The 144,179-nt window shown below is 49.9% G+C and overlaps 1 pseudogene; it reads right to left on the bottom strand.

The window, feature by feature from the left end:
* Window positions 1-42,424: 42,424 nt before the first annotated feature.
* Window positions 42,425-104,854, bottom strand: LOC131563683 (zinc finger protein 271-like; annotated as a pseudogene).
* Window positions 104,855-144,179: the final 39,325 nt, after the last annotated feature.

The following is a 144,179-nucleotide window of genomic DNA, read 5'->3' as shown; positions in this document are numbered from 1 at the left end:
TCTTGATGGCATTTCTTCTTCTCCTAATGCAGGAATTCTGCCTGCCCAGGACAGCAAGGACGCAGGTGAACAGCCACAGAGCTGCTCACAGATGGACAGACAGACCAAAGCTGCTCATCTTCCCCCTTCTGAGGAGGATTTCTTATTCAGCCTTTCCTTTCTCTCTTTCTTTTACCTAAAAAGATACCTGGGATAGAGTAACAGCTTGCAGGAGACAGGGAGCATCTCCTACCAAAGGGAAGTGAAGGCAAGGGTAATTATTTTGTAGAATAAATGCATGTACTCACAGACAAAAAGCTCTGGTCTTGGGAACAACTGGATTGATCCCTCCCTGTTCAAGACCAAAGAGACATTTCCCTGATCAAAGGACCTGGTCCCTCCTGTGTAAGACTGGGATGTTTGTCACAATTCAGACAGAAACATTTCAAAGCCTGTAGTCATCCAATAGGTATAAATGCTTTTAGAAAATGCAGGAAAATCCATCTTGGAGGATTTCCTATTAAAACAAGGTTTGTATTTCTGGTAGACTCTCTTTCTCTCCATCAGTCCTGTCCACTGGAAGCTGCATTGGTTGCATATGTGAGAGGACAGGTGTGACTATCTCCCCGTTTTAGGGGAGGATAGGCTACATGTTCCTCCTCCACACTTGGAATGCTTTCTATGGACAGATCCCAACCTTCTCCTGCTCCTTAAATTTGTGATACACAGGACCTTTAATCTCTGTCTATCTATGGGAGCATCTTCCCATGCTGAGAAATCGGGCTCTGCAGGAATTTGGTGCCCTCACCAATGTGTGCCCCTTGCTGGCGGTGGAGTGCTGGTCAGAAAGGAGTTTGTAGGATCTCCATGAAAAGGCCAACACCACATCTCCTGTCCCTGGCTCGGGCAACACCAGGACAGGGCTCTGCCAGCAAGGAAAACACAGCCAATGCTAACCTGCTCTAGTGGGAGATGTCCCTGCCCACGGCAGGGAGGGGGAACAAGGTGAGCTGTGAGGTCCCTTCCAGGCCAGGCTCTGAAGGATGAAATGCCATCGCGGGCTGAACGGGAGGCGGGAGGACGATCCCCTCCTCTGCAGACACAGCCAGGGCCCGGCTGGCTGCCTCCCCCCAAAGCCCAAAGCGTTCCTGACCCTGCCACCAGCGCTGGGCAGGCCAGGTCACAGCCCCAGCAGTGGCTGTGGCAGCTCTGGGCTGTCACACAGCCGGGAATGGCCCCTGACAGGGAGCACAGCACAGCTCCAGCTGCATCCAGCCACAGCAGCCTGCCAGGGAGGGGAAGGAGGTGGATGGAATCCCATTGAGGGAATCACCCAAAGGGAAAGCACAGGAGCAGGCTCCAGAAGGGTGGGGGGCTGGGGGGACCAGCCCTCCTGTTTCTGTTCTCAGTGTGAGAAATGCTACTCACTTCCAAAAAATTTAAAAGGTTTATTAAAACCTTATCAGAAATACAACAGCAGACAGAATAGAGAAAAGATTACAGTGCTGGGAGCAGAGGATTTCCCCACCATGTGCTCACCCACACCAGGGAGGTTTCATCTTTTAACCCTTTAGCCCCCCCAAAGTTCTGTCCATTGACTCCTCCTTCCCTGCCCCTTCCTGACACCGTGAGTGGGGCTCAGGTGCTGCCACAGGAACGAGTGACCCTCCCAAATGTCCCAAACCCAGGGCATCCCTGATAACAACACAAGGGGGTAAAACATAACTATAAAACTTCTCTGAACATTTTCTTTTTAATTGTGAGAGTCAACCATGGCATTACTCATCTGTCTAATCAGCAAGCAGAAAACAAAACCAATCCCAGGCCTGGTGCACATGAGCTGCACCCCCAGCACAGCCAAATCCCCGAGGCTGCATCAGCCAAGGCACAAACCCTTCCTGCTCCTCCTTTGCACACTAAATGGGATTTAACCAGGAGCATCCAAACCCCAGAGCAAAACTCACAGCTCTGATGTGTTTAAGCAGCTCTTGGTGCTCCAGAGATTTCCCCTCCCCACCCAGCACAGCAGCCCAGGTTCATGGCACAGCAGGACAAATGCGCTGCTTTAATAAATAAACCATGAAAAACGTCTCTGTTTTCAACAAAAAGATTAACACTGACACATAAAAATGTTACAGGAAGGTCAAGGAAGGTCTTCTGTCTTATTTAGTTTGGGGTATTTTGAAGTCAAAAGTGTGTTTGAGGGTGGGTTGGCTTGAATAATGTGATTAAAATTGCTGATTTAGACAAGTAAGATGGAAATCTTGAATTTTAATCATGTTTCAGTATGTAGCTTCTAGACATTTCCCTTAAAAATAGTTGATTCTTTTTGATTCCTATAATTTGATACTATTCAACAACTGGGAGCACACACTGGAGCAATACATGTGTAAGCAATTACACAGCTTCACATGCTGCTAAAACAGAACCATTCTGTTAATAGCTTTTTCCCGAGAGAAATTAATTTTTTACTTATTGTTTGCATTAAGTTGCATTTGGGAAATGAAACTCAATTTAAAAAATACAAAACCACGCTTTCATTTAAGCCATTTCGTAACATTTTTTCTCCTTGACACCTCAGACAAATAAAATATGTGTATCCACAGGTAGGCACTGCATAGATGTGTTACTGAATTGTCCCTCTTCCCTGAGAGCTGCAAATCCTACAGCTGCCAGACCTCATCCCTTGCTCCTCATAAAGGGAAAGAAGAGTTTCCATTCTAGTTAATTTCCCAGCTCTAAATCAACTACCCAGTGAGTAGAAATAGCTGTCAAATCCCCTCCACAAACCTGCCAGAAGGGTTCCAGCTGTGGAGAGGGAAGCAGCAAATTCCTGATCCCACAATTGGTTTAGAACCCTTACCAATTAAAAAATATCCCACTCTTGGGATTTTTTTAACCACAACTAAAATAAATTAAAATCAATTAAAAATAAGATCACAGACTCACAGAATGGCTTGGGTGGAAAGGAACCTTAAAGGCCACCCAGTGCCACCCCTGCCATGGCAGGGACACCTCCCACTGTCCCAATGTCCAGCCTGGCCTTTGGCACTGCCAGGGATCCACGGGCAGCCCCAGCTGCTCTGGGCACCCTGTGCCAGGGCCTGCCCACCCTCACAGGGAAGAATTCCTCCCTAATATCCAATCTGAACCTGCTCTCAGTTGGAATAGGTGTTATTGCATTGCCTTGGGATGATGGATCAGGAGAAAGCCCCAGGGTGTGAGCAGAGCTCCCAATGCCGCTGCTGGGGACGTGCCACCCACCTGCTCCTCAGTCACTCAGCTGCCTCACAGCCAAAAAGACAGTGTCCAACAGGAAAAGTACTCCCAGAGGATGAAACCCTTGTCACTGCACAAATGACAAGGCCTTCATTGGGAATAAATGTCAAAGCAGAGTGACAGCGTTTATTTTCCAAGCAGGAGACACTGATCCTTTGGCGACGCTGCAGGGATGGTGTTATTCCTGCTCCTGATTTAATCCCTTTATCAGCTGCAGAAGCACCAGGACAGGCTTTGGTCTCCCATGCCAGCTCTGACGGACACTGCTGTCCCCACAAGCTGTCCCCACCCATGGGTGCTGCCTCTGCAGCCCAAAGCACCTGGAGGTCACTCTGAGCACTGGCACTCCTTCATTTGGATGCACGCTGTCCATAAAGATGCTTAAAGAGACGCCGAGGAAGACTTTAATTTATAGCCCCATTCTTTTAATCTTGGTCAGCCAGATTTTTTCAGACATCTGTTTATATCTCCTTATAATATATTGGCTGGAGCAGCAGCACCAGGCAGCAGCTCCCTCACAGGGGCTCTGCTGACATTTATAAACCAAAGGGATTTCTCTCGTGTGCTTTATGTTATCAGTTAAACCTGTCCACTTGAATTATTGCCTTGTAACCAAATCACAACTATCTGTTATTTTGCTCTGTGCACGTTTCCCAGGCTCCATACCAATATCAAGCTTTGCAGAGGCTAAAAACAAGATTATAAATTAATAAACAAATGGAAAACAGGACATGCTTCCACCAGGCTCACAACTGAGGGAGGATCAGGCACGTTATGCACCACATTAGTAAAAGCAGAGGGCTGCTGGTGGAATATGCAGCACGCAGTGATAACCAAAGAACCCCATCTCTCTTCTTCTAGAGCAACCAAATGACCAGCTGTGTTCCCTCGCTAAAGGAGAAAGGTCTCATCCTGGGCTCCTTTCCAGCACATCATTCCACTTACCACAGGTGGGTTTGTGTTCCAGCATGGGGACAGGGCTGAGCCCCAACTCACTGCACAGCTACAGGCTGGCAAGTTGTACATCACACACTGACCTGCAAACCTCCCACCAAGGTTGTGCAGTAACTCACTGCACTCCTGGCAGTGGCTTCCCCATCCCATCCCATCCCATCCCATCCCATCCCATCCCATCCCATCCCATCCCATCCCATCCCCACCCCTTGAACAAAGCTGCCAGCCACTGGCTGCCCATCAAGAGGAACCCAAGAGGGACAGGAGACTCTCCCCCTGCAGCACCACCCTGTCCCCCTTGGCACAGGAATGTCCCCTGGGAAGGCTGGAGCAAGCAGAACAAAGGTGATCCAGCTCACTGAGGCAGATTCCTGGCTTGTCCCCAAGTGAGCATCCGTGTTTGCCATTGTAAGAGAATTCAAAAATCTATCAAGGGTTTGAAAACAAGCCCCAGTTATGAGTCAGTAAGTGGCTCTGCAGCTCTCAAAAATTACCTTGGTGTGTGAGCAAGCCTCAGATAACATCTACTTTCCTTTACTCTGTGTTTCTCACCACACAGGGAGTGAGGGAAAAGCGACTTACTTTCTAGTACAGGCAACAAAGGAACTTGGAATCAATATGTGAATGTTTCAGCAAAACACACCGGCAGTGCTGCAGTACTGAAATAATCACATTGCCAGAGCATCCATAATAAGTTATCTGAGGGCGCCACACCTTGTCCCTTAATAAAATAATGATTAAAAACTACCAGGAGACAAATCCCAGTGAGCAGCAGAGCTCCCCACAGCTGCGTCCCCAGCTCCAGGAGCCACCAGTGCCAGGGCTGGGGACCCGGCTGAGGCTGGGGCATCCCGTGCTGGTGGCACATGGGGACACTGTGCCTGACTCCAGCTGTGCCTGGGTGGATGGGATGTCCCACACCAGCGTGCTCAGAGGAAAACAGAGGAGCCAGACCCAGTCTGGGGGCTCAGCTCACACCCTGACCCCAGACTCTGGTTAGAGCTGCTGAGCAACGAAGCAGCAAAGCCTGCCTCCATTTTTCTTTCCTTTCTTTCCTACAAAGGCAAGTCTACCACTCTCCAGATTGTTTGTTACTTCAAAACAAAACATTTTTACATGCAAAAGGAAGACATGTAACAGGCACAGGTAAGGATGAGATGGATTACTTATGGGAAGAAGAGGCTCAGAGCCTGAATCTCATTTTATTTCTTTCTGTCCCTTCTTCACTCAGCATTAGTTCACTGTCTGGCATTTACTGCTCCTCCCAATTAAGCACCACTAGAAAATGTCATTAATATGCTCTGTGTCACCTCCTCCTGAGAGCTGGTGGGGAGGTTTCACAGCACCAGGCCTGGAAGCTCCCCCAGCAGCTGCCCCAGCACCCCCAGCATTCCCCACCTCAGGCAGGGAGGAAGCTCAGACACCTGTGTGCACAGGAATAAGGAATTCCAAAAGCGTGGCAAACACCCCAGTCCATCAAAATTGTGGCCAATTTTTGAGCTGTGTATGTGGGGCCATTTGTCAGTTTTCATCTTGTGGGGGATCAGTTTGGCGAGCTCTGGACCCAGTGACACTGACAAGGACAAAAGCAAAAGACAAGAGGCACTCTCTCTTCCCAGGACCAAAGTCCCACAGCTTTAATGGAGAGCAACTCCAGGAGAGATAGGGAGTATCCAGGGGAGGAAAGAGAGCGTCCACCTCATGGCAGGAGATTTGAAACCCTGGGGGAGGAGAGGTGGTAGAAAGGAACTAGCAGACTTTAACATAATAAATCACCACACTGTAGTTTTCTGCATAAATTGCTGCACTTGTTGAAAACAAAATCCTAAAATCTCCCCAAACACAACCATGTAGTCCCAAATGACCACAGTGTGGGAGAAAAATCACTCAACCCCTCTGTATACCCAGGCACCCGGTGTCACAGGGAGTACCAACCCCTGCAACTAGAAAGTCCACACACACAGGCTCACCGGGAAAGAAGTATCTCTGTATGAGGGGACAGAGTGCTCAGTTTTCTCAACACAATACACACCATCCACCACCACATCAGCATCCACCCACATCATCTTCCTCAAACATTCACACACTGAAAACACAACCACAATTACAACACACAGGAAAAATAGCAGCAATAGAACTGGATTTGCTCAATTCACCCCCAGAATTGCTAGCAGGTCCTGATTAACACAGCAAATCCTTTCTGCCAGCAGCCAGACCCAAACCCAAACTGTACAGGCGTACGTCGTGCACAGGACGTCTCTGTGTGACTTGTGAACAGCCCTTCCCCTGCATACGCCTTACGGGTTACTTTATACAGAGTTAAACATTCCCTTTCTCCACAGTCCCAGCAGTCTTGTCTGTCCCCCACGAGGAACAGCCGAGAGTGGAGGTGCCTCCAGGAAAGGAATGTCCTGGCAGCGCCCAGAGATGTCCAGAGCCCAGCTGTTCTTGCTTGAGTAGAGAAGCGTTCCTGCCGCAGTCACCAAATGAGGTGTGGAATAGAACTCGCCACACTTAAAGGTAGAAGGTGGTATGTTTATTACAGCGCCAGGCACACGAGGAGTTGTCTCCTGAAGGCATGTGTGAAAAATCACTGGCTCTCTACTTATCTAGAATGTCTTACATATTCATATAATTGCCAAAAAACCTAATACATATTGATTAGGCAACACTGTCTACCACCCTTTGTATTAAAATATATTGTAATTGAGTCCAAAGTTCCTTCATGTTTCTGCAGTCTTTCACTTCAAATGGGTTGGTGGGTTTTAAAGTGGGGAATGGTCTCCTTCTGATGAAGGCCAAGACGTCTTCCTCAATTTGACCTCTTTCCTTATGAGCTGTTGGCAGGCTTTCGCACCCCTTGGCTGTAGCTGTAGTTTTGGGTCCCAGGTGCAGGCTACGGTCCTCTTCTTTGTCACAAAGAAATCCGCATCCCATCCCGCTTCTTTAAACATAGTAAAGACAGGCAAGCGATATATTACCCTAGCCTTAACTACCTTATCTGCTAAAAATTAACCATCCCTTATTATGTCTACTCTTCTTGCTATACTCTTTCCCCCTAACTAAATCTTGCTAAAATTTTAACTCTTGCAGTTCTTTTAAATCCTTGATTCATTGGCCTCATCTCACACTCCAGCCATGTGTGAGCTGATGCCGTAACTGGGAAATTCCACTCCTGAGCTGGAGATACAAGGCCTGGTTCTGAGCTGGAAGGGTGAGAAGGATGAGATGCACATGGTTTTGATCCAGGGGATGTCCTGAAAGTGCACTGCCTACCTGCCCCTGCTGCTGAGCACCACGCTCCACCTCCTTCTCCTGCTCAGCATATTTTTGGGAATCCAGGGGTTGGTATGTATTATTTGCTACTGCAACATATAGAATGAATTTGTTTTGCAAGCCCAGTTTTGTCCTGGGTTATTTTGTGCATGGGTCTCCTCCTGAACCTGTGTCAAAGACCGGCAGGGACCTACAGGACACTCCTATTCTCATGTCAGTAAATTCGGAGAAGTGATTTAAGTATCAATAAGTCAGTAAGTATCAATCAGTAAATCAAATAATTTGGGGAAATATTTAGCCTGTGAGCTTCAGCAAAGTATTGAATATGTCTTAGATCCATGGATAGAAACTCGTAAGTGAGATTGCTGGGTGTGCACGTGTTAGGGAAGTGATTCCCCACACACCCAGTGCTGAGATCAAGGATTGCCTCTCTTCTAACCCTGAGCTGGCAGCAGGGATTGGGCCTGCTAACGTTCACTTTGAAGACTTCTGTTGAACAGGTAATAAAATCTTTTCCAGCTGTTTCCCTCTGGTTTACCTGTTTGACGGTTAAAACTCTATGCTGCAGGTGTGCTGGGTGTGTGCAGAGCAGTGCAGCCCCAGAAAGCCCTTGGCTTGCCCACAGGTTGTCATGCCTTGTTGCCAGGTGTGCCCAGCTGTGGCAGGAGAAGGAGCCCGCAGTGCAGTGGGCACCGTGCCCTGCCCAGCCGGGGCTCTCTGGCACAGAGCAGCAGCAGCGCCAGCGCCGTTCAACCCGCTCCTGCCTTGGCTTCCCCTGGCACACAGAAGCCTCTGGAAATCAGCACCGCCAGTGGCGTTCCCAGCTTGGAGCAGCTGCTGCTGGCGGGCAGATGCTGCCAGTTTGACTGCTGCCAAAGGGGAAGAAAGGCAGAAATGTACACGCACCAGAGCCCTGGGCATGTCCAATAAAGGTGCAAATATGTGGGGAGATTTGTTAGGAAGCATTTCAGCTGTGATGCCAACAGTGGCTTCTCTCCTGGTTCTGTGTGTTTTAGATGACTAATGCAATGGTTGGCTCTGACAATTAAGAAGTAGATGTTATGTAGATGTTCAAATGTGTAGTGATTATATTGTTATATATCCTCCCATAGTCCTCTTTCCCATTCCCCTTGTAACAGCCTGGGTAATCAGGGCATTTGGGGAGGGCTGGCTTGTGACCAGCAGGCAGGGTGTAACAACACCTGACCTCCAGTCAGGATGCAGGAAAGTAATCTCGACCAATGGACAGCAGAGAAAGAGTTGACTGACAAAACTTTTGGAGGGGCTAAGGGTATAAAAGGCAGAGCATCCTTTTTGTAGATGGGCACATGGCTGCTAGTCACAGAGACTCCTAATGCTGCAATTTTTCCTTAGTCAGTCCTTTGTAAAGGTTTACTAAACCTTAAAAATTTTAAAAGTGAGAGTCATTTCTCACATGTGCAATGCTGTGGGCCATTGTCTTGGTCTGGTTTCCTTTGCTTGTGTCCCATCTGAGTGCTCAGTTGAGGTACAGGCTGTAGGTGCTTGGGGCACTCTTGGAGTTCTTCTTGGATCCCCTGAACAACAGGGTTTGGCCCATGAGGGGATTTTGTGCTGCTTTGTGACAGAGAAGAACTTCCCAAGCTCTTTTGTGTTTTCTGTAGGGAAGGTTGGTTATTGCTTTGCATAAACTCACAGACCAACACAGAGCTGTCCCTTTGTGATGTCAGGGCATGGTTGCCACGTCGTCATAGTGGCATCAGAAGGTTGCCTTGGTGCACGGAAGGCCTGAGTGTCAGAGCAGCCCTAGGCCTTGCTCAGATCAGGAGAACCCTCCTGGTCAAAGCATCTGTCAGTAGGCAGCTGCCCACTGACAAGAGGCTTGTTTTTTTAGCTTTTAGAAAAATTGCAGAAATGCCAGTAATTAACCATCTGGCCACTGCAGCTTTTGCTGCATATGGCATTACTTATTCCATTTATTATTTTACGAATTTCGCACGTAAGAAGAGGCTTCCCTTCTGCTTAGGTTAGGGTGTATCCTAACCTGGTTTTTGTATGTCTTCCTGCTCTTTCTTGGGGGCTGAGTTTCTGATTTTGAATGAGAAAGAGCGTTAGGATGCCACTGGTTTGGTAAAGCTCCTGTCAAGAGGTTCAGCTAAAAGGGGGTGTCTGTAGCCACAGGGGCAGCATTTGCAGGGGAACCTGCAGGGCTTCCGTTCCCTCCATGGGAGAGTCTGTGGCAGCAGAGTCTGTCATTTCCTCAGGTTGCTGGGACAAGCAGGACACCTTTGATAATATAGACTGGCAGACTTTCTTGAGAGGCCTTACAAAAACTCTGCAGTTGTTCCCAGAATTCAGAGAAAGCTTATTTCTTTTTAAATTTTGTCATGAAAGGATTTGACTAACTTGACCTTTTACTGAGTGCTAAAATAGTTGTTCCCTTTGAAAGGAAATGCTGTTGTGCTTTTCCACAATAGAACTGCACCACCTCTGGGGGATTTTGGGGAAGCTTTTCTGGGCAACTGTTTGCTGCAAGTTAATCAGAATTAGTGCATGACATTGACTGAAAAAAAAAGAGTACCTGAAGGAGAGGATTTCAGAAGCTGTCTTATGTGTTTGGTAGAACAGGAGCATTGAGTGTTAAAAACACTTTGCATTTGCTTGATCATATTTGTATCCATTTCCTGACTAAACTGGCTGCAGTGTAGGCACAAGCAAGAAGATTGTCCTGATCTCTTGCTTGCTGTGTGAATGAAATGTGTCTCCTGGAGGGATGTTGTGAAACGGGAAATCATCTCTGTTTGGGTTGACTTGTTCTGTTGGATTCAGCAGCCCAGGCAGTTTTCTGACAGGATCTGGTTCATTTTCTCTTCCCACTACAGGACACCTGAAGCATGTATTCAGCAGTGCTGAAAATCCTGAGGTGAGTGAGAAAGGAACATTTCATGTTCCTGGTGTTTAAGAATTGTAGAGGAAGATGTGAGCTTGGCCAGTAGCAATAGACTGTACAGGGCCAGCTAGGAAGACCAAGAGAAAATCCATATTCATGCCTGTAACAAAAATAATAAAGGCAGAGATAGATATTTTTAAATTTCCTTCTCAGAGTTTGAAGAACTAAAAACCTAGTTTTGAAAAGAGAACAATGCTTGCAGACAGCAGATAGGGAAAATTTAATTAAGAGCAATTTCCTGTAAAGTTGAATTGGATCATTTTAATTTAAACAGAGGGACTTAGAATCCTATTCCTATCAAACTTTATGATATCTACTTGGAACATGAGGTGGTAGCACAGGAAGGCCATCTTGCAATGGTGCCTGCTGTATCTGAAGTGCAATGGGCACCTTTGTGGCTGGGGAGCTGCGTGGGTCCAAAGGACGCAGGGCTGGCGGCCGTGAGCAGCTGAAGATGAGGCAGCCTGGGGCCAGGGGGCCAAGAAGGCCAAGGGCACGGTGGCTGTGCCAGCAGCAGTGGGGCAGCAGGAGCAGGGCAGGGAGCGTGGCCCTGTGCTGGGCAGCGCTGCGGCCACAGCTGGAGTGCTGTGTGCAGCTGTGGGCCCTGGGAAGCAGAAAGTCATGGAGGGGCTGCAGCGTGGGCACACAAGGACAGGGGAGCTGGGCAAGGGGTGCAGCACAAGGCCAGGGAGGAGGTGCTGAGGGAGCTTTAGCCTGGACCATGGGGGCTCATGAGGGACCTTCAGGCAGACTGCCATAGATCCCTGCCTTAGATCCATAGAGCCAATGCTCAGCACAAGGGCTGTTTGCCTGCCAAACATCCCTTCACTGCATCCAAGTGCTTTAGACACTGGAGTAGGTAACACTTTCATATTTTGTTTATTTGTTTGTTTAATAGAAGGAGAAGGCTTGTGCAATTTCTCCTTCTCCAGGGAGCAAGGGAGCTTTTTCTCAATCTTTCCTACCCTTTTACGGCACTGGGAGAAATTCTGCTAGAATTTTAGTTTTCAAGGAGGCAGTTCTGGATAAGGCAGTATTTTTGCACAAGAACACATAGTTTGGGGCAGGGATTTTGGTGCAGAATGAGCTGTTCTGGTGCCAGACCATCCAGTAGGGCTTGCCCATCCTTTTCAAGTTAATGGCTCCTGTGTCTTTTGGCAGCCCAGGGAATCAGTGTGTCTTGTATTTGGGAACTGACCAGGAAATCAATGCCCTTGCATTCCAGCTGGCCCTCAGAGATTAGAGGAGCTGGGAGGGGCTGGGCTGCATTTCTGATTCCAGCCACTTTAGCACCATCAGTGTGGGCGAGTCCAAGAGAAGAACTTGCCCGAGCACAGATGCACAAAGAGAGCCGTTCCCAGTGCAATGCTCTGGGTCTGATTGCAATCCATAAGGACCCACACACTCCAGATTCCCCAAGAGTGTGGGTTACTGCAGCAACAGGAGAGCAAGTTCAGGATTGTAGCTGAGTGGGGCACTGGCTACCAAATTTTGATATCTGTAGCAACAGAGAGGACAGTAAAGGGAGATTTCAGTAATAGGATCTGCCTATCTATCTATCTGTCTGTCTATCTATCTATCTATCTATCTATGTAACATTTACATAATTGAATCTTCCTGGCTCTGGTCCAAGGCAGTTGGAGGCACAAAGGTCACATAAAGCATCCCTTTCTGGAGAGTATTTGAGACATGTTCCCTTGACCGATTCTGAGTAGGCACAGTTGTTTCCCCCTCCAGAGATGGTGTTTTTTTCCCCTCAGTGCTGTTTTCCTCCTCCAGCCTCTTGTGCCCTGAAGTCTCCAGTTAATTCTTTAAACTTCCGCCTCTCCTAGAAAGATGGAACAATTCCCTGTTTAGGTGGTGTTTGGTGACTTTGGTCATACATGCCATGCCATACATGACACATGGTTTCCTTCACTGGCACCCCCAGGGCTGTGTAAGTGCATTCGTTAATGGGGCCTTATGAGAAACTCTGTTACTGCTGGTCAGAATTCTCAGTTGACAAAGAGGGAGAAGAAACACCTTGGTCCTCCTCCATATACTGAGGTGACCATAGAGGTTCTCTGACTTCCATCAGAGATCTCTGCATGCATCCTCATCTCCTGAATGACCCGGATTTCCAACAAGAGTGTGGATGTCAGGAAGTCACAAAGCAGGTGCAGGCCTGAAGAGAACGTGAACTCCAGAAGTGTCTCTCACAAGGAGTGAGCTCACCCAGGAAGCTCCTGCAGAGCCACGATGGAGCTGTGGGACAGGGCGGGGAGTCAGTGACTACTGAAAGACAAACAGGACACGGCAGAAGCAAAGGGAGGCCCTCACCAGACCCTTGAGAAATGCCACCCCTTCCCTGTCAGCTGCCTGAGAGGCTGTTGGAGCTTCAGTCCCAGATGGCCCCTGATTGTAGGGCCAGGGTCACTTTGGAATCTGTGTCTCCCCTCGGGCAGAGAACGACCCAGGAGAGCAGCAGCACAGTGCTTTGGGAACGTGTGAGCCCAGCAGTCTGTGAGTCTTGGCCCACAAAGGGCGTATGGGAAGTTGAAACCCATCTTCTCCTGCTTTCTGTGCAGGTGCTTCTAGAGAAAGAGCAGGAGCACACTGCCTCATCTGAGCTGCCATGCCAGACTCAGGGAGAGCTGTTCCCTGCCCGAGGGCAGGAAGAGCAGCTCAGGCAGCAGGTGGAAGAGCCACAGGAGAATGGCCAGGTGAGCCTGACTGGCCAGGGCACAGAGGGAAGGGCAGGAAAAGGGGCATAAACCAGAGCTCCTGGGACAGAGGAGGCCAGGAGTCCCACAGGCACTGAAAGGACAGTGCCTTGGAATCTGCAGAGATCAGCCCTGGGACAGGAGATTTGCAATGGAGGCAGATGTGGGGAGGGAAGCAGAAAGAAGGGGCTGAATAAATGTGATTTTTGAGGCTGCAAGAGGAAAAAAGCTGAGCCTAATGGCAGCTCTCAGTCCCTTGCTCTGCTTTTGTGTGTACAGAACATCAAGGCAGAGCCACAAGCAGAGCTGCCCGAAGCTCAGAGTGACATCATGGCAGTGAAGAGAAAGAACAAGGAAGACATGGGAAGAATTCAAGAGGAGCATCTCCATCAGCAGAGGGGCGATCAACAAAACCAGGTGAATGAAAGAGTGGCAGCCACTCCACTCATGAAATGTTCTCTCCTTTGTTTGTTAGAGAACATGAAGGAACAGCTGGATGCAGAGCTTCAGACAGCTCACAGTATGATCAAGGCAAGGCATAAGCAGCTGGAGAAAGAAATTAAAATCATCAGAGAGAAACTTAATTGCTTCCATCAGTCTCTGCAAAACCAGGTGAGTGAAAGAGGGATGCAGCCACTGCAGTCACCAATCTGGTGGTTTCTGCCCTTCTTGCCTTTCCAGTGCAGAGCAGCAGGGAGTGGGGCCATGCCTCTGAGTGCCATGCTGCTGTAGTGTGTGTATCACAGTCACTCTGAAGGACATTTCCTGGTGTGCTGAATCTCAAATGCTGGCCTGGACAGTGAAACTTGTCCTTTGGCCTTTTGGCCAGAAGTCATCCAAATTGATTCCTGCTGGCCTGTTCCTGCTCTCCTTTTTTCTTGAGGTGTTTTTACAGTGGAACTTGGTGACCCAGATGGAGGATTGAAACAAGCTGTTGTATCCCCTGTCAATCTGTTCTTTGCCTTTCCTCACAGTCGATGACTCCTGGCTGACAGGGACAAGCTGTAGTGTCTGACTGCTTTGTTCTGTTTGACTTGAAGTGCAAGTGTTGATGTCTCACCGGGCAGCCGGCGAAGACTTCCAGGGAATGTGTGGCAATGAAGAACCCCAAGTTAGAAGTGAGGCACAGGAACAGTGCCCACCAGAAATGCTCCAGATCCAGCACATCATGGGCTCTGAACCTGCTGCCGCAGCAGCATCACCTCGAGGAAGCCCTTGTGTTGCCTTCTATATCAAGGCAGGTGACCTGGTTCTGAGGTACAGCTCGACAGCCCACTCTCCAGGGCCGTTCGGGCCAATGACACACGCAGACATCAATATGATGGACGGTCAAAAGGCGTTTATTACTTCTTCTCGTGGGGTCTTCTAGTCTAAGGGGTCTCTACGTCAAAAAGGGGTTTGTCTTTCTTATCTATGGTTAGTAGGGAATGGAAAAGTGCTGGGTAAGGAATGGAAGGTTGCTGACTTCAGTGGGGCAACATTCCTATTGTTAGTGGGGCCACATTCCTATTGTTAGTTTCTTATCTATGAGTAACTGAGGGTCTTATCTACGGGAAACAGAGGGTCCTGCCTTTGCGTAACATCGCAACAATCTTCCGCAGCGCCTCTCCCTGACTACCACATCTCCCCCCCCCTTTTCACAAATGAATGAGGTAGTCATATACATAGGTACTGAAATGAGGTATAAGGTTGTAACTTGACAAGGGAAAGGGGTTTTGGGAAACCTGAGTAAGCTTTTGCCAGACAAGTTTAGAAAATCTCGTGACTGGCAGTGTTCCTTGGTTGAATTCCCTGGTCAAATTCACAGCAATTGGCGTCGCCCTATGAGCTGGATGTTGTTCCGTTCCAGGCGGCTCTGAACAAACGAGACCAACTTGTTCAGCAGGCATGGTCCGAAGGTGACTGTTAGAAACAGCATCGCCAATGGACCTATCAAGGCAGAAATCAGGGTGGTTAGCCAAGGTGATTGATTGAACCAGGACTCGTACCAGCCCTGTTGGGCTTCCCTGTCTTTCTGTCTCTGAGCCAGTCGGTTCCGGAGTTCTGCCATGGAGTCTCTCGCTACTCCCGTGTAGTCTACATAGAAACCCTTTCAAGGCGGCACACAGGCCCCCTTGCTGCATGAACAGGAGGTCCAGGTCTCGCCTGTTCTGCAGGACCACTTCTGAGAGTGAGGAGACTGACTTCTCTAGAAAGATGGATTTCTCGATCCTCTGCCGGTCCTCATCGATCGTTGCCTGTTATTATTTCTCTTTTGTGGATCCGGCTAGGTCCCTCAAGAAGATGGTACATCTCTTCGTCTGAGTGGTACAAGACCCTAGGAACAATCAGAACTTGGACATAGAAGTCGTTAGAGTCATTGAATTTGGGAAGGAACACACAAGGACTCACTCCGGATCGCTGGCAAACCCACATCCCCGATGTGGATGGGACTGCCCACTTACTGTTTTTCCTGTTAGGCTTGACAATTTTGGTGCAGATGTTGCCTCCCCGCTTAGCTAGGGTTGCACTGCCAAAGCATCTGCCTCGGCCTGTGACTTGACTCAGGGTGATTCCCTTGCGAGGGGTATCCCATCTGCACTGGTGAGGGGCGTCGGCTGAGGAATAACTGAAGGGAGTGTTTAGAGCGACTCCTTCATAAAAGGGGGGTTTGACATCGTAACAAAGCCAGCAGGATTGGTTAGGTTAGGGTTGGATTCCTTCAGGGATACAAAGGTAGCTTCTAACATACGAAGGATTGGGTCTGCGTCTGACCCGGTTAAGCGGCTCATCTGAAAGGTTTCCGCTTGACCGTTTGGGACATTGCTGACCCCTGTGGGTAAGGTTTTGGGGTAGGTTATATTTCTTCCTTTCGGCACGCTTTTAATCGCTTTGTTGGGTCCGACCGCTTGGGGTGCCAACGGTTGGAGCCTGATAATTTGCACGTTCACCCTCTCTTTTGACCCTTGAAGGACCACTGTTCATGTTTTACCTGTGGCCCAGCTAGGGTGATCTGGCTGCAAGACCGTCATGTTATAATCTGTGCACGCCCGAAAACTAGGGACTTTATGTTGGTTTCGATGGAAGTTTCCGTGGGAGAAGAAGGGTGTTTTGCAGCCGCTGGGTGGCCAGGTGAACTGTGTGGATCCCACCCAGGCCCCGACAGTCTGGCGTCTGTAACTATGGTTTCGCAGCCCCAGTGCCCACAATATCCCCACCTTGGGTGATTGCAGTAGCTTTTCCCAGGGTTTGAAGCTGGGCACCAGTAGGATAGGTACGAGTGTGTGACGTGTGGGGAATAGGGGTTTACCCTTGGCTGTCCTGGAAACAGGTCGGTGATACGGAGCACGAAGGATGGGGTGTTTGGTGTGGTGATTTCTCTGAGTACTTTGCCACTACTAAGGTGTCGCATGACCCACCTGAATGGCCGATGGGGGTAGTGGTCTGGGCTGGCTTGCCCTCTGGCGACAAGCCCCAACAGCAAAATCACGTAGAAACACCCTTGGTGCTTGGGTCTCACCCGTGCGGGTCTCTCGGGTGCTGCCTGACGGCTTGGTGGTCTGTCGCTTTCGTCTGGAACCGGGATGTACGCGTCACGAGCACGTCCCACGAGCAGGTCCTGTAAACAAAGACTCACAATTCTCGTCAGTCTCATTCTGCTCACTATGAAGGTCCGGTTTAATCGACTTAAGTAGACACCACCTGATTTTGCCGTCCTTTTTGACAGCCGCGTACCCTCGCCCCATGAGCATCAGCCTCCAGCCCCGTTCCCACTCGCCTAGCTCGTTTCTGATTACCACCTGTGGGCCCTCTTCTAGCGTTCGAGTGGCCCAGTGTTTTTGGACGGGGCTGTTATTTCATCTCCCCTAGGGAATTGATTCAGTGCCAGCAAAGCGGTTGCCAGCATACGTGCCTGATCTCCTGGGGGAATGGCATTGGCAAAGCCCTCTGCTTTTGCCAACACTTCTATCTTGGTTTTCAGGGTCTGGTTTGCTCTCTCAACTATGGCCTGTCCGGTACTGTTATATGGGATGCCTTGCACTAACGTGATGCCCCATTTCGAGGCGAATGCCTGTACTTGTTTGGAGGTGAAATTGGAGCCGTTGTCCATTTTGATCTGCTTGGGGATACCAAGCCAAGCCATGGCTGTCAGCCAGTGCTAAATTGTGGCTTTGGAGTTAGTTTTGGGGTGCTGTGTGGCTATGATCGTTCCGCTATAAGTGTCCACTGTCACTGCAAGCCATGCTCGGGGCTTCAGCAGTTCGCACCAGGTGAAGTCCGACTGCCAGATTTCTGAGGGCTTGAGACCTCTCGGGTTGACCCCGTAGGTCCAAAGGGGTGACTTCTGGCAGTAAGGGCAGGTGGCTACCACATGTTTTGCGTCCGCCGTCGAGATTCCGCATCTCTTCACCAGTGCTTTGACTCCGATGTGGAGCGACTCATGCAGTTGACGAGCTCTTTGCAAGGTCCGAACGCCTTTTGTTGCGGCGTCCGCTTTGTCGTTGCCGATCTGGAAGTAACCTTTGACTGGGTCATGGCTGTTGATGTGAATGACTGACACGGTGCCCTGTCGCGAGGAGAGTGCTTCTTCCAGCATTAGGGCTGCTGCTGATGTTGACACACCTGGTCCTGCCATGGCTACACAGAGCCTTGCCACGAATATAGAGTCCGTTATGATGTTGAGGTGTTCGTCTTGGAAGAGCCCGCACGCCAAAACCACTGCTGCTGCCTCCAGCTGTTGCACTGACAGTGTGGGGTCACACGCTTTGACGCAGTGCCATTGCTCTCCTGCCTGCCACACTGCTGCTGCGGTTGAAGTCGTGGAGGAAGCGTCTGTGAAGACCGTTGGTCCTGGCTGCGGTCTGTCCTTGACATTCGCTGGCATGTCTATGTCGACTATGGTCAGCAGCTTCGTCCAGGTTGGCTTGGAGGAGTAGGAGATTTCTCCTCCAAAGCCGGAGAGAGCAAGGGCCAGGTACTCCGATATTGTGGCTGACTCCGTGGTCGGCTGCTTGCAAAACGGAAGGTGGATGCTTGTCGGCTCGGTCCCTAGGTGTTTCAAGGCGAGTCTCCTGCCTTTCATGATGAGGCTGGCGATGCATTCGATTCCTGGGGAAAATGCACGAGCGGGTCTTCCGAGGACCACCCATTGAATCGGTCGGGCCTTTTCAGCAAGTCCTTGGGCCAGTGCTCCCACTCCCCCCTTCGGTGTAAAGTGGACGTACAGGTCCAGTGGCATGGCTGGGTTCCACCTGGCAAGTGTGCCAGTGGACATCTGGCTTTCAGTGAAGTCGAGGGAGCTCGTTGCTTGCGGTGTCAGCTCCTTGTGTTCCCAGGGGTGCTTTCCTTTCAGGAGGTCATACCGAAGGTCCATGACCTCGGGAGGAATCAGGACAATGTTGCGAAGCCACTGCAGCGATCCCACCAGGCGTTGCACATCGTGGAGCGTCTCGACTTCTCGGTTGATCTTCATCTTGGGGGGTGTCACATAGGAGCTTGTGATTCCTACTCCCAGGAAGGTCACACAGGGTCCTCTCTTGATCTTTGCGCTCGTGATCTCGAAGCCGTTGGCCTGAAGGGTCTCTGTGATTCTGGTCACCAGGTCATCTACTTGGCTTGTCGATGGTGCTGCAACTAGGATGTCGTCCATGTAGTGGATGGTGGTTGCGGTGGGATAGGAGTGTCGGACTGGCATCAGTGCTTTGTCCACGGTGATCTGGCATATGGTTGGGCTGTCGACCAGGCCTTGTGGGAGCACTCTCCATTGGAAGCGAAGGTTGGGCCGCTCGCCGTTCCGAAACACCACGGAAAAGGCGAATCGTTCTCTGTCCTCAGGGTGCAGGGGTATTGAAAAGAAACAGTCCTTGATATCCAGTACTGCGCACGGCTGCCCTGTGGGGATGGCTGAGTTTGCGGGTAGCAATGTCTGGACTGGACCCATGGGTCAGACCATCTTGTTCACCTCTCTCAGGTCGTGGACGAGACGATAGCCTTGTCCGGACCTTTGGGGATCACGAATACAGGGGTGTTCCATAGGCTGGTGGAGGGTTCTACGTGACCCTTTTGCAGTTCGCGGTCGACCAGTTCCTGCAAGGCTGCCATTCGAGGCTCTGTTAGGGGCCACTGCTCCACCCATACAGGGTCTGATGATTTCCAAGTCAACTTGATTGGCAGCGGAGGGTGTACGGCAATGGCCCTCAGGATAAATTTGTAATCCGAAATCCGAGCATGGAAAGGACGTCCCGTTTTCCCGGGGCCGGGATGCTTGGAGTGAGGGTGCTGCCAGGGAAAGCTGTGCCGGCTGGGGACAGCTCGCTGTGTTGCTGCCCTTCCCCGGAAGCCTGGGCTAACGCGGTCGTGCTGCCATTCCCGCTTAAATACAATCCGCCCCGCCCCATGAAAATGCATGCGGTTTATTTGCGTAATATCAAAAGTGAGCAGATCGTTATTGCTAGAAAGGTCGTCCTCGAGAGTGGGTACTACAGCTGAGTTGATCCCTATTTCTGAAATCGCTTTGGCTTCTTTTGGGTTAACTGGGGTATATGCCCTTTGTTGGTTCTCCCGCGCTCCGGCAACCCCCCCCCTGGGAAAGCGTGCATGGAGGCTGCCGGTGCCCGGTCCCCACAGGCTGCTTTTATTTTTCCCCAATCAGTGAGTTTGTGTTGCGATTGTATCCCGATATTGTTTAAAGCTTTATTCGGTTTCGCTCAAAACCGCATTAATTCTGCTCTCTCGGTTTCCGAGTTCCAGCCGGGCTCAGTCGGCTCTTCCGAGCTGTCTGAGCAGCTGTTACTTGACTCTGAGGCGGAAGCTGACTGCCGGTACACTTCCGGCGCTCTGTGCCATTTTGTGCGGCTTCGACCTCGCTCCTCCCTTTGGGGGCGGTGCTGCTCCCTCCCCCTGGGGTCCCCCCGCCTCCTGCCGGGGGAGGTCCTTGCCCTATAAGGACCTAATTTGAATAGAGCGCTCTGATTGGTTTTGCACTCTACCGCGGAGGCCGCCCCCTCTCCCCGCTCGCCCGCGCATGCGTTGTTAAGCAGGCTGACTCCGTTTCCGCCCCCCGCCTCCTCCCTTCCGTCCTCGCCATGTGGTTTGGCGCCATTTTTAAACGCACATGGCAGGGGCGAGTTTTACCGATCCCGGTGGGGTCCGACAATCCGGCCTCGTTCCACGCCTCCTCCGCGAGTCCCTGCCAGAAGCATCGCGCGCGCTGCTCTGCTTCTTGCGCCGGACCGGCGGCCGGCAGGGAAGAGACGGATAGAGAAACCGTGGATTTTTCGGACGAATCTGTGGGGGGGCTAGGACCCGGCGGGCTCCGCGGGAAGGTCGGGGGGTCCCCTGGGGGTTCCGGGGGGTCTCCTGGGGGCTCTGGGGGGTCTGGGCTCGGGCTCGGGAAGGGGTGGAACGCGCCCGGCCCCCGCATATTCCCGCCTTCAATCCGATCACTCTCAGAGGCGGTCTGCATTGCGGCCCCCACCCCTGGCTTTGGTGTAGCTAATAAACGTATACGCGCGGCTTCCCGCATCTCCTGTTCTTCTAACGTCTCGCGTAGGGCCTCTTCTATTTTCCCCCACGCTTTGAGGTTTTTTACCACTGCCTGCGGACTTAGAGTCCTCTGCTGAGGCGGCAGTGCACTACTCCCGCGCTTCCGAATATAATATATTTACCGGACGTTCGATCGTCCCCAGCTCTAGGAGCCTTGCAATAGCAAGATTAGAATTCCTGAGCTCACCTTTAATTCCCCATCCCTCATGAGCCTGACTTACGACCTTCGCTGTGGATTCCATGGTCCACTCTGGTCCGGGAGCGTCCTTCCGGCTGTGGTCAGACCTGCTGCCACAGCCACTGTCTTCTGTCCAGGAGTATCCCCGTTCCCCGGGCGCAAGCCGCTGTCCCGGGTCCCGGCACCAAAATGTTGCCTTCTATATCAAGGCAGGCGACCTGGTTCTGAGGTACAGCTCGACAGCCCACTCTCCAGGGCCGTTCGGGCCAATGACACACGCAGACATCAATATGATGGACGGTCAAAAGGCGTTTATTACTTCTTTTCGTGGGGTCTTCTAGTCTAAGGGGTCTCTACGTCAAAAAGGGGTTTGTCTTTCTTATCTATGGTTAGTAGGGAATGGAAAAGTGCTGGGTAAGGAATGGAAGGTTGCTGACTTCAGTGGGGCAACATTCCTATTGTTAGTGGGGCCACATTCCTATTGTTAGTTTCTTATCTATGAGTAACTGAGGGTCTTATCTACGGGAAACAGAGGGTCCTGCCTTTGCGTAACATCGAGACAATCCTCCGCAGCGCCTCTCCCTGACTACCAAACACTTGTGTGAAACCTGGGAACTCAGGCTCGGGCAGATCCTGGGAAAAGGAGATTGAGGAGGAGTACCTGGAGCTGCTGGGTACGTCTGGGGTGTCTCTTATCTGAGGGACAGTGTATTGTGTGCAGGTGTCAGCAGAGCTGTACCAAATGCTCCTCCTGAGCTTGGTGTCACAGGGCCATTTAGGACTCCCCAGAGGCAGTGCTGTGCTCCGAGGCAGCGAGAGAGCTCTGGGTGTTCCTGTTGCCTCTGAGGGCACCTGGGAGTGGCTTGGGCTTGCCTGAGCTTCCCTCTCTGCTAAAGGCTGATGCAGGGATTGTTTTTGGATCTGCAGAAGGCTGTGACCTAGCAAATGATCTAGGCAAGTCCTGGGTGCTAGTGGCCAAACTGAACAGAATTTTTAGCTTCCTAAATTCTCCTTACACTCCTGACTTCCAACCAGTCATCAGAGCAAAAGAACTTCACAGAAATGGACTGACTTTGGAGTTTTGTCGTTTTGGTTGGGGATTGTTTTGTTGTTTTGTTTTTTTTTTTGGGGGGGGGGTGGGATTGCTTTTGTGTTGTTCATTTTTGGTGGGGGTTTTTTGTTGTGTTTTTCTCCATCCTGAAGGAGCCCTTCTACCCCATGTCTTACTGATGTCATTTTTATGACTGTTACTGTTACCACTACTGCATCTACAGTTTATTTTCATGAGAATGCTATATTTTTGTCAATAAGAGAATGCTATCTTTTTGTCAATAAGAACTACTTTGAAAGAACATCAGGTTACAGGACAAATAGAGAGCATGAGGTGTTTTCCATGTGCCCCCAAAGAAAAAACAGAGACTTTGATGACAACCTTTATTTAAGCTTCTAGTTTTCTGCTTATAAAGATGTGTCCAGGAGACACATCCAAGTGGCGCGATCAGATAAAACTGTACTGCAGGCATTTCTCAGGAGAGAGCCTCCAGCCCAGCCATGGTATATTCCTCAGATCCATGGCACTTTTCCATACCCGATTCCCACTCTTTCCCATGACTGTTAGAATCCTACCCATTGGCCCAAGCCCTGCTCAGATCAGTCTCTAGGAGAACACATCAAGCCCTTTGTGATTCTGCAGCACAACCCAATGAATCTGCTTCTTGCCCGTAACAGCTGCCAGTGCTGTGCTCTCTGATAAGAGACCTGGTGGGGCTGAGACCAGAGCCCAGTGGATTCTGTGTCTGCCATCACCTGTTGGGACAAAAAGGGCACTGATCTGTGCCTTGGTGTGGCTGATCTCAAAGCCCATCCTGGTGTGTCCTGAATGGGGGCAACAGCTTGTCCGGGGCTCTGGCTGGCTTTGGCTTCTTCCCATCAGTGCCTGTCAGTGCTCATGCTTGGGCTTTGCCAGCCTTGTTGTGGTCGCTGCCCTGTCCCTGAGGGCTGGAGGGACTGCAGAGGCTGGAGCCTTCCTTAGCTGGGAGAGGGGCATCTTTGAGCTCAGCCTGCTCATAAACAGGTCAGGGTCCTGATGCTGAAAGCCCTGTCAGGATCAGTTACAGCTGGAGCTGCTCTGGTTTACAAATGGGAAGGCATTCCTTTGGCAAACTGCTGAAAGGTGGGGAAGATGTCCTCCTCTCCTGGGATTGTATGTCCCTGTGCTTTGTTTCCTGTCAAGAGAACTCTTCAAAGGACTGTACAAAATCAGTCTCTGTGCTGGCCACCTGTGCTGCAGGGCTGTCTGCCTGCTTGTGGTTGTTGTTACCCAGCCGACCACAAAGGGCTCAGAGCTCCAGGCACTGGGGCTGCCTTTTGTATCTCCTGGAAGCTGGGATCTTTGCTTTAAAGTCAGCATCTTGCATTTTGTTTCCCTCAGGGAGAATGGTGAACCCCACTGAAAATCCCCTGATGAAATACACGCATCTGAAATATATTGGCAGCGGGTGAGTCCAACAGCAGTTACTCTTGCACAACCAGGGGCCAGGTGTTTTTCTGGTGGAATGTCTATCCAGCGTGAAGTCAGGCCAGCTGCAAAGATGTTCACACACTGGGGATAGATTGTCCTATCTCTCAATGCTGCTCAGAATTTGTGAGTGGGCTCAGAAGGCATTGTCAGAGATGCATTGCTACCAAGGTCTTGCCTGCATCAAGGAACAGGACCTGGAAGGTCTCCTTGTCTCTCAAGTGTGGGACAGCTCTGTGTTAATTTCTTTAGCATTTTTTGTATGTCTCAAAATCATACTGGCACACTAATGAAAAGAGAAGAAACTTGCTTGTCTGAAAGAGCAACCTATGCCCTATCAAAGCTGTGAGATAACAGTTCCCAGAAACAATTCTTTCCCCTGGTTTGAAGAGGGAAACACTCTGTGGTCAGGATAGGAACCACACTGTTTAGACAGTGAAACCCAAGAGGAAAGACTAACCTCCTTTTAGAAGTTGAACCCTAGTGCTTCAGGAACAGGCCCAGTGCCCATGCACTTGAGAGGAAAATGCATCACCTGCCTTCTGGCAGAGCCCTCCTGCATCCTGCAGATTTTGACACTTCCAGCAGAGATCTCCTGTGTGGGCTGGCTTTCACTGCAAGATCTAAACAGCTTCTCCTTTCTTTGCTTCTGTTTTGTTTCTAGGGGGTTTGGAGATGTTTACAGAGCACTCGACAGTGCCACAGGAGGAGAGGTAAATGTCAACATCCCCTGCAGGCTCTGCTGCACTCGAGGGCTTTCCCCTCTGGTGTGAGCTGTGGCTGGAGCTCACAGAACACATTTGGGACTTTGTCCTCCTCAGCTGCCGGAAGGAAGGCACGGAGGGCAGCGGTTCCTTTCAGAGAAGGACGCGCTCACTCGCTCTCCATTGCTAAAACAAAGGTGGTGCCTGCGAGCACCTCACTGCTCTTTGGGGCTACAGCTTCAGAGTCCTGGATTCTCATTTCTGGCTGCCAGCAAATCCATCTGAAAGTTACTGGTAGTTCCTTAGCCACCTGCAGTGCTGCACTTGGGAACTGCACATAGGGAGAGATCTGCAAGGCATCCCTGAAAGCCCTAAGCCCTGCCCATATCACAAGATGTATCCACAGAGTATTAAGGCATGGATTCCTTCTTCTGAGTCCCAAACCAAGCAGCAGAGAGTGCGGTCAGAGGTTTGTGGGTGATAACTGAGACACCGTTGTTACCAAGTGGTCAAGGCAAAATGTCAGTGGCCCCACGTGTCCTGTAACTGGCTCCCAAGGGAGCAGAGAAATGGGCTGTTGGAATGTCAGTTCCTGATTACTGCAGTGCCTAATCACAAGGCAGTTTGGCACAGCTCAGATGTGTCATTGCAAAATCACTCGCTCCACGTGCCTTTTGGTCTCGTGCCACCAACCTCTCAAGTTACTGATTTTCAATGTCATTTTAGGTGACAATAAAAAAAAATAAATCTTCAAGGACTGAGGAGGAAGGAGCTAACCTTTAATGAAATAAAGATCATGAAGAGGTATAGGAGTCCCAGTGTTGTGAATCATTTAGACAGGTGAGAGGTCATGGTCTTATCCCATGGATGTGTGTTTACATAAAGCAAACATGAGAGGTTAAAAACCCACTTTGGTCAGTGGCAGAAAGTAGAGCTGTTAATTTTTATTCATATTTCTCTACTCCTCTCCAATGGATGAGAAGAGAGTGCATCTTGTCTGCATGAGTCTTCCCTGGCACACCTAGTTTGATAATTATTCCAAAATTATTCAAAACCTGGATCAGCTGTATCTTCCTAACTCAATAGCCTCAAAGTTCACTGCCTCCACATTTATTTGGGACTGATTTTTTAAAGTTTCTTAAGTGCAGATGAACCATCATAAAGTGGATTTCCCTTTGCCATTGCTGTGCATGCCAGGAAGACTAGGTGCTTATTTCCAGAAACACCATGCCAGGTTTTTTATCTGGGCTGTTTCTAAACCGCACTTTTCATTTGCTGCCCATCTAAGACATCTCCTTTTTCACAGATGTGTCTTTCTCCTTGAGACTGCACAGATTGCAAACAATGCACAGCCAAGAGGGAATATCTAGTCCTTTGATTCTGTCCTTGTCACAAAGGCATCTGGAAATAAGAAACACGGAAGCAAAAAAACAACGTAGCCATGTACATTCATCTCCACGCCCTGGTTTTCTTCTTTCAGCTACCTTCGGGGCGAGGAACTCTTGCTGGTTATAGAGTACATGGATGGAGGTGTCCTGAGCGATATCATCAGCAAGACCTGCCTGTCAGAAGATGAGACAGCAGCCATCAGTCGGGAGGTCAGCAATCCCATCTGTGTTTCCAAGGGCTTGGGCAGCATTGTCTGAGAAACAGGGGCTCAGAACAGGAGAGGTTTCCTGTGCCAAGCTTGTTTCTGTGTTGCTGCTATTCTATGGGCAAGTAAAAGCATCTCAAGTGAAAGGCCTGCCAGTGCCCCTGCACTCCCTGTACTCAGTGCCAGTACTCTTATCTCCTGCTGTTGTATTCTCGCTCTGTCTCTTGCATTTGTGTTTGCTGTTCTCCACCTTGCCTATCTAAATGTTTGCCTGGAGTCTGTCTTCACTGCATTCCTGTCCTGTAAAAGCAAAGGTGCTGTGGCAGGATTTGAAACAAACAGCAAAGAAAAAAGAGAGAGACTCGTTTCTCTCAGTGCTCAGCTAAAAAGGATAGGAGTGCAGCCAGAATGCTCTTTGCTTCTGAGCACATGCACTGCAGCACGAGTCATCCTGGCTGGTCGGCAGGGGACAGCCTACAACAGCAGGTGCTGTTGCTCTTTCAAAAGCTGACGTGCCTTTCCTCAGAAAGGTCCTGCTCTGCAAGTGTTGGAGCAGCAAGCTCTTCCTCTCAGTGGCCACTACTGTTCTGCCATTACTCCCCATTCCCCTGGAGAGGGAATCTTTTGGAGCTGTTTCCTTTCTTGTGTGATGAAATCACATCACTCATTTTTGCCCTCCTCTTTCTGTTTTCTCTCTCAGTGCCTGCAAGGACTGGATTTTCTTCATTCAAACGATGTGATCCATCGAGACGTGAAGAGCGACAACATCCTTCTCAGAACCAACGGCTCTGTCAAACTGGGTCAGTATATTCTTGGTCAGGTGCAGCATTCCATTGATGTGGGTGTGGGGCTGCTTGGCGTGACTGCCAGCTCCCCAAAAATGGTTCTGGTGGCAGTGCAGGCACCCCTGCTGCGAGCTGACGGCACGGTTGCAACGTGCACAGAGGTAGAAGGAGCCACAAGCAGTCAAGCGTGGCCTTGCTCTGTGTGTGTCCCTTCCAGAGGGAGGGAGTTACAAGTCTAAAGTTTCCAAAGAACAAAAGCCACTGCTAGAGGCAGTGTAAAATTGGGGGGATTTTTAAAAGTCACCAATGCCAGGAGATTCAACAACACATTTTCAAACTTCTACTGGGGAATTCTTTTGCTTGCTTTCCTAATTGCACAGAATTCAAATAAAAGCAGTATTTTGCTTTCTCCTCAGCTGATTTTGGCCTCTCTACTCAGCTCACCCATGAGCAGAGCAAACGCTGCTCGCTAACCGGGACTCCTTGGTGGATGGCGCCTGAAGTGGTGACAGGTCAACCATATGGCCCCAAAGTGGACATATGGTCTTTTGGAATTGTGGGAATTGAAATGATAGAACAAGAACCTCTTACTTGAGTGAAAGTTCTGGCGCAGTAAGGAGCAAATATCACTGATCCCACCATCTTTCTCACCTGTCCCCTGTCCTGTGTGCCACTGGACAAAATCCCATTGCCATCTCTGGGAGTACTTCCACCAACGTCCCCTGCTACAAATGTCCCTGCAACACATCAGCATCTGCTGTAGCTTTGGTTGTATCAGTGGGGGAACTCAAGCCTTACCACATGCAAACAAACTCCAAACAAACTCTATTCTCAGGCAACACTTTCCTTTGGGTTAGTGGTTCCAGTTCTTTTGTCTGTGTAGATGGCCTTAATAACAGGAAAAAAGCATCTTAAAACTGTTGTTATCTTTCCAGAAATGAAGGAAGGAAACCCAAACCCAACAAAGTTGCTAAAACTGTGGTCTTTAGAGAGGAACCTAGCTCCGTGTGCAGTTTCTTCTCACTGGGAAACATGGGCCTGAAACCTGGGCATAAAGGTTTAAAGGCCACAGAGTCTCTTCTGCTTCTTGTGCAGTGCTGCTGAAACACTCAGTGACCGTGTTTCTCTCCTAGCCCAAGGCACATTCTGCCCATCACCAAGCCAGAGCCTGGTGATTTGGAGAGCCTGCCAAAACCTCCCAGTGATTCCTGGCACTTTCTGGGATGGGCCTACCATTAATGCATTGACTTGAGTAGCCAAATGACTAGAGGGTGACCATAGGGATGGAACGTCTCCTTCTTCTGACCTAGACAATTTTTCTTTTGCTGCAAAAATGGGAAGCTGAAATTTTCACACTGCTGAGAGACAGAGTTGCAGGTGGCTCCTGTGTGCCCAAGCAGGCATTTTCATCCCAATACATTTGTGCAGGCATCTTAATGTGTCTGTGTTGAAGAGGAGATTGTAAATGTTTGTTTCCCTACCTGGGTATTAACTGATGGATTTCCTTTCTTTTCTTCCAATAACCATTGTTTTCAAGAACAGCACAAAAAGCTTGATGAGTTTTGTTCTAGGGCATGTGCGCTTAAAGGACCAACAAGCACTGCAGAGATGCCTTTCATGTACTAACCCTTGAAATTAGTTAGTATAGCAAAGTCCCTCTTCCAAAAAGCCTCTCAAGCTGGTATGAATCCTCAGAGAAGCAAATGTCCTTTTGCTGATGTAGTTCCCACTAACTAGGTCAGTCAATGAAATCAGCTGCCAAGGCAAGATCTGCAGGATGGTGGAAAAGCTGTGGCTGCATCGGGGTTTGAGTTTTTGGTTGGTAAGGGAAAGTCATCTCTGGGTCTGTGCCAGGGCAGAAACTGCCACTGAAGAACAGAGGTAAAAACAAAGGGATCTGGGAGAGCCTTAGAGATGTGAAAGCAGGAGGTGGAGCCTGGTGTCTCCTTTTTCTCCAGGCTACACACCTGATAGCCACAGTAGGGACCCCAAAGCTGCGGCAGCCCAAGCTCCTCTCGGCTTTGCTGCGTGACTTCCTGAGCTGCTGCCTGCAGACAGACGAGGAGCAGCGCTGGTCTGCCAAGGAGCTCCTGCAGGTAAAATGTGAAGGGGCTGCAGGTGAAACAGGCTCTGAGGGATGGGCTCCTCCTCCACTCAAGTTCAAGGCATCAGATGAGCCCCCTTCCTCCTCACCTCCACTCTTGGTGCTCTTCAAATGCAAACACTGAGGAATCCTAGACTGGGCTGGGCTGGCAGGGCCCTGTAAAAGTCCTGTGGTGCAAGTGTCCTGCAATGAGCAGGGACATCCTTAAAGAGATCAGGTTGCTCAGAGCCCTTTGCCACCAGAGCTGGAATGGTTGCAGGGATAGGGCTCCCACAAGTTCTTGGGGCAAGCTGTCCCAGGGTTGCACCATGCTCCGAGTAAGCAAGTTCTTCCTTAGACCTACTCTGATTAGATGCCCTTTGTGTTTAAAAATATTTGTCCATATCCTATTGTAACTGGCCCTGTTAAAAAAGATGTCCCGCACTTTCTTCAAAGCCACTCTGAAGTCTTGGAAAGTGGCAATAAAGTCTCCCTGGGACCTGTTCTTCACAAAACTGAATAACTCCAGCTCTCTCTGCATTTCCTGACAGGAGAGGTGCTCTGTCCTCTGACCGTTTCTGTTGCCCTCTTTTGTGATTTGGTGGGGTGTTCAGTTTTATCTAATGGCAAAAGAATTGAAGTAGAGCAACGCGGGGTACAGAGACATGAAATGGTGGTGGAGGAACCCAAGGAAGCCAGTCCCAGCTGAGCAGTCAGAGATTTGGCTGTGGGAAGGAGGGGCTGTGGGGGGATCACTGTGAGCCTCTGAGGGGCCCTGGTTTGTGACCCCCAGCCCACCCTCAGAGGTTTCTGCCATGCAAACAGGGACAGCTGGGAGGGACTTGTCCCAGCCCCATCTGCTGCCTGGCACACTCAAGCAGACGGGAACTGCGCCAGGGTTGCTGCCAGGTTGTGTGGCAGAGAGGGAACTGCAGGGCCCAGTGCCACTGGGCTGGCCCTGCTGGGAAGGAAGGTGCCATCCAGCACACGAGGGACAGAGCATGGAAAGGTAGACACTGCTTTCTGTCCCTGTGGGAATCAGCACAGTGCCTGTCTTTCAAAGACAGAGGCCTATGTGAGTCATTGGAGTTTCCTGAACGGAAGAAAACCCAGGGACAGAAAGCACCATTTCTAGAGCACTGGCAGGGCAAAAATCCCAGCATGATGAAGACATCACAATAAACAGATGAGTGGGATTCTGGGCCAGGTTTGCCTGTGATGGCAAGGTCTTGCACATTGGGGATGACTGGGGAGCAGATGGTCCCATTGCTCCTCTTTCTGGGTCTTTCCAGGAACTTGATGTATCCTGATTGAGTCCCTGAAGCAATGAGCTTGGAAAGTAATGGTTCACAGTTCTTTGTTGTATTTTTTTTTTTTCCGGTGGACAGCATCCATTTGTAACTTCAGCCAAGCCACTATTCATCCTGGAACAACTCATCAACTCAGTGAAGAAGACGAATAAACCTAACCCTTAACCCTAACCCTAAACCCTAACCCTAACCTTAAATGCTAAGCCAAACCCAAACCCTAACCCTATCCCTATCTCTAACCCTTACCCTATCCCTAAGCCTAAGCCTAAATCTAAGCCTAAATCTAAGCCTAAGTCTAACCCTCACCCTCACCCTAACCCTAACCCTAGGAGACGAGAACATAGCAATCATGTCAAGATGTTATCTCTGTTACCAATTTAGAGAACGATTGTAGAGTAGGGTTGCTGAGGAGATTTGTAGCATAGAATTATAGATTAGAGTTGTAATTAATAAAGTTTCTGAAACATCAACTCATTTGGAAAATTCTCCTCCTTCTGACCCATTCAGAAAATTCAACATTTCCTTCTGAATTACTAATTGTTTTTTATTGGTGCTAAGTCACACATATGGCTTTTTTTGTATGGTTTCATAAGTGAGGAGGGCTCTTCTTCATTCATCCTCTCCAGACCACACTGCTTTTGGAATATGACCCACTGGCTGGTTATGGCACAGCTGTGGTATTTCTAGTTGAGGCAGAAAGAGCAATGGCATTTGAAGGCAAAACCAAAGGAAGAATGAGGCAGCCCAAACATCTTGTGCAGATGCAGGCTGCTATGAAAAAAAATTCGGTTAATATTTTTTTGGGAGAAAAAGTTACAAAGAGGCAGCCAGATCACTGGCCCTGCCCAAGTTCTGTGTGTTTTGTTATTGTAATCACGGGACATTGTTGCTAATTGCTCCTTTTGTATTAGCAGAGCCTTTCCCCAGGCTAAGTTTTACCTTTCTCAGAATAGGGAAGACACCTGAGAAGGTGGGGGGGAGTTATGCAAAGTGACTCCCAAGACCAGAATGCTTTGTGGGACCCCCGACTCCAAACTCACGGAGAAACCCCAAAAACAACGAGCCACCTAAGAGTTGAGAGACTGGAGTGATGTCTGGATGTGAGGAGCGGAGTGCTGGGCCTGCAAGAGATGCTGGAAACCTTCATCGTTCCTCACCCTGTCTTGGAGATCCCCGGGGCCAGGTCTGGGAGGGGAGCAAGACTCAGACCGAACTAACATCTGAAGGGGACATCACGCCCTGAAGGCTCCCACGAGGACTGGATTCCCCCAGCTCTGCCCCTGGTGGACAGAGCTGTGCATATCCTCCTCCTCTGAGTCGCCCTGGGAGACAACGGGACGCTGCAGACCCGTCGAGCCGCCCAATCCTGAGCTGATCACTTTTAATAAAGGCATTAAAAAGGAGAAGAAGTCTCCTGGCCCTTTTTATTTCACAGGCCTTCAGCTGTGACTGGAGAGCATTGGGGTTCCTGCCACTTGGATTTGTATCCCTAAATGCAATAATCTCTTTGGCTGGAGGAGAGCCTTGCTCAAGTGAGAAAGCAGAAAGATCAGAGAGGGTGCTCGGGAAGGTCTCCTGTGGCGCAGAGCTGTCAGTGCCTGTGAGGTGAGAGCGGGCCCGGCCTTGCCCAGGCTGGAGCCCCAGCAGAGCCCTGGCAGAGGCCGCAGCAGCCTGAGTCCCGGCAGAGGCAGGCTGGAAGGAGGCCCTTGGAGCTGCAAGAGGCAGCAGCCGGGCCCTGGGTGCCTCTTGCTGGGAGCGAGTGAATCCTCTGCTCTCAGAGCCCAGGTGGCAGCTGGCTGCTGCCGAGGGGAAGCGCAGCCGTGCTGGGCACAGCCCAGCCTGGAGGCATTGGCCGTCTGGAGTGTGCCCAGGAGCAGGGAAAGGCCAAGGGCAGCCACGGGCCGCTGGGCTGCCTGAGGATTCCTCCTCTTCTGCCAGCTGCCCTGCAACTCCTGGCAAAGGCCAGCAGTGTGTGCAGCAGTCTGGGCACTGGGGCAGGGAGATGGGCTGCTCGGCAGACTGGAGCACAGGGCAGCTCCTTCAGGCCCAGCACTCGTGCCAGGGGAAGCAAGGCCAGTGTGAGGCAGGGACAGCTTGGCAGGGCCCATCTGCAGGAGCCAGCGCCTCACGCAGCTCTGGGAGGAAGCGCCTGCAACCCTGCAGTTCTGCACTGATCCAGAGCAAAGGTGTGAGATGCAGAGTGTTTGGCAGAAATATTCAGGCCCAGCAGGCCAGCCTGCTTTGTGCTCTCTGTCGCACAGCAAGTGCTGTGCAATGCAGCTGTGAGCTGCTGGGAGAGAGGCAGTCGGGGATGTGCCTGAGGTGAGTCAAGGGGTTAGCTGGAAATGGAATTAGGATAACTGAAAAGTGCAGATGAGTTGAGGGGCCAGCTGGGAATAGAATTGGGATAGTAGAAGATTGCATATTTTAGTTAAGATTTTAAAATTAGATAAGAAGCTAAGTTAGTAATACAGCCAGCAGAAATCATGTACCCTAGTTAAAGAGTACCAAATATATTAGGAACATAAAGCTAGGAGTCACAGGGATAGAGGAAGCAATTGTGAAGAAGCTGAGACCATAGAAATACCTTGCCTTAAGAATAATTGAACAGTTAGGAGAGGCTTGGACCATGAGCAGCAGGTCCAAAGGTCTTGCCAGCTGGCCATGGGAGAAGAGTTCACCATGAGGAAGACGGCTTTCTTCTTCCCATAAAACCACTCCCTCATTTCAAAATCCCACTGACCCAGTTAAGGAAATACAATTGTTCAGCTGTAATAGATATTCAGCTGATAAAAATGTGAAGCAGGCAGATAATAATTATGTATTATGGGCCCTTTGAAACCTAATGTGAAACCTTTTCTGTAGAAACAGAGAGCAGGAGTCTGCAACTCCTTGCGCGTGTCTTTGGAAACCAGTTCACATGTGTCCAGTGCTGCAATAAATACCCTTCTTTTCTACAATAATTAGTTGAAGAGTCATCTGTCCATGCTTCAAGGGTTATGCTGGAGTAGTGAACTGATTTGGAAGGGAGCAGAAGAGTTTCAGTAGGCAATTTTTGGAAGAGATGGAAGGCTCTTTTGACTGAAGGGAAAGCTATTTGGAATGGAGTAATGATCCCAAAGTCCATACAATTGTATCTTTGTGTCTGAATTTAAATCAGAATTATTATAGACAGCTTCATGCAATTTGTGTACAGATTTATCAGTCTTCATTCTTTCTTTGGCAAATTTGTGTAAAAGATGTAGTGTGCAACTTATCTGGAAGTGCAAGGATAGCATTATATGCTAGTTGTTGGCTCATCTGTAAGACTTGATAAATGCTCCTAGTCTGGGCAGTGGCAGTAGCCCAGGGCCCTTTGCCAAGTAACTGCTGTGCTGTTAAACCATACAGAGGATCACCCTGCACTCTAGGTCTTGCTGCTTCTTGAGCACAGTTTTCCTCCCAGCTTTTATGCAACATCTCCTGCTGATGGGGTGGCATTCTAAGTCTTTTTAGGGTATGCACATCAGCTGGAATGAATGTTTTAGATGGAAAAATATACTGCAGAAGTGACTGTGCAAGTTGGGATTTTCAAGCAAATTGTGAAATTGCAGCTCTAATTTTTTCTAAAATCTTCCAATTGAAAGGTTCTCAAACTCTACTTGCAGCATTAGTTACTACAGGAAAAGCTTCTACATCATTGGAGAGACAAGTCCCTTCTACAATAGCTTCTGGAATAACGTTTTTCTACTGTAGTTTCTGAGCTGCTTCTATTTCAAGGTCACATTCCAACTCTAATTCCACATTCTTTACAGCGTGAGAGGGAAGATTTTGTTTAACCAGCTTGAATGGTGGCTCAGAGACAGAATGGAGGAGTTTTTGCAAGAGAGTGGCCCTATTCAGCCAATGCACAATCCAGCCTGCTTGTAATAATGGACAATGAACACCTTCACAAAGAATGAATTATGGACATGTTCAGAAATGGGCTCGGTATATCCTTGAAAAAGATACAAGAAGAAGAGTCATCAGGACTCAGCAAGTTTGTCAGCAAGCTTGGGAAAGTGAGCCATGGGTAGGCCAGACAACCCCAGCAAGATGCGTTAAAAATGAGACGATCCAATCAGCATTCTATTTTAGATGTGTGAACAGCTAGGATTAACCAATCATTTATTAGCTAGAGACACGAGGACAGTAGAGATTTATTATAATAGAGTATTTTTAGGAATAATAAATGTAGCTTCACTGGATCATATTGGTTATGTTGTGATGTCCCTGAACCTCTGCACCACGCACTTAAGTGTGGGTTGCTGTTCCCCAGAAAATGTACACATTTGGGGAAGTGCCCTTGGAAGAAAGAGGCTTGATTCCCAAGGAAACTGCTTCCCCAGGAGCCCCAGTGAGACAGGTACAAGTGTCTCCATTTGACGCCCTGTGTTTCCTTCAGTCCTTGAGGCCCCTTGCACTTTGCAGAGGGGCATGCAAAGGGAGAAGGCTGTGAAGAAATACAAATTATGTTCTCTTGATGCAGAGTGTGATTTTATACACTCTCTCCTATGGTGCAGATGCTCTTCATTTCTACTGCGTTGATTATTCTTATCAATTTTAATTTGCTCTTGCATTCTTCCCATAGAAAAGCTTTCCTTGTGTATTTGATTTATGTCTGCAAATGTTGATAAGTAACTTCAGGTACCTGAATTTAGTCCATTTCTCCTCTCGTTTTAATTTGAGAAAATGTCAGAATTACAGATGTATGCACTAAAATATCCAAGATTTCTGTGCAACAGAAAGATGAGTAAACAGTAGTACAGCCCAATCTACATTACCTTTAGCAGTTACCAAAGCCAGTAGGTATGCCTTCTTTCAGCAATATTACAAATAGATTGTTATATACAAATTATAATATAATAATATTGGCTTTACAGAAATATTAAAATGGGTTCTATATGTGTGATGTTAAAGTTGTGACCTTTATAACTTTTTTATAAAGATATAGTTTTTATTTCTGTTGTTAATTAAGCTTAGAGAGCTCCCAAGGCCTTGAACATACTTGAGACTGATTTTGCAATAAACTATCTTTTAAAAGTCTGTTTGGAAAGCAGAAGGTAGGAACATCAGTCATCTGTTGTGTTTGACTTCATTGTTATTTGAGATTGTAGTAAATACTGAGCCTGAGCTGGGATGAAGATTGTAATTGCTCATCTTTCCAAAGATAGATATGGATACTATTAACATGCCCTGTCTATTGTTCCTAACTGACTAATTTACTGCAGTAGTTTTATAGTGCATTTTTATTGTTGTAATGTCTAAATGTAGTGGGAGAATATATATTTGACTTGGAGTAGTTTGGCTTTTGTTTTTCGAATAATAAAACCACTCTCTTCAGCCTGGTGAAGAAGAAATCTGCTTCTGTCCTTGTGTACAGCTATGGGTTTGTTTACATAGCTTCTCCTTCTCTTTTCTGTCTAGGATTTCTCACCTGCAGTTTTCAGTAGAAAAGCAACAAACCTTTGAAAGGCTAAACCTCAACATAACTGTGACCCTCAATCAATACTTCCTTCTTCCAATTTCTAAAGATCTCTTTGTCCTGGGCACTCAGTATGGCCTTTTTCCTCGAAGTTCTTTGGCCGTCTTGAATGCTTACAATGTAAAAGGTAATCCCTGATCTATCTTCAACTCCCTGCTCAGATGCAAACTGCTGGAAGGGAGCTAGAACTAGTACTGGAGACCTGGCAGCTTGTCCAGGAACCAAAATTTTTGAAATAATGGTAATGTGGAGAAGCATGCAAGTCCAGGTTGGTGAACTCATATATGCAAGTACTTGCAGTTTCCTGACAGGACTTTACAGTTCAAGGGTATGGTCTCTTCTTATTTCTGTCCCTTAATGCTCAATCCTTGCCACATTTCTTCAACTTCTTTTGCATTGTCATCTTTTGTGTTTTCTTCCTCTCTTCTTCTCTCTGTGACTTTCTATGCAGGATGGATACCCGGCCATACACTGTCAGCTTGCTCAGTGACCGAGCAGTGATATGATGGTGTAGAAATTGTAGGCACACAGTAGGCAAATGTGTCATGCTTCTGTGTGCCCTCTGCAGGCAGACCTGCTTCCCAAACCTTCAGTCAGACTTGGAAAAAAGGCTTGTCACCACTACTTTGTTGTGGTTTATGCATTGATGAAGAAACACTTCCATCTCAGCCCGCTTAAGCCACTGCAGAGTAGGAATTGTTGCTTTGGCAGCAGATGTGCTGTCAGGGTCCTTACAGCTCCACAAGATGTGCCTCTTCTAGAACAGATTTTTGCATTTTTGTACAATAAAAACTGTGCTTTAAATTGCACCAGTGTAAGTCATGCCCTCATGTAGATGTTTTTTCAGACATAGATATTTATATATTTGCCCAGTGAATCGCCTCCTGGGCAGCAGGAACAAATGAGAAAGGAAACTGGGCTGATAAAACATGCTTCTGCTTCAACAAAAACCCCTCAGTCTTCCCTTTCCAGAGAAGGCTATAAACTTTTTCTTGATTGACCTAAAGGGGATAAACAAGTCCCTCCATGTCCTGATTTTTACTAGTCTCAAATTATTTAGAAAAGTTTTAATTTATTATTTTTTGGTGGGGGGGGTGGTGGCGTTTGGGTCTGTACTTCAGACCTGTTCTCCCAGCAGTCAGGGACCTGCACAGCTGCTGTGGGTGGGGCAGGTGCTCAGGTAATTACCAACAGGTGCTTGGTAATTGCTAACAGCAGTTGAGGTGAGAAGTTGGCTTGTGCCTGGCTGAGGGCTTGAGGACTGTGGTGAGAGAAGGGATAGGGAGTGGAGTGGAAAATATTAGTTACACAAGCAAATCTGAGGTGTAGGTGGGATTTACCTGGATTAGGTACTGCATTTCATGGACTTGATCACAATTTATGAAGAACTGAACATTTAACTATGAGATAGGACTATTTAGTTGTTATTCTAAATGCTGCATTTACTAATATGCAATGTAGTTTCTTTCTATTTTGCTCAGAAGCTGTCTCAAAAACATTGAAGTCCAACTAAAGTCTTCATAAACCCAAGTTAATAGCTTACTTTTTGTTAAAAACAGAAGCTGAAAGGGCCAATGGCTCTTGCATTCAGTAATTCACACATTTTAAAAGAAGTGGTTCTCTTCTCTTCCTGTGGCTAGCTTGTCTCTTCAGGCTAGAAAACATTTCTGGGAGCATTTCCTTGCTGCTCCTATATCTCTATGCCCTTGGAATCTGATGCTAATACTTTATTTTTCTAAAATTAGAAAATTTTATATTTCTGTAGGCCCTTTCATTTTGTAATTTGCACTTGTCACTCGGGGGGGAAAAGAGTCTGATAACTTTTTTTTCTTGTAGGCCTCTCAAATTGCAGCCCATTGCATTTAGCTGCAAAATCCTAGGTCATGCTAACAGGATGCCTGAAATGGACACTGGTAGAGGGTAACAGAAATTGCCTGATACAGATGCTATCAACAATTTTAATTCCTGACAGTCCAGTATTTCCCTTACCTAAGGGATACCTGTTCATATTTCCTTCTCTTTTTCTTGCACCTCTCAGTTCTGTGATGACTGAGAAACAAAAATACAAAGTAAGGGTGTGCAGAGTAGATAGACTTCATGAGAATTAGGGGGCAATTTGACTATACACTGATCTGTATGATTGCCTTCTTATGTGAGATTGTGATGATGTTGTAATATATGTTGGGAAATAATTCATGCTATAAAAGCATGCATTTCATTAAGATTGCAAAATCCAAACAAGTCTCTGACCACAAGCAGCCTGAGAGGCAGGCGTCAAAATTCCGAAATTCCTGAAGGTGGCCAGATAACAATCGGCACTTTAGCCCAAGAATAGACACACCCAGTGCGACGATCACCATTATCCCGAGACATCGTCATGTCATCAGAAGACACCTAAGAGTGATCATTGCCCTGTTGATAACATCGATCAAGATAGCCAAAGTCGCCAGAAAGATCATGTGAATATGTGACTTCCCTGAATCCGATCAGTGCTGGCTATCAACAAGGAAATGGTGATTGTCCAGCTCTGCACAGTGAAAGAACCAAGTATGAATATGCAGAGTTACAAAAGAAATTGGGACTTCTTCCCTCAGGCGTAATAAACTGTATAAAGCATCCCTGCAAGAAGTGGCTCTCGTGAATGGTGGAGGGTCCAATGCAATAGAGGTGGGATCCAGGTTCACCCAGCACCGAACCCGGGCTCAACACTGTCTCTTTGGCTGTGGTGGTTTTGAAGACCATATTTTAGTAGCGGAAAAAGATAAAGAAATCTTTTCACATTTTTTATAATTTGGCTTTCGATTGATCACTCATAACAGTTCCATAAAGATAATTCCACATTTGGTGTCTTGGTGAGTAAATCAAGAGCACAATCAGTTCATGAAAAGCACCAATACAAGCTGGACTTCCCAGAGCAGCCAACTGAAAGAATCTGAAAAGAAGAAATGCAGGAAATGACTTGGTAAACCTTGCCAGGAAGATAAGTAACTTTTTTTCAGTAATCTATAATCCATTCCCTTGGCCTTTGGCTTTCTTAACATGACCATTTGCATCCCAGATTCTCCATGAAGTGTGAAGCCTGAGCTTGTGGAAGTGCCTGAAAGATGCCCTTTTTCTCTGCAGGGACATTGAGGCTAGAACAGGAGCCCGAGCACTGTCTGGGGAAGCCTCCTCCGAGCTGGAATTTGTGCCGTGCTAGGAGAGCAGGAGGAGGGGGAGAAGGCTGGCGCTGTGTGGCAGGAGCAGCAGGTTTGGGCCGCAGGACATTCCGTCTGCACTGCTGCCCCGCAATGGGCAGCTGTGCCCAGGGCTCTGGGCCTGGCCCCGTGTGCACTGAGCTCCCTGGGCTGGGCTCAGGTTCCCGCTGGGACGGGGCAAAGCCTGGGCTCAAACTGGGGGCAGCAGCAGTGCAAAACACCTCTGGGCATCTGCGTTTCCTGCTGCTGGGAAGGAGCAATGAAGTGAGTCAAGAAGTTCTGGTTTCTGTTTCTCCTGGTGGATTTTTTAATTCAATTTGACACTATGGAGACAATTTCTGTGACGGCCTCTGACAGCTTATTCTATTTCAACAGTGCCAGCAACAGGGCTGTATTTGAGCACTGCAAATGTGGCCTGTGTGGCTTTAATTTCCCTTACTTTAGTGCTCAGGGGCTGGTGGGCATTCCAGTATCTGCTGATCTTTATGTCCAAGAAAAAAATACTGACTTCGCTGTCATGAAAGCACCATGGGTAGCACCAACTGAAAGAGGCACTTGTAGTTTTATGGATAAAATTAAGTTGGCAAGCAGAAGAGGGCCAAGAGCAGCCATGATCTCGAATTCCCAAGGCAAAGGCACCAGCAGCCTCCTGCTGTCAGCTCAGGGTGAGCAAAACAGTGCTGAAAACAGCACTGGGACCCGATCCTTTCTTCCTCTGAGGGCTGGCTCGGGGCAGCAAAGGCGGGCCCTGAGCAGTCAGGGCTGTGTGTGGGTGCTGGTTGCTCTGCTCCAGAACTGAGCTGGAAAAAGCCCTTGGGATCCGAGGCAGGAGCAGGCGGGAAGGGGCCGGCACTGCTGCTGCTCCTGGCCGGGAGCCCCGGCGGGGCCGGGCCGGCGCCCCCTGCGCTGCGGCTGCTGCTGCTGCCAGAGCCGGGCGGGACTCGGGGACAGGGAACGGACGGGGGGGACAGCAAAGGCCGGGTGGCTGCAGGGATGGTGGCGCTCGGGCAAGCACCAGCACAGAGCTTCAGCCTGCAGTTAACCCCGAGGGAAATGCTGGGGAAAGGCTCCATTTCAGACTTTCTGCACTCGTGGCTGTGAAGGGACTGAAATGAAAGGAGAACAAGCAGGGCACGACCCCGCCTGCTTTGGGAGGAGCCCCGGGCCTGAGGCTGTGAGGGGCTTGAGGGGCCATGAGGGGCTGTGAGGGACCATCCGTCATGAGGGGCCATGAAGGGCCTTGAGAGGCCATGAGGGGCCATGGGGAACTCAGAGAGGCCTTAAGGCCCTGTGAGGGGCTGTGGGAGCCAGGCCCTTCATGGAACCAAGGGTCCATCATGTCCTAGCACGGCCTTGTGGAACCAAAGGGACCATGGTGCCACTATGGAGCCTCATGGTATCACAGGTCCATTGTTACACAGCAGCCACAGCCTGGCTGCAGAACCAAGGAGATCATTGTGACACTGCACAACTGTGCAAACCTGTGAGCCTACCAGGGAAAAGCCAGCAGAAATGGCCTGGAGAGACACACTGTAGGCTCTGGGCATTCCTCACAGCTCAGGGTGAGGAAAGAGGCTTCCCCATGGTGCTCTGCAGCACTATGTTAATTTTTCCCAGTTCTGTACTGTCCCTTGGCCTTCTCTACCCGTTTAACTCCTATAAGTTCATGTTCTGGTGAGTTCTCCCTTCTCTGTTTTCCCACTGGTGTGTAACCCTGCCCATCCACCCTGGCATTTACTATTGGTCCCTTCCATGTGTACCGCCCCTGAACCCTCAGAGCATTGGATCCCCGGTGCTCTACTCTGAACCCTCTTTTCCTGCATTTGTACCCTGGACTCTCCTTTGTCTTTGTTTTTGGCCCCTGGACACTTTCAGCATTTCTCTGTGTGTGTGTGTGTCTGTGAGTGTGTCTGTGTGTGTGTCTGTGTGTCTGTGTGTCTGTGTGTTTGTCTGTGTGTCTATGTGCTGGTGCTCTCGTGGTTCCTACCCATTGGCACAAGAAACTTGGGGACGGTTGTGTGCAGACCACCTCGCACTGCAAGAATAACTCCTTTTTTCATTTACTTTGTGGTGGGAATGAACCATTCTGTCTAATCACGATCAGAATAAATCAGAGCTGTATTTATATAAATTTATCTGGTATTCAATCTTTAATGCTGGGGGGAAAATTGCATTAAAGTTCAATTCCACCTGTCTAATCTTTAACACCTTTGACAAAGTCTGGGGCTGGGATTGGATCCAACCGCTTCCAGTCACCTCTCTTTGAAGGAATTTTAGAAGTCTCGAGGCCCTGCAGGGGTTTGAGGATCCATGGTGGCTGTTAGGTGTCATTTCTCAACCTCATGTCTCAGCAGAAGTTTCTCCAATAAAGGAATAAAGGTTTTGCCTGAAGCTCCCTTTGTGCCCATGACAGGAACCCCTGTGAGTGTCTGGGACATCCCAGCTCTTTGGCTACCTGGGGACTCCTGGGATGTCACCGTGGAGCCCCTGTGAGTGCTTGTGACAGATTGGTGCCTTTGCAGCACAAGGTGCCCTGGGATGTCACCACGGAATGGCTGTGACTACCTCTGACCACACGGCTCTTTACCATCCCAGTAATCCCCTGGGAGGTCTCCATGGAGCCCCTGTCTGTGCCTGTGACATTCAAGCTCTGGAACAGCCTGGAGACTCTTGGAAAGTCCCCATGGAACACCTCGGAAGGCCTGTGACAAAACTGATCCTTAGCAGGCAATGATCACCAGCCCCCTGTTCCTATGGTCAGTTTCCATGGTAACCATCACCAGCCCCCTGTTGCTATGGTCAGTCCCTCGGCAGCTCCATGGAGACCCCATGCCAGGGGTGGTTGCCATGGACACCAGCTCAGGCCTGCAGCCACAGCCCGTTGCCATGGCAACCATTGGCAGCCCCATCCCCAGGCTCATGGGATCCCAGAACCACAGAATTGGCTGAGCTGGGAGAAACCCATCAGGATCCTCCAGTCCAACTGCTGGCCCTGCCCAGGACACCCCAACAATGCCAGCCTGGGCCTGGCAGTGCTGTACAAACGCTGCTGCAGCTCAGAGAGCCCTGGAGCTGGGACCCTTCCCTGGGGAGCCTGGGCAGGGCCCCAGCAGCCTCTGGGCAAAAACCTTTTCCTGACATCCAACCTGAGCCTGCCCTGACTCAGCTGCAGCCGTTCCCTCCACTCCTGTCCCTGAGCACCAGAGGGAAGAGGTTCCCACAGCCCCAGCCAGGGACCCGCTCCCAAGGCTGTTGCCATGGCCACCATGGCTGGGACCAGCTGGGATGCTTGGTTTCCATGGGCCAGGGTTCAGGAATGGGATTCCCCAATTTCCTGCTCCTGCTAAAACCGTGCTGCCCTCGCTGCCCTCCCGCCTTCCATGGAAAGCACAAAAGGCAAAGATTCCAGGCTGGGATAAAAACCATTTATTGGGAACAGCAATGAGATAAGGAACAAACAGGAACAAAAACAATATTGATAACAGAAGGGATAAATAAAACTGTTTACAGGGAAAATTAAACACAACTCACTGGGTCTTCCTGGCCACAATTTCCCATGCCTGGAAATTTCACCCTTCTCCTCAGGGAGAGAGAGAGTCCCTTTCCTGCCCCTGGCAATGACCTGAGGTGGGAGTAAATGTAATGACAGGGCCATGGCCAGACCCTCATGTTCTTCCATCCCACATCATGTCATTGGCAGGGGCAGGAAAAGGGACAGGTGTCTTCCTGGCATGGATCACAGGGAACATGGATCACCAGGGCTCTTTCCAATATGGGTCCTCCAATGAGGGATGAAGCTGGAGCTGGGCATGAAGCTCTTCTGCTGTTGGGCCACTGACAGAACGTCCCTTACCGGTGCTTCCATTGGTGGCTGGTCAAGGCAGAGCTCTGGGTGAAACTCATCCCACACTAGGGACACTCGAAGGACCTCTTCCCTGTGTGGATGCGCTGGTGCCTGATGAGGGTGAACTTATGCTTGAATCCCTTCCCACAGTCAGGGCAGCGGAAGGGCCTCCCCTCTGTGTGAATCCGCTCATGCAGACGGAGATTTGAGCTGGTCTGAAACCTCTTCCCACACGTGGGGCACTCATAGGGCCTCTCCCCAGTGTGGATGCGCTGGTGGATGATGAGGTGGGACTGGCGCTTGAAGCCCTTCCCACACTCAGGGCAGCAGAAAGGCCTCTCCCCAGTGTGAATGAGCTGGTGTCTGAGGAGATCGGAGCTGGTCCGAAAGCTCTTCTGGCACTCGGGACACTCGTAGGGCCTCTCCCCGGTGTGGATGCGTTGGTGGGTCACAAGGGTAGACCTGTAACTGAAGCCCTTCCCACACTCCCCACACTTGTAGGGCCATTCCCTTGTGTCGATCATCTGGTGGCTGATCAGGGTGCTGCTGTGCCTGAAGCTCTTCTCACACTCTGAGCACTTGTGGGCATTCTCCCGATCATGAAGCTGCTCACGAACCACCAGCTCTGTGCTCTGGCTGAAGCTCTGTCCACCTTCCTGGCTCAGGGTGGGTCTTCTCTCCTCAGAGCACCCTGGGCTGGGTTTGCAGCCCCTACTCCTGTGGGATCTCTGAGGCATTTCCTCCCAGCTGTAATTCTGCACCATGGCACTGCTCAAAATGGCCTCTTCCACAAGGTTCTGCTCGGGAGATTTGTCCTCCCTGGTCTCCATCCTCAGCTCCTTCTCTGGGGGAGGAAGGACAAGGAGAGGATGGGATTTGCCTCCATGCCAGAGAGAAAGGGAAGGAGATCCCCTCAGTGCATCCCTGGAAGGACGGCGTTGGCAGCAGGGTTGTCCTGCAGCCAGGGGCCGTGCTGGGCTGGGAGATGGAGCAGGAGAGAGGGGGAAAGGGGCACTGACTTCCTCCTCACCTGCCTGGGTGTCCTGGGGCATCTTCCTCTTCCTTGCAGTCTCTCCCTCCATCTGGCTAAGTTTTAGGAATGGGAAATTCTGTTTTGGGAGGAAAACAAGAAATGAGCACACTAAATTTTGTACCAGATTGAAGGTGAACCAGGGGGAGAGTCTAAGTCAGAATTCCAATTCAAAAACAAAATTAGGATCAAGGCAATGATACAGAAACACTGCCTTAAACTGACAGAGTCAGAATATAACCTGACACCATGTTGGTCAGGGTGGTGGCTGCAGTCCCATTAAATGGTGGCTGCAGTCCTGTTGGAGTGATGAACATGATTCTGTCCAAGAAGTGATGCTGTAGAAGAGTCTGGTCTTCCTCTGAAGGTCCACTGGTGGTTATGGAGCTCTTGTCCTCTGGGAATCCAGTAGGCAAGGTGCTGCTGGTGTTGCCAGCCTCAGCTTATATCCAGGTAGGAATTCTTGGATCCTCCCTCTGGGCGGAGCATCCCACAATGGGATGATGGAATTTTATTAGTCCTGCAGTGACACTCAATGGCCCATTCACAGAAGATATCTCCCCTGGAGGGCGTTATCAGAGGTGATTCATGGAAGAGATAAAGAACTCTGCCCCACCTGCTTATAGCAGTTGATGAAGATGGGGATTGAAAACATGCATTTGGTTACATCTTGCATTGCAACCTGAAACAGTGGGGTAATCCCTGCTCAGGGGGTGAACACCACCCCCCTTACCCAAACTGGCTCAGGTGTAAAACCCCCACCCTGGGAAGGCCACACACACAGGGGACAATGTCACACTTGCCCTGCCCCAGGTGACGTCTCTGTCCCTGTCACTCTCTTTCAAAGGCTGGAGGCTTTGCCAAATGTTAGAGTAATTTTTCTCTTTGTCCCTGTCACCTTTGTGACAGCTACACAGAGCTTCCCCTTCCTTTTCATAATCCGTATTGGGCCTAATTTCAACATTTCTTTCATCAGAATGTGCCAGCAGCTGAGCTGGAGCTGTGCAGGACCAATGGAATTTGGATTTGCCACAAAATAGCTTCTATTGTAAGTTTATAAAATTTTGGGATTTGTTTGCATTTCCATCACAAGTGACTTGTGGGAAAAGCAAATTCAAGGCATTTTATCTAGGATTAATTTTGATTTCTGACAAGAAACAACATTACTTTGTCCTGTGCCCAGGGTTGATCGAGGAGCCTCTGTGCCTCTCCCTCTGGGGTGTGCTTCGGGAGGTTTTACCCTGTCCCAGACCATTCCCTAGGGGGTTTGTCCCAGTCCCTGTCACCCCAGGCCATACCCCAGGGGTCTCCATCATTCTCACCCCAGGGGGGTCTCCCTCCCTCTCACCCCTGTGCCAGGGGATGCTCAGGGGTCTCTGTCCCCTCACCCTGGGGGACGCTCGGGGGGTCTCTATCCCTCTGGCCTCAGGCAATGCCTGTGCAGGGCTGGGGACCAGGGGCTCTGTGTCCCTCTCACCGCTGAGGGTGCTCGGGGCTGGGGGGGCTCTCTGACCTTCTCACACCTGGGGAGGCCGGGGGGGTCTCTGTCCCTCTCAGCCCTGCTGTGACCCCACCCAAACATCATCGGGGTCAGAGGGACAGAGACACCCCCAAAGCCCCAGAAGGGCTGAACTTGTGGCGGGAAAAAGCTCAGCTGCCCTTTTCTTCTGGTGCCTCCTCCTCTCCTCAGCTGAGGATGTCAAACTCCCCAGGAGCAGGAAAATCCCCATTCCCTGTTTCCTTGTAGCTGCAGCCTGGAACATCCACTCAGAGTGAAGAATTTTCTGATAGCTCTGCTGAATGACAATGGCAAGAGGTTTGTGAGAATGGGAAGAAATTGTGTTTTGATAGTAAATAAAATGTGTAAAATTATTTCGTTCTGACATATTCCTTTTCAGTCAGTTCTGGTTTATTTTCAGAGTGCCACCTTCTCAGCTGATTGTGTTTGTGCCTTCCTTTCTCTCCTACCTTTCTTTGCCTGCTCAGTTTCTCTCTCAGCATCTCCCTTGACCCAGGGCAGCTCCCACCAAAGACCCTGCCATGATTTAATTCCCAATCCCAGACCTACAACAACCATGGGTGAAGATATGAAGGCTGGCAGTGAAATGTCACTGTAGGATCTTGCTCTACTTTGCTTTTGGCTCCTTCTTGAGAGCTTTTCCTTCCAGGGCAGGAACACCTTTTGCTGGCAGGGAACTGGAATTCCAGCCCCTGGGAGTGTGTGCCATGGATCGCAGAGGGGCATTCCTGAGCCTTCCAGGACAGAGGGAATGGGGATTTTCCTGCTTCTGGTGAGTTTGACATCCTTGCCAAAGGAGAGGAGGAGGCACCAGAAGAAAAGGGCAGCTGGGCTTCATCTTTCCACTTGAATTAGGTGGGGGGGAAATCTCTCCTCCTGTCTGTAGCTGCTCCCACAGGGATGTGACAGCTGATATCAGAGCCCCAAGGGTCAAAGTCAGGGCTGCCCTCAGGGAATGCTCACCTCATATCTTGGAGCACCCAGTTGCCCCCCATGTGTGGAGGTGCCTGAGGAGGGCTGGGACAATGCCAGGGACATCCCGCAGTGATATCCCCTCTGTCCCACTCTGGGTGAGCTCAGTCTCAAACCTGACCCTGATCCTGGTCTCAATCTCACTCCATGTTTAGACACACTCACAGTTCTGTATTTATTCTCATCCCAGTGCCAAACTTGTTTAGCCCCAGACCCAATCACAACCCCAGCCCTAAAGCTCATCCCATGTCTACCCTTAACCCCAATCCCAGCTCTAATCCAAATCTCAGCCCCAACTCCAAGCCCAGCCCCAATTCCAGCCCCTTCCTAAATCCTCAGCCCCAAACCAAATCCCAGGTTCTGCCGTTCTGGGGGTTTGGGGGTGTCTCTCTCCCTCTGACCCCGATGATGTTTGGGTGGGGTCACAGCAGGGCTGAGAGGGACAGAGACCCCCCCGGCCTTCCCAGGTGTGATAAGGTCGGAGAGCCCCCCCAGCCCCGAGCACCCTCAGCGGTGAGAGGGACACAGAGCCCCTGGTCCCCAGCCCTGCACAGGCATTGCCTGAGGCCAGAGGGATAGAGACCCCCCGAGCGTCCCCCAGGGTGAGGGGACAGAGACCCCTGAGCATCCCCTGGGCTGAGAGAGACAGAGACTGCCCCGAGCACCCCCTGGCACAGGGGTGAGAGGGAGGGAGACCCCCCAGGCATTTCCTGGGGTGAGAATGATGGAGACCCCCTGGGGAATGGCCTGGGGTGACAGGGACAAGGACACTCCCAGGGTGAAGCCCTAAAGCAGATAGCCTTCCAGAAGTAATGGGTTAAAACATGGAATGAGAGGCATGTAAAGAAGGGCCTAGCACTAGAACACACGGAGAAAGCACAGCACTAGGAAAACAGAGCAATAAATTAGATAAAAGGTAGAGCATCATGACAGGGGAAGAGATAGGTATAGGAGAAACTAATAAGCTAAGCGGGTTTAGAGCCAGCAATGTCAAAACGACCCTAAGGGTTTTGCCAAGCCACGGGATCTAAGCCAAATACACCGGGAATTGACCAAATTAGGAAAAGAGTTCAAAAGTTTAAAGAGGAAGACTCATCGGAAAGACCCCGTCTATGATGAAGGCAACAGGAACGACCACCTGAAAATTCCCCAAAAGAGATGTCTCCACCTACGCTCCGCCCACGCTCCGCCTACACCACGCCCCATATGAATATGCATGATTATGTATCTGATCTGATGTAATCCTATACCCAAAATTGTATATAAGGCTTGCTTTTGCTATGTGAACTCAGAAATCCATTTTGTGATTTCTCCGACACGTCGCTAATAAAAATACCTCCTGCTTAATTGACTTAAGCTGAGTCTGATTAGGCAGTCACTCTGCCTGTTTGGGCCAAAATTTGGCATCATTTTCTGGCGAGCCAGGCAGGAGATATGGCACCAGACAGGAGATCCAAGCCTTAAGGGTCCTCTCCCGAGCCGGGTCTGGGGTCGGGGTCTTCTGGGCGCCTCTGACGGCTTTTCGTCGGGAGAAGCTCCTTCCCTGGACCGGTGCTCTCGGATGGACGCTGGCTGCATCTCCTGCTCAATTAAGAGGTATTTTAATTGCCTATTGGCTTTAAGAGGTATTTGAATTGTTTGTTGGTTTTGGGATAAAGCGCTTTGTTTGGAAAACGAGGGTCAGACGTGACCGCTCGCAGGGTAAACCGGAGGGACGCCTCGGTAAAAATCCCTGATTTTACGGGTTAAAGTCCCGTAAATACGATACGGGTTAAAGTCCCGTAAATACGGGTTAAAGTCCCGTAAATACGGTACGGGTTAAAGTCCCGTAAATACGGTATGGGTTAAAGTCCCGTAAATACGGTACGGGTTAAAGTCCCGTAAATACGGGTTAAAGTCCCGTAAAAAGAGTACAAAAGGAAACGACTAGGTTATGGTAGAGAAGAGTTGAACTTGGTATCTTTGGTTTGTTTTGCTGTATGGGAGATTGCCTACTGTTCTTTGAGAACGGGAGAAAGATGTGTTAATTGGTGGTTTTATGTGTTTGTTTTATGTGTCCGTTGTAAAATCTTATAGGGGACGCTTTTATTACTTTCTATGTAAACAGATTAGAAATGTATGTGCATGAACTTGGGAACCCGGTATTTCACGGTCTATCGGCGACCAAGGCCATAAGGTAGGAACCTTTCACTGTACGAGTGTGTGTGGAGTAAGTGAGACGCAGCATCGCTGCGAAACGAGAGCGGAGTCCCGATCCACATTTCCTGGACGAAGCGAATGGAAATTGTGTGAATGAAGTGTTAAGGTATATTGGCATATAGTACTTGTGGAAAAGAGCACGAATACAGAGAATAGCCATGGGAAGCCAACAGAGTAAAGATATAAATATGAAAACCCCTTTAGGATGTATCCTAAAACACTGGAAGGACCTGGGAGGGATTCCAGGGGGAAACATAAGTAAAAAAAAAAAACACTTCTTAAGTATTGCACACAATGGTGGCCCCTGTACCGTCTTGATGACGGAGAAAAATGGCCACCAGAGGGGACAACTAACTATAATACCATTTTACAACTTATGCTCTTCCTCCGGCGGCTCAATAAATGGGATGAGGTAATATACGCAGACATGTTTTTCACCCTAAGGAATAAACCTGAGTGGCAAAATGAATGTGGAATTAATGTAGCCCCTCAGGACCCCCTAGTATTGGCTTTGGAAAGAATAGTGAATGACGGGGACCGGTGGGCCGTACCCTAGCAGACCCACTGGTTAAAATGGAGCTAGGGGAAGGTAAAAAGGAATTGAGCTTTTTAATTGATACGGGAGCAACTTTTTCGGTTTTAAATCAGGAATTGGTACCTAAAAGTGATGAATTTGTACAAGTTGTGGGAGCAACAGGCCAACCAGAAAAAGCTTACTTTTTGAAACCCATTAAATACAAAAATTGGGAAACAAATGGGAATACATCAGTTCCTGTATTTACCAAATTCGCCAAAGCCCTTATTGGGAAGAGACCTATTGGAAAACCTGGGAGCCATAATAAAGTTCAACAAGGACAAATTGGAATTTCAAGTAAACGATGAACAACTGATTACAGCCCTAAGCCTTACAATCAGTTGTGTGGAACCCAAACCTGAGAACCACAATTTTGAGCGAATCCTGAGCAAGACTTATCCATTGGTATGGGCTACGGATATACCTGGAAAATCAAAACGAGCGACACCGATTGTTGTCGAACTTAAGGTCGGGGCAAGACCGGTGGTAAGAAAACAATACCCTCTGAGGATAGAAGACAGAAAGGGAATTGAGCCCATAATCAAAAGGTTTTTAGAACTGGGGTTATTGGTAGAATGTGAATCGGATTTTAATACACCGATCTTGCCAGTAAAGAAACCTAATGGAACGTATAGGCTCGTTCAGGATCTGAGGGCAGTAAACGAAATAACCAAGACATTACACCCGGTGGTTGCTAATCCATATACGCTTTTAACTAGGCTAAAGGATAGCCTGGCCTGGTTCACCGTATTAGATTTGAAAGACGCATTCTTCTGCCTTCCCTTAGCCCCCGAGAGTCAAAGGATTTTTGCCTTTGAGTGGGAATCAGTAGATAGGGGGAGAAAGACCCAACTTACCTGGACACGGTTGCCCCAAGGCTGGTCTAACTCGCCCACGATCTTTGGGAATCAGTTAGCCAAAGAATTAGAACAATGGGAAGGGCCGCCGGGAGATGGCGCTCTCCTGCAGTACGTAGACGACCTCCTAATAGCGACAGTGACGGAGGAAGAATGCATTGAATGGACTATTTCCTTGTTGAATTTCCTGGGTTTAAGTGGATATCGAGTCTCTCAACAGAAAGCACAACTGGTGCAAAAGGAAGTGGTGTACCTGGGATACGAAATCTCCAGAGGACAGCGATCCCTGGGAGCAGCCAGGAAAGAGGCCATCTGCCAGATGCCCAAACCAGAGACGGTGAGAGACCTGCGCGCCTTTCTGGGGATGACAGGTTGGTGTCGGCTATGGATCTACCAGTATGGGATACTCGCTAAACCATTGTATGATTTGCTAAAAGAAACCAAGAATGTCCTAGTTTGGACTCCCGAGGCGGAAGGGGCCTTTAAGAGGCTGAAGCGGGAGCTGATGAGAGCACCAGCCTTAGGTCTCCCAGATGTGTCGAAACCATTCTGGCTATTTTCCCATGAGCGGCAAGGGATGGCCCTAGGAGTACTAGCACAGCAGTTGGGACCACACAAGAGAGCTGTGGCCTACTTCTCCAAGCGATTGGATGAAGTAAGTAAAGGATGGCCAGGCTGTCTGAGGGCAGTGGCCGCAGTGATAATTAACATAGAAGAGGCCAGGAAGCTTACGCTGGGCCAAAAGGTGACTGTGTTAGTATCCCACACTGTGTCAGCTGTGCTGGAACAGAAAGGCAACCATTGGTTGTCGCCTTCCAGATTTTTAAAGTACCAGGCCATCCTGGCTGAATCAGATGATGTAACCATTCAGGTAACTAATATTGTGAACCCAGCTTCATTCTTAGAAGGAAGAGCTCCAGCAGAACCCATCGAACATGACTGCCTGGAAACAATTGAAGCCGTCTACTCCAGTCGCCCAGATCTCAAAGAAGAGCCGTTCGAAGACGCGGACAACTGGTTTTCAGATGGCAGCAGCTTCGTGAGGCAAGGAGTAAGAATGGCTGGCTATGCAGTCACCACTACAGAGAGGGTAATTGAGTCAAACCCCCTGCCTGCAGGGACTTCATCTCAAAAAGCAGAGCTGATAGCCCTGACCCGAGCCCTGGAATTAGCAGAGAACATGCAAATTAATATATGGACAGACTCTAAATATGCCTTTTCTGTCGTACATGCTCATGGAGCCATCTGGAAAGAAAGAGGACTGTTGACTACACAAGGAAAAACAGTCAAACATGCAGAAGAGGTTCTGCGACTGCTGGAGGCGGTCCAACTCCCAACACAGGTGGCCATAATGCATTGCAAGGGGCACTTGAAAGGCAATACTATTCCAGAAATAGGGAACAGGAAGGCAGATACAGAAGCTAAATTGGCGGCCACAAGAAATAGGGAAGCGGAAATAGCGGCCCTAATACCAGGGGAGCTGGATATCAATATCCAGCCAGATTACCAAGAATCAGATCATAGGTGGATTCAAAGGAATAAGGGCAAAATACTAGAAAATGGTTGGGGTCGATTAGAAACAGGACAGTTAGTGATACCAGGAAACGTGATGTGGCAGTTTGTGAAGGCAGAACATGAGAAGGCCCATTGGGGCCTAGATTCGCTTTACCAATATTTGCAGACCAGAATAGCAGGACCAAAATTATTTACTACTATAAAACACGTTACGTCCCAGTGTGAACGGTGTCTGAAGAACAACCCAAACACAGGAACCAAAGTACACCTAGGAGCTATAAACCGAGGTAAATTCCCAGGTGAGATATGGCAAATTGATTTTTCTGAACTCCCAAGAAAAGGGGGGTTTCGGTACCTGTTGGTATTAACTGACACATTTTCTGGGTGGCCTGAAGCATTCCCCTGTAGGACAAATAAGGAAAGAGAGGTAACTAGAGTACTGTTGAATGAAATTATTCCACGGTTTGGGGTACCGAAGAGCATTTCTTCAGATAGAGGTACACATTTCTGTGCAAAAGTAGTGAAAGCAATAAGCAAAGCATTACAAATCAATTGGCAATTGCACACGCCCTACCGTCCACAGGCCAGTGGGCAAGTGGAAAAGATGAATCATCTTATCAAACAGCAAATTGCTAAAATATGCCAAGAGACTAATTTGCAGTGGTATCAAGCTTTGCCTATTGCTCTGCTGAGACTGAGAGTCAAGCCAAGATCGAAGGAAAAGTTAAGTCCTTTTGAAATTCTATATGGTAGACCTTATGCTATGCAAGCTGTAAATGGGGATGTCATAGACCAGATTGGTAATCAATACATTTACGATTATGTAATTGCGGTGGGGAAACAGTTTGATAAGAATGCTGCTGTGATGATAGAGCACCAACCTAAGCAACCTGATTGCAAATTGCATCCGTTTAACCCCGGTGATTGGGTGTATGTTAAGAATCTTTTAGGAAAACCCCTACAAGAAAAGTGGGAGGGACCTTTCCAAGTGCTGCTGACTACCTTCACCGCGGTTCGGATCAAGGAACGACCTACGTGGATCCACTATTCACGGGTCAAGAGAGCTCCGGAAAACAAACAAGAGGAGATTAAACCTGCCCTAGATGTACAGACTTCTGAGTCAGCTGTCTCCGCAGGATCACGTGAGAATCCAACATAAACTAACATTGACTTTGCCAAAACCTTTATCTCTCATAGCAGAATTTAATGCCGAAGCTAGAGCTGCATTGCGTAGCATGCCAATACAGTGGACAGGGTGGGTTGAAACATACAGTCAACAAGGACCTGACCCACAGGACCCTATTCACGATCAGCCGTGTTTTGGGTGTGGGGAAAGAAATTGTGTGGGACTAATTGGATTTCTTTGTGGAGGTTGTGATAGAAAATTTTGGAACGTACAAAGTTGTTTACTGGACCTCCAATGTTATGAGTGTAGCTGCAAAGAAGCAAGGGAAAATGACGACTATTTGGCCTTAGAGAAATTCGCCAACAGACCCATTTTAGAGGCTAGGGAATTGTTTGAAGCTCCCGAACAAATTGTATTAGGGTGGTGCCATTGGAAAGTACACCGCTGGTTACAATATTGTTTGAAACTTAGTCGTTCTAAGGTTTTATCGACCCGTTGCTATTCTTCTGTCCCACGACATCCACTAACAAGTGACCAAATTGGACCCTTTAAAAAACAAAGAGATTTAGACACTGAACTAGAAAAGGCTATTTTACGAGTAAAACAAATTCACATCAAGCAACGAGAACGCCAAAAGAAACAAAATTGACAGCCAGACATTATGACCCCGACTCCACCCCAAACCTTTACAACTCTGATCATTGGACTCTCGATAAGTATAGCTCTTCCCCAAGACTCTTCCCCAATAGACCCATGGTCTCATGCACATCAGTGTATCCACCCGGAATTAGGAATGAGTGGACCCTATTTCGAGGTTTATGCCTTACGTAACAATCAGCCATATGCAAGTGAAGTATGGGATCAGCCCTCCATGATAGCATACAAGGGAGACCAAATCCAAATTGGGTGTCGAGAGCTTGACCCAGCAGGAGAAAGAGAAGGAAAAACAAGGCGGCTGGTATTAACAATTCAACCCTCGATGCCAGCCTCTAAACAAAACCTAATTACCTTTAGTCTAGTGAAAATGGGCAAGCCTATTGCCTGGACTCAACAAAAGGGCCCAATTTCATGTCAGTGGAGCGACTTCAGGGAAGATCCACCTGGATCACAACCCCGAAACTCGGTGATTTATAGAGAAGATTCACTTGGGGAGCTACACCCTCAAAACATAACCTATGACCCTCACCCCCTTCTCCATTCTCCGGGAGAAATTGTAGCATCTAGTGGTCCTGAGGGAGGAAAAGCACTGTGTGAGATGGCATTTAGATTGGATCAGTCAATGACGTTCACATGTGAAAGGGAGTTGAAAACACTGGGACAGGGTTTTAGCTCCCTCGGGCGTGCTCTCGGGCGTGCTGTCGAATATAGGATACAATTACCAGGAGACGTGATCCCATTGTATCCAGATCTAGACTTGCCTCAAGAAACCACCCTACCAGTGGAGTGTAAAGCAGTACACAACCTAACCTTTATAGGGCCTCAGGTGATAAGAAAATCTAACGAACTAAAATTATTGTTAGACCCCACTTATTCCCTGAAAAAGGTGCAAATGAACATTCACACCGATATTACTTATTTGCAAAAGGATTGACGACCATTTATACAGCAAAGCCTTAAGGGATGGAATGCATGGCTAGCGACAAGGTCTCATCACAGAAAAACAAAAAGAGATCTAAGTGGGTGGATTGGCACCGGATTTGGCATAGTAAACACAATAGATCAAGAGGTATTAGTAAACAAATTAAGTACCGTCACATCGAGCTTAGGAAAGCTTAAGGTGCCTCTCAGTGCATCCATGCTTACATTAGCTGAAACACAATCGCTGGTGGTGAAATTACTAACCATGGTAGCAAACCATACTGCAGAGGATTTTGTAAAGCTCACTGACTACACAGGGGAACTCAGCAGAGACGTTGCACTCGCTATCCAATGCTCTCAGACGCAACAATGGGTACAATCAGTAGCGGCAGGAATAATGAGAGAAGGAACGTCAGGTATATTACCTCAAGAAATAAGGGAAACAATATTAAAGGACAATCACACTACACAATTTGAGAGGGACCATCAGGCTTGGTGGCAACTAGTGAACTTCACCTATGAGCCTCAACAAGAACACATTGAAGCTTATGTCCTCACCATTAGTGCGGCAGAGGAAAGAGCTATCTTTCCCATCCTCACTCTAGGGACAACACACCAAGAAGTCGTTGTTAGGCCAATAAACCATAACGTCTGGGCCAGTTATGATTACACCAAAAATAGGTGGCAATCGGTTAGCACAGAAGCATGCATCCCTAGAGGACAATTAGGCTATGTTTGCGAAAATGCTGTGGTAGAAGCCGAAGATTTATGCTTAGATGCTGAAAATAGTGTATGTACCTTAGAAATGCTTCCGCATGATAGAACACAATCACAAGTTTACTATATAGGAAATGGGTGTGCTTGCGTAAGGACAGCTTGTGACAACGTCACTATAGATAATTGCCTAGAAGAGACTAACAATACTAACTTTTGTGTATGCAACTTTACCAAGATCATAGGTTGTGATTTTCATTACACTGTCCCAATAACCACCCAACAGCTAATTAACGCAAATTTCAACCTATATCAAGAGATACCGAAATTACAAATAGGGATGGACGTCAAAATTCTCAAAGCAGTGCTTGCACACCCTGAAGTAAAGAAATTGGTGCAAAAGGTGAATCAAACAACTAAACGAATGGTATGGCAGATAGAACACAATTCAGAAAAGATAAAGAATGTCCTGACCGAAGTAGAACAAGTAGGCCAGCATCACTGGTGGGACATCTTTACAGGATACTCCCCAACAGCTACACAGGTCTTCCATTACCTGGTGCACCCAATGCTAGTAGTAATTGTAGCTTTGTTATTACTAACTCTTACAAACATTTGTTTGTGGTGGAGACTAAGGGGCATAATGAAGAGGACCCAAATGATTTGGGCAATGGTACGAGCCTATCAGCGTCCTGTGGGACCAGAACTTGACGAAAGAATTCGTAAGTTACAAGAAAAAGGGGGGAAATGAAGCCCTAAAGCAGATAGCCTTCCAGAAGTAATGGGTTAAAACATGGAATGAGAGGCATGTAAAGAAGGGCCTAGCACTAGAACACACGGAGAAAGCACAGCACTAGGAAAACAGAGCAATAAATTAGATAAAAGGTAGAGCATCATGACAGGGGAAGAGATAGGTATAGGAGAAACTAATAAGCTAAGCGGGTTTAGAGCCAGCAATGTCAAAACGACCCTAAGGGTTTTGCCAAGCCACGGGATCTAAGCCAAATACACCGGGAATTGACCAAATTAGGAAAAGAGTTCAAAAGTTTAAAGAGGAAGACTCATCGGAAAGACCCCGTCTATGATGAAGGCAACAGGAACGACCACCTGAAAATTCCCCAAAAGAGATGTCTCCACCTACGCTCCGCCCACGCTCCGCCTACACCACGCCCCATATGAATATGCATGATTATGTATCTGATCTGATGTAATCCTATACCCAAAATTGTATATAAGGCTTGCTTTTGCTATGTGAACTCAGAAATCCATTTTGTGATTTCTCCGACGCGTCGCTAATAAAAATACCTCCTGCTTAATTGACTTAAGCTGAGTCTGATTAGGCAGTCACTCTGCCTGTTTGGGCCAAAATTTGGCATCAAGGGCATGGGCTAGGGTGACAGGGACAGGGACAATCGCAACAAATTCCTCCTGAGCATCCCCCAGGGCAAGAGGCACAGAGACCCCTTGAGCATCCCCAGGGCACTGGACAAAATAAACTAGGCATAAATCAAACCTAATCCTACATAAAATACTTTGATGAATATTTGATTTTCCCGAGAGTCACATGTGATGGAAATGCAAACAAATCCCAAACAGGAGTAAACTGGCAATAGAAGAAATTCTGTGGCAATTCCAAGTTTCATTGGTTCCTGCACAGCTCCAGCTCAGCTGCTGGCAGGTTCCAATAAAAGGAAAGTGGAAATTAGGCCCAATCAGATTAATAGAAGGAAGGGGAAACTCTGTGTAGCTGTCACAAAGGTGACAGGGATGAAGAGAATAATGATTCTCACATTTGGCAAAGAACCCAAGCCTGTGAATTCCAGAGTTATTTGGGAATTTAGCTACTTGAATTGTGTTTTTTGTTGGACTTTTAGCAGCCTTGTGTTCCTCACCATGGGGTGAATGAACCTTGTCAGTCTCGCTGGTAACATTTGCTCCCTTTCCTCCAGTGATTTTAACAAACTTTTCAAGGAAGGACAACAAAATATTTTCTTTTTCACTGGCCACCTCTAACAGCCATTTTCCTCATCAGTTCTCCCATAAGGTGCTCAGAGGAAGCTGTGTCCAAGTTTCCAAGAGTTCCTCCAGAGAGAACCACAACCTCCTCAGAGGAGGGAACCATGCTGTTGTCAAAGGCACTTGGGGTCAGACAACGGTGCCCTAACCCACTATGGCAAAATAATGTCGCAATCTGCTTAAGAAAATTGTTGGAGAGATTCCTCTGCCACAGTTAAGATACTAACAAGACCAAATCCAAGGTGGATTTTATTGAACAGTAAATGTGAGGTAGAGAGTGAGTTGGAAAGAAAGAGAAAAGGGGGGAGAATAAGGGAGTGACAAGGGACAGAGGCCTCACCTGGAGCAGGGCCAACTGTGACATTGTCCCCTGTGTGTGTGGCCTTCCCAGGGTGGGGGTTTTACACCTGAGCCAGTTTGGGTAAGGGGGGTGGTGTTCACCCCCTGAGCAGGGATTACCCCACTGTTTCAGGTTGCAATGCAAGATGTAACCAAATGCATGTTTTCAATCCCCATCTTCATCAACTGCTATAAGCAGGTGGGGCAGAGTTCTTTATCTCTTCCATGAATCACCTCTGATAACGCCCTCCAGGGGAGATATCTTCTGTGAATGGGCCATTGAGTGTCACTGCAGGACTAATAAAATTCCATCATCCCATTGTGGGATGCTCCGCCCAGAGGGAGGATCCAAGAATTCCTACCTGGATATAAGCTGAGGCTGGCAACACCAGCAGCACCTTGCCTACTGGATTCCCAGAGGACAAGAGCTCCATAACCACCAGTGGACCTTCAGAGGAAGACCAGACTCTTCTACAGCATCACTTCTTGGACAGAATCATGTTCATCACTCCAACAGGACTGCAGCCACCATTTAATGGGACTGCAGCCACCACCCTGACCAACATGGTGTCAGGTTATATTCTGACTCTGTCAGTTTAAGGCAGTGTTTCTGTATCATTGCCTTGATCCTAATTTTGTTTTTGAATTGGAATTCTGACTTAGACTCTCCCCCTGGTTCACCTTCAATCTGGTACAAAATTTAGTGTGCTCATTTCTTGTTTTCCTCCCAAAACAGAATTTCCCATTCCTAAAACTTAGCCAGATGGAGGGAGAGACTGCAAGGAAGAGGAAGATGCCCCAGGACACCCAGGCAGGTGAGGAGGAAGTCAGTGCCCCTTTCCCCCTCTCTCCTGCTCCATCTCCCAGCCCAGCACGGCCCCTGGCTGCAGGACAACCCTGCTGCCAACGCCGTCCTTCCAGGGATGCACTGAGGGGATCTCCTTCCCTTTCTCTCTGGCATGGAGGCAAATCCCATCCTCTCCTTGTCCTTCCTCCCCCAGAGAAGGAGCTGAGGATGGAGACCAGGGAGGACAAATCTCCCGAGCAGAACCTTGTGGAAGAGGCCATTTTGAGCAGTGCCATGGTGCAGAATTACAGCTGGGAGGAAATGCCTCAGAGATCCCACAGGAGTAGGGGCTGCAAACCCAGCCCAGGGTGCTCTGAGGAGAGAAGACCCACCCTGAGCCAGGAAGGTGGACAGAGCTTCAGCCAGAGCACAGAGCTGGTGGTTCGTGAGCAGCTTCATGATCGGGAGAATGCCCACAAGTGCTCAGAGTGTGAGAAGAGCTTCAGGCACAGCAGCACCCTGATCAGCCACCAGATGATCGACACAAGGGAATGGCCCTACAAGTGTGGGGAGTGTGGGAAGGGCTTCAGTTACAGGTCTACCCTTGTGACCCACCAACGCATCCACACCGGGGAGAGGCCCTACGAGTGTCCCGAGTGCCAGAAGAGCTTTCGGACCAGCTCCGATCTCCTCAGACACCAGCTCATTCACACTGGGGAGAGGCCTTTCTGCTGCCCTGAGTGTGGGAAGGGCTTCAAGCGCCAGTCCCACCTCATCATCCACCAGCGCATCCACACTGGGGAGAGGCCCTATGAGTGCCCCACGTGTGGGAAGAGGTTTCAGACCAGCTCAAATCTCCGTCTGCATGAGCGGATTCACACAGAGGGGAGGCCCTTCCGCTGCCCTGACTGTGGGAAGGGATTCAAGCATAAGTTCACCCTCATCAGGCACCAGCGCATCCACACAGGGAAGAGGTCCTTCGAGTGTCCCTAGTGTGGGATGAGTTTCACCCAGAGCTCTGCCTTGACCAGCCACCAATGGAAGCACCGGTAAGGGACGTTCTGTCAGTGGCCCAACAGCAGAAGAGCTTCATGCCCAGCTCCAGCTTCATCCCTCATTGGAGGACCCATATTGGAAAGAGCCCTGGTGATCCATGTTCCCTGTGATCCATGCCAGGAAGACACCTGTCCCTTTTCCTGCCCCTGCCAATGACATGATGTGGGATGGAAGAACATGAGGGTCTGGCCATGGCCCTGTCATTACATTTACTCCCACCTCAGGTCATTGCCAGGGGCAGGAAAGGCACTCTCTCTCTCCCTGAGGAGAAGGGTGAAATTTCCAGGCATGGGAAATTGTGGCCAGGAAGACCCAGTGAGTTGTGTTTAATTTTCCCTGTAAACAGTTTTATTTATCCCTTCTGTTATCAATATTGTTTTTGTTCCTGTTTGTTCCTTATCTCATTGCTGTTCCCAATAAATGGTTTTTATCCCAGCCTGGAATCTTTGCCTTTTGTGCTTTCCATGGAAGGCGGGAGGGCAGCGAGGGCAGCACGGTTTTAGCAGGAGCAGGAAATTGGGGAATCCCATTCCTGAACCCTGGCCCATGGAAACCAAGCATCCCAGCTGGTCCCAGCCATGGTGGCCATGGCAACAGCCTTGGGAGCGGGTCCCTGGCTGGGGCTGTGGGAACCTCTTCCCTCTGGTGCTCAGGGACAGGAGTGGAGGGAACGGCTGCAGCTGAGTCAGGGCAGGCTCAGGTTGGATGTCAGGAAAAGGTTTTTGCCCAGAGGCTGCTGGGGCCCTGCCCAGGCTCCCCAGGGAAGGGTCCCAGCTCCAGGGCTCTCTGAGCTGCAGCAGCGTTTGTACAGCACTGCCAGGCCCAGGCTGGCATTGTTGGGGTGTCCTGGGCAGGGCCAGCAGTTGGACTGGAGGATCCTGATGGGTTTCTCCCAGCTCAGCCAATTCTGTGGTTCTGGGATCCCATGAGCCTGGGGATGGGGCTGCCAATGGTTGCCATGGCAACGGGCTGTGGCTGCAGGCCTGAGCTGGTGTCCATGGCAACCACCCCTGGCATGGGGTCTCCATGGAGCTGCCGAGGGACTGACCATAGCAACAGGGGGCTGGTGATGGTTACCATGGAAACTGACCATAGGAACAGGGGGCTGGTGATCATTGCCTGCTAAGGATCAGTTTTGTCACAGGCCTTCCGAGGTGTTCCATGGGGACTTTCCAAGAGTCTCCAGGCTGTTCCAGAGCTTGAATGTCACAGGCACAGACAGGGGCTCCATGGAGACCTCCCAGGGGATTACTGGGATGGTAAAGAGCCGTGTGGTCAGAGGTAGTCACAGCCATTCCGTGGTGACATCCCAGGGCACCTTGTGCTGCAAAGGCACCAATCTGTCACAAGCACTCACAGGGGCTCCACGGTGACATCCCAGGAGTCCCCAGGTAGCCAAAGAGCTGGGATGTCCCAGACACTCACAGGGGTTCCTGTCATGGGCACAAAGGGAGCTTCAGGCAAAACCTTTATTCCTTTATTGGAGAAACTTCTGCTGAGACATGAGGTTGAGAAATGACACCTAACAGCCACCATGGATCCTCAAACCCCTGCAGGGCCTCGAGACTTCTAAAATTCCTTCAAAGAGAGGTGACTGGAAGCGGTTGGATCCAATCCCAGCCCCAGACTTTGTCAAAGGTGTTAAAGATTAGACAGGTGGAATTGAACTTTAATGCAATTTTCCCCCCAGCATTAAAGATTGAATACCAGATAAATTTATATAAATACAGCTCTGATTTATTCTGATCGTGATTAGACAGAATGGTTCATTCCCACCACAAAGTAAATGAAAAAAGGAGTTATTGTTGCAGTCTGAGGTGGTCTGCACACAACCGTCCCCAAGTTTCTTGTGCCAATGGGTAGGAACCACGAGAGCACCAGCACATAGACACACAGACAAACACACAGACACACAGACACACAGACACACACACAGACACACTCACAGACACACACACACACAGAGAAATGCTGAAAGTGTCCAGGGGCCAAAAACAAAGACAAAGGAGAGTCCAGGGTACAAATGCAGGAAAAGAGGGTTCAGAGTAGAGCACCGGGGATCCAATGCTCTGAGGGTTCAGGGGCGGTACACATGGAAGGGACCAATAGTAAATGCCAGGGTGGATGGGCAGGGTTACACACCAGTGGGAAAACAGAGAAGGGAGAACTCACCAGAACATGAACTTATAGGAGTTAAACGGGTAGAGAAGGCCAAGGGACAGTACAGAACTGGGAAAAATTAACATAGTGCTGCAGAGCACCATGGGGAAGCCTCTTTCCTCACCCTGAGCTGTGAGGAATGCCCAGAGCCTACAGTGTGTCTCTCCAGGCCATTTCTGCTGGCTTTTCCCTGGTAGGCTCACAGGTTTGCACAGTTGTGCAGTGTCACAATGATCTCCTTGGTTCTGCAGCCAGGCTGTGGCTGCTGTGTAACAATGGACCTGTGATACCATGAGGCTCCATAGTGGCACCATGGTCCCTTTGGTTCCACAAGGCCGTGCTAGGACATGATGGACCCTTGGTTCCATGAAGGGCCTGGCTCCCACAGCCCCTCACAGGGCCTTAAGGCCTCTCTGAGTTCCCCATGGCCCCTCATGGCCTCTCAAGGCCCTTCATGGCCCCTCATTGTTATGAACAAAAATTCGGTTAATATTTTTTTGTGAGAAAAAGTTACAAAAAGGCAGCCAGAGCACTGTAGCTGCCGAAGTTCTGCGTGTTTTGTTATTGTAATCATGGGTCGTTGTGGCTAATCGCTCCTTTTGTATTAGCAGAGCCTTGCCCGAGGCTAAGTTTTACCTTTCCCAGAATAGTGAAGACACCTGAGAAGGTGGGGGGGTTATGTAAAGTGACTCCAAGACCAGCATTCTGTGTGGGTCCCCCACTCCGAATGTACTGAGAAAACCCCAAAACCAACGAGCCATATAAGAGTTGAGAGACTGAAGTGATGTCTGGATGCGAGGAGCGGAGTGCTGGGCCTGCAGAGATGCTGGAAGCCTTCATTGTTCCTCACCCTGTCTTCGAGAGCCCCCGGGGCAGGTCTGGGAGGAAGCGAGACCCAGACCAAACCAACATCTGATGGGGACACCACGCCCTAAAGGCTCCCACGAGGCCCGGATCCCCCAGCTCTGCCCCTTGTGGACAAAGCTGTGCATATCCTCCTCCTCTGAGTCGCCCTGGGCGCCACGACAGGGACTGCAGCCCTGCCGACCTGCCCACTCCTGAGCTGATCACTTTTAATAAAGGCATTAAAAAGGAGAAGAAGTCTCCTGGCCCTGTTTATTTCACTCATGACAGATGGCCCCTCACAGCCCCTCACAGCCCCTCTCAGCCTCAGGCCTGGGGCTCCACCCAAGGCAGGAGAACAGGTTGGGCCCTACTTGTTCTGCTTTCATTTCAGTCCCTTCACAGCCATGAGTACAGAAAGGCTGAAATGGAGCCTTTCCCCAGCGTTTCCCTCGGGGTTAATTGCGGGCTGAAGCTCTGTGCTGGCCCCGGCCCCAGCACCACCATCCCTGCAGCCGCCAGGCCTTTGCTGTCCCCCCGTGTCCGTTCCCTGTCCCCGAGTCCCGCCCGGCTCTGGCAGCAGCAGCAGCCGCAGCGCAGGGGGCGCCGGCCCGGCCCAGCCGGGGCTCCCGGCCAGGAGCAGCAGCAGCGCCAGCCCCTTCCCACCTGCTCCTGCCTCAGCTCCCAAGGGCTTTTTCCAGCTCAGTTCTGGAGCAGAGCAACCAGCACCCACACACAGCCCTGACTGCTCAGGGCCCGCCTGTGCTGCCCCGAGCCAGCCCTCAGAGGAAGAAAGGATTGGGTTCCAGCACTGTTTCCAGCTCTGTTTTACTCACCCTGAGGTGAAAGGAAGAGGCTGCTGGTGTATTACAGCAACCTGAGTGGGTCGCTGGGGTGGTGAGAGAAAGACGAGAATCTTGTTTCTTGATCAGAAGGCTGAATTTATTGATATATGATATATAATACATTATGACTATACTAATAGGAATAAAGAGAGAAGTTGCAGAGCTGCTAAGCTAAGCTAAGAATAGAAAGAAAGAATCTATAACAAAGTTGTGTCCAGGGACTCTGTCCCCAGCTTGCTCCTGTGATTGGCTCTTAATTATAAACATCAGAACATGAACCAATCACAGGTGCATCTTATTGCATTCCACAGCAGCTGATAACAATTGTTTACATTCTCTTCCTCTGGGGCCCTCAGCTTCCCAGAAAATGCAGAAATCTGAAAGAAAGTATTTCTGTGAAAAAATGTCTGCGACACTGGTGCCTTTGCCTTGGGAACTGCAGATCATGGCTGCTCTTGGCCCTCTTCTGCTTGCCACCTGAATTTTATCCATAAAAATGCAAGTGCCTCTTTCAGTTGGTGCTAACCATGGTGCTTTCATGACAGTGAAGTCAGTATTTTTGTCACAGGCATAAAGATCAGCAGATACTGAAAAGCTCACCAGCCCCTGAACACTAAGATGAGGGGAATTAAAGCCACACAGGCCACATTTGCAGCGCTCAAATACAGCCCTGTTGCTGACGTTGTTGAAATAGAATAAGCTGACAGAGGCTGTCACAGAATTTGCCTCCGCAATGTGGAATTAAATAAAAAAATCCACCAGGAGAAACAGAAACCAGAACTTCTCGACTCGCTTCATTGCTCCTTCCTAGCAGCAGGAAACACAGATGCCCAGAGGTGTTTTGCACTGCTGCTGCCCCCAGTTTGAGCCCAGGCTCTGCCCAGTCCCAGCGGGAACCTGAGCCCAGCCCAGGGAGCTCAGTGCACGCGGGGCCAGGCCCAGAGCCCCGGGCACGGCCGCCCATTGCGGGGCAGCGGCGCAGACGGAATGTCCTGCGGCCCAAACCTGCTGCTCCTGCCACACAGCGCCAGCCTTCTCCCCCTCCTCCTCCTCTCACAGCACGGCACAAATTCCAGCTTGGAGGAGGCTGCCCCAGAGAGGGCTCCAGCTCCTGTTCCAGCCTGAGTGTCCCTGCAGAGGAACAGGGCATCTTTCAGCCACTTCCACAAGCTCAGGCTTCACACTTCATAGGGAATCTGGGATGCAAATGGCCTTGCTAAGAAAGCCAAAAGATGAGGGAATGGATTAGTAATTAGTAGAAAAATTTACCCTTCTTCCAGGCAAGGTTCACCCGGTCATTCCCTGCATTTCTCCTTTTCAGATTGTTTCAGTCAGCTACTCTGAGAGGTCCATCTTGTTCTGGTACTTATCATGAACTGATTGTGCTCTTGATTTATGCACCAAGGCACCAGATGTGGAATTCAGAAACAAACTCCCTCTGTCAGAGCATTTTCACATTCCAGATAATTTTCAAGATGTCCAGTGACGGGTTGGAATGATCGTCACACAACTCTCCACTTGAGGCTGCAGGCTCTGGAGATTCTTTCTCTGCATTCAGCCAGGCTCGTATTCCCTAACAATTCTTTGTACCACCTCCTATTTTCTTAGCCTAGAAAAGCAACAATGAAAACCTTACCCATAGCACAACTCCCCAGTCCACCAGGAAAAGAAAGGACAAGTTGTCAAGTCCTCAAAACTTTTGTCCTGTTTTGCTGCAAGAGTCCTGCTGCACACAGTGTGGAAAGCCAAGAGAAGCCGCAGTTGGTGGCACATCTTGTGACAAGAGCTCGACCTCATTCTCCAGGAAAGGTCTCTGAGAAGAGCAGACAGGATCACAGAGAAGATTCCTGGAAAACTGAACCAGCATTCCAGAAGTGAAATGAAAATGGAAAGAAATCATCTGAAATGTTTTCCTCAGTTTATTTCTATGCTCCTCTTTTCCATCTTGCAATACTTCTCCATGCCATGAGTTCTAAATGCATCTCACCTCTAAGATCAACGACTTAGTGAGTTTTAGACACACTAAAATACCATGACCTGCACAGTTTGCCTTCCCCTGTTTTTGTTGGAAAGCAAAGCTGGAGACACAAGTGCAGCGCTTGGGTCAGGCACAAATCCTGCAGTCAGGGAATGTGCTCTGGCAGTGTGTGACCCTCAGCAGGGACAATGCTCAGCAATGCTGCAGGCAGGGAATGTGCCCCGGCAGTGTGTGACCCTCAGCAGGGACAATGCTCAGCAGCGTTGCTGTGCTCGGTCTCCATGGAACCATGCCAGGAGCAGCTGCTGAGCACAGAAGCCATCGCAGCCCCCGCCCTGCTCCAGAGCCCCTTGGCAGGGCGGGCTCCTGCCCTGGCTCTTTGTGCCAGGAGCTGGCAGCGCTGGGTGCAAGGAGTCCAGGGAGGGCACAGAAACGCTGGGTGAGAAATGCTGGGGCACAGCGAGATGGGCGAGTGCAGCTGGCCAGGGCAGAGGAGCAGCACGCACAGGGGGCACAGCCTGCAGGACGGATGGCCAAGGAGAGAAAACATCTTCTCAGGAGGGTGGAGAACAAACTTTTAGTTGCAAACTTCAGAGAATGAGGTACTTGGGAAATCTTAAATAGCATTGAATTACAGTAAATCACTTCATAAAGCACTGACTTAGCAAACTCTAACCTGTCCAACTTCAAGTTATCCAGATTTCGAGAAGATGAAGTCAGGAGAAGAGAGAGAGGGAGACAGAGATCCACAGTCAGTCATGGATCTCAGCTGCTGTGAGCTCCAGGGCCGTGGGATGTGTCAGTGTCACACCCGTGTCACAGCCTGACCTGCTCTGGTCCCTCTCTCAGGTGGGGTTTTTGGGGTACCAGGGGCTTGGCAATCACTTTGGGGCTGGGCCAGAGGCTGCAGTGGCTGGGTTGGGGCAGTGACCACCCCACCTATGCAGAACTCTCCCTGCCCCCAAACACGCACTGGAGATGTCTGGGGCCGTTCATCATTTCTCTGCTCTCCAGCACCAAGGCAACGGACTCTGGCTACAGCTCTGAGCTCGTGCCCAAGGCAACCACCCCTGGCAATGGGGGTCCATGGAGCTGCTCTCAGGAAAGACCCCCAAGAGCTGGGGAGTGCCCAAAACTGCCTCAGAAACATGAGATACTCCAAAATCTCTTCAGGAATGTGGATTATTCAAGAACTCATTCAGTAATGGGCTCCCCCTCCCTTCATCATCCCCAAACTTTGGCTGTCTCATTCCAGACCCCAGGCCACCTCCCCAGTCAATCCCCAACCCATCCCACCCCTCCTGGACATCAACGCCCCCTTTCCAAGCCATATTTCCCCCATTTCCCACCTCCCAAACCCCATCCCACCCATCCTGCCCCACCTAATGCCCATGTCAAGCCTCCTGATTTGAAGGCCACTTTGCTCAATCCCCTTCCAACCCCATTCCACACCAAAGAGCTGTGGAATCCAGGAGTTTTGGGGTGGGATTGAGTAGTTTTCAGTGGCATTGAGTTGACAGATTGAACCCTCTTGTCTCTTTTAGTGCCAAGAAAGGGAAACAAGTACATCAAATACCCCCAAATTCTCCCAATTATCTCCCTGAATCCCAGATTGCCCTGAAACACAAGTAAAAAGTGAGGCTTTAGATGCCCTTGATGAATTTATTGAGTTTTACCCCAATTTTCTCTTTTTTAAAGAGATGAAGATGAATCCAAAGAAAATTAGGGTCAAAACAAAAGAAAGTCCAACCGCCTTCCCAATGCAGATCACCAGGAATGTGGATGGCCAGGGCTCTGACCAACGTGGGTCCTCCCATGGGGGATGAAGCTGGAGCAGAGCATGAAGCTCCCCCTGCAGCTGGGGCACTCACAGGGCTGCCCTTACCGGTGCCTCTGTTAGTGTTGGGTAAAGAACGAGCGGTCTGAGAAGCTCTTTCCACACTGGGGACACTCTTAGGGCCTCTCCCCGGTGTGGATGCGCCGGTGGGTGACGAGGGTGGAGTTGTGCCTGAAGCCCTTCCTGCAGTCAGGGCAGCAGAAGGGCCTCTCCTCGGTGTGAATGCGCTCATGTACAAGGAGGTGGGTGCTGGTGTGAAACCTCTTCTGACACTGGGGACACTCGTAGGGCCTCTCCCCAGTGTGGAACCTCTGGTGGACAACCAGGTCAGACCTGTGGCTGAAGTTCATCCCACATTCCAAGCACTCGTAGGGCCGTTCCCCAGTGTGGATCCTCTGGTGGCAGATCAGGTTGAATCTCTTCCTGAAGCTCTTCCCACACTCCAAGCACTCATAGGGCCTCTCGCTGGCATGAAGCTGCTCATGGGCCACCAGCTCTGTGCTCTGGCTGAAGCTCTGTCCACCTTCCTGGCCCAGGGTGGGTCTTCTCTCCTCAGAGCACCCTGGGCTGGGTTTGCAGCCCCTCCTTGTGTGGAATTGCTGGGGCTTTTCCTCCCCATTGGGTTCCTGCACTGTGGAGTCACTCAAAACAGCCTCTTCCATGAGGTTCTGCTGTGGGGATTTGTCCTCCCTGGTCTCCATCCTCAGCTCCTTCCCTGGGGAAGGAAGGACAAGGAGAGGATGGGATTTGCCTCCTTGCCACCCGAAAGGGGAAGGAAATCCCCCCAGTGCATCCCCATCAGGACGGGGTTTGCAGCAGGGTTGTCCTGCAGCCGGGGCCCGTGCTGGGCTGGGAGATGGAGCAGGAGAGAGGGGGAAAGGGGCACTGACTTCCTCCTCACCTGCCTGGGTGTCCTGGGGCATCTTCCTCTTCCTCCAAGCCTTCTCCTCCTCCATATTGCCAAGATTTGGGAATGGGAAATCCTGGTTTGGGGAAAAACAAGGTGTGAATGCCTTGGGCTGGGGATTCCTCCCACCCAAGTCCATCACCAGAAGTCATCTGGTGTCCATAAAATCCTTCAAAAATCAAGAGTGAATCAAAAAAAGCCACCAGGATTTTCCCGTTTCCAGTCTCTTGGGTTCTGGTGGTCCCCTGTCTCAGGGCTGTTGGAGATCCCATGGGCACTGGGGATCTCCCCTCTCCAGGGTCCTGCTTGGGGATGTTGGGGGGTTTTGGGGTCCCCTTCTCCAGCTTCACCCCAGTCCTGTCACTAGGGGCTGTCCCCTCTTCCCACCACCCTGTCCTGGTTTAGGGCAAATTTGGGAGAAAATCTCCAAAAGAGTTTCCTCTAGAAAGAAGATTCAAGTGGCCCCTCCTCCAACCAGATCAAGAAAATATTTCCATGGAGAAAAGGGGAAAAAACCTGTTTATTTAACAGGCAAAGCATTCACCAGCACAAAAAATGAACAATATTAAAAAAGAAAACTTCTTGCCGCTCCAAAAGAGATGACAAACTCAGAAAGTCCCTCCGTGGGCTGTAGCTCAGCTCACTCAGTCTCTTATCAGTCTCTTATGAGTCTGTTAACGGCCCCTCCAGCACTGGAACTGCTGCGGCCCAGGCTCAGCCTGGTCGGCCACAGGTGTGAGCTGCCAGTGGTGTTCTGGGTGTTCAGTCCAGAGCAGGTTTAAACAGCTCCAAAGAAATAGAAAAACCACAGTTGGGGGAACTTCTCTGCCTCAGCGAGCTAAAACTAACTAAAAGCAAAGGAGAGCTCTGTCCTGCTGTCTGTCCAACTGCAGACAACCAATACCTTAGGTTTTAAATTTTTCCATTCTGTTTTGATGTGCAGCTTTTAGCTTTATATTAAGTGTTACTGGGATCTTTTCACAGGGTGGTGAAGACAAAACAATCCTTTTCTAGCTGGAGACTCAAGGACAATCTCTTAAAACTTCAGGCCCAAAGCATAAACAACGTGAAAAGAGGAGAGCAGGCATGCAAGCAAGGAAGATGTAACTTCATAATTTGAAACTATTAATTGAGCAGTTAACTTCTATATACAAATGGACTAAAACTCATAAAAATGTGAGATCTCATGAGCAAGCCCTCTTTTGCTCCCATCTTGGAGCCATCCACACAGAGCCACAGCTGTGGCTCCTCTGCTGCCAGGGTGTGGCCTTTGAAGGCACTTCAATAAAAATCAACTTTACTCCTCTTAACTCCGTCTGGCCTCTGTTCCAGCTCCATAAGGTACAACAGTGCAGGAGCCGGAATGTGGAGGAGTGAGTTCAGTGTATGAAAACAAACTACTGCTTCTCCCTCCTCCCCTTCGCTCTCAGAACCAGCCTTAAAGGTGCAGAACTCATTTCTGGGCTAAACGGACCTATGGGGGTACGAGCATCATGAAGTCACCCCAGGACACCCCTGTCAGGGTCAGGGGGTCTCGTCCCCGCCTCATCTCCGGGCTGCCGGGGGTCCCCCAGCTCCGGTATCGCCCCTTTCCCTCTCCCCCCCCCGGGGGTCCCCCGTTCCACAGCCCCGGCTCTCACGGGGATCCCCAAAACCAATGTCCCGCCCCGTCGGTACCGGGCCATCCCCACGTGGACCCCCCGGACCCTCCCGAGGGGCGATCGCGGCTCCTCTCCCCCCGAAAAAGCTCCTCTCAGGGAGCCCGGAGATATCCGGGGCTCGAGTCCGGGATCTGCTGGCTCCGAACACTCTCCAAAAAATCCTCCCGGAGACCCCTGGCTGGAGCCGGGGCGAGCTCGGCCTCCGCCCTCACCTGCGGCTCGGGGCTGGGGGCGATGCTCCCGGGGCAGGGGTGCTGCAGGCTCGGCGTGCGGGCGCTGCGAGCGCCGCGATTCTCCCGCTCCTGCTCCTCCTCTCCCTCCTCTTGCTCCCGCATTTCCTTCGCTCCAGCCCGGATCCGCCTTTCCCACCGCTCTGCCCCGCGGCCCCGCAGCACCGGCTGCTGGGTGGGGGAGCCCCCGATCGGCCCCAGGGCTGGGCAGGGGGCTCGGGGACCCCCCCGGGGCGGATCCGTCCCCCCGGCCCCGAGCACCCTCAGCGGTGAGAGGGACACAGAGCCCCTGTCCCCAGCCCTGCACAGGCATTGCCTGAGGCCAGAGGGATGGAGACCCGCCGAGCACCCCCTGGGCTGAGAGGGACAGAGACTGCCCCGAGCATCTCCTGGCACAGGGTGTGAGGGGGAGTGGAACCCCCAGGCATTCCCTGGGGTGAGAACGATGGAGACCCCCTGGGAATGGCCTGGGGTGACAGGGACAGGGACAACCCCTCCAGCCCCTCCCAAGGATTCCCAGGCCATGACGTACAGAGACCCCTCAAGCATCCACTGGGCACTGTGTTATAAATGAGAAGCTTGACTGGGCCAATATTCAAGCAGCAATCAATTTATTAATTAATATGGTAAAGCATGAGCAATACAGCAATGGGTACAGTGGGGGAAGTTTTCCCTCCAACTGCACACCAATAGTTGAGGCTTACAGGTACTTATAGGGGTACTCATCAGCTTTCTCAGCAGTTTCTATTCCCAATTTTTACATCCCAATTCTATACCTATTGTGAATTAATTTTTCTCAGGATGCATCCCAGAAAGGAGTATCTCCAGATGGTGGTGGTTCGATTTCCGAAAGAAGGAAGAAATCTCCCAGATGGTGTGGTCCAGCTCTCCAGATGTGGGTCCACCTTTTAATTGCAAGGACTATAAATCTCATAACAGTGATGTCCAGCTACTCTTGGTCGAAACCATAAATCCTTGAGTTGATGTTCATCTTCCTTTCTCATGCTGCTGTTCACAGTTTTAAGTGTGTGATAAGCCTGTTTCCTTTTATATATTCTAAAGCTATAGTTTCAAAGATCCTTACTACAAGAAGTATTCTCAAATTATACTTCAAGAGGTTATTATTATTGCAAAACTCTTTAAGACTTATCTACAAGCAGAAAGTTCCTGTCAAAAAGCAATATCCTAAAAGCGTTAATTCAAATGCTCCTATATCACTTTAAGACTTATCAAGGATAATTACAAACAAAAGATAGATAGGTTCAAAGACCTTCTTCCAAGCTTTGCTTTCCTCAGTAATTATTAGAATTCATCTTTATACCTGTCCCATGGTCAGTTTCCACACAAATTACAATCACAAATACCACGTTGCCTGTATGTACCTGGCACGAAACACAGCTTTGTATTTCACAGGGGGGCACAGGGACGGCTCCTTTGAGAAGCTGCTGGAAGCTTCCACCGTGTCTGGCACAGCCAATTCCTGGTGGCTTCAAAGATGGACCTGCTGCTGGCAAAGGCTGGGCCAGTTACAAATGGTGGCAATGCCTCTGTGATAACAGATTTTAAAAGAAATCAAAATAGAGATTGTGGCGCAGTTTAAACTCCAGTCAGAGGAGAGCAGAGGGAGAACATGTGAGAAAAACAACTCTGCAGACATCAAGGTCGGTGCAGAAGGAGGGGCAGGAGGTGCTCCAGGCCCTGGAGACCCAGGCACTCTGCAGGAGAGCCATGGAGAGAGGGGCCCTGCTCCCAGGCTGGAGCAGCCTGTCCCTGGAGGAATGCACCCCCTGGAAGAGTGACCCATGCTGCAGCAGTTTGGGAAGGACTGTTGTCCCTGGCATGGACTCACACTGCAGCAGTTTGCAGAGGGCTGCTGCCCCTGAAATGGACTCACATGGGAGAAGCTCATGCAGAACTGTCTCCCTTGGGAGGGACCCACGGTGCAGCAGGGGAACCACTCCTCTCCCTGAGCAGGGGCAGAAGCCATGGGTGATGAACTGACCATAACCCCCATTCCCTGTCTCCCTGCACTGCTGGGATGGGAGACAGAGCTGGAAGGAGGGAGGGAAAGGGCTTATTTTATTTCCCCTTTTCCTGCTCTGACCTTGACAGTAATAAATGAATTTCATATCTCTAAGCTAAGCCTGTTTTTCCCAGGACAGTATTTGATAAGTGATCTCACCCAGTCCTTATCTCAACCCATGAACCCTTTATTAAATTTTCTTTGTCCAGCTGCAGAGGGGAGTCAGCGAGCAACCCACATGGATGCCTGGCAGTTGGCCTGGGTCAACCCACGACACCTTGGTGCCACAGGGTCACAATGGACCCTTGGCTCTATGGGGTCTCATTGGTTCCATCAGGCCCTGCAGGGCCACTTAATTCAACAAGGCCCCAAAGTTTCACAGTGGTCTCCAGGATTCCATGAGGCCCTGCAATGTCAAAATGGACCTTTGGATCCATGAGGGCCCACAGTGTCACAATGGGCTCTTTTGGTCCTACAGCTACACAATGGCCCCTGGGTTCCATGTGTCCTGCACTGTTCCATGAATCCTTAGTTCCATGGGGTCCTGTAGGGTCACAATGGTCTCCTTGGTTTCATGGTGCCACAGTTGCCATAATTTCCATGGTATCACAACTGCCCTTGGATCCCAAGAGGCCCCAGAGTGTGACAATGGCCCTTGGCTTCCATGACACCCTGCAGTGTCACAATGGTGCCCATGATTCCATCAGGCCCTGCAGTGTCACCGTGGAGAGTTGGTTCAATGACACTCCATAATGTCACCACGATCCCTTGGTTCTACAGAGCCCCACTGTGTCACTGTGGTCCCTTTGCTTCCAAGGCTCAGAAGTGCCAGAATGACCCTTTGGTTCCATCAGGCCTTGAAGTTTCAAAATGGTCTCCATGGTTTCATGAGTACCCCCTGTGTCACAAGAGACTCTTGGTTCCCTGAAATTCTTCAGTGTCACAATTGACTCCTTGGTTCCATGAAGGAGTCCTGCTGTGTCACAATGTCCATGGTTCCATGAGTGTCCATAGTGTCACCACGGTCTCCTTGGATCCCCAGTATCACCATGGTCTCCTTGGATCCCCAGTATCACCATGATCTCCTTGGTACCATCCAGGCCTTTTAACAAGAGATAGGGAGCCATTCTGTGCCTTAGATGAAAAGCTGCAGAACTCATGGTTGTGAGGCTGTGTCACTGACAAGAAACAAAAACCACCTGAATCTGAACGCCAAATATCATCTCAAGTACCTTCAATCCCAGCCTCGACAGAGATAGAAAATACAAACAGATTCTACAGTAAATCAAAAACAGGGACCATATTTTGAATGCAGGCAAAATGCATTCAAGTGCATTTGAATGCACTCGCTATGATGGGGAGGTGATAATCCCCTATTCCAAGAGTGAACTTACGAAGGGCTGACTATTGAAGGAACTACAGAGAACCACAATATAAGAAAAGCAGGTGGCACAAGTAATTCTGGGATAGGGAGCCCAGAAAGCAAGAGCAGATGAACCAGTGCAGTTGCCACCAAGAAGATCACGTTCACACGCTGTGGGCAGCAACCCCATCAGGCCGTGTCACCATCCCCTGGTACAAGGGGGGTCACGATGGTTCATTTCACTGATCTCAGGGTGCAAAGACACACAGCAGGGGACTTTCAGTATTGACCAAAACAAATGCACCTTTTTGTGAGTGCCCACAGGAGATGCAACAGAAAGATTAGAAAGGAGATGAAGGATAGAGAGACAGAGAAAAGGAGGGGGGGGAATAGCTGCCACCAGAGAGATTAAATCATCCTCATGGTCCGGCCAATAGATCCGTCTGGTCATGTCAGGGACAGTCTCAAAGTCTTTGGTTAACTCAGGGCTCTTTTATAATCTACCGCCGGAAGGGGAGCAGGACGGCACATGGAGGGAACAGTGGAGAATAAATCCATTGGGAGCAGGTACAGACAGTCCAGTTCTGAACACACAAACCGGTGCCAGCAGTGAGTGGGGCCCGTTGTTTCAGGACTGGTTCCTATGGGAAACCTCCTGCTTCCCATGGCAGACATCCCGCTCCAGTCAGGCCAGCACCCCTGGGTTAGAATTTGAAGGGTCTCAGTCTCAGTCCTTGGGGAGGGCTTCAATCTCTGTCCTTGTAGGCAGCTGTGAGGCAGATGAGGGATCTTTGGACCGTCTCTTACAGACTGACATCCCAAAACATAAAAATAATTATGCCTTTCCCCTTATAAAGAAAATTTACTGAATTCATAAAATTTAAATTATTTTTCTTATTTATAATAGTATTATTCTATATTTGTATTACCAAATTGTAATATTTATATTTTAAAGTCCATACCTTTTGAGCAAGCAAAAAAATTATTGGTCATTGGTTCTAAGTAACATAATTCCCTTCATTAATTCATTGAACAGTGTGGCTATTGATTTCTCCTTCTTTATGCTAATTAGTACCATTAAAAATCCTTTTGTGATTTTTTTTTATCATTTTCACAGACACGGTAAAAAGGGCCATTTGGGGTCTGTGCAGAACTTTCTGGGGCACATTTGGGGCAGTTTTGGGTCTGGGAAGGGAATTCAGAGAGAACTTGAGGGTCTGGAGGACACTTCGGGGAGCCGGGTGGGCACTTGGAGGGGCACTCAGGATTCCGAGGGACAGTTCGGGGTCCGGGGCAGCACTTGGGGGTCCAGGGGGGCCCTTGGAGGTCAGGGAGGGGAATTTGGGGCCCTTCGGGGTCCGGGCGGGCCCTTGGGGGACTCTGGCGGGGCTCTCTGGGGCGCGGGGGGTGATGGGAGTTGAAGGCGCGGGTGTATTGCAGTTTATCGTGGCCGCCGAGCATCACGGGAGTTCGAAGCGCAGCTGCAATGGCTCTCAGTGGAGGCGCAGCGCATGACGGGAGATGAAGTCCCGGCTCCAACAGCGCTGGACGTGTGCCGTGGAGCATGATGGAAGCCGTAGTCCCGAAAGTGGCTCGAACGCGGCGTTTGCAGGTGCAGGAAGGCTCTTCGGGGAAACTTCTGCATCGAGCCCCGACTTGAGGTCCTCGGGGGAACGCAAACGGTTCGGGAGCACTTGCGGGGATCTTGGGGAGCTCTAACCGGGCTCTTTAGGGCCCAGCGCACGGCAGGAGTTTTAGGCGCCGGACGGTGTTCTGAGGGGCTCTGGGAGAGGAGAAGAGATGAATTCCCAGAAGTGGCTGTACCGGGCATCTGTGGGATTGGGAAAACTCAGGGGGTCCGGGGACGCTTCTGGGGGGTCCTGAATGGGTGCTGAGGGGGCACTGAGGGATCCTGGAGGGTCTGGGGGACACTTAAGGGACAAAGGGGTGGCGGATCCCGGGGGGGGGGGGGGGGGGGGGGGTGTCTGTGGAGCGCAGGGCATGACGGGAGTTGCAGTCCCGACTCCAATGGGGCTCAGTCGGGCCGCGGGGCATGACGGGAGTTGTGGGTACCGTAGGCACCGTCCCCGAGTCTGCGTTCTCTGGTGCTGATTGGATTCGGGCGATTACGGGCGGGAGTCTCAGCAAATGGGATGCTGGATTCGGGCGATTACGGGCGGGAGTCTTGGCAAATGGGATGCGGTGGAGGCGGGAACAGCCCATTCAACCTCTCCAGTCCCTCCCAGTACAGCCCAGTTCATCCCGAGTGCAGACCAGTACACCCCCAGTACAGCCCAGTTCATCCCAAGTAGAACCCAGTACAAACCCAGTGCCCCTCCAGTCCCTCCCAGTACAGCCCAGTCCCTCCCAATACACCCGAGTTGATTACCAGTCCCTCCCAGTTCCCCCCAGTGTCATCGACACGATGCCCAGTGTCCCCAGTGCTCCCTGCAATGGCCCCAGTGTCTCCAGTTTGACCCAGTATCCCCCAGTATGTCCTGGTATGTCCCAGTCTGTCTCAGTGCACCCCCAGAGTCCATTCCCAGTCCACAGAGATTCCCCTTCAGCACTCCCCGTGTTCACAGGTTGTCCCAATATCCCCCAGTGTCACTCCCAGTATGTCCCAGTCTCTCCCACAATGTTCCCAGTGTTCCCCAGTATGTCCCAGTCCTCCCCAGTGTCACTCCCAGTATGTCCCAGTGTCTCCCACAGTGTTCCCAGTGTTCCCCAGTATGTCCCAGTCCTCCCCAGTGTTTCCAAGGACAGTTTCATTTCTCACGGTGGCCGTGGCAGCCAAACCCAGCAGTGGGGTCAGTGCAGTGCCCATGGCCACAGCCCCTTGCAGGGCCCAGTGCAGCTTGGGCTGATGATCCACCCTCACAGCTGGCCCAGGGCAGCTCTGCAGTGCCTTTGGTGGCACCTGGGGCTGGCACACACCTGAGCAGTGTGTTTGTTTGCACTGGGGAAACTCAGCAGTTTGAGATTGCTGCAAAAACAACAAAAAGGGAAAACCCCTCTTAGGCTGGGTGCAGCCAGCTCTGCAAGCACAGCAGGGCCCAGGGCAGTGAGCACAGACAGGATGGGGCTGGGCAATGTGGAGCAAGGCTGTCCACACTGGGTCAGAGCTCCAGGCACAGCTTCTGTGAGCAGGCCAGAGCTGCTGAGGAGAGACCCTGGGTCAATATCAATCACAGAATGCTGCAATCATCTCTGCTCTAAAGAGAAATTTAATAAAAGACACCCTTTAAAATAGGAATGTATATTTTATTACTGCTCTTTGAAATCTTTCTCCATAACTGGACTAGGAAAACTTTAATGACCCTCTCAGGGCTTTGCTGTTGTTTACATCAGACTCAGTCCTTGAGAGTGTCTTGAAAAAACTTCTCAGGAACTCAAAGTTAAATTTAGACTCCAAAGTTTCTTGAAGTTTTAATGGGTCCCACAGAGGGACACGACTGCCTGCCTCTGCCTGCTCACACAAAGGTTCCTTCTGGGGGACGTGCTGCACCACAGCCCTGTCCTTGCAGGGAAATTCCTTTCTGTTTGGGTCCTGTCTGGCTCTCCCTATCTGCCCTTTGCATTTATTCTTTCTTTATTCTGGGTGTTCTCTATTTTTCCAAAAGGATCCACCATCTCTGAAACCTCCCTTCAATCCCTCCCATGGCTTCTCTGCTGTCCTCAGTCTCCACTCCACTGAGCACAGAGCTGCTTTGTCCCTGTACATGAATTTGCTGTTTCAGAGGGTGTCATTTATTCAGGCCAGAGCTCTAGTGAGGGATAACTCCCAACCTCACATGGACATGTAATTCTACCAGCGTGTTGCTTATATACAGTCACTAAATGTGAATTACAATTTACCCATTTTCATAAAACCCACCCCAAGTTCCCAGATTCACTCCTTGTTTTCTCTGTCCCTGCACTCCTGAGCCAGATGTCTTCATCTTCTCTTCCAACCATCCTTGCTGGGAAAGCAGCCCCTGCATGCCTTGTTCCTGTGCTGAAAGTTCACAGGCAGGGTAAAAATGGAATGAACCCTTTTGGTATCAGCCCCAGGCTTTGTGTGGGCAGGCAGAGGCAGGCAGGAGGCAGAGCTGTCAGCAAAGGAAGGGCCCAGCCAGGTGGGGCAGCCGGGGGATGCCAACAGCCTGCAGGGACAGAGGCGCAGGGCAGGGACACCGTGGGACAGCCTGGGCTGCACAGGGCACAGGGATGGGCAGCAGCTGCAAGACAGCCCTGCCAGAGCCAACTTGGGCAGCACTTTGGCCATGGCTGCTGGCCCTGGGCCTGAGGCAGGAGCAGGAGACAAGTGACCCTTGCAGGGCTGGGGCCTCATTGCCTCCTTGTCCCTGCTCAGCAGCCTGGCAGGGGCCGCCCCATGCTCCTGCCCTTGCCATTGCACATCCCCACATGCCAGTGCCCATCCCAGCAAGAGCCCTGAGCAAGGAGGGAGGGACAGGATCTGCCTGGCCAGGGGCTGGGGCTCAGGCCTTGGCCCTTGGAATTCCTCAAACGCATCCAGCTTTGCTCAGCACCAGAGACACCTTTGCCTTGTTTCTCCCCAGCTGTCATCACTGCCTTCAGTGTTCTGCTCTAACTGGAACCTGGGGACACTTTCCCAGTTGTGTCTCTCAGTGGGAGCCATTAAAACTCCAAGAAAATTTGGAGTCTAAATTTAACTTTGAGTTCTTGAGAAGTTTTTTGAAGACACTCTCAAGGACTGAGTCTGATGTAAACAACAGCAAAGCCCTGAGAGGGTCATTAAAGTTTTCCTAGTCCAGTTATGGAGAAAGATTTCAAAAAACAGTAATAAAATACACATTCCCATTTTAAAGGGTGTCTTTTATTAAATTTCCCTTTAGAGCAGAGGTGATTGCAGCGTTCTGTGATTGATATTGACCCAGGGTCTCTCCTCAGCAGCTCTGGCCTGCTCACAGAAGCTGTGCCTGGAGCTCTGACCCAGTGTGGACAGCCTTGCTCCACATTGCCCAGCCCCATCCTGTCTGTGCTCACTCCCCTGGGACCTGTGGTGCTTGCAGAGCTGGCTGCACCCAGCCTAAGAGGGGTTTTCCCTTTTTGTTGTTTTTGCAGCAATCTCAAACTGCTGAGTTTCCCCAGTGCAAACAGACACACTGCTCAGGTGTGCGCCAGCCCCAGGTGCCACCAAAGGCACTGCAGAGCTGCCCTGGGCCAGCTGTGAGGGTGGATCATCAGCCCAAGCTGCACTGGGCCCCTGCAAGGGGCTGTGGCCATGGGCACTGCACTGACCCCACTGCTGGGTTTGGCTGCCACGGCCACCGTGAGAAATGAAACTGTCCTTGGAAACACTGGGGAGGACTGGGACATACTGGGGAACACTGGGAACGCTGTGGGAGACACTGGGACATACTGGGAGTGACACTGGGGAGGACTGGGACATACTGGGGACACTAGGAACGCTGTGGGAGACACTGGGACACACTGGGAGTGACACTGGGGCAAACTGGGACATACTGGAGACACTGGGGCCATTGTGGAAAAGACTGGGGACACTGGGGCATCCTGTGGATGACACTGGAGGGAACTGGAAGGGACTGGGAATAAACTCAGGGTGATTGGGAGGGACGGGGCAATACTGGGAGGGACTGGAGGGGCACTGGGGTTGTATTGGCCTTTAATTGGGATGAACTGGGCTGTACTGGGGTTGTACTGGTCTGTACTCGGGATGAACTGGGCTGTACTGGGAGGGACTGGACAGGTTGAATGGGCTCTTCCCGCCTTTGACACATCCCATTTGCCGAGACTCCCGCCCGTCATCACTCGAAGCCAATCAGCGCCAGAGAACGCAGACTCGTGGACGGTGCCTACGGTAGCCACAACTCCCGTCATGCCCCGCGGCCTCATTGAGCCCCATTGGAGCCGGGACTACAACCCCCGTCATGCCCCGCGCTCCACAGAACCCCGGGATCCGCCACCCCTTTGTCCCTTAAGTGTCCCCCAGACCCTCCAGGATCCCTCAGTGCCCCCTCAGCGCCCATTCGGAACCCCCTAAAAGCGCCCCCGGACCCCCTGCGTGCTCCCGACCCCACAGATGCCCGGTACAGCCACTTCTGGGAGTTCATCTCATCTCCTCCCCCGCGGCCCCAGAGCCCCTCAGAACACAGTCTTGCGCCTAAAACTCCTGCCTTGCCCCGCGCCCTAAAGAGCCTTGTTCGAGGTCTTCGAACTCCCCGCAAGTTCTCTCGAACCGCTTACGTTCCCCCGAGGATCTCAAGTCGCGGCTCGGACGCAGAAGTCTCCCCCGAGAGCCTTCCCGGACTCCCAAACAAAGCGTTGGAGCCACTTCTGGGACTTCGGCTCCCATCATGCTCTGCGGCGCATGTCCAGCGCAGTTCCACTTGGGACTTCTTCTCCCGTCATGCCCTGCACCCGACTGAGAGCCATTGCAGCTGCGCCTCAAACTCCCGTGATGCTCCGCGGCCCTGTTTAACCGTATTAGACCGTCGCCTACAACTCCCATAAACCTTCGCGCCCCAGAGATCCCAGTCAGAGCCTCCCAAGGGCCCGCCCGGACCCCGAAGGGCCCCAAATTCCCCTCCCTGACCTCCAGGGCCACCCTGGACGCCCGGGTGCTGCTCCAGACCGCGAACCGTCCCTTGGAATCCCTGAGTGCCCCTCCAAGTGCCCACCCGGCTCTTGCAAGGTTCCTCCAGACCATCAAGTTCTCTCTGAATTCCCTCTCCAGACCCAGAACTGCCCCAAATGTGCCCCAGAAATGTCTCTATGGACCGCAAAGTGGCCTTTTTTTACCCTGTCTGTGAAAATGATAAAAAAGATGACAAAAGGATTTAAAATGGGACTAATAAGCATAAAGGAGAAATCAAGAGCCACACTGGGCAGTGAATTAATGTTGGGAATCATGTTACTTAGAACCAATGACCAATACATTTTTTGCGTGCTAAAATGGTATGAGTTTCTTAATATAAACATTCAAATTTGGTAATACAAATATAGAATAATAATACTTTAAATAAGAAAAATAATTTTAATAATTCAGGTAATTTTCTTTTAAGGGGAGATGAATAATTATTTTTATGTTTTGCGATGTCAGTCTGTAAGAGACGGTCCAAAGATCCCTCATCTGCCTCACAGCTGCTGTCAAGGACGGAGATTAAAGCCCTCCCCAAGGACTGAGACTGAGACCCTTCAAATTCTAACCCAGGGGTGCTGGCCTGACTGGAGCGGGATGTCTGCCATGGGAAGCAGGAGGTTTCCCATAGGAACCAGTCCTGAAACAACGGGCCCCACTCACTGCTGGCACTGGTTTGTGCTGTTCAGAACTGGACTGTCTGTGCCTCTTCCCAATGGATTTATTCTCCACTGTTCCCTCTATGTGCCGTCCTGCTCCCCTCTCGGCTGTAGATTATAAAAGAGCCCTGAGTTAACCAAAGACTTTGAGACTCTCCCCAATGTGACCAGATGGGTCTATTGGCCGGACCACGAGGATTTCATCTCTCTGTTGGCAGCTATTCCCCCCTCCTTTTCTCTGTCTCTCTATCCTTTCTCCCCATTCTAATCCTTGTGCTGCATCTGCTGTGGGCACTCAATAAAAGGTGCATTTGTTTTGGTTAATACTGAAAGTCCCCTGCTGTGTGTCATTGCACCCTGAGATCGCTGAAACGAACCATCGTGACCCCCCTTGTATCAGCGGATGGTGACACGGCCTGATGGGGTTGCTGCCCACAGCGGGTGAACGTGATCTTCTTGGTGGCAACTGCACTGGTTCATCTGCTCTTGCTTTCTGGGCTCCCTATCGCAGTATCACCTATGGCACCTGCTTTTCTTATATTGTGGTTCTCTGCAGTTCCTTCAATAGTCAGCCCTTCTTAAGTTCACGCTTGGAACAGGGGATCATCACCTCCCCATCATATCGAGTGCATTTGAATGCACTTGAATGCATTTTGCCTGCATTCAAAATATGGTCCCTGTTTTTGATTTACTGGGGAATCTCTGTTTGTATTTTCTACCTCTGTCGAGGCTGGGATTGAATGTACTTGAGATGATATTTGGCGTTCAGATTCAGGTGGTTTTTGTTTCTAATCAGTGACACAGCCTCACAACCATGAGTTCTGCAGCCTTTCATCTAAGGCACAAAATGGCTCCCTATCTCTTGTTACAAGGCCTGGATGGTACCAAGGAGACCATGGTGACACCATGGACACTCATGGAACCATGGCATTGTGACACAGCAGGGCTTCATGGAACCAAGGAGTCAACTGGGACTCTACCAAACCTCGTGGAACCAAGGGCCCATTGTGACACTGAAGAACTTCAGGGAACCAGGAGTCTCTTGTGACACAGGGGGTACTCATGAAGCCATAGGGACCATTTTGAAACTTCAAGGCCTGATGGAACCAAAGGGTCATTCTGGCACTTCTGAGCCTTGGAACCAAGGAGACCACAGTGACACAGTGGGGCTCTGTAGAACCAAGGGGCCGTGGTGACATTGTGGAGTGTCATTGAACCAACAGTCCACGGTGACACTGCAGGGCCTGATGGAATCATGGACACCATTGTGACACTGCAAGGCGTCATGGAAGCAAGGGGCCATTGTGACACTCTGGGGCCCCTTGGACTCCAAGGGCAGTTGTGATACCATGGAAATTATGGCAACTGTGGCACCATGAAACCAAGGAGACCATTGTGACCCTACAGGACCCCATGGAACTAAGGATTCATGGAACAGTGCAGGACACATGGAACCCAGGGGCCATTGTGTAGCTGTAGGACCAAAAGAGCCCATTGTGACACTGTGGGCCCTCATGGATCCAAAGGTCCATTTTGACATTGCAGGGCCTCATGGAATCCTGGAGACCACTGTGAAACTTTGGGGCCTTGTTGAATTAAGTGGCCCTGCAGGGCCTGATGGAACCAATGAGACCCCATAGAGCCAAGGGTCCATTGTGACCCTGTGGCACCAAGGTGTCGTGGGTTGACCCAGGCCAACTGCCAGGCATCCATGTGGGTTGCTCGCTGACTCCCCTCTGCAGCTGGACAAAGAAAATTTAATAAAGGGTTCATGGGTTGAGATAAGGACTGGGTGAGATCACTTATCAAATACTGTCCTGGGAAAAACAGGCTTAGCTTAGAGATATGAAATTCATTTATTACTGTCAAGGTCAGAGCAGGAAAAGGGGAAATAAAATAAGCCCTTTCCCTCCCTCCTTCCAGCTCTGTCTCCCATCCCAGCAGTGCAGGGAGACAGGGAATGGGGGTTATGGTCAGTTCATCACCCATGGCTTCTGCCCCTGCTCAGGGAGAGGAGTGGTTCCCCTGCTGCACCGTGGGTCCCTCCCAAGGGAGACAGTTCTGCATGAGCTTCTCCCATGTGAGTCCATTTCAGGGGCAGCAGCCCTCTGCAAACTGCTGCAGTGTGAGTCCATGCCAGGGACAACAGTCCTTCCCAAACTGCTGCAGCATGGGTCACTCTTCCAGGGGGTGCATTCCTCCAGGGACAGGCTGCTCCAGCCTGGGAGCAGGGCCCCTCTCTCCATGGCTCTCCTGCAGAGTGCCTGGGTCTCCAGGGCCTGGAGCACCTCCTGCCCCTCCTTCTGCACCGACCTTGATGTCTGCAGAGTTGTTTTTCTCACATGTTCTCCCTCTGCTCTCCTCTGACTGGAGTTTAAACTGCGCCACAATCTCTATTTTGATTTCTTTTAAAATCTGTTATCACAGAGGCATTGCCACCATTTGTAACTGGCCCAGCCTTTGCCAGCAGCAGGTCCATCTTTGAAGCCACCAGGAATTGGCTGTGCCAGACACGGTGGAAGCTTCCAGCAGCTTCTCAAAGGAGCCGTCCCTGTGCCCCCCTGTGAAATACAAAGCTGTGTTTCGTGCCAGGTACATACAGGCAACGTGGTATTTGTGATTGTAATTTGTGTGGAAACTGACCATGGGACAGGTATAAAGATGAATTCTAATAATTACTGAGGAAAGCAAAGCTTGGAAGAAGGTCTTTGAACCTATCTATCTTTTGTTTGTAATTATCCTTGATAAGTCTTAAAGTGATATAGGAGCATTTGAATTAACGCTTTTAGGATATTGCTTTTTGACAGGAACTTTCTGCTTGTAGATAAGTCTTAAAGAGTTTTGCAATAATAATAACCTCTTGAAGTATAATTTGAGAATACTTCTTGTAGTAAGGATCTTTGAAACTATAGCTTTAGAATATATAAAAGGAAACAGGCTTATCACACACTTAAAACTGTGAACAGCAGCATGAGAAAGGAAGATGAACATCAACTCAAGGATTTATGGTTTCGACCAAGAGTAGCTGGACATCACTGTTATGAGATTTATAGTCCTTGCAATTAAAAGGTGGACCCACATCTGGAGAGCTGGACCACACCATCTGGGAGATTTCTTCCTTCTTTCGGAAATCGAACCACCACCATCTGGAGATACTCCTTTCTGGGATGCATCCTGAGAAAAATTAATTCACAATAGGTATAGAATTGGGATGTAAAAATTGGGAATAGAAACTGCTGAGAAAGCTGATGAGTACCCCTATAAGTACCTGTAAGCCTCAACTATTGGTGTGCAGTTGGAGGGAAAACTTCCCCCACTGTACCCATTGCTGTATTGCTCATGCTTTACCATATTAATTAATAAATTGATTGCTGCTTGAATATTGGCCCAGTCAAGCTTCTCATTTATAACACAGTGCCCAGTGGATGCTTGAGGGGTCTCTGTACGTCATGGCCTGGGAATCCTTGGGAGGGGCTGGAGGGGTTGTCCCTGTCCCTGTCACCCCAGGCCATTCCCAGGGGGTCTCCATCGTTCTCACCCCAGGGAATGCCTGGGGGTTCCACTCCCCCTCACACCCTGTGCCAGGAGATGCTCGGGGCAGTCTCTGTCCCTCTCAGCCCAGGGGGTGCTCGGCGGGTCTCCATCCCTCTGGCCTCAGGCAATGCCTGTGCAGGGCTGGGGACAGGGGCTCTGTGTCCCTCTCACCGCTGAGGGTGCTCGGGGCCGGGGGGACGGATCCGCCCCGGGGGGGTCCCCGAGCCCCCTGCCCAGCCCTGGGGCCGATCGGGGGCTCCCCCACCCAGCAGCCGGTGCTGCGGGGCCGCGGGGCAGAGCGGTGGGAAAGGCGGATCCGGGCTGGAGCGAAGGAAATGCGGGAGCAAGAGGAGGGAGAGGAGGAGCAGGAGCGGGAGAATCGCGGCGCTCGCAGCGCCCGCACGCCGAGCCTGCAGCACCCCTGCCCCGGGAGCATCGCCCCCAGCCCCGAGCCGCAGGTGAGGGCGGAGGCCGAGCTCGCCCCGGCTCCAGCCAGGGGTCTCCGGGAGGATTTTTTGGAGAGTGTTCGGAGCCAGCAGATCCCGGACTCGAGCCCCGGATATCTCCGGGCTCCCTGAGAGGAGCTTTTTCGGGGGGAGAGGAGCCGCGATCGCCCCTCGGGAGGGTCCGGGGGGTCCACGTGGGGATGGCCCGGTACCGACGGGGCGGGACATTGGTTTTGGGGATCCCCGTGAGAGCCGGGGCTGTGGAACGGGGGACCCCCGGGGGGGGGAGAGGGAAAGGGGCGATACCGGAGCTGGGGGACCCCCGGCAGCCCGGAGATGAGGCGGGGACGAGACCCCCTGACCCTGACAGGGGTGTCCTGGGGTGACTTCATGATGCTCGTACCCCCATAGGTCCGTTTAGCCCAGAAATGAGTTCTGCACCTTTAAGGCTGGTTCTGAGAGCGAAGGGGAGGAGGGAGAAGCAGTAGTTTGTTTTCATACACTGAACTCACTCCTCCACATTCCGGCTCCTGCACTGTTGTACCTTATGGAGCTGGAACAGAGGCCAGACGGAGTTAAGAGGAGTAAAGTTGATTTTTATTGAAGTGCCTTCAAAGGCCACACCCTGGCAGCAGAGGAGCCACAGCTGTGGCTCTGTGTGGATGGCTCCAAGATGGGAGCAAAAGAGGGCTTGCTCATGAGATCTCACATTTTTATGAGTTTTAGTCCATTTGTATATAGAAGTTAACTGCTCAATTAATAGTTTCAAATTATGAAGTTACATCTTCCTTGCTTGCATGCCTGCTCTCCTCTTTTCACGTTGTTTATGCTTTGGGCCTGAAGTTTTAAGAGATTGTCCTTGAGTCTCCAGCTAGAAAAGGATTGTTTTGTCTTCACCACCCTGTGAAAAGATCCCAGTAACACTTAATATAAAGCTAAAAGCTGCACATCAAAACAGAATGGAAAAATTTAAAACCTAAGGTATTGGTTGTCTGCAGTTGGACAGACAGCAGGACAGAGCTCTCCTTTGCTTTTAGTTAGTTTTAGCTCGCTGAGGCAGAGAAGTTCCCCCAACTGTGGTTTTTCTATTTCTTTGGAGCTGTTTAAACCTGCTCTGGACTGAACACCCAGAACACCACTGGCAGCTCACACCTGTGGCCGACCAGGCTGAGCCTGGGCCGCAGCAGTTCCAGTGCTGGAGGGGCCGTTAACAGACTCATAAGAGACTGATAAGAGACTGAGTGAGCTGAGCTACAGCCCACGGAGGGACTTTCTGAGTTTGTCATCTCTTTTGGAGCGGCAAGAAGTTTTCTTTTTTAATATTGTTCATTTTTTGTGCTGGTGAATGCTTTGCCTGTTAAATAAACAGGTTTTTTCCCCTTTTCTCCATGGAAATATTTTCTTGATCTGGTTGGAGGAGGGGCCACTTGAATCTTCTTTCTAGAGGAAACTCTTTTGGAGATTTTCTCCCAAATTTGCCCTAAACCAGGACAGGGTGGTGGGAAGAGGGGACAGCCCCTAGTGACAGGACTGGGGTGAAGCTGGAGAAGGGGACCCCAAAACCCCCCAACATCCCCAAGCAGGACCCTGGAGAGGGGAGATCCCCAGTGCCCATGGGATCTCCAACAGCCCTGAGACAGGGGACCACCAGAACCCAAGAGACTGGAAACGGGAAAATCCTGGTGGCTTTTTTTGATTCACTCTTGATTTTTGAAGGATTTTATGGACACCAGATGACTTCTGGTGATGGACTTGGGTGGGAGGAATCCCCAGCCCAAGGCATTCACACCTTGTTTTTCCCCAAACCAGGATTTCCCATTCCCAAATCTTGGCAATATGGAGGAGGAGAAGGCTTGGAGGAAGAGGAAGATGCCCCAGGACACCCAGGCAGGTGAGGAGGAAGTCAGTGCCCCTTTCCCCCTCTCTCCTGCTCCATCTCCCAGCCCAGCACGGGCCCCGGCTGCAGGACAACCCTGCTGCAAACCCCGTCCTGATGGGGATGCACTGGGGGGATTTCCTTCCCCTTTCGGGTGGCAAGGAGGCAAATCCCATCCTCTCCTTGTCCTTCCTTCCCCAGGGAAGGAGCTGAGGATGGAGACCAGGGAGGACAAATCCCCACAGCAGAACCTCATGGAAGAGGCTGTTTTGAGTGACTCCACAGTGCAGGAACCCAATGGGGAGGAAAAGCCCCAGCAATTCCACACAAGGAGGGGCTGCAAACCCAGCCCAGGGTGCTCTGAGGAGAGAAGACCCACCCTGGGCCAGGAAGGTGGACAGAGCTTCAGCCAGAGCACAGAGCTGGTGGCCCATGAGCAGCTTCATGCCAGCGAGAGGCCCTATGAGTGCTTGGAGTGTGGGAAGAGCTTCAGGAAGAGATTCAACCTGATCTGCCACCAGAGGATCCACACTGGGGAACGGCCCTACGAGTGCTTGGAATGTGGGATGAACTTCAGCCACAGGTCTGACCTGGTTGTCCACCAGAGGTTCCACACTGGGGAGAGGCCCTACGAGTGTCCCCAGTGTCAGAAGAGGTTTCACACCAGCACCCACCTCCTTGTACATGAGCGCATTCACACCGAGGAGAGGCCCTTCTGCTGCCCTGACTGCAGGAAGGGCTTCAGGCACAACTCCACCCTCGTCACCCACCGGCGCATCCACACCGGGGAGAGGCCCTAAGAGTGTCCCCAGTGTGGAAAGAGCTTCTCAGACCGCTCGTTCTTTACCCAACACTAACAGAGGCACCGGTAAGGGCAGCCCTGTGAGTGCCCCAGCTGCAGGGGGAGCTTCATGCTCTGCTCCAGCTTCATCCCCCATGGGAGGACCCACGTTGGTCAGAGCCCTGGCCATCCACATTCCTGGTGATCTGCATTGGGAAGGCGGTTGGACTTTCTTTTGTTTTGACCCTAATTTTCTTTGGATTCATCTTCATCTCTTTAAAAAAGAGAAAATTGGGGTAAAACTCAATAAATTCATCAAGGGCATCTAAAGCCTCACTTTTTACTTGTGTTTCAGGGCAATCTGGGATTCAGGGAGATAATTGGGAGAATTTGGGGGTATTTGATGTACTTGTTTCCCTTTCTTGGCACTAAAAGAGACAAGAGGGTTCAATCTGTCAACTCAATGCCACTGAAAACTACTCAATCCCACCCCAAAACTCCTGGATTCCACAGCTCTTTGGTGTGGAATGGGGTTGGAAGGGGATTGAGCAAAGTGGCCTTCAAATCAGGAGGCTTGACATGGGCATTAGGTGGGGCAGGATGGGTGGGATGGGGTTTGGGAGGTGGGAAATGGGGGAAATATGGCTTGGAAAGGGGGCGTTGATGTCCAGGAGGGGTGGGATGGGTTGGGGATTGACTGGGGAGGTGGCCTGGGGTCTGGAATGAGACAGCCAAAGTTTGGGGATGATGAAGGGAGGGGGAGCCCATTACTGAATGAGTTCTTGAATAATCCACATTCCTGAAGAGATTTTGGAGTATCTCATGTTTCTGAGGCAGTTTTGGGCACTCCCCAGCTCTTGGGGGTCTTTCCTGAGAGCAGCTCCATGGACCCCCATTGCCAGGGGTGGTTGCCTTGGGCACGAGCTCAGAGCTGTAGCCAGAGTCCGTTGCCTTGGTGCTGGAGAGCAGAGAAATGATGAACGGCCCCAGACATCTCCAGTGCGTGTTTGGGGGCAGGGAGAGTTCTGCATAGGTGGGGTGGTCACTGCCCCAACCCAGCCACTGCAGCCTCTGGCCCAGCCCCAAAGTGATTGCCAAGCCCCTGGTACCCCAAAAACCCCACCTGAGAGAGGGACCAGAGCAGGTCAGGCTGTGACACGGGTGTGACACTGACACATCCCACGGCCCTGGAGCTCACAGCAGCTGAGATCCATGACTGACTGTGGATCTCTGTCTCCCTCTCTCTCTTCTCCTGACTTCATCTTCTCGAAATCTGGATAACTTGAAGTTGGACAGGTTAGAGTTTGCTAAGTCAGTGCTTTATGAAGTGATTTACTGTAATTCAATGCTATTTAAGATTTCCCAAGTACCTCATTCTCTGAAGTTTGCAACTAAAAGTTTGTTCTCCACCCTCCTGAGAAGATGTTTTCTCTCCTTGGCCATCCGTCCTGCAGGCTGTGCCCCCTGTGCGTGCTGCTCCTCTGCCCTGGCCAGCTGCACTCGCCCATCTCGCTGTGCCCCAGCATTTCTCACCCAGCGTTTCTGTGCCCTCCCTGGACTCCTTGCACCCAGCGCTGCCAGCTCCTGGCACAAAGAGCCAGGGCAGGAGCCCGCCCTGCCAAGGGGCTCTGGAGCAGGGCGGGGGCTGCGATGGCTTCTGTGCTCAGCAGCTGCTCCTGGCATGGTTCCATGGAGACCGAGCACAGCAACGCTGCTGAGCATTGTCCCTGCTGAGGGTCACACACTGCCGGGGCACATTCCCTGCCTGCAGCATTGCTGAGCATTGTCCCTGCTGAGGGTCACACACTGCCAGAGCACATTCCCTGACTGCAGGATTTGTGCCTGACCCAAGCGCTGCACTTGTGTCTCCAGCTTTGCTTTCCAACAAAAACAGGGGAAGGCAAACTGTGCAGGTCATGGTATTTTAGTGTGTCTAAAACTCACTAAGTCGTTGATCTTAGAGGTGAGATGCATTTAGAACTCATGGCATGGAGAAGTATTGCAAGATGGAAAAGAGGAGCATAGAAATAAACTGAGGAAAACATTTCAGATGATTTCTTTCCATTTTCATTTCACTTCTGGAATGCTGGTTCAGTTTTCCAGGAATCTTCTCTGTGATCCTGTCTGCTCTTCTCAGAGACCTTTCCTGGAGAATGAGGTCGAGCTCTTGTCACAAGATGTGCCACCAACTGCGGCTTCTCTTGGCTTTCCACACTGTGTGCAGCAGGACTCTTGCAGCAAAACAGGACAAAAGTTTTGAGGACTTGACAACTTGTCCTTTCTTTTCCTGGTGGACTGGGGAGTTGTGCTATGGGTAAGGTTTTCATTGTTGCTTTTCTAGGCTAAGAAAATAGGAGGTGGTACAAAGAATTGTTAGGGAATACGAGCCTGGCTGAATGCAGAGAAAGAATCTCCAGAGCCTGCAGCCTCAAGTGGAGAGTTGTGTGACGATCATTCCAACCCGTCACTGGACATCTTGAAAATTATCTGGAATGTGAAAATGCTCTGACAGAGGGAGTTTGTTTCTGAATTCCACATCTGGTGCCTTGGTGCATAAATCAAGAGCACAATCAGTTCATGATAAGTACCAGAACAAGATGGACCTCTCAGAGTAGCTGACTGAAACAATCTGAAAAGGAGAAATGCAGGGAATGACCGGGTGAACCTTGCCTGGAAGAAGGGTAAATTTTTCTACTAATTACTAATCCATTCCCTCATCTTTTGGCTTTCTTAGCAAGGCCATTTGCATCCCAGATTCCCTATGAAGTGTGAAGCCTGAGCTTGTGGAAGTGGCTGAAAGATGCCCTGTTCCTCTGCAGGGACACTCAGGCTGGAACAGGAGCTGGAGCCCTCTCTGGGGCAGCCTCCTCCAAGCTGGAATTTGTGCCGTGCTGTGAGAGGAGGAGGAGGGGGAGAAGGCTGGCGCTGTGTGGCAGGAGCAGCAGGTTTGGGCCGCAGGACATTCCGTCTGCGCCGCTGCCCCGCAATGGGCGGCCGTGCCCGGGGCTCTGGGCCTGGCCCCGCGTGCACTGAGCTCCCTGGGCTGGGCTCAGGTTCCCGCTGGGACTGGGCAGAGCCTGGGCTCAAACTGGGGGCAGCAGCAGTGCAAAACACCTCTGGGCATCTGTGTTTCCTGCTGCTAGGAAGGAGCAATGAAGCGAGTCGAGAAGTTCTGGTTTCTGTTTCTCCTGGTGGATTTTTTTATTTAATTCCACATTGCGGAGGCAAATTCTGTGACAGCCTCTGTCAGCTTATTCTATTTCAACAACGTCAGCAACAGGGCTGTATTTGAGCGCTGCAAATGTGGCCTGTGTGGCTTTAATTCCCCTCATCTTAGTGTTCAGGGGCTGGTGAGCTTTTCAGTATCTGCTGATCTTTATGCCTGTGACAAAAATACTGACTTCACTGTCATGAAAGCACCATGGTTAGCACCAACTGAAAGAGGCACTTGCATTTTTATGGATAAAATTCAGGTGGCAAGCAGAAGAGGGCCAAGAGCAGCCATGATCTGCAGTTCCCAAGGCAAAGGCACCAGTGTCGCAGACATTTTTTCACAGAAATACTTTCTTTCAGATTTCTGCATTTTCTGGGAAGCTGAGGGCCCCAGAGGAAGAGAATGTAAACAATTGTTATCAGCTGCTGTGGAATGCAATAAGATGCACCTGTGATTGGTTCATGTTCTGATGTTTATAATTAAGAGCCAATCACAGGAGCAAGCTGGGGACAGAGTCCCTGGACACAACTTTGTTATAGATTCTTTCTTTCTATTCTTAGCTTAGCTTAGCAGCTCTGCAACTTCTCTCTTTATTCCTATTAGTATAGTCATAATGTATTATATATCATATATCAATAAATTCAGCCTTCTGATCAAGAAACAAGATTCTCGTCTTTCTCTCACCACCCCAGCGACCCACTCAGGTTGCTGTAATACACCAGCAGCCTCTTCCTTTCACCTCAGGGTGAGTAAAACAGAGCTGGAAACAGTGCTGGAACCCAATCCTTTCTTCCTCTGAGGGCTGGCTCGGGGCAGCACAGGCGGGCCCTGAGCAGTCAGGGCTGTGTGTGGGTGCTGGTTGCTCTGCTCCAGAACTGAGCTGGAAAAAGCCCTTGGGAGCTGAGGCAGGAGCAGGTGGGAAGGGGCTGGCGCTGCTGCTGCTCCTGGCCGGGAGCCCCGGCTGGGCCGGGCCGGCGCCCCCTGCGCTGCGGCTGCTGCTGCTGCCAGAGCCGGGCGGGACTCGGGGACAGGGAACGGACACGGGGGGACAGCAAAGGCCTGGCGGCTGCAGGGATGGTGGTGCTGGGGCCGGGGCCAGCACAGAGCTTCAGCCCGCAATTAACCCCGAGGGAAACGCTGGGGAAAGGCTCCATTTCAGCCTTTCTGTACTCATGGCTGTGAAGGGACTGAAATGAAAGCAGAACAAGTAGGGCCCAACCTGTTCTCCTGCCTTGGGTGGAGCCCCAGGCCTGAGGCTGAGAGGGGCTGTGAGGGGCTGTGAGGGGCCATCTGTCATGAGTGAAATAAACAGGGCCAGGAGACTTCTTCTCCTTTTTAATGCCTTTATTAAAAGTGATCAGCTCAGGAGTGGGCAGGTCGGCAGGGCTGCAGTCCCTGTCGTGGCGCCCAGGGCGACTCAGAGGAGGAGGATATGCACAGCTTTGTCCACAAGGGGCAGAGCTGGGGGATCCGGGCCTCGTGGGAGCCTTTAGGGCGTGGTGTCCCCATCAGATGTTGGTTTGGTCTGGGTCTCGCTTCCTCCCAGACCTGCCCCGGGGGCTCTCGAAGACAGGGTGAGGAACAATGAAGGCTTCCAGCATCTCTGCAGGCCCAGCACTCCGCTCCTCGCATCCAGACATCACTTCAGTCTCTCAACTCTTATATGGCTCGTTGGTTTTGGGGTTTTCTCAGTACATTCGGAGTGGGGGACCCACACAGAATGCTGGTCTTGGAGTCACTTTACATAACCCCCCCACCTTCTCAGGTGTCTTCACTATTCTGGGAAAGGTAAAACTTAGCCTCGGGCAAGGCTCTGCTAATACAAAAGGAGCGATTAGCCACAACGACCCATGATTACAATAACAAAACACGCAGAACTTCGGCAGCTACAGTGCTCTGGCTGCCTTTTTGTAACTTTTTCTCACAAAAAAATATTAACCGAATTTTTGTTCATAACAATGAGGGGCCATGAAGGGCCTTGAGAGGCCATGAGGGGCCATGGGGAACTCAGAGAGGCCTTAAGGCCCTGTGAGGGGCTGTGGGAGCCAGGCCCTTCATGGAACCAAGGGTCCATCATGTCCTAGCACGGCCTTGTGGAACCAAAGGGACCATGGTGCCACTATGGAGCCTCATGGTATCACAGGTCCATTGTTACACAGCAGCCACAGCCTGGCTGCAGAACCAAGGAGATCATTGTGACACTGCACAACTGTGCAAACCTGTGAGCCTACCAGGGAAAAGCCAGCAGAAATGGCCTGGAGAGACACACTGTAGGCTCTGGGCATTCCTCACAGCTCAGGGTGAGGAAAGAGGCTTCCCCATGGTGCTCTGCAGCACTATGTTAATTTTTCCCAGTTCTGTACTGTCCCTTGGCCTTCTCTACCCGTTTAACTCCTATAAGTTCATGTTCTGGTGAGTTCTCCCTTCTCTGTTTTCCCACTGGTGTGTAACCCTGCCCATCCACCCTGGCATTTACTATTGGTCCCTTCCATGTGTACCGCCCCTGAACCCTCAGAGCATTGGATCCCCGGTGCTCTACTCTGAACCCTCTTTTCCTGCATTTGTACCCTGGACTCTCCTTTGTCTTTGTTTTTGGCCCCTGGACACTTTCAGCATTTCTCTGTGTGTGTGTGTGTCTGTGAGTGTGTCTGTGTGTGTGTCTGTGTGTCTGTGTGTCTGTGTGTTTGTCTGTGTGTCTATGTGCTGGTGCTCTCGTGGTTCCTACCCATTGGCACAAGAAACTTGGGGACGGTTGTGTGCAGACCACCTCAGACTGCAACAATAACTCCTTTTTTCATTTACTTTGTGGTGGGAATGAACCATTCTGTCTAATCACGATCAGAATAAATCAGAGCTGTATTTATATAAATTTATCTGGTATTCAATCTTTAATGCTGGGGGGAAAATTGCATTAAAGTTCAATTCCACCTGTCTAATCTTTAACACCTTTGACAAAGTCTGGGGCTGGGATTGGATCCAACCGCTTCCAGTCACCTCTCTTTGAAGGAATTTTAGAAGTCTCGAGGCCCTGCAGGGGTTTGAGGATCCATGGTGGCTGTTAGGTGTCATTTCTCAACCTCATGTCTCAGCAGAAGTTTCTCCAATAAAGGAATAAAGGTTTTGCCTGAAGCTCCCTTTGTGCCCATGACAGGAACCCCTGTGAGTGTCTGGGACATCCCAGCTCTTTGGCTACCTGGGGACTCCTGGGATGTCACCGTGGAGCCCCTGTGAGTGCTTGTGACAGATTGGTGCCTTTGCAGCACAAGGTGCCCTGGGATGTCACCACGGAATGGCTGTGACTACCTCTGACCACACGGCTCTTTACCATCCCAGTAATCCCCTGGGAGGTCTCCATGGAGCCCCTGTCTGTGCCTGTGACATTCAAGCTCTGGAACAGCCTGGAGACTCTTGGAAAGTCCCCATGGAACACCTCGGAAGGCCTGTGACAAAACTGATCCTTAGCAGGCAATGATCACCAGCCCCCTGTTCCTATGGTCAGTTTCCATGGTAACCATCACCAGCCCCCTGTTGCTATGGTCAGTCCCTCGGCAGCTCCATGGAGACCCCATGCCAGGGGTGGTTGCCATGGACACCAGCTCAGGCCTGCAGCCACAGCCCGTTGCCATGGCAACCATTGGCAGCCCCATCCCCAGGCTCATGGGATCCCAGAACCACAGAATTGGCTGAGCTGGGAGAAACCCATCAGGATCCTCCAGTCCAACTGCTGGCCCTGCCCAGGACACCCCAACAATGCCAGCCTGGGCCTGGCAGTGCTGTACAAACGCTGCTGCAGCTCAGAGAGCCCTGGAGCTGGGACCCTTCCCTGGGGAGCCTGGGCAGGGCCCCAGCAGCCTCTGGGCAAAAACCTTTTCCTGACATCCAACCTGAGCCTGCCCTGACTCAGCTGCAGCCGTTCCCTCCACTCCTGTCCCTGAGCACCAGAGGGAAGAGGTTCCCACAGCCCCAGCCAGGGACCCGCTCCCAAGGCTGTTGCCATGGCCACCATGGCTGGGACCAGCTGGGATGCTTGGTTTCCATGGGCCAGGGTTCAGGAATGGGATTCCCCAATTTCCTGCTCCTGCTAAAACCGTGCTGCCCTCGCTGCCCTCCCGCCTTCCATGGAAAGCACAAAAGGCAAAGATTCCAGGCTGGGATAAAAACCATTTATTGGGAACAGCAATGAGATAAGGAACAAACAGGAACAAAAACAATATTGATAACAGAAGGGATAAATAAAACTGTTTACAGGGAAAATTAAACACAACTCACTGGGTCTTCCTGGCCACAATTTCCCATGCCTGGAAATTTCACCCTTCTCCTCAGGGAGAGAGAGAGTGCCTTTCCTGCCCCTGGCAATGACCTGAGGTGGGAGTAAATGTAATGACAGGGCCATGGCCAGACCCTCATGTTCTTCCATCCCACATCATGTCATTGGCAGGGGCAGGAAAAGGGACAGGTGTCTTCCTGGCATGGATCACAGGGAACATGGATCACCAGGGCTCTTTCCAATATGGGTCCTCCAATGAGGGATGAAGCTGGAGCTGGGCATGAAGCTCTTCTGCTGTTGGGCCACTGACAGAACGTCCCTTACCGGTGCTTCCATTGGTGGCTGGTCAAGGCAGAGCTCTGGGTGAAACTCATCCCACACTAGGGACACTCGAAGGACCTCTTCCCTGTGTGGATGCGCTGGTGCCTGATGAGGGTGAACTTATGCTTGAATCCCTTCCCACAGTCAGGGCAGCGGAAGGGCCTCCCCTCTGTGTGAATCCGCTCATGCAGACGGAGATTTGAGCTGGTCTGAAACCTCTTCCCACACGTGGGGCACTCATAGGGCCTCTCCCCAGTGTGGATGCGCTGGTGGATGATGAGGTGGGACTGGCGCTTGAAGCCCTTCCCACACTCAGGGCAGCAGAAAGGCCTCTCCCCAGTGTGAATGAGCTGGTGTCTGAGGAGATCGGAGCTGGTCCGAAAGCTCTTCTGGCACTCGGGACACTCGTAGGGCCTCTCCCCGGTGTGGATGCGTTGGTGGGTCACAAGGGTAGACCTGTAACTGAAGCCCTTCCCACACTCCCCACACTTGTAGGGCCATTCCCTTGTGTCGATCATCTGGTGGCTGATCAGGGTGCTGCTGTGCCTGAAGCTCTTCTCACACTCTGAGCACTTGTGGGCATTCTCCCGATCATGAAGCTGCTCACGAACCACCAGCTCTGTGCTCTGGCTGAAGCTCTGTCCACCTTCCTGGCTCAGGGTGGGTCTTCTCTCCTCAGAGCACCCTGGGCTGGGTTTGCAGCCCCTACTCCTGTGGGATCTCTGAGGCATTTCCTCCCAGCTGTAATTCTGCACCATGGCACTGCTCAAAATGGCCTCTTCCACAAGGTTCTGCTCGGGAGATTTGTCCTCCCTGGTCTCCATCCTCAGCTCCTTCTCTGGGGGAGGAAGGACAAGGAGAGGATGGGATTTGCCTCCATGCCAGAGGGAAAGGGAAGGAGATCCCCTCAGTGCATCCCTGGAAGGACGGCGTTGGCAGCAGGGTTGTCCTGCAGCCAGGGGCCGTGCTGGGCTGGGAGATGGAGCAGGAGAGAGGGGGAAAGGGGCACTGACTTCCTCCTCACCTGCCTGGGTGTCCTGGGGCATCTTCCTCTTCCTTGCAGTCTCTCCCTCCATCTGGCTAAGTTTTAGGAATGGGAAATTCTGTTTTGGGAGGAAAACAAGAAATGAGCACACTAAATTTTGTACCAGATTGAAGGTGAACCAGGGGGAGAGTCTAAGTCAGAATTCCAATTCAAAAACAAAATTAGGATCAAGGCAATGATACAGAAACACTGCCTTAAACTGACAGAGTCAGAATATAACCTGACACCATGTTGGTCAGGGTGGTGGCTGCAGTCCCATTAAATGGTGGCTGCAGTCCTGTTGGAGTGATGAACATGATTCTGTCCAAGAAGTGATGCTGTAGAAGAGTCTGGTCTTCCTCTGAAGGTCCACTGGTGGTTATGGAGCTCTTGTCCTCTGGGAATCCAGTAGGCAAGGTGCTGCTGGTGTTGCCAGCCTCAGCTTATATCCAGGTAGGAATTCTTGGATCCTCCCTCTGGGCGGAGCATCCCACAATGGGATGATGGAATTTTATTAGTCCTGCAGTGACACTCAATGGCCCATTCACAGAAGATATCTCCCCTGGAGGGCGTTATCAGAGGTGATTCATGGAAGAGATAAAGAACTCTGCCCCACCTGCTTATAGCAGTTGATGAAGATGGGGATTGAAAACATGCATTTGGTTACATCTTGCATTGCAACCTGAAACAGTGGGGTAATCCCTGCTCAGGGGGTGAACACCACCCCCCTTACCCAAACTGGCTCAGGTGTAAAACCCCCACCCTGGGAAGGCCACACACACAGGGGACAATGTCACAGTTGGCCCTGCTCCAGGTGAGGCCTCTGTCCCTTGTCACTCCCTTATTCTCCCCCCTTTTCTCTTTCTTTCCAACTCACTCTCTACCTCACATTTACTGTTCAATAAAATCCACCTTGGATTTGGTCTTGTTAGTATCTTAACTGTGGCAGAGGAATCTCTCCAACAATTTTCTTAAGCAGATTGCGACATTATTTTGCCATAGTGGGTTAGGGCACCGTTGTCTGACCCCAAGTGCCTTTGACAACAGCATGGTTCCCTCCTCTGAGGAGGTTGTGGTTCTCTCTGGAGGAACTCTTGGAAACTTGGACACAGCTTCCTCTGAGCACCTTATGGGAGAACTGATGAGGAAAATGGCTGTTAGAGGTGGCCAGTGAAAAAGAAAATATTTTGTTGTCCTTCCTTGAAAAGTTTGTTAAAATCACTGGAGGAAAGGGAGCAAATGTTACCAGCGAGACTGACAAGGTTCATTCACCCCATGGTGAGGAACACAAGGCTGCTAAAAGTCCAACAAAAAACACAATTCAAGTAGCTAAATTCCCAAATAACTCTGGAATTCACAGGCTTGGGTTCTTTGCCAAATGTGAGAATCATTATTCTCTTCATCCCTGTCACCTTTGTGACAGCTACACAGAGTTTCCCCTTCCTTCTATTAATCTGATTGGGCCTAATTTCCACTTTCCTTTTATTGGAACCTGCCAGCAGCTGAGCTGGAGCTGTGCAGGAACCAATGAAACTTGGAATTGCCACAGAATTTCTTCTATTGCCAGTTTACTCCTGTTTGGGATTTGTTTGCATTTCCATCACATGTGACTCTCGGGAAAATCAAATATTCATCAAAGTATTTTATGTAGGATTAGGTTTGATTTATGCCTAGTTTATTTTGTCCAGTGCCCTGGGGATGCTCAAGGGGTCTCTGTGCCTCTTGCCCTGGGGGATGCTCAGGAGGAATTTGTTGCGATTGTCCCTGTCCCTGTCACCCTAGCCCATGCCCTTGATGCCAAATTTTGGCCCAAACAGGCAGAGTGACTGCCTAATCAGACTCAGCTTAAGTCAATTAAGCAGGAGGTATTTTTATTAGCGACGCGTCGGAGAAATCACAAAATGGATTTCTGAGTTCACATAGCAAAAGCAAGCCTTATATACAATTTTGGGTATAGGATTACATCAGATCAGATACATAATCATGCATATTCATATGGGGCGTGGTGTAGGCGGAGCGTGGGCGGAGCGTAGGTGGAGACATCTCTTTTGGGGAATTTTCAGGTGGTCGTTCCTGTTGCCTTCATCATAGACGGGGTCTTTCCGATGAGTCTTCCTCTTTAAACTTTTGAACTCTTTTCCTAATTTGGTCAATTCCCGGTGTATTTGGCTTAGATCCCGTGGCTTGGCAAAACCCTTAGGGTCGTTTTGACATTGCTGGCTCTAAACCCGCTTAGCTTATTAGTTTCTCCTATACCTATCTCTTCCCCTGTCATGATGCTCTACCTTTTATCTAATTTATTGCTCTGTTTTCCTAGTGCTGTGCTTTCTCCGTGTGTTCTAGTGCTAGGCCCTTCTTTACATGCCTCTCATTCCATGTTTTAACCCATTACTTCTGGAAGGCTATCTGCTTTAGGGCTTCATTTCCCCCCTTTTTCTTGTAACTTACGAATTCTTTCGTCAAGTTCTGGTCCCACAGGACGCTGATAGGCTCGTACCATTGCCCAAATCATTTGGGTCCTCTTCATTATGCCCCTTAGTCTCCACCACAAACAAATGTTTGTAAGAGTTAGTAATAACAAAGCTACAATTACTACTAGCATTGGGTGCACCAGGTAATGGAAGACCTGTGTAGCTGTTGGGGAGTATCCTGTAAAGATGTCCCACCAGTGATGCTGGCCTACTTGTTCTACTTCGGTCAGGACATTCTTTATCTTTTCTGAATTGTGTTCTATCTGCCATACCATTCGTTTAGTTGTTTGATTCACCTTTTGCACCAATTTCTTTACTTCAGGGTGTGCAAGCACTGCTTTGAGAATTTTGACGTCCATCCCTATTTGTAATTTCGGTATCTCTTGATATAGGTTGAAATTTGCGTTAATTAGCTGTTGGGTGGTTATTGGGACAGTGTAATGAAAATCACAACCTATGATCTTGGTAAAGTTGCATACACAAAAGTTAGTATTGTTAGTCTCTTCTAGGCAATTATCTATAGTGACGTTGTCACAAGCTGTCCTTACGCAAGCACACCCATTTCCTATATAGTAAACTTGTGATTGTGTTCTATCATGCGGAAGCATTTCTAAGGTACATACACTATTTTCAGCATCTAAGCATAAATCTTCGGCTTCTACCACAGCATTTTCGCAAACATAGCCTAATTGTCCTCTAGGGATGCATGCTTCTGTGCTAACCGATTGCCACCTATTTTTGGTGTAATCATAACTGGCCCAGACGTTATGGTTTATTGGCCTAACAACGACTTCTTGGTGTGTTGTCCCTAGAGTGAGGATGGGAAAGATAGCTCTTTCCTCTGCCGCACTAATGGTGAGGACATAAGCTTCAATGTGTTCTTGTTGAGGCTCATAGGTGAAGTTCACTAGTTGCCACCAAGCCTGATGGTCCCTCTCAAATTGTGTAGTGTGATTGTCCTTTAATATTGTTTCCCTTATTTCTTGAGGTAATATACCTGACGTTCCTTCTCTCATTATTCCTGCCGCTACTGATTGTACCCATTGTTGCGTCTGAGAGCATTGGATAGCGAGTGCAACGTCTCTGCTGAGTTCCCCTGTGTAGTCAGTGAGCTTTACAAAATCCTCTGCAGTATGGTTTGCTACCATGGTTAGTAATTTCACCACCAGCGATTGTGTTTCAGCTAATGTAAGCATGGATGCACTGAGAGGCACCTTAAGCTTTCCTAAGCTCGATGTGACGGTACTTAATTTGTTTACTAATACCTCTTGATCTATTGTGTTTACTATGCCAAATCCGGTGCCAATCCACCCACTTAGATCTCTTTTTGTTTTTCTGTGATGAGACCTTGTCGCTAGCCATGCATTCCATCCCTTAAGGCTTTGCTGTATAAATGGTCGTCAATCCTTTTGCAAATAAGTAATATCGGTGTGAATGTTCATTTGCACCTTTTTCAGGGAATAAGTGGGGTCTAACAATAATTTTAGTTCGTTAGATTTTCTTATCACCTGAGGCCCTATAAAGGTTAGGTTGTGTACTGCTTTACACTCCACTGGTAGGGTGGTTTCTTGAGGCAAGTCTAGATCTGGATACAATGGGATCACGTCTCCTGGTAATTGTATCCTATATTCGACAGCACGCCCGAGAGCACGCCCGAGGGAGCTAAAACCCTGTCCCAGTGTTTTCAACTCCCTTTCACATGTGAACGTCATTGACTGATCCAATCTAAATGCCATCTCACACAGTGCTTTTCCTCCCTCAGGACCACTAGATGCTACAATTTCTCCCGGAGAATGGAGAAGGGGGTGAGGGTCATAGGTTATGTTTTGAGGGTGTAGCTCCCCAAGTGAATCTTCTCTATAAATCACCGAGTTTCGGGGTTGTGATCCAGGTGGATCTTCCCTGAAGTCGCTCCACTGACATGAAATTGGGCCCTTTTGTTGAGTCCAGGCAATAGGCTTGCCCATTTTCACTAGACTAAAGGTAATTAGGTTTTGTTTAGAGGCTGGCATCGAGGGTTGAATTGTTAATACCAGCCGCCTTGTTTTTCCTTCTCTTTCTCCTGCTGGGTCAAGCTCTCGACACCCAATTTGGATTTGGTCTCCCTTGTATGCTATCATGGAGGGCTGATCCCATACTTCACTTGCATATGGCTGATTGTTACGTAAGGCATAAACCTCGAAATAGGGTCCGCTCATTCCTAATTCCGGGTGGATACACTGATGTGCATGAGACCATGGGTCTATTGGGGAAGAGTCTTGGGGAAGAGCTATACTTATCGAGAGTCCAATGATCAGAGTTGTAAAGGTTTGGGGTGGAGTCGGGGTCATAATGTCTGGCTGTCAATTTTGTTTCTTTTGGCGTTCTCGTTGCTTGATGTGAATTTGTTTTACTCGTAAAATAGCCTTTTCTAGTTCAGTGTCTAAATCTCTTTGTTTTTTAAAGGGTCCAATTTGGTCACTTGTTAGTGGATGTCGTGGGACAGAAGAATAGCAACGGGTCGATAAAACCTTAGAACGACTAAGTTTCAAACAATATTGTAACCAGCGGTGTACTTTCCAATGGCACCACCCTAATACAATTTGTTCGGGAGCTTCAAACAATTCCCTAGCCTCTAAAATGGGTCTGTTGGCGAATTTCTCTAAGGCCAAATAGTCGTCATTTTCCCTTGCTTCTTTGCAGCTACACTCATAACATTGGAGGTCCAGTAAACAACTTTGTACGTTCCAAAATTTTCTATCACAACCTCCACAAAGAAATCCAATTAGTCCCACACAATTTCTTTCCCCACACCCAAAACACGGCTGATCGTGAATAGGGTCCTGTGGGTCAGGTCCTTGTTGACTGTATGTTTCAACCCACCCTGTCCACTGTATTGGCATGCTACGCAATGCAGCTCTAGCTTCGGCATTAAATTCTGCTATGAGAGATAAAGGTTTTGGCAAAGTCAATGTTAGTTTATGTTGGATTCTCACGTGATCCTGCGGAGACAGCTGACTCAGAAGTCTGTACATCTAGGGCAGGTTTAATCTCCTCTTGTTTGTTTTCCGGAGCTCTCTTGACCCGTGAATAGTGGATCCACGTAGGTCGTTCCTTGATCCGAACCGCGGTGAAGGTAGTCAGCAGCACTTGGAAAGGTCCCTCCCACTTTTCTTGTAGGGGTTTTCCTAAAAGATTCTTAACATACACCCAATCACCGGGGTTAAACGGATGCAATTTGCAATCAGGTTGCTTAGGTTGGTGCTCTATCATCACAGCAGCATTCTTATCAAACTGTTTCCCCACCGCAATTACATAATCGTAAATGTATTGATTACCAATCTGGTCTATGACATCCCCATTTACAGCTTGCATAGCATAAGGTCTACCATATAGAATTTCAAAAGGACTTAACTTTTCCTTCGATCTTGGCTTGACTCTCAGTCTCAGCAGAGCAATAGGCAAAGCTTGATACCACTGCAAATTAGTCTCTTGGCATATTTTAGCAATTTGCTGTTTGATAAGATGATTCATCTTTTCCACTTGCCCACTGGCCTGTGGACGGTAGGGCGTGTGCAATTGCCAATTGATTTGTAATGCTTTGCTTATTGCTTTCACTACTTTTGCACAGAAATGTGTACCTCTATCTGAAGAAATGCTCTTCGGTACCCCAAACCGTGGAATAATTTCATTCAACAGTACTCTAGTTACCTCTCTTTCCTTATTTGTCCTACAGGGGAATGCTTCAGGCCACCCAGAAAATGTGTCAGTTAATACCAACAGGTACCGAAACCCCCCTTTTCTTGGGAGTTCAGAAAAATCAATTTGCCATATCTCACCTGGGAATTTACCTCGGTTTATAGCTCCTAGGTGTACTTTGGTTCCTGTGTTTGGGTTGTTCTTCAGACACCGTTCACACTGGGACGTAACGTGTTTTATAGTAGTAAATAATTTTGGTCCTGCTATTCTGGTCTGCAAATATTGGTAAAGCGAATCTAGGCCCCAATGGGCCTTCTCATGTTCTGCCTTCACAAACTGCCACATCACGTTTCCTGGTATCACTAACTGTCCTGTTTCTAATCGACCCCAACCATTTTCTAGTATTTTGCCCTTATTCCTTTGAATCCACCTATGATCTGATTCTTGGTAATCTGGCTGGATATTGATATCCAGCTCCCCTGGTATTAGGGCCGCTATTTCCGCTTCCCTATTTCTTGTGGCCGCCAATTTAGCTTCTGTATCTGCCTTCCTGTTCCCTATTTCTGGAATAGTATTGCCTTTCAAGTGCCCCTTGCAATGCATTATGGCCACCTGTGTTGGGAGTTGGACCGCCTCCAGCAGTCGCAGAACCTCTTCTGCATGTTTGACTGTTTTTCCTTGTGTAGTCAACAGTCCTCTTTCTTTCCAGATGGCTCCATGAGCATGTACGACAGAAAAGGCATATTTAGAGTCTGTCCATATATTAATTTGCATGTTCTCTGCTAATTCCAGGGCTCGGGTCAGGGCTATCAGCTCTGCTTTTTGAGATGAAGTCCCTGCAGGCAGGGGGTTTGACTCAATTACCCTCTCTGTAGTGGTGACTGCATAGCCAGCCATTCTTACTCCTTGCCTCACGAAGCTGCTGCCATCTGAAAACCAGTTGTCCGCGTCTTCGAACGGCTCTTCTTTGAGATCTGGGCGACTGGAGTAGACGGCTTCAATTGTTTCCAGGCAGTCATGTTCGATGGGTTCTGCTGGAGCTCTTCCTTCTAAGAATGAAGCTGGGTTCACAATATTAGTTACCTGAATGGTTACATCATCTGATTCAGCCAGGATGGCCTGGTACTTTAAAAATCTGGAAGGCGACAACCAATGGTTGCCTTTCTGTTCCAGCACAGCTGACACAGTGTGGGATACTAACACAGTCACCTTTTGGCCCAGCGTAAGCTTCCTGGCCTCTTCTATGTTAATTATCACTGCGGCCACTGCCCTCAGACAGCCTGGCCATCCTTTACTTACTTCATCCAATCGCTTGGAGAAGTAGGCCACAGCTCTCTTGTGTGGTCCCAACTGCTGTGCTAGTACTCCTAGGGCCATCCCTTGCCGCTCATGGGAAAATAGCCAGAATGGTTTCGACACATCTGGGAGACCTAAGGCTGGTGCTCTCATCAGCTCCCGCTTCAGCCTCTTAAAGGCCCCTTCCGCCTCGGGAGTCCAAACTAGGACATTCTTGGTTTCTTTTAGCAAATCATACAATGGTTTAGCGAGTATCCCATACTGGTAGATCCATAGCCGACACCAACCTGTCATCCCCAGAAAGGCGCGCAGGTCTCTCACCGTCTCTGGTTTGGGCATCTGGCAGATGGCCTCTTTCCTGGCTGCTCCCAGGGATCGCTGTCCTCTGGAGATTTCGTATCCCAGGTACACCACTTCCTTTTGCACCAGTTGTGCTTTCTGTTGAGAGACTCGATATCCACTTAAACCCAGGAAATTCAACAAGGAAATAGTCCATTCAATGCATTCTTCCTCCGTCACTGTCGCTATTAGGAGGTCGTCTACGTACTGCAGGAGAGCGCCATCTCCCGGCGGCCCTTCCCATTGTTCTAATTCTTTGGCTAACTGATTCCCAAAGATCGTGGGCGAGTTAGACCAGCCTTGGGGCAACCGTGTCCAGGTAAGTTGGGTCTTTCTCCCCCTATCTACTGATTCCCACTCAAAGGCAAAAATCCTTTGACTCTCGGGGGCTAAGGGAAGGCAGAAGAATGCGTCTTTCAAATCTAATACGGTGAACCAGGCCAGGCTATCCTTTAGCCTAGTTAAAAGCGTATATGGATTAGCAACCACCGGGTGTAATGTCTTGGTTATTTCGTTTACTGCCCTCAGATCCTGAACGAGCCTATACGTTCCATTAGGTTTCTTTACTGGCAAGATCGGTGTATTAAAATCCGATTCACATTCTACCAATAACCCCAGTTCTAAAAACCTTTTGATTATGGGCTCAATTCCCTTTCTGTCTTCTATCCTCAGAGGGTATTGTTTTCTTACCACCGGTCTTGCCCCAACCTTAAGTTCGACAACAATCGGTGTCGCTCGTTTTGATTTTCCAGGTATATCCGTAGCCCATACCAATGGATAAGTCTTGCTCAGGATTCGCTCGAAATTGTGGTTCTCAGGTTTGGGTTCCACACAACTGATTGTTAGGCTTAGGGCTGTAATCAGTTGTTCATCGTTTACTTGAAATTCCAATTTGTCCTTGTTGAACTTTATTATGGCTCCCAGGTTTTCCAATAGGTCTCTTCCCAATAAGGGCTTTGGCGAATTTGGTAAATACAGGAACTGATGTATTCCCATTTGTTTCCCAATTTTTGTATTTAATGGGTTTCAAAAAGTAAGCTTTTTCTGGTTGGCCTGTTGCTCCCACAACTTGTACAAATTCATCACTTTTAGGTACCAATTCCTGATTTAAAACCGAAAAAGTTGCTCCCGTATCAATTAAAAAGCTCAATTCCTTTTTACCTTCCCCTAGCTCCATTTTAACCAGTGGGTCTGCTAGGGTACGGCCCACCGGTCCCCGTCATTCACTATTCTTTCCAAAGCCAATACTAGGGGGTCCTGAGGGGCTACATTAATTCCACATTCATTTTGCCACTCAGGTTTATTCCTTAGGGTGAAAAACATGTCTGCGTATATTACCTCATCCCATTTATTGAGCCGCCGGAGGAAGAGCATAAGTTGTAAAATGGTATTATAGTTAGTTGTCCCCTCTGGTGGCCATTTTTCTCCGTCATCAAGACGGTACAGGGGCCACCATTGTGTGCAATACTTAAGAAGTGTTTTTTTTTTTTACTTATGTTTCCCCCTGGAATCCCTCCCAGGTCCTTCCAGTGTTTTAGGATACATCCTAAAGGGGTTTTCATATTTATATCTTTACTCTGTTGGCTTCCCATGGCTATTCTCTGTATTCGTGCTCTTTTCCACAAGTACTATATGCCAATATACCTTAACACTTCATTCACACAATTTCCATTCGCTTCGTCCAGGAAATGTGGATCGGGACTCCGCTCTCGTTTCGCAGCGATGCTGCGTCTCACTTACTCCACACACACTCGTACAGTGAAAGGTTCCTACCTTATGGCCTTGGTCGCCGATAGACCGTGAAATACCGGGTTCCCAAGTTCATGCACATACATTTCTAATCTGTTTACATAGAAAGTAATAAAAGCGTCCCCTATAAGATTTTACAACGGACACATAAAACAAACACATAAAACCACCAATTAACACATCTTTCTCCCGTTCTCAAAGAACAGTAGGCAATCTCCCATACAGCAAAACAAACCAAAGATACCAAGTTCAACTCTTCTCTACCATAACCTAGTCGTTTCCTTTTGTACTCTTTTTACGGGACTTTAACCCGTATTTACGGGACTTTAACCCGTACCGTATTTACGGGACTTTAACCCGTATTTACGGGACTTTAACCCGTACCGTATTTACGGGACTTTAACCCGTACCGTATTTACGGGACTTTAACCCGTATTTACGGGACTTTAACCCGTATCGTATTTACGGGACTTTAACCCGTAAAATCAGGGATTTTTACCGAGGCGTCCCTCCGGCTTACCCTGCGAGCGGTCACGTCTGACCCTCGTTTTCCAAACAAAGCGCTTTATCCCAAAACCAACAAACAATTCAAATACCTCTTAAAGCCAATAGGCAATTAAAATACCTCTTAATTGAGCAGGAGATGCAGCCAGCGTCCATCCGAGAGCACCGGTCCAGGGAAGGAGCTTCTCCCGACGAAAAGCCGTCAGAGGCGCCCAGAAGACCCCGACCCCAGACCCGGCTCGGGAGAGGACCCTTAAGGCTTGGATCTCCTGTCTGGTGCCATATCTCCTGCCTGGCTCGCCAGAAAATGATGCCAAATTTTGGCCCAAACAGGCAGAGTGACTGCCTAATCAGACTCAGCTTAAGTCAATTAAGCAGGAGGTATTTTTATTAGCGACGCGTCGGAGAAATCACAAAATGGATTTCTGAGTTCACATAGCAAAAGCAAGCCTTATATACAATTTTGGGTATAGGATTACATCAGATCAGATACATAATCATGCATATTCATATGGGGCGTGGTGTAGGCGGAGCGTGGGCGGAGCGTAGGTGGAGACATCTCTTTTGGGGAATTTTCAGGTGGTCGTTCCTGTTGCCTTCATCATAGACGGGGTCTTTCCGATGAGTCTTCCTCTTTAAACTTTTGAACTCTTTTCCTAATTTGGTCAATTCCCGGTGTATTTGGCTTAGATCCCGTGGCTTGGCAAAACCCTTAGGGTCGTTTTGACATTGCTGGCTCTAAACCCGCTTAGCTTATTAGTTTCTCCTATACCTATCTCTTCCCCTGTCATGATGCTCTACCTTTTATCTAATTTATTGCTCTGTTTTCCTAGTGCTGTGCTTTCTCCGTGTGTTCTAGTGCTAGGCCCTTCTTTACATGCCTCTCATTCCATGTTTTAACCCATTACTTCTGGAAGGCTATCTGCTTTAGGGCTTCACCCTGGGAGTGTCCTTGTCCCTGTCACCCCAGGCCATTCCCCAGGGGGTCTCCATCATTCTCACCCCAGGAAATGCCTGGGGGGTCTCCCTCCCTCTCACCCCTGTGCCAGGGGGTGCTCGGGGCAGTCTCTGTCTCTCTCAGCCCAGGGGATGCTCAGGGGTCTCTGTCCCCTCACCCTGGGGGACGCTCGGGGGGTCTCTATCCCTCTGGCCTCAGGCAATGCCTGTGCAGGGCTGGGGACCAGGGGCTCTGTGTCCCTCTCACCGCTGAGGGTGCTCGGGGCTGGGGGGGCTCTCCGACCTTATCACACCTGGGAAGGCCGGGGGGGTCTCTGTCCCTCTCAGCCCTGCTGTGACCCCACCCAAACATCATCGGGGTCAGAGGGAGAGAGACACCCCCAAACCCCCAGAACGGCAGAACCTGGGATTTGGTTTGGGGCTGAGGATTTAGGAAGGGGCTGGAATTGGGGCTGGGCTTGGAGTTGGGGCTGAGATTTGGATTAGAGCTGGGATTGGGGTTAAGGGTAGACATGGGATGAGCTTTAGGGCTGGGGTTGTGATTGGGTCTGGGGCTAAACAAGTTTGGCACTGGGATGAGAATAAATACAGAACTGTGAGTGTGTCTAAACATGGAGTGAGATTGAGACCAGGATCAGGGTCAGGTTTGAGACTGAGCTCACCCAGAGTGGGACAGAGGGGATATCACTGCGGGATGTCCCTGGCATTGTCCCAGCCCTCCTCAGGCACCTCCACACATGGGGGGCAACTGGGTGCTCCAAGATATGAGGTGAGCATTCCCTGAGGGCAGCCCTGACTTTGACCCTTGGGGCTCTGATATCAGCTGTCACATCCCTGTGGGAGCAGCTACAGACAGGAGGAGAGATTTCCCCCCCACCTAATTCAAGTGGAAAGATGAAGCCCAGCTGCCCTTTTCTTCTGGTGCCTCCTCCTCTCCTTTGGCAAGGATGTCAAACTCACCAGAAGCAGGAAAATCCCCATTCCCTCTGTCCTGGAAGGCTCAGGAATGCCCCTCTGCGATCCATGGCACACACTCCCAGGGGCTGGAATTCCAGTTCCCTGCCAGCAAAAGGTGTTCCTGCCCTGGAAGGAAAAGCTCTCAAGAAGGAGCCAAAAGCAAAGTAGAGCAAGATCCTACAGTGACATTTCACTGCCAGCCTTCATATCTTCACCCATGGTTGTTGTAGGTCTGGGATTGGGAATTAAATCATGGCAGGGTCTTTGGTGGGAGCTGCCCTGGGTCAAGGGAGATGCTGAGAGAGAAACTGAGCAGGCAAAGAAAGGTAGGAGAGAAAGGAAGGCACAAACACAATCAGCTGAGAAGGTGGCACTCTGAAAATAAACCAGAACTGACTGAAAAGGAATATGTCAGAACGAAATAATTTTACACATTTTATTTACTATCAAAACACAATTTCTTCCCATTCTCACAAACCTCTTGCCATTGTCATTCAGCAGAGCTATCAGAAAATTCTTCACTCTGAGTGGATGTTCCAGGCTGCAGCTACAAGGAAACAGGGAATGGGGATTTTCCTGCTCCTGGGGAGTTTGACATCCTCAGCTGAGGAGAGGAGGAGGCACCAGAAGAAAAGGGCAGCTGAGCTTTTTCCCGCCACAAGTTCAGCCCTTCTGGGGCTTTGGGGGTGTCTCTGTCCCTCTGACCCCGATGATGTTTGGGTGGGGTCACAGCAGGGCTGAGAGGGACAGAGACCCCCCCGGCCTCCCCAGGTGTGAGAAGGTCAGAGAGCCCCCCCAGCCCCGAGCACCCTCAGCGGTGAGAGGGACACAGAGCCCCTGGTCCCCAGCCCTGCACAGGCATTGCCTGAGGCCAGAGGGATAGAGACCCCCCGAGCGTCCCCCAGGGTGAGGGGACAGAGACCCCTGAGCATCCCCTGGCACAGGGGTGAGAGGGAGGGAGACCCCCCTGGGGTGAGAATGATGGAGACCCCTGGGGTATGGCCTGGGGTGACAGGGACTGGGACAAAACCCCTAGGGAATGGTCTGGGACAGGGTAAAACCTCCCGAAGCACACCCCAGAGGGAGAGGCACAGAGGCTCCTCGATCAACCCTGGGCACAGGACAAAGTAATGTTGTTTCTTGTCAGAAATCAAAATTAATCCTAGATAAAATGCCTTGAATTTGCTTTTCCCACAAGTCACTTGTGATGGAAATGCAAACAAATCCCAAAATTTTATAAACTTACAATAGAAGCTATTTTGTGGCAAATCCAAATTCCATTGGTCCTGCACAGCTCCAGCTCAGCTGCTGGCACATTCTGATGAAAGAAATGTTGAAATTAGGCCCAATACGGATTATGAAAAGGAAGGGGAAGCTCTGTGTAGCTGTCACAAAGGTGACAGGGACAAAGAGAAAAATTACTCTAACATTTGGCAAAGCCTCCAGCCTTTGAAAGAGAGTGACAGGGACAGAGACGTCACCTGGGGCAGGGCAAGTGTGACATTGTCCCCTGTGTGTGTGGCCTTCCCAGGGTGGGGGTTTTACACCTGAGCCAGTTTGGGTAAGGGGGGTGGTGTTCACCCCCTGAGCAGGGATTACCCCACTGTTTCAGGTTGCAATGCAAGATGTAACCAAATGCATGTTTTCAATCCCCATCTTCATCAACTGCTATAAGCAGGTGGGGCAGAGTTCTTTATCTCTTCCATGAATCACCTCTGATAACGCCCTCCAGGGGAGATATCTTCTGTGAATGGGCCATTGAGTGTCACTGCAGGACTAATAAAATTCCATCATCCCATTGTGGGATGCTCCGCCCAGAGGGAGGATCCAAGAATTCCTACCTGGATATAAGCTGAGGCTGGCAACACCAGCAGCACCTTGCCTACTGGATTCCCAGAGGACAAGAGCTCCATAACCACCAGTGGACCTTCAGAGGAAGACCAGACTCTTCTACAGCATCACTTCTTGGACAGAATCATGTTCATCACTCCAACAGGACTGCAGCCACCATTTAATGGGACTGCAGCCACCACCCTGACCAACATGGTGTCAGGTTATATTCTGACTCTGTCAGTTTAAGGCAGTGTTTCTGTATCATTGCCTTGATCCTAATTTTGTTTTTGAATTGGAATTCTGACTTAGACTCTCCCCCTGGTTCACCTTCAATCTGGTACAAAATTTAGTGTGCTCATTTCTTGTTTTCCTCCCAAAACAGAATTTCCCATTCCTAAAACTTAGCCAGATGGAGGGAGAGACTGCAAGGAAGAGGAAGATGCCCCAGGACACCCAGGCAGGTGAGGAGGAAGTCAGTGCCCCTTTCCCCCTCTCTCCTGCTCCATCTCCCAGCCCAGCACGGCCCCTGGCTGCAGGACAACCCTGCTGCCAACGCCGTCCTTCCAGGGATGCACTGAGGGGATCTCCTTCCCTTTCCCTCTGGCATGGAGGCAAATCCCATCCTCTCCTTGTCCTTCCTCCCCCAGAGAAGGAGCTGAGGATGGAGACCAGGGAGGACAAATCTCCCGAGCAGAACCTTGTGGAAGAGGCCATTTTGAGCAGTGCCATGGTGCAGAATTACAGCTGGGAGGAAATGCCTCAGAGATCCCACAGGAGTAGGGGCTGCAAACCCAGCCCAGGGTGCTCTGAGGAGAGAAGACCCACCCTGAGCCAGGAAGGTGGACAGAGCTTCAGCCAGAGCACAGAGCTGGTGGTTCGTGAGCAGCTTCATGATCGGGAGAATGCCCACAAGTGCTCAGAGTGTGAGAAGAGCTTCAGGCACAGCAGCACCCTGATCAGCCACCAGATGATCGACACAAGGGAATGGCCCTACAAGTGTGGGGAGTGTGGGAAGGGCTTCAGTTACAGGTCTACCCTTGTGACCCACCAACGCATCCACACCGGGGAGAGGCCCTACGAGTGTCCCGAGTGCCAGAAGAGCTTTCGGACCAGCTCCGATCTCCTCAGACACCAGCTCATTCACACTGGGGAGAGGCCTTTCTGCTGCCCTGAGTGTGGGAAGGGCTTCAAGCGCCAGTCCCACCTCATCATCCACCAGCGCATCCACACTGGGGAGAGGCCCTATGAGTGCCCCACGTGTGGGAAGAGGTTTCAGACCAGCTCAAATCTCCGTCTGCATGAGCGGATTCACACAGAGGGGAGGCCCTTCCGCTGCCCTGACTGTGGGAAGGGATTCAAGCATAAGTTCACCCTCATCAGGCACCAGCGCATCCACACAGGGAAGAGGTCCTTCGAGTGTCCCTAGTGTGGGATGAGTTTCACCCAGAGCTCTGCCTTGACCAGCCACCAATGGAAGCACCGGTAAGGGACGTTCTGTCAGTGGCCCAACAGCAGAAGAGCTTCATGCCCAGCTCCAGCTTCATCCCTCATTGGAGGACCCATATTGGAAAGAGCCCTGGTGATCCATGTTCCCTGTGATCCATGCCAGGAAGACACCTGTCCCTTTTCCTGCCCCTGCCAATGACATGATGTGGGATGGAAGAACATGAGGGTCTGGCCATGGCCCTGTCATTACATTTACTCCCACCTCAGGTCATTGCCAGGGGCAGGAAAGGCACTCTCTCTCTCCCTGAGGAGAAGGGTGAAATTTCCAGGCATGGGAAATTGTGGCCAGGAAGACCCAGTGAGTTGTGTTTAATTTTCCCTGTAAACAGTTTTATTTATCCCTTCTGTTATCAATATTGTTTTTGTTCCTGTTTGTTCCTTATCTCATTGCTGTTCCCAATAAATGGTTTTTATCCCAGCCTGGAATCTTTGCCTTTTGTGCTTTCCATGGAAGGCGGGAGGGCAGCGAGGGCAGCACGGTTTTAGCAGGAGCAGGAAATTGGGGAATCCCATTCCTGAACCCTGGCCCATGGAAACCAAGCATCCCAGCTGGTCCCAGCCATGGTGGCCATGGCAACAGCCTTGGGAGCGGGTCCCTGGCTGGGGCTGTGGGAACCTCTTCCCTCTGGTGCTCAGGGACAGGAGTGGAGGGAACGGCTGCAGCTGAGTCAGGGCAGGCTCAGGTTGGATGTCAGGAAAAGGTTTTTGCCCAGAGGCTGCTGGGGCCCTGCCCAGGCTCCCCAGGGAAGGGTCCCAGCTCCAGGGCTCTCTGAGCTGCAGCAGCGTTTGTACAGCACTGCCAGGCCCAGGCTGGCATTGTTGGGGTGTCCTGGGCAGGGCCAGCAGTTGGACTGGAGGATCCTGATGGGTTTCTCCCAGCTCAGCCAATTCTGTGGTTCTGGGATCCCATGAGCCTGGGGATGGGGCTGCCAATGGTTGCCATGGCAACGGGCTGTGGCTGCAGGCCTGAGCTGGTGTCCATGGCAACCACCCCTGGCATGGGGTCTCCATGGAGCTGCCGAGGGACTGACCATAGCAACAGGGGGCTGGTGATGGTTACCATGGAAACTGACCATAGGAACAGGGGGCTGGTGATCATTGCCTGCTAAGGATCAGTTTTGTCACAGGCCTTCCGAGGTGTTCCATGGGGACTTTCCAAGAGTCTCCAGGCTGTTCCAGAGCTTGAATGTCACAGGCACAGACAGGGGCTCCATGGAGACCTCCCAGGGGATTACTGGGATGGTAAAGAGCCGTGTGGTCAGAGGTAGTCACAGCCATTCCGTGGTGACATCCCAGGGCACCTTGTGCTGCAAAGGCACCAATCTGTCACAAGCACTCACAGGGGCTCCACGGTGACATCCCAGGAGTCCCCAGGTAGCCAAAGAGCTGGGATGTCCCAGACACTCACAGGGGTTCCTGTCATGGGCACAAAGGGAGCTTCAGGCAAAACCTTTATTCCTTTATTGGAGAAACTTCTGCTGAGACATGAGGTTGAGAAATGACACCTAACAGCCACCATGGATCCTCAAACCCCTGCAGGGCCTCGAGACTTCTAAAATTCCTTCAAAGAGAGGTGACTGGAAGCGGTTGGATCCAATCCCAGCCCCAGACTTTGTCAAAGGTGTTAAAGATTAGACAGGTGGAATTGAACTTTAATGCAATTTTCCCCCCAGCATTAAAGATTGAATACCAGATAAATTTATATAAATACAGCTCTGATTTATTCTGATCGTGATTAGACAGAATGGTTCATTCCCACCACAAAGTAAATGAAAAAAGGAGTTATTGTTGCAGTCTGAGGTGGTCTGCACACAACCGTCCCCAAGTTTCTTGTGCCAATGGGTAGGAACCACGAGAGCACCAGCACATAGACACACAGACAAACACACAGACACACAGACACACAGACACACAGACACACACACAGACACACTCACAGACACACACACACACAGAGAAATGCTGAAAGTGTCCAGGGGCCAAAAACAAAGACAAAGGAGAGTCCAGGGTACAAATGCAGGAAAAGAGGGTTCAGAGTAGAGCACCGGGGATCCAATGCTCTGAGGGTTCAGGGGCGGTACACATGGAAGGGACCAATAGTAAATGCCAGGGTGGATGGGCAGGGTTACACACCAGTGGGAAAACAGAGAAGGGAGAACTCACCAGAACATGAACTTATAGGAGTTAAACGGGTAGAGAAGGCCAAGGGACAGTACAGAACTGGGAAAAATTAACATAGTGCTGCAGAGCACCATGGGGAAGCCTCTTTCCTCACCCTGAGCTGTGAGGAATGCCCAGAGCCTACAGTGTGTCTCTCCAGGCCATTTCTGCTGGCTTTTCCCTGGTAGGCTCACAGGTTTGCACAGTTGTGCAGTGTCACAATGATCTCCTTGGTTCTGCAGCCAGGCTGTGGCTGCTGTGTAACAATGGACCTGTGATACCATGAGGCTCCATAGTGGCACCATGGTCCCTTTGGTTCCACAAGGCCGTGCTAGGACATGATGGACCCTTGGTTCCATGAAGGGCCTGGCTCCCACAGCCTCTCACAGGGCCTTAAGGCCTCTCTGAGTTCCCCATGGCCCCTCATGGCCTCTCAAGGCCCTTCATGGCCCCTCATGACGGATGGTCCCTCACAGCCCCTCATGGCCCCTCAAGCCCCTCACAGCCTCAGGCCCGGGGCTCCTCCCAAAGCAGGCGGGGTCGTGCCCTGCTTGTTCTCCTTTCATTTCAGTCCCTTCACAGCCACGAGTGCAGAAAGTCTGAAATGGAGCCTTTCCCCAGCATTTCCCTCGGGGTTAACTGCAGGCTGAAGCTCTGTGCTGGTGCTTGCCCGAGCGCCACCATCCCTGCAGCCACCCGGCCTTTGCTGTCCCCCCCGTCCGTTCCCTGTCCCCGAGTCCCGCCCGGCTCTGGCAGCAGCAGCAGCCGCAGCGCAGGGGGCGCCGGCCCGGCCCCGCCGGGGCTCCCGGCCAGGAGCAGCAGCAGTGCCGGCCCCTTCCCGCCTGCTCCTGCCTCGGATCCCAAGGGCTTTTTCCAGCTCAGTTCTGGAGCAGAGCAACCAGCACCCACACACAGCCCTGACTGCTCAGGGCCCGCCTTTGCTGCCCCGAGCCAGCCCTCAGAGGAAGAAAGGATCGGGTCCCAGTGCTGTTTTCAGCACTGTTTTGCTCACCCTGAGCTGACAGCAGGAGGCTGCTGGTGCCTTTGCCTTGGGAATTCGAGATCATGGCTGCTCTTGGCCCTCTTCTGCTTGCCAACTTAATTTTATCCATAAAACTACAAGTGCCTCTTTCAGTTGGTGCTACCCATGGTGCTTTCATGACAGCGAAGTCAGTATTTTTTTCTTGGACATAAAGATCAGCAGATACTGGAATGCCCACCAGCCCCTGAGCACTAAAGTAAGGGAAATTAAAGCCACACAGGCCACATTTGCAGTGCTCAAATACAGCCCTGTTGCTGGCACTGTTGAAATAGAATAAGCTGACAGAGGCCGTCACAGAAATTGTCTCCATAGTGTCAAATTGAATTAAAAAATCCACCAGGAGAAACAGAAACCAGAACTTCTTGACTCACTTCATTGCTCCTTCCCAGCAGCAGGAAACGCAGATGCCCAGAGGTGTTTTGCACTGCTGCTGCCCCCAGTTTGAGCCCAGGCTTTGCCCCGTCCCAGCGGGAACCTGAGCCCAGCCCAGGGAGCTCAGTGCACACGGGGCCAGGCCCAGAGCCCTGGGCACAGCTGCCCATTGCGGGGCAGCAGTGCAGACGGAATGTCCTGCGGCCCAAACCTGCTGCTCCTGCCACACAGCGCCAGCCTTCTCCCCCTCCTCCTGCTCTCCTAGCACGGCACAAATTCCAGCTCGGAGGAGGCTTCCCCAGACAGTGCTCGGGCTCCTGTTCTAGCCTCAATGTCCCTGCAGAGAAAAAGGGCATCTTTCAGGCACTTCCACAAGCTCAGGCTTCACACTTCATGGAGAATCTGGGATGCAAATGGTCATGTTAAGAAAGCCAAAGGCCAAGGGAATGGATTATAGATTACTGAAAAAAAGTTACTTATCTTCCTGGCAAGGTTTACCAAGTCATTTCCTGCATTTCTTCTTTTCAGATTCTTTCAGTTGGCTGCTCTGGGAAGTCCAGCTTGTATTGGTGCTTTTCATGAACTGATTGTGCTCTTGATTTACTCACCAAGACACCAAATGTGGAATTATCTTTATGGAACTGTTATGAGTGATCAATCGAAAGCCAAATTATAAAAAATGTGAAAAGATTTCTTTATCTTTTTCCGCTACTAAAATATGGTCTTCAAAACCACCACAGCCAAAGAGACAGTGTTGAGCCCGGGTTCGGTGCTGGGTGAACCTGGATCCCACCTCTATTGCATTGGACCCTCCACCATTCACGAGAGCCACTTCTTGCAGGGATGCTTTATACAGTTTATTACGCCTGAGGGAAGAAGTCCCAATTTCTTTTGTAACTCTGCATATTCATACTTGGTTCTTTCACTGTGCAGAGCTGGACAATCACCATTTCCTTGTTGATAGCCAGCACTGATCGGATTCAGGGAAGTCACATATTCACATGATCTTTCTGGCGACTTTGGCTATCTTGATCGATGTTATCAACAGGGCAATGATCACTCTTAGGTGTCTTCTGATGACATGACGATGTCTCGGGATAATGGTGATCGTCGCACTGGGTGTGTCTATTCTTGGGCTAAAGTGCCGATTGTTATCTGGCCACCTTCAGGAATTTCGGAATTTTGACGCCTGCCTCTCAGGCTGCTTGTGGTCAGAGACTTGTTTGGATTTTGCAATCTTAATGAAATGCATGCTTTTATAGCATGAATTATTTCCCAACATATATTACAACATCATCACAATCTCACATAAGAAGGCAATCATACAGATCAGTGTATAGTCAAATTGCCCCCTAATTCTCATGAAGTCTATCTACTCTGCACACCCTTACTTTGTATTTTTGTTTCTCAGTCATCACAGAACTGAGAGGTGCAAGAAAAAGAGAAGGAAATATGAACAGGTATCCCTTAGGTAAGGGAAATACTGGACTGTCAGGAATTAAAATTGTTGATAGCATCTGTATCAGGCAATTTCTGTTACCCTCTACCAGTGTCCATTTCAGGCATCCTGTTAGCATGACCTAGGATTTTGCAGCTAAATGCAATGGGCTGCAATTTGAGAGGCCTACAAGAAAAAAAAGTTATCAGACTCTTTTCCCCCCCGAGTGACAAGTGCAAATTACAAAATGAAAGGGCCTACAGAAATATAAAATTTTCTAATTTTAGAAAAATAAAGTATTAGCATCAGATTCCAAGGGCATAGAGATATAGGAGCAGCAAGGAAATGCTCCCAGAAATGTTTTCTAGCCTGAAGAGACAAGCTAGCCACAGGAAGAGAAGAGAACCACTTCTTTTAAAATGTGTGAATTACTGAATGCAAGAGCCATTGGCCCTTTCAGCTTCTGTTTTTAACAAAAAGTAAGCTATTAACTTGGGTTTATGAAGACTTTAGTTGGACTTCAATGTTTTTGAGACAGCTTCTGAGCAAAATAGAAAGAAACTACATTGCATATTAGTAAATGCAGCATTTAGAATAACAACTAAATAGTCCTATCTCATAGTTAAATGTTCAGTTCTTCATAAATTGTGATCAAGTCCATGAAATGCAGTACCTAATCCAGGTAAATCCCACCTACACCTCAGATTTGCTTGTGTAACTAATATTTTCCACTCCACTCCCTATCCCTTCTCTCACCACAGTCCTCAAGCCCTCAGCCAGGCACAAGCCAACTTCTCACCTCAACTGCTGTTAGCAATTACCAAGCACCTGTTGGTAATTACCTGAGCACCTGCCCCACCCACAGCAGCTGTGCAGGTCCCTGACTGCTGGGAGAACAGGTCTGAAGTACAGACCCAAACGCCACCACCCCCCCCACCAAAAAATAATAAATTAAAACTTTTCTAAATAATTTGAGACTAGTAAAAATCAGGACATGGAGGGACTTGTTTATCCCCTTTAGGTCAATCAAGAAAAAGTTTATAGCCTTCTCTGGAAAGGGAAGACTGAGGGGTTTTTGTTGAAGCAGAAGCATGTTTTATCAGCCCAGTTTCCTTTCTCATTTGTTCCTGCTGCCCAGGAGGCGATTCACTGGGCAAATATATAAATATCTATGTCTGAAAAAACATCTACATGAGGGCATGACTTACACTGGTGCAATTTAAAGCACAGTTTTTATTGTACAAAAATGCAAAAATCTGTTCTAGAAGAGGCACATCTTGTGGAGCTGTAAGGACCCTGACAGCACATCTGCTGCCAAAGCAACAATTCCTACTCTGCAGTGGCTTAAGCGGGCTGAGATGGAAGTGTTTCTTCATCAATGCATAAACCACAACAAAGTAGTGGTGACAAGCCTTTTTTCCAAGTCTGACTGAAGGTTTGGGAAGCAGGTCTGCCTGCAGAGGGCACACAGAAGCATGACACATTTGCCTACTGTGTGCCTACAATTTCTACACCATCATATCACTGCTCGGTCACTGAGCAAGCTGACAGTGTATGGCCGGGTATCCATCCTGCATAGAAAGTCACAGAGAGAAGAAGAGAGGAAGAAAACACAAAAGATGACAATGCAAAAGAAGTTGAAGAAATGTGGCAAGGATTGAGCATTAAGGGACAGAAATAAGAAGAGACCATACCCTTGAACTGTAAAGTCCTGTCAGGAAACTGCAAGTACTTGCATATATGAGTTCACCAACCTGGACTTGCATGCTTCTCCACATTACCATTATTTCAAAAATTTTGGTTCCTGGACAAGCTGCCAGGTCTCCAGTACTAGTTCTAGCTCCCTTCCAGCAGTTTGCATCTGAGCAGGGAGTTGAAGATAGATCAGGGATTACCTTTTACATTGTAAGCATTCAAGACGGCCAAAGAACTTCGAGGAAAAAGGCCATACTGAGTGCCCAGGACAAAGAGATCTTTAGAAATTGGAAGAAGGAAGTATTGATTGAGGGTCACAGTTATGTTGAGGTTTAGCCTTTCAAAGGTTTGTTGCTTTTCTACTGAAAACTGCAGGTGAGAAATCCTAGACAGAAAAGAGAAGGAGAAGCTATGTAAACAAACCCATAGCTGTACACAAGGACAGAAGCAGATTTCTTCTTCACCAGGCTGAAGAGAGTGGTTTTATTATTCGAAAAACAAAAGCCAAACTACTCCAAGTCAAATATATATTCTCCCACTACATTTAGACATTACAACAATAAAAATGCACTATAAAACTACTGCAGTAAATTAGTCAGTTAGGAACAATAGACAGGGCATGTTAATAGTATCCATATCTATCTTTGGAAAGATGAGCAATTACAATCTTCATCCCAGCTCAGGCTCAGTATTTACTACAATCTCAAATAACAATGAAGTCAAACACAACAGATGACTGATGTTCCTACCTTCTGCTTTCCAAACAGACTTTTAAAAGATAGTTTATTGCAAAATCAGTCTCAAGTATGTTCAAGGCCTTGGGAGCTCTCTAAGCTTAATTAACAACAGAAATAAAAACTATATCTTTATAAAAAAGTTATAAAGGTCACAACTTTAACATCACACATATAGAACCCATTTTAATATTTCTGTAAAGCCAATATTATTATATTATAATTTGTATATAACAATCTATTTGTAATATTGCTGAAAGAAGGCATACCTACTGGCTTTGGTAACTGCTAAAGGTAATGTAGATTGGGCTGTACTACTGTTTACTCATCTTTCTGTTGCACAGAAATCTTGGATATTTTAGTGCATACATCTGTAATTCTGACATTTTCTCAAATTAAAACGAGAGGAGAAATGGACTAAATTCAGGTACCTGAAGTTACTTATCAACATTTGCAGACATAAATCAAATACACAAGGAAAGCTTTTCTATGGGAAGAATGCAAGAGCAAATTAAAATTGATAAGAATAATCAACGCAGTAGAAATGAAGAGCATCTGCACCATAGGAGAGAGTGTATAAAATCACACTCTGCATCAAGAGAACATAATTTGTATTTCTTCACAGCCTTCTCCCTTTGCATGCCCCTCTGCAAAGTGCAAGGGGCCTCAAGGACTGAAGGAAACACAGGGCGTCAAATGGAGACACTTGTACCTGTCTCACTGGGGCTCCTGGGGAAGCAGTTTCCTTGGGAATCAAGCCTCTTTCTTCCAAGGGCACTTCCCCAAATGTGTACATTTTCTGGGGAACAGCAACCCACACTTAAGTGCGTGGTGCAGAGGTTCAGGGACATCACAACATAACCAATATGATCCAGTGAAGCTACATTTATTATTCCTAAAAATACTCTATTATAATAAATCTCTACTGTCCTCGTGTCTCTAGCTAATAAATGATTGGTTAATCCTAGCTGTTCACACATCTAAAATAGAATGCTGATTGGATCGTCTCATTTTTAACGCATCTTGCTGGGGTTGTCTGGCCTACCCATGGCTCACTTTCCCAAGCTTGCTGACAAACTTGCTGAGTCCTGATGACTCTTCTTCTTGTATCTTTTTCAAGGATATACCGAGCCCATTTCTGAACATGTCCATAATTCATTCTTTGTGAAGGTGTTCATTGTCCATTATTACAAGCAGGCTGGATTGTGCATTGGCTGAATAGGGCCACTCTCTTGCAAAAACTCCTCCATTCTGTCTCTGAGCCACCATTCAAGCTGGTTAAACAAAATCTTCCCTCTCACGCTGTAAAGAATGTGGAATTAGAGTTGGAATGTGACCTTGAAATAGAAGCAGCTCAGAAACTACAGTAGAAAAACGTTATTCCAGAAGCTATTGTAGAAGGGACTTGTCTCTCCAATGATGTAGAAGCTTTTCCTGTAGTAACTAATGCTGCAAGTAGAGTTTGAGAACCTTTCAATTGGAAGATTTTAGAAAAAATTAGAGCTGCAATTTCACAATTTGCTTGAAAATCCCAACTTGCACCATCACTTCTGCAGTATATTTTTACATCTAACACATTAATTCCAGCTGATGTGCATACCCTAAAAAGACTTAGAATGCCACCCCATCAGCAGGAGATGTTGCATAAAAGCTGGGAGGAAAACTGTGCTCAAGAAGCAGCAAGACCTAGAGTGCAGGGTGATCCTCTGTATGGTTTAACAGCACAGCAGTTACTTGGCAAAGGGCCCTGGGCTACTGCCACTGCCCAGGCTAGGAGCATTTATCAAGTCTTACAGATGAGCCAACAACTAGCATATAATGCTGTCCTTGCACTTACAGATAAGTTCCACCCCATGTCTTTTACACAAATTCACCAAAGAAAGAATGAAGACTGATAAATCTGTACACAAATTGCATGAAGCTGTCTATAATAATTCTGATTTAAATTCAGACACAAAGATACAATTGTATGGACTTTGGGATCATTACTCCATTCCAAATAGCTTTCCCTTCAGTCAAAAGAGCCTTCCATCTCTTCCAAAAATTGCCTACTGAAACTCTTCTGCTCCCTTCCAAATCAGTTCACTACTCCAGCATAACCCTTGAAGCATGGACAGATGACTCTTCAACTAATTATTGTAGAAAAGAAGGGTATTTATTGCAGCACTGGACACATGTGAACTGGTTTCCAAAGACACGCGCAAGGAGTTGCAGACTCCTGCTCTCTGTTTCTACAGAAAAGGTTTCACATTAGGTTTCAAAGGGCCCATAATACATAATTATTATCTGCCTGCTTCACATTTTTATCAGCTGAATATCTATTACAGCTGAACAATTGTATTTCCTTAACTGGGTCAGTGGGATTTTGAAATGAGGGAGTGGTTTTATGGGAAGAAGAAAGCCGTCTTCCTCATGGTGAACTCTTCTCCCATGGCCAGCTGGCAAGACCTTTGGACCTGCTGCTCATGGTCCAAGCCTCTCCTAACTGTTCAATTATTCTTAAGGCAAGGTATTTCTATGGTCTCAGCTTCTTCACAATTGCTTCCTCTATCCCTGTGACTCCTAGCTTTATGTTCCTAATATATTTGGTACTCTTTAACTAGGGTACATGATTTCTGCTGGCTGTATTACTAACTTAGCTTCTTATCTAATTTTAAAATCTTAACTAAAATATGCAATCTTCTACTATCCCAATTCTATTCCCAGCTGGCCCCTCAACTCATCTGCACTTTTCAATTATCCTAATTCCATTTCCAGCTAACCCCTTGACTCAGCTCAGGCACATCCCCGACTGCCTCTCTCCCAGCAGCTCAGAGCTGCATTGCACAGCACTTGCTGTGCGACAGAGAGCACAAAGCAGGCTGGCCTGCTGGGCCTGAATATTTCTGCCAAACACTCTGCATCTCACACCTTTGCTCTGGCTCAGTGCAAAACTGCAGGGTTGCAGGCGCTTCCTCCCAGAGCTGCGTGAGGCGCTGGCTCCTGCAGATGTGCCCTGCCAAGCTGTCCCTGCCTCACGCTGGCCTTGCTTCCCCTGGCACGAGTGCTGGGCCTGAAGGAGCTGCCCTGTGCTCCAGCCTGCCAAGCAGCCCATCTCCCTGCCCCAGTGCCCAGAGTGCTGCACACACTGCTGGCCTTTGCCAGGAGTTGCAGGGCAGCTGGCAGAAGAGGAGGAATCCTCAGGCAGCCCAGCGGCCCGTGGCTGCCCTTGGCCTTTCCCTGCTCCTGGGCACACTCCAGACGGCCAATGCCTCCAGGCTGGGCTGTGCCCAGCACAGCTGCGCTTCCCCTCGGCAGCAGCCAGCTGCCACCTGGGCTCTGAGAGCAGAGGATTCACTCGCTCCCGGGAAGAGGCACCCAGGGCCCGGCTGCTGCCTCTTGCAGCTCCAAGGGCCTCGTTCCAGCCTGCCTCTGCCGGGACTCAGGCTGCTGCGGCCTCTGCCAGGGCTCTGCTGGGGCTCCAGCCCGGGCAAGGCCGGGCCCGCTCTCACCTCACAGGCACTGACAGCTCTGCGCCACAGGAGACCTTCCCGAGCACCCTCTCTGATCTTTCTGCTTTCTCACTTGAGCAAGGCTCTCCTCCAGCCAAAGAGATTATTGCATTTAGGGATACAAATCCAAGTGGCAGGAACCCCAATGCTCTCCAGTCACAGCTGAAGGCCTGTGAAATAAACAGGGCCAGGAGACTTCTTCTCCTTTTTAATGCCTTTATTAAAAGTGATCAGCTCAGGACTGGGCGGCTCGACGGGTCTGCAGCGTCCCGTTGTCTCCCAGGGCGACTCAGAGGAGGAGGATATGCACAGCTCTGTCCACCAGGGGCAGAGCTGGGGGAATCCAGTCCTCGTGGGAGCCTTCAGGGCGTGATGTCCCCTTCAGATGTTAGTTCGGTCTGAGTCTCGCTCCCCTCCCAGACCTGGCCCCGGGGATCTCCAAGACAGGGTGAGGAACGATGAAGGTTTCCAGCATCTCTTGCAGGCCCAGCACTCTGCTCCTCACATCCAGACATCACTCCAGTCTCTCAACTCTTAGGTGGCTCGTTGTTTTTGGGGTTTCTCCGTGAGTTTGGAGTCGGGGGTCCCACAAAGCATTCTGGTCTTGGGAGTCACTTTGCATAACTCCCCCCCACCTTCTCAGGTGTCTTCCCTATTCTGAGAAAGGTAAAACTTAGCCTGGGGAAAGGCTCTGCTAATACAAAAGGAGCAATTAGCAACAATGTCCCGTGATTACAATAACAAAACACACAGAACTTGGGCAGGGCCAGTGATCTGGCTGCCTCTTTGTAACTTTTTCTCCCAAAAAAATATTAACCGAATTTTTTTTCATAGCAGCCTGCATCTGCACAAGATGTTTGGGCTGCCTCATTCTTCCTTTGGTTTTGCCTTCAAATGCCATTGCTCTTTCTGCCTCAACTAGAAATACCACAGCTGTGCCATAACCAGCCAGTGGGTCATATTCCAAAAGCAGTGTGGTCTGGAGAGGATGAATGAAGAAGAGCCCTCCTCACTTATGAAACCATACAAAAAAAGCCATATGTGTGACTTAGCACCAATAAAAAAAATTAGTAATTCAGAAGGAAATGTTGAATTTTCTGAATGGGTCAGAAGGAGGAGAATTTTCCAAATGAGTTGATGTTTCAGAAACTTTATTAATTACAACTCTAATCTATAATTCTATGCTACAAATCTCCTCAGCAACCCTACTCTACAATCCTTCTCTAAATTGGTAACAGAGATAACATCTTGACATGATTGCTATGTTCTCGTCTCCTAGGGTTAGGGTTAGGGTGAGGGTGAGGGTTAGACTTAGGCTTAGATGTAGGCTTAGGCTTAGGGATAGGGTAAGGGTTAGAGATAGGGATAGGGTTAGGGTTTGGGTTTGGCTTAGCATTTAAGGTTAGGGTTAGGGTTTAGGGTTAGGGTTAAGGGTTAGGTTTATTCGTCTTCTTCACTGAGTTGATGAGTTGTTCCAGGATGAATAGTGGCTTGGCTGAAGTTACAAATGGATGCTGTCCACCGGAAAAAAAAAAATACAACAAAGAACTGTGAACCATTACTTTCCAAGCTCATTGCTTCAGGGACTCAATCAGGATACATCAAGTTCCTGGAAAGACCCAGAAAGAGGAGCAATGGGACCATCTGCTCCCCAGTCATCCCCAATGTGCAAGACCTTGCCATCACAGGCAAACCTGGCCCAGAATCCCACTCATCTGTTTATTGTGATGTCTTCATCATGCTGGGATTTTTGCCCTGCCAGTGCTCTAGAAATGGTGCTTTCTGTCCCTGGGTTTTCTTCCGTTCAGGAAACTCCAATGACTCACATAGGCCTCTGTCTTTGAAAGACAGGCACTGTGCTGATTCCCACAGGGACAGAAAGCAGTGTCTACCTTTCCATGCTCTGTCCCTCATGTGCTGGATGGCACCTTCCTTCCCAGCAGGGCCAGCCCAGTGGCACTGGGCCCTGCAGTTCCCTCTCTGCCACACAACCTGGCAGCAACCCTGGCGCAGTTCCCGTCTGCTTGAGTGTGCCAGGCAGCAGATGGGGCTGGGACAAGTCCCTCCCAGCTGTCCCTGTTTGCGTGGCAGAAACCTCTGAGGGTGGGCTGGGGGGCACAAACCAGGGCCCCTCAGAGGCTCACAGTGAGCCCCCCACAGCCCCTCCTTCCCACAGCCAAATCTCTGACTGCTCAGCTGGGACTGGCTTCCTTGGGTTCCTCCACCACCATTTCATGTCTCTGTACCCCGCGTTGCTCTACTTCAATTCTTTTGCCATTAGATAAAACTGAACACCCCACCAAATCACAAAAGAGGGCAACAGAAACGGTCAGAGGACAGAGCACCTCCCCTGTCAGGAAATGCAGAGAGAGCTGGAGTTATTCAGTTTTGTGAAGAACAGGCCCCAGGGAGACTTTATTGCCACTTTCCAAGACTTCAGAGTGGCTTTGAAGAAAGTGCGGGACATCTTTTTTAACAGGGCCAGTTACAATAGGATATGGACAAATATTTTTAAACACAAAGGGCATCTAATCAGAGTAGGTCTAAGGAAGAACTTGCTTACTCGGAGCATGGTGCAACCCTGGGACAGCTTGCCCCAAGAACTTGTGGGAGCCCTATCCCTGCAACCATTCCAGCTCTGGTGGCAAAGGGCTCCGAGCAACCTGATCTCTTTAAGGATGTCCCTGCTCATTGCAGGACACTTGCACCACAGGACTTTTACAGGGCCCTGCCAGCCCAGCCCAGTCTAGGATTCCTCAGTGTTTGCATTTGAAGAGCACCAAGAGTGGAGGTGAGGAGGAAGGGGGCTCATCTGATGCCTTGAACTTGAGTGGAGGAGGAGCCCATCCCTCAGAGCCTGTTTCACCTGCAGCCCCTTCACATTTTACCTGCAGGAGCTCCTTGGCAGACCAGCGCTGCTCCTCGTCTGTCTGCAGGCAGCAGCTCAGGAAGTCACGCAGCAAAGCCGAGAGGAGCTTGGGCTGCCGCAGCTTTGGGGTCCCTACTGTGGCTATCAGGTGTGTAGCCTGGAGAAAAAGGAGACACCAGGCTCCACCTCCTGCTTTCACATCTCTAAGGCTCTCCCAGATCCCTTTGTTTTTACCTCTGTTCTTCAGTGGCAGTTTCTGCCCTGGCACAGACCCAGAGATGACTTTCCTTTACCAACCAAAAACTCAAACCCCGATGCAGCCACAGCTTTTCCACCATCCTGCAGATCTTGCCTTGGCAGCTGATTTCATTGACTGACCTAGTTAGTGGGAACTACATCAGCAAAAGGACATTTGCTTCTCTGAGGATTCATACCAGCTTGAGAGGCTTTTTGGAAGAGGGACTTTGCTATACTAACTAATTTCAAGGGTTAGTACATGAAAGGCATCTCTGCAGTGCTTGTTGGTCCTTTAAGCGCACGTGCCCTAGAACAAAACTCATCAAGCTTTTTGTGCCGTTCTTGAAAACAATGGTTATTGGAAGAAAAGAAAGGAAATCCATCAGTTAATACCCAGGTAGGGAAACAAACATTTACAATCTCCTCTTCAACACAGACACATTAAGATGCCTGCACAAATGTATTGGGATGAAAATGCCTGCTTGGGCACACAGGAGCCACCTGCAACTCTGTCTCTCAGCAGTGTGAAAATTTCAGCTTCCCATTTTTGCAGCAAAAGAAAAATTGTCTAGGTCAGAAGAAGGAGACGTTCCATCCCTATGGTCACCCTCTAGTCATTTGTCAAGTCAATGCATAGTCAAGTCAATGCATTAATGGTAGGCCCATCCCAGAAAGTGCCAGGAATCACTGGGAGGTTTTGGCAGGCTCTCCAAATCACCAGGCTCTGGCTTGGTGATGGGCAGAATGTGCCTTGGGCTAGGAGAGAAACACGGTCACTGAGTGTTTCAGCAGCACTGCACAAGAAGCAGAAGAGACTCTGTGGCCTTTACACCCTCATGCCCAGGTTTCAGGCATGTTTCCCAGTGAGAAGAAACTGCACACGGAGCTAGGTTCCTCTCTAAAGACCACAGTTTTAGCAACTTTGTTGGGTTTGGGTTTCCTTCCTTCATTTCTGGAAAGATAACAGTTTTAAGATTCTTTTTTCCTGTTATTAAGGCCATCTACACAGACAAAAGAACTGGAACCACTAACCCAAAGGAAAGTGTTGTCTGAGAATAGAGTTTGTTTGGAGTTTGTTTGCATGTGGTAAGGCTTGAGTTCCCCCACTGATACAACCAAAGCTACAGCAGATGCTGATGTGTTGCAGGGACATTTGTAGCAGGGGACGTTGGTGGAAGTACTCCCAGAGATGGCAATGGGATTTTGTCCAGTGGCACACAGGACAGGGGACAGGTGAGAAAGATGGTGGGATCAGTGATATTTGCTCCTTACCGTGCCAGAACTTTCACTCAAGTAAGAGGTTCTTGTTCTATCATTTCAATTCCCACAATTCCAAAAGACCATATGTCCACTTTGGGGCCATATGGTTGACCTGTCACCACTTCAGGCGCCATCCACCAAGGAGTCCCGGTTAGCGAGCAGCGTTTGCTCTGCTCATGGGTGAGCTGAGTAGAGAGGCCAAAATCAGCTGAGGAGAAAGCAAAATACTGCTTTTATTTGAATTCTGTGCAATTAGGAAAGCAAGCAAAAGAATTCCCCAGTAGAAGTTTGAAAATGTGTTGTTGAATCTCCTGGCATTGGCGACTTTTAAAAATCCCCCCAATTTTACACTGCCTCTAGCAGTGGCTTTTGTTCTTTGGAAACTTTAGACTTGTAACTCCCTCCCTCTGGAAGGGACACACACAGAGCAAGGCCACGCTTGACTGCTTGTGGCTCCTTCTACCTCTGTGCACGTTGCAACCGTGCCGTCAGCTCGCAGCAGGGGTGCCTGCACTGCCACCAGAACCATTTTTGGGGAGCTGGCAGTCACGCCAAGCAGCCCCACACCCACATCAATGGAATGCTGCGCCTGACCAAGAATATACTGACCCAGTTTGACAGAGCCGTTGATTCTGAGAAGGATGTTGTCGCTCTTCACTTCTCGATGGATCACATCGTTTGAATGAAGAAAATCCAGTCCTTGCAGGCACTGAGAGAGAAAACAGAAAGAGGAGGGCAAAAATGAGTGATGTGATTTCATCACACAAGAAAGGAAACAAAGAATCTAAAAGATTCCCTCTCCAGGGGAATGGGGAGTAATGGCAGAACAGTAATGGCCACTGAGAGGAAGAGCTTGCTGCTCCAACACTTGCAGAGCAGGACCTTTCTTAGGAAAGGCACGTCAGCTTTTGAAAGAGCAACAGCACCTGCTGTTGTAGGCTGTCCCCTGCCAACCAGCCAGGATGACTCGTGATGCAGTGCATGTGCTCAGAAGCAAAGAGCATTCTGGCTGCACTCCTATCCATTTAGCTGAGGATTGACAGAAACGAGTCTCTCTCTTTTTTCTTTGCTGTTTGTTTCAAATCCTGCCACAGCACCTTTGCTGTTACAGGACAGGAATGCAGTGAAGACAGACTCCAGGCAAACATTTAGAGAGGCAAGGTGGAGAACAGCAAACACAAATGCAAGAGACAGAGTGAGAATACAACAGCAGGAGATAAGAGTACTGGCACTGAGTACAGGGAGTGCAGGGGCACTGGCAGGCCTTTCACTTGAGATGCTTTTACTTGCCCATAGAATAGCAGCAACACAGAAACAAGCTCGGCACAGGAAACCTCTCCTGTTCTGAGCCCCTGTTTCTCAGACAATGCTGCCCAAGCCCTTGGAAACACAGATGGGATTGCTGACCTCCCGACTGATGGCTGCTGTCTCATCTTCTGACAGGCAGGTCTTGCTGATGATATCGCTCAGGACACCTCCATCCATGTACTCTATAACCAGCAAGAGTTCCTCGCCCCGAAGGTAGCTGAAAGAAGAAAACCAGGGCGTGGAGATGAATGTACATGGCTACGTTGATTTTTTGCTTCCGGGTTTCTTATTTCCAGATGCCTTTGTGACAAGGACAGAATCAAAGGACTAGATATTCCCTCTTGGCTGTGCATTGTTTGCAATTTGTGCAGTCTCAAGGAGAAAGACACATCTGTGAAAAAGGAGATGTCTTAGATGGGCAGCAAATGAAAAGTGCGGTTTAGAAACAGCCCAGATAAAAAACCTGGCATGGTGTTTCTGGAAATAAGCACCTAGTCTTCCTGGCATGCACAGCAATGGCAAAGGGAAATCCACTTTATGATGGTTCATCTGCACTTAAGAAACTTTAAAAAATCAGTCCCAAATAAATGTGGAGGCAGTGAACTTTGAGGCTATTGAGTTAGGAAGATACAGCTGATCCAGGTTTTGAATAATTTTGGAATAATTATCAAACTAGGTGTGCCAGGGAAGACTCATGCAGACAAGATGCACTCTCTTCTCATCCATTGGAGAGGAGTAGAGAAATATGAATAAAAATTAACAGCTCTACTTTCTGCCACTGACCAAAGTGGGTTTTTAACCTCTCATGTTTGCTTTATGTAAACACACATCCATGGGATAAGACCACGACCTCTCACCTGTCTAAATAATTCACAACACTGGGACTCCTATGCCTCTTCATGATCTTTATTTCATTAAAGGTTAGTTCCTTCCTCCTCAGTCCTTGAAGATTTATTTTTTTTTATTGTCACCTAAAATGACATTGAAAATCAGTAACTTGAGAGGTTGGTGTCACGAGACCAAAAGGCACGTGGAGCGAGTGATTTTGCAATGACACATCTGAGCTGTGCCAAACTGCCTTGTGATTAGGCACTGCAGTAATCAGGAACTGACATTCCAACAGCCCATTTCTCTGCTCCCTTGGGAGCCAGTTACAGGACACGTGGGGCCACTGACATTTTGCCTTGACCACTTGGTAACAACGGTGTCTCAGTTATCACCCACAAACCTCTGACCGCACTCTCTGCTGCTTGGTTTGGGACTCAGAAGAAGGAATCCATGCCTTAATACTCTGTGGATACATCTTGTGATATGGGCAGGGCTTAGGGCTTTCAGGGACGCCTTGCAGATCTCTCCCTATGTGCAGTTCCCAAGTGCAGCACTGCAGGTGGCTAAGGAACTACCAGTAACTTTCAGATGGATTTGCTGGCAGCCAGAAATGAGAATCCAGGACTCTGAAGCTGTAGCCCCAAAGAGCAGTGAGGTGCTCGCAGGCACCACCTTTGTTTTAGCAATGGAGAGCGAGTGAGCGCGTCCTTCTCTGAAAGGAACCGCTGCCCTCCGTGCCTTCCTTCCGGCAGCTGAGGAGGACAAAGCCCCAAATGTGTTCTGTGAGCTCCAGCCACAGCTCACACCAGAGGGGAAAGCCCTCGAGTGCAGCAGAGCCTGCAGGGGCTGTTGACATTTACCTCTCCTCCTGTGGCACTGTCGAGTGCTCTGTAAACATCTCCAAACCCCCTAGAAACAAAACAGAAGCAGAGAAAGGAGAAGCTGTTTAGATCTTGCAGTGAAAGCCAGCCCACACAGGAGATCTCTGCTGGAAGTGTCAAAATCTGCAGGATGCAGGAGGGCTCTGCCAGAAGGCAGATGATGCATTTTCCTCTCAAGTGCATGGGCACTGGGCCTGTTCCTGAAGCACTGGGGTTCAACTTCTAAAAGGAGGTTAGTCTTTCCTCTTGGGTTTCACTGTCTAAACGGTGTGGTTCCTATCCTGACCACAGAGTGTTTCCTTTTTCAAACCAGGGGAAAGGATTGTTCCTGGGAACTGTTATCTCACAGCTTTGATAGGGCATAAGTTGCTCTTTCAGGCAAGCAAGTTTCTTCTCTTTTCATTAGTGTGCCAGTATGATTTTGAGACATACAAAAAATGCTAAAGAAATTAACACAGAGCTGTCCCACACTTGAGAGACAAGGAAACCTTCCAGGTCCTGTTCCTTGATGCAGGCAAGACCTTGGTAGCAATGCATCTCTGACAATGCCTTCTGAGCCCACTCACAAATTCTGAGCAGCATTGAGAGATAGGACAATCTATCCCCAGTGTGTGAACATCTTTGCAGCTGGCCTGACTTCACGCTGGAAAGACATTCCACCAGAAAAACACCTGGCCCCTGGTTGTGCAAGAGTAACTGCTGTTGGACTCACCCGCTGCCAATATATTTCAGATGCGTGTATTTCATCAGGGGATTTTCAGTGGGGTTCACCATTCTCCCTGAGGGAAACAAAATGCAAGATGCTGACTTTAAAGCAAAGATCCCAGCTTCCAGGAGATACAAAAGGCAGCCCCAGTGCCTGGAGCTCTGAGCCCTTTGTGGTCGGCTGGGTAACAACAACCACAAGCAGGCAGACAGCCCTGCAGCACAGGTGGCCAGCACAGAGACTGATTTTGTACAGTCCTTTGAAGAGTTCTCTTGACAGGAAACAAAGCACAGGGACATACAATCCCAGGAGAGGAGGACATCTTCCCCACCTTTCAGCAGTTTGCCAAAGGAATGCCTTCCCATTTGTAAACCAGAGCAGCTCCAGCTGTAACTGATCCTGACGGGGCTTTCAGCATCAGGACCCTGACCTGTTTATGAGCAGGCTGAGCTCAAAGATGCCCCTCTCCCAGCTAAGGAAGGCTCCAGCCTCTGCAGTCCCTCCAGCCCTCAGGGACAGGGCAGTGACCACAACAAGGCTGGCAAAGCCCAAGCATGAGCACTGACAGGCACTGATGGGAAGAAGCCAAAGCCAGCCAGAGCCCCGGACAAGCTGTTGCCCCCATTCAGGACACACCAGGATGGGCTTTGAGATCAGCCACACCAAGGCACAGATCAGTGCCCTTTTTGTCCCAACAGGTGATGGCAGACACAGAATCCACTGGGCTCTGGTCTCAGCCCCACCAGGTCTCTTATCAGAGAGCACAGCACTGGCAGCTGTTACGGGCAAGAAGCAGATTCATTGGGTTGTGCTGCAGAATCACAAAGGGCTTGATGTGTTCTCCTAGAGACTGATCTGAGCAGGGCTTGGGCCAATGGGCAGGATTCTAACAGTCATGGGAAAGAGTGGGAATCGGGTATGGAAAAGTGCCATGGATCTGAGGAATATACCATGGCTGGGCTGGAGGCTCTCTCCTGAGAAATGCCTGCAGTACAGTTTTATCTGATCGCGCCACTTGGATGTGTCTCCTGGACACATCTTGATAAGCAGAAAACTACAAGCTTAAATAAAGGTTGTCATCAAAGTCTCTGTTTTTTCTTTGGGGGCACATGGAAAACACCTCATGCTCTCTATTTGTCCTGTAACCTGATGTTCTTTCAAAGTAGTTCTTATTGACAAAAAGATAGCATTCTCTTATTGACAAAAATATAGCATTCCCATGAAAATAAACTGTAGATGTAGTAGTGGTAACAGTAACAGTCATAAAAATGACATCAGTAAGACATGGGGTAGAAGGGCTCCTTCAGGATGGAGAAAAACACAACAAAAAACCCCCACCAAAAATGAACAACACAAAAGCAATCCCACCGCCCCCCCCCAAAAAAAAAACAAAACAACAAAACAATCCCCAACCAAAACGACAAAACTCCAAAGTCAGTCCATTTCTGTGAAGTTCTTTTGCTCTGATGACTGGTTGGAAGTCAGGAGTGTAAGGAGAATTTAGGAAGCTAAAAATTCTGTTCAGTTTGGCCACTAGCACCCAGGACTTGCCTAGATCATTTGCTAGGTCACAGCCTTCTGCAGATCCAAAAACAATCCCTGCATCAGCCTTTAGCAGAGAGGGAAGCTCAGGCAAGCCCAAGCCACTCCCAGGTGCCCTCAGAGGCAACAGGAACACCCAGAGCTCTCTCGCTGCCTCGGAGCACAGCACTGCCTCTGGGGAGTCCTAAATGGCCCTGTGACACCAAGCTCAGGAGGAGCATTTGGTACAGCTCTGCTGACACCTGCACACAATACACTGTCCCTCAGATAAGAGACACCCCAGACGTACCCAGCAGCTCCAGGTACTCCTCCTCAATCTCCTTTTCCCAGGATCTGCCCGAGCCTGAGTTCCCAGGTTTCACACAAGGGTGTGGTAGTCAGGGAGAGGCGCTGCGGAGGATTGTCGCGATGTTACGCAAAGGCAGGACCCTCTGTTTCCCGTAGATAAGACCCTCAGTTACTCATAGATAAGAAACTAACAATAGGAATGTGGCCCCACTAACAATAGGAATGTTGCCCCACTGAAGTCAGCAACCTTCCATTCCTTACCCAGCACTTTTCCATTCCCTACTAACCATAGATAAGAAAGACAAACCCCTTTTTGACGTAGAGACCCCTTAGACTATAAGACCCCACGAGAAGAAGTAATAAACGCCTTTTGACCGTCCATCATATTGATGTCTGCGTGTGTCATTGGCCCGAACGGCCCTGGAGAGTGGGCTGTCGAGCTGTACCTCAGAACCAGGTCGCCTGCCTTGATATAGAAGGCAACATTTTGGTGCCGGGACCCGGGACAGCGGCTTGCGCCCGGGGAACGGGGATACTCCTGGACAGAGGACAGCGGCTGTGGCAGCAGGTCTGACCACAGCCGGAAGGACGCTCCCGGACCAGAGTGGACCATGGAATCCACAGTGAAGGTCGTAAGTCAGGCTCATGAGGGATGGGGAATTAAAGGTGAGCTCAGGAATTCTAATCTTGCTATTGCAAGGCTCCTAGAGCTGGGGACGATCGAACGTCCGGTAAATATATTATATTCGGAAGCGCGGGAGAAGTGCACTGCCGCCTCAGCAGAGGACTCTAAGTCCACAGGCAGTGGTAAAAAACCTCAAAGCGTGGGGGAAAGTAGAAGAGGCCCTACGCGAGACGTTAGAAGAACAGGAGATGCGGGAAGCCGCGCGTATACGTTTATTAGCTACACCAAAGCCGGGGGTGGGGGCCGCAATGCAGACCGCCTCTGAGAGTGATCGGATTGAAGGCGGGAATATGCGGGGGCCGGGCGCGTTCCACCCCTTCCCGAGCCCGAGCCCAGACCCCCCAGAGCCCCCAGGAGACCCCCTGGAACCCCCAGGGGACCCCCCGACCTTCCCGCGGAGCCTGCCGGGTCCTAGCCCCCCCACGGATTCGTCCGAAAAATCCGCGATTTCTCTATCCGTCTCTTCCCTGCCGGCCGCCGGTCCGGCGCAAGAAGCAGAGCAGCGCGCGCGATGCTTCTGGCAGGGACTCGCGGAGGAGGCGTGGAACGAGGCCGGATTGTCGGACCCCACCGGGATCGGTAAAACTCGCCCCTGCCATGTGCGTTTAAAAATGGCGCCAAACCACATGGCGAGGACGGAAGGGAGGAGGCGGGGGGCGGAAACGGAGTCAGCCTGCTTAACAACGCATGCGCGGGCGAGCGGGGAGAGGGGGTGGCCTCCGCGGTAGAGTGCAAAACCAATCAGAGCGCTCTATTCAAATTAGGTCCTTATAGGGCAAGGACCTCCCCCGGCAGGAGGCGGGGGGACCCCAGGGGGAGGGAGCAGCACCGCCCCCAAAGGGAGGAGCGAGGTCGAAGCCGCACAAAATGGCACAGAGCGCCGGAAGTGTACTGGCAGTCAGCTTCCGCCTCAGAGTCAAGTAACAGCTGCTCAGACAGCTTGGAAGAGCCGACTGAGCCCGGCTGGAACTCGGAAACCGAGAGAGCAGAATTAATGCGGTTTTGAGCGAAACCGAATAAAGCTTTAAACAATATCGGGATACAATCGCAACACAAACTCACCGATTGGGGAAAAATAAAAGCAGCCTGTGGGGACCGGGCACCGGCAGCCTCCCCGGGGGGGGTTGCTGGAGCGCGGGGGAACCAACAAAGGGCATATACCCCAGTTAACCCAAAAGAAGCCAAAGTGATTTCAGAAATAGGGATCAACTCAGCTGTAGTACCCACTCTCGAGGACGACCTTTCTAGCAATAACGATCTGCTCACTTTTGATATTACGCAAATAAACCGCATGCATTTTCATGGGGCGGGGCGGATTGTATTTAAGCGGGAATGGCAGCACGACCGCGTTAGCCCAGGCTTCCAGGGAAGGGCAGCCACTCAGCGAGCTGTCCCCAGCCGGCACAGCTTTCCCTGGCAGCACCCTCACTCCAAGCATCCCGGCCCCGGGGAAACGGGACATCCTTTCCATGCTCGGATTTCAGATTACAAATTTATCCTGAGGGCCACTGCCGTACACCCTCCGCTGCCAATCAAGTTGACTTGGAAATCATCAGATCCTGTATGGGTGGAGCAGTGGCCCCTAACAGAGCCTCGAATGGCAGCCTTGCAGGAACTGGTCGACCGCGAACTGCAAAAGGGTCACATAGAACCCTCCACCAGCCTATGGAACACCCCTGTATTCGTGATCCCCAAAGGTCCGGAGAAGGCTATCGTCTCGTCCACGACCTGAGAGAGGTGAACAAGATGATCTGACCCATGGGTCCAGTCCAGACATTGCTACCCGCAAACTCAGCCATCCCCGCAGGGCAGCCGTGCGCAGTACTGGATATCAAGGACTGTTTCTTTTCAATACCCCTGCACCCCGAGGACAGAGAACGATTCGCCTTTTCCGTGGTGTTTCAGAACGGCGAGCGGCCCAACCTTCGCTTCCAATGGAGAGTGCTCCCACAAGGCCTGGTCGACAGCCCGACCATATGCCAGATCACCGTGGACAAAGCACTGATGCCAGTCTGACACTCCAATCCCGCCGCAACCATCATCCAGTATATGGACGACATCCTAGTTGCAGCACCATCGACAAGCCAAGTAGATGACCTGGTGACCACAATCACAGAGACCCTTCAGGCCAACGGCTTCGAGATTGCAAGCGCAAAGATCAAGAGAGGACCCTGCGTGACCTTCCTGGGAGTAGGAATCACAAGCTCCTATGTGACACCCCCCAAGATGAAGATCAACTGAGAAGTCGAGACGCTCCACGATGTGCAATGCCTGGTGGGATCGCTGCAGTGGCTTCGCAACATTGTCCTGATTCCTCCCGAGGTCATGGACCTTCGGTATGACCTCCTGAAAGGAAAGCACCCCTGGGAACCCAAGGAGATGACACCGCAAGCAACGAGCTCCCTCGACTTCACCGAAAGCCAGATGTCCACTGGCACACTTGCCAGGTGGAACCCAGCCATGCCACTGGACCTGTACGTCCACTTTACACCGAAGGGGGGAGTGGGAGCACTGGCCCAAGGACTTGCTGAAAAGGCCCGACCGATTCAATGGGTGGTCCTCGGAAGACCCGCTCGTGCATTTTCCCCAGGAATCGAATGCATCGCCAGCCTCATCATGAAAGGCAGGAGACTCGCCTTGAAACACCTAGGGACCGAGCCGACAAGCATCCACCTTCCGTTTTGCAAGCAGCCGACCACGGAGTCAGCCACAATATCGGAGTACCTGGCCCTTGCTCTCTCCGGCTTTGGAGGAGAAATCTCCTACTCCTCCAAGCCAACCTGGACGAAGCTGCTGACCATAGTCGACATAGACATGCCACCGAAGGTCAAGGACAGACCGCAGCCAGGACCAACGGTCTTCACAGACGCTTCCTCCACGACTTCAACCGCAGCAGCAGTGTGGCAGGCAGGAGAGCAATGGCACTGCGTCAAAGCGTGTGACCCCACACTGTCAGTGCAACAGCTGGAGGCAGCAGCAGTGGTTTTGGCGTGCGGGCTCTTCCAAGACGAACACCTCAACATCGTAACGGACTCTATATTCGTGGCAAGGCTCTGTGTAGCCATGGCAGGACCAGGTGTGTCAACATCAGCAGCAGCCCTAATGCTGGAAGAAGCACTCTCCTCGCGACAGGGCACCGTGTCAGTCATTCACATCAACAGCCATGACCCAGTCAAAGGTTACTTCCAGATCGGCAACGACAAAGCGGACGCCGCAACAAAAGGCGTTCGGACCTTGCAAAGAGCTCGTCAACTGCATGAGTCGCTCCACATCGGAGTCAAAGCACTGGTGAAGAGATGCGGAATCTCGACGGCGGACGCAAAACATGTGGTAGCCACCTGCCCTTACTGCCAGAAGTCACCCCTTTGGACCTACGGGGTCAACCCGAGAGGTCTCAAGCCCTCAGAAATCTGGCAGTCGGACTTCACCTGGTGCGAACTGCTGAAGCCCCGAGCATGGCTTGCAGTGACAGTGGACACTTATAGCGGAACGATCATAGCCACACAGCACCCCAAAACTAACTCCAAAGCCACAATTTAGCACTGGCTGACAGCCATGGCTTGGCTTGGTATCCCCAAGCAGATCAAAATGGACAACGGCTCCAATTTCACCTCCAAACAAGTACAGGCATTCGCCTCGAAATGGGGCATCACGTTAGTGCAAGGCATCCCATATAACAGTACCGGACAGGCCATAGTTGAGAGAGCAAACCAGACCCTGAAAACCAAGATAGAAGTGTTGGCAAAAGCAGAGGGCTTTGCCAATGCCATTCCCCCAGGAGATCAGGCACGTATGCTGGCAACCGCTTTGCTGGCACTGAATCAATTCCCTAGGGGAGATGAAATAACAGCCCCGTCCAAAAACACTGGGCCACTCGAACGCTAGAAGAGGGCCCACAGGTGGTAATCAGAAACGAGCTAGGCGAGTGGGAACGGGGTTGGAGGCTGATGCTCACGGGGCAAGGGTACGCGGCTGACAAAAAGGACGGCAAAATCAGGTGGTGTCCACTTAAGTCGATTAAACCGGACCTTCATAGTGAGCAGAATGAGACTGACGAGAATTGCGAGTCTTTGTTTACAGGACCTGCTCGTGGGACGTGCTCGTGACGCGTACATCCCGGTTCCAGACGAAAGGGACAGGCCACCAAGCCGTCAGGCAGAACCCGAGAGACCCGCACGGGTGAGACCCAAGCACCAAGGGTGTTTCTATGTGATTTTGCTGTTGGGGCTTGTCGCCAGAGGGCAAGCCAGCCCAGACCACTACCCCCATCGGCCATTCAGGTGGGTCATGCGACACCTTAGTAGTGGCAAAGTACTCAGAGAAATCACCACACCAAACACCCCATCCTTCGTGCTCCGTATCACCGACCTGTTTCCAGGACAGCCAAGGGTAAACCCCTATTCCCCACACGTCACACACTCGTACCTATCCTACTGGTGCCCAGCTTCAAACCCTGGGAAAAGCTACTGCAATCACCCAGGGTGGGGATATTGTGGGCACTGGGGCTGCGAAACCATAGTTACAGACGCCAGACTGTCGGGGCCTGGGTGGGATCCACACAGTTCACCTGGGCACCCAGCGGCTGCAAAACACCCTTCTTCTCCCACGGAAACTTCCATCGAAACCAACATAAAGTCCCTAGTTTTCGGGCGTCCACAGATTATAACATGACGGTCTTGCAGCCAGATCACCCTAGCTGGGCCACAGGTAAAACGTGAACAGTGGTCCTTCAAGGGTCAAAAGAGAGGGTGAACGTGCAAATTATCAGGCTCCAACCGTTGGCACCCCGAGCGGTCGGACCCAACAAAGCGATTAAAAGCGTGCCGAAAGGAAGAAATATAACCTACCCCAAAACCTTACCCACAGGGGTCAGCAATGTCCCGACCGGTCAAGCGGAAACCTTTCAGATGAGCCGCTTAACCGGGTCAGACGCAGACCCAATCCTTCGTATGTTAGAAGCTACCTTTGTATCCCTGAAGGAATCCAACCCTAACCTAACCGAATCCTGCTGGCTTTGTTACGATGTCAAACCCCCCTTTTACGAAGGAGTCGCTCTAAACACTCCCTTCAGTTATTCCTCAGCCGACGCCCCTCACCAGTGCAGATGGGATACCCCTCGCAAGGGAATCACCCTGAGTCAAGTCACAGGCCGAGGCAGATGCTTTGGCAGTGCAACCCTAGCTAAGCGGGGAGGCAACATCTGCACCAAAATTGTCAAGCCTAACAGGAAAAACAGTATGTGGGCAGTCCCATCCACATCTGGGATGTGGGTTTGCCAGCGATCCGGAGTGAGTCCTTGTGTGTTCCTTCCCAAATTCAATGACTCTAACGACTTCTATGTCCAAGTTCTGATTGTTCCTAGGGTCTTGTACCACTCAGACGAAGAGATGTACCATCTTCTTGAGGGACCTAGCCGGATCCACAAAAGAGAAATAATAACAGGCAACGATCGATGAGGACCGGCAGAGGATCGAGAAATCCATCTTTCTAGAGAAGTCAGTCTCCTCACTCTCAGAAGTGGTCCTGCAGAACAGGCGAGACCTGGACCTCCTGTTCATGCAGCAAGGGGGCCTGTGTGCCGCCTTGAAAGGGTTTCTATGTAGACTACACGGGAGTAGCGAGAGACTCCATGGCAGAACTCCGGAACCGACTGGCTCAGAGACAGAAAGACAGGGAAGCCCAACAGGGCTGGTACGAGTCCTGGTTCAATCAATCACCTTGGCTAACCACCCTGATTTCTGCCTTGATAGGTCCATTGGCGATGCTGTTTCTAACAGTCACCTTCGGACCATGCCTGCTGAACAAGTTGGTCTCGTTTGTTCAGAGCTGCCTGGAACGGACCAACATCCAGCTCATAGGGCGACGACAATTGCTGTGAATTCGACCAGGGAATTCAACCAAGGAACACTGCCAGTCACGAGATTTTCTAAACTTGTCTGGCAAAAGCTTACTCAGGTTTCCCAAAACCCCTTTCCCTTGTCAAGTTACAACCTTATACCTCATTTCAGTACCTATGTATATGACTACCTCATTCATTTCTGAAAAGGGGGGGGGAGATGTGGTAGTCAGGGAGAGGCGCTGCGGAAGATTGTCACGATGTTACGCAAAGGCAGGACCCTCTGTTTCCCGTAGATAAGACCCTCAGTTACTCATAGATAAGAAACTAACAATAGGAATGTGGCCCCACTAACAATAGGAATGTTGCCCCACTGAAGTCAGCAACCTTCCATTCCTTACCCAGCACTTTTCCATTCCCTACTAACCATAGATAAGAAAGACAAACCCCTTTTTGACGTAGAGACCCCTTAGACTATAAGACCCCACGAGAAGAAGTAATAAACGCCTTTTGACCGTCCATCATATTGATGTCTGCGTGTGTCATTGGCCCGAACGGCCCTGGAGAGTGGGCTGTCGAGCTGTACCTCAGAACCAGGTCACCTGCCTTGATATAGAAGGCAACACAAGGGCTTCCTCGAGGTGATGCTGCTGCGGCAGCAGGTTCAGAGCCCATGATGTGCTGGATCTGGAGCATTTCTGGTGGGCACTGTTCCTGTGCCTCACTTCTAACTTGGGGTTCTTCATTGCCACACATTCCCTGGAAGTCTTCGCCGGCTGCCTGGTGAGACATCAACACTTGCACTTCAAGTCAAACAGAACAAAGCAGTCAGACACTACAGCTTGTCCCTGTCAGCCAGGAGTCATCGACTGTGAGGAAAGGCAAAGAACAGATTGACAGGGGATACAACAGCTTGTTTCAATCCTCCATCTGGGTCACCAAGTTCCACTGTAAAAACACCTCAAGAAAAAAGGAGAGCAGGAACAGGCCAGCAGGAATCAATTTGGATGACTTCTGGCCAAAAGGCCAAAGGACAAGTTTCACTGTCCAGGCCAGCATTTGAGATTCAGCACACCAGGAAATGTCCTTCAGAGTGACTGTGATACACACACTACAGCAGCATGGCACTCAGAGGCATGGCCCCACTCCCTGCTGCTCTGCACTGGAAAGGCAAGAAGGGCAGAAACCACCAGATTGGTGACTGCAGTGGCTGCATCCCTCTTTCACTCACCTGGTTTTGCAGAGACTGATGGAAGCAATTAAGTTTCTCTCTGATGATTTTAATTTCTTTCTCCAGCTGCTTATGCCTTGCCTTGATCATACTGTGAGCTGTCTGAAGCTCTGCATCCAGCTGTTCCTTCATGTTCTCTAACAAACAAAGGAGAGAACATTTCATGAGTGGAGTGGCTGCCACTCTTTCATTCACCTGGTTTTGTTGATCGCCCCTCTGCTGATGGAGATGCTCCTCTTGAATTCTTCCCATGTCTTCCTTGTTCTTTCTCTTCACTGCCATGATGTCACTCTGAGCTTCGGGCAGCTCTGCTTGTGGCTCTGCCTTGATGTTCTGTACACACAGAAGCAGAGCAAGGGACTGAGAGCTGCCATTAGGCTCAGCTTTTTTCCTCTTGCAGCCTCAAAAATCACATTTATTCAGCCCCTTCTTTCTGCTTCCCTCCCCACATCTGCCTCCATTGCAAATCTCCTGTCCCAGGGCTGATCTCTGCAGATTCCAAGGCTCTGTCCTTTCAGTGCCTGTGGGACTCCTGGCCTCCTCTGTCCCAGGAGCTCTGGTTTATGCCCCTTTTCCTGCCCTTCCCTCTGTGCCCTGGCCAGTCAGGCTCACCTGGCCATTCTCCTGTGGCTCTTCCACCTGCTGCCTGAGCTGCTCTTCCTGCCCTCGGGCAGGGAACAGCTCTCCCTGAGTCTGGCATGGCAGCTCAGATGAGGCAGTGTGCTCCTGCTCTTTCTCTAGAAGCACCTGCACAGAAAGCAGGAGAAGATGAGTTTCAACTTCCCATACGCCCTTTGTGGGCCAAGACTCACAGACTGCTGGGCTCACACGTTCCCAAAGCACTGTGCTGCTGCTCTCCTGGGTCGTTCTCTGCCCGAGGGGAGGCACAGATTCCAAAGTGACCCTGGCCCTACAATCAGGGGCCATCTGGGACTGAAGCTCCAACAGCCTCTCAGGCAGCTGACAGGGAAGGGGTGGCATTTCTCAAGGGTCTGGTGAGGGCCTCCCTTTGCTTCTGCCGTGTCCTGTTTGTCTTTCAGTAGTGACTGACTCCCTGCCCTGTCCCACAGCTCCATCATGGCTCTGCAGGAGCTTCCTGGGTGAGCTCACTCCTTGTGAGAGACACTTCTGGAGTTCACGTTCTCTTCAGGCCTGCACCAGCTTTGTGACTTCCTGACATCCACACTCTTGTTGGAAATCCGGGTCATTCAGGAGATGAGGATGCATGCAGAGATCTCTGATGGAAGTCAGAGAACCTCTATGGTCACCTCAGTATATGGAGGAGGACCAAGGTGTTTCTTCTCCCTCTTTGTCAACTGAGAATTCTGACCAGCAGTAACAGAGTTTCTCATAAGGCCCCATTAACGAATGCACTTACAGAGCCCTGGGGGTGCCAGTGAAGGAAACCATGTGTCATGTATGGCATGGCATGTATGACCAAAGTCACCAAACACCACCTAAACAGGGAATTGTTCCATCTTTCTAGGAGAGGCGGAAGTTTAAAGAATTAACTGGAGACTTCAGGGCACAAGAGGCTGGAGGAGGAAAACAGCACTGAGGGGAAAAAAACACCATCTCTGGAGGGGGAAACAACTCTGCCTACTCAGAATCGGTCAAGGGAACATGTCTCAAATACTCTCCAGAAAGGGATGCTTTATGTGACCTTTGTGCCTCCAACTGCCTTGGACCAGAGCCAGGAAGATTCAATTATGTAAATGTTACATAGATAGATAGATAGATAGACAGACAGATAGATAGATAGGCAGATCCTATTACTGAAATCTCCCTTTACTGTCCTCTCTGTTGCTACAGATATCAAAATTTGGTAGCCAGTGCCCCACTCAGCTACAATCCTGAACTTGCTCTCCTGTTGCTGCAGAAACCCACACTCTTGGGGAATCTGGAGTGTGTGGGTCCTTATGGATTGCAATCAGACCCAGAGCATTGCACTGGGAACGGCTCTCTTTGTGCATCTGTGCTCGGGCAAGTTCTTCTCTTGGACTCGCCCACACTGATGGTGCTAAAGTGGCTGGAATCAGAAATGCAGCCCAGCCCCTCCCAGCTCCTCTAATCTCTGAGGGCCAGCTGGAATGCAAGGGCATTGATTTCCTGGTCAGTTCCCAAATACAAGACACACTGATTCCCTGGGCTGCCAAAAGACACAGGAGCCATTAACTTGAAAAGGATGGGCAAGCCCTACTGGATGGTCTGGCACCAGAACAGCTCATTCTGCACCAAAATCCCTGCCCCAAACTATGTGTTCTTGTGCAAAAATACTGCCTTATCCAGAACTGCCTCCTTGAAAACTAAAATTCTAGCAGAATTTCTCCCAGTGCTGTAAAAGGGTAGGAAAGTTTGAGAAAAAGCTCCCTTGCTCCCTGGAGAAGGAGAAATTGCACAAGTCTTCTCCTTCTATCAAACAAACACATAAACAAAATATGAAAGTGTTACCTACTCCAGTGTCTAAAGCACTTGGATGCAGTGAAGGGATGTTTGGCAGGCAAACAGCCCTTGTGCTGAGCATTGGCTCTATGGATCTAAGGCAGGGATCTATGGCAGTCTGCCTGAAGGTCCCTCAGGAGCCCCCATGGTCCAGGCTAAAACTCCCTCAGCACCTCCTCCCTGGCCTTGTGCTGCACCCCCTTGCCCAGCTCCCCTGTCCTTGTGTGCCCACGCTGCAGCCCCTCCATGACTTTCTGCTTCCCAGGGCCCACAGCTGCACACAGCACTCCAGCTGTGGCCGCAGCGCTGCCCAGCACAGGGCCACGCTCCCTGCCCTGCTCCTGCTGCCCCACTGCTGCTGGCACAGCCACCGTGCCCTTGGCCTTCTGGGCCCCCTGGCCCCACGCTGCCTCATCTTCAGCTGCTCACGGCCGCCAGCCCTGCGTCCTTTGGGCCCACGCAGCTCCCCAGCCACAAAGGTGCCCATTGCACTTCAGATACAGCAGGCACCATTGCAAGATGGCCTTCCTGTTCTACCACCTCATGTTCCAAGTAGATATCATAAAGTTTGATAGGAATAGGATTCTAAGTCCCTCTGTTTAAATTAAAATGATCCAATTCAACAGTACAGGAAATTGCTCTTAATTAAATTTTCCCTATCTGCTGTCTGCAAGCATTGTTCTCTTTTCAAAACTAGGTTTTTAGTTCTTCAAACTCTGAGAAGGAAATTTAAAAATATCTATCTCTGCCTTTATTATTTTTGTCACAGGCATGAATATGGATTTTCTTTTGGTCTTCCTAGCTGGCCCTGTACAGTCTATTGCTACTGGCCAAGCTCACATCTTCCTCTACAATTCTTAAACACCAGGAACATGAAATGTTCCTTTCTCACTCACCTCAGGATTTTCAGCACTGCTGAATACATGCTTCAGGTGTCCTGTAGTGGGAAGGGAAAATGAACCAGATCCTGTCAGAAAACTGCCTGGGCTGCTGAATCCAACAGAACAAGTCAACCCAGAGATGATTTCCCGTTTCACAACATCCCTCCAGGAGACACATTTCATTCACACAGCAAACAAGAGATCAGGACAATCTTCTTGCTTGTGCCTACACTGCAGCCAGTTTAGCCAGGAAATGGATACAAATATGATCAAGCAAATGCAAAGTGTTTTTAACACTCAATGCTCCTGTTCTACCAAACACATAAGACAGCTTCTGAAATCCTCTCCTTCAGGTACTCTTTTTTTTTTCAGTCAATGTCATGCACTAATTCTGATTAACTTGCAGCAAACAGTTGCCCAGAAAAGCTTCCCCAAAATCCCCCAGAGGTGGTGCAGTTCTATTGTGGAAAAGCACAACAGCATTTCCTTTCAAAGGGAACAACTATTTTAGCACTCAGTAAAAGGTCAAGTTAGTCAAATCCTTTCATGACAAAATTTAAAAAGAAATAAGCTTTCTCTGAATTCTGGGAACAACTGCAGAGTTTTTGTAAGGCCTCTCAAGAAAGTCTGCCAGTCTATATTATCAAAGGTGTCCTGCTTGTCCCAGCGACCTGAGGAAATGACAGACTCTGCTGCCACAGACTCTCCCATGGAGGGAACGGAAGCCCTGCAGGTTCCCCTGCAAATGCTGCCCCTGTGGCTACAGACACCCCCTTTTTAGCTGAACCTCTTGACAGGAGCTTTACCAAAGCAGAGGCATCCTAACGCTCTTTCTCATTCAAAATCAGAAACTCAGCCCCCAAGAAAGAGCAGGAAGACATACAAAAGCCAGGTTAGGATACACCCTAACCTAAGCAGAAGGGAAGCCTCTTCTTACGTGCGAAATTCGTAAAATAATAAATGGAATAAGTAATGCCATATGCAGCAAAAGCTGCAGTGGCCAGATGGTTAATTACTGGCATTTCTGCAATTTTTCTAAAAGCTAAAAAAACAAGCCTCTTGTCAGTGGGCAGCTGCCTACTGACAGATGCTTTGACCAGGAGGGTTCTCCTGATCTGAGCAAGGCCTAGGGCTGCTCTGACACTCAGGCCTTCCGTGCACCAAGGCAACCTTCTGATGCCACTATGACGACGTGGCAACTATGCCCTGACATCACAAAGGGACAGCTCTGTGTTGGTCTGTGAGTTTATGCAAAGCAATAACCAACCTTCCCTACAGAAAACACAAAAGAGCCTGGGAAGTTCTTCTCTGTCACAAAGCAGCACAAAATCCCCTCATGGGCCAAACCCTGTTGTTCAGGGGATCCAAGAAGAACTCCAAGAGTGCCCCAAGCACCTACAGCCTGTACCTCAACTGAGCACTCAGATGGGACACAAGCAAAGGAAACCAGACCAAGACAATGGCCCACAGCATTGCACATGTGAGAAATGACTCTCACTTTTAAAATTTTTAAGGTTTAGTAAACCTTTACAAAGGACTGACTAAGGAAAAATTGCAGCATTAGGAGTCTCTGTGACTAGCAGCCATGTGCCCATCTACAAAAAGGATGCTCTGCCTTTTATACCCTTAGCCCCTCCAAAAGTTTTGTCAGTCAACTCTTTCTCTGCTGTCCATTGGTCGAGATTACTTTCCTGCATCCTGACTGGCGGTCAGGTGTTGTTACACCCT

This window comes from Ammospiza caudacuta, chromosome 13, assembly GCF_027887145.1.
Source record: "Ammospiza caudacuta isolate bAmmCau1 chromosome 13, bAmmCau1.pri, whole genome shotgun sequence".
NCBI classification, from domain to species: Eukaryota; Metazoa; Chordata; class Aves; order Passeriformes; family Passerellidae; genus Ammospiza; species Ammospiza caudacuta.
Note: the sequence above shows the minus strand (reverse complement) of the source record. Positions and strands in the feature narration are given on the sequence as shown.